Here is a 142540-nt window from a genome sequence, read left to right as displayed (position 1 = left end):
CATGTTTTAACATGGACCCCAGGAAAAGTAGCTGTTGCAGGAGTAACAGCTACTGGGGATCCAAATAAACAAATAAACAGTCACAAAGACAATGTCTTCTCTCGGCTTTACATTAATGAATGAGATATAAGTTTATCATTTAATAGGTATGATTGGCTGGTTTGCAGCTTATTTTGACACATATTGACCATTGGCAGAGGTTTGTTCTCTCCAAGACTTTGTACTGAATGATAGATGAGGAAGTGTGTGGGATGCTCAAAAGTGTCATGTACATTTCTCAAGAAGTTCTTGAGACACTGACTGTGCCCACTCTTCACTGGGTTTGCACGCAGACAATCAACACCCACAATCTCTCAAGTGAAAAAAACCCAGTAGCTGTGGATATGAGTTGTGTTTTTGATTTAATGTTTGTCCTTCCTGTCTTCCTGTCTGTGCACTTTAGGCCTTCGTCGGTAACTTTACAGAGAGAGCAAGAGAGAAAGAACAAGCAAAGGAGAGAGCAAAAGAAAAAGAGAAAGAGAAGAAGAACCAGCAGAAAAAGAAGAAAGCAAATGACCCGGGGAATGTGGGACAGAAAGGCCGAGCACCAGCCTACGCTAACAAACAGGTACTGTCCCTTTTGGAAAAAAATGTGTGTGTGACAGTAGTAAAGGCAGACTCCAACATCTTGTCTGTTTTCCATCATGAACTGGACCGAGTGTTGCTTGTGCTGTTGCAGAAGAATTACGACGTCCAGCTGAAGAAGAACCAACAGCAAGATGGCGTGGACCAGCAGCAGCCAACCAGGAATAAGACGGCGACTCAAAAGCCAATCAAAGACAAGGCGGAGCCGCGGCAGCCAGTCAAAGACAAGAGCAGCGTGGTCATCAGGGGCGTGACCTATTACAAGGCAGAGGAGGAGAGCTACAAGGAGGAGGAGAGAGGGAGAGGGAAGAACAGTAAGTCTGATGTCCAGGACCCAGTTGTTCAGAGGTAACCTGACTGGGTTTTGGATAACGGATTGGATCACATCTTGAAAATGGGTTGTTCAAAACTGAAAATGGATTCTGAGATTAGTAGATTACGTAATCTAATCTTGGTTTTAATCTGGATCAAACCCTCAGATTGTGTTTTTAGTAGGGAAAACTTTGTTCCAAAAAATCATTATTCTGGAGGAATTGGTGGATTCAGGTAGGATTTCAGGAACAAAATGTCTTTTACATTCAGTTCAAATTTGTCAAATAAACAACATTGATAATGTAGTATAAAGTATACACTGATATTTTGCACCTGCTTTTCAAACCATTATAATAGGGTTAGGGTTAGGGTTAGGTTAAGTAAATAAAGTCCTTTTGATCAATCCACAAATAGACTTTTCCCCAATTACTGGATATTTAAATTAAAATTGAAATTTGAATTTTGAATTTTGAATTTTGAATTTTGAAGTTCAAGTTTGAAACACATGGAAAAACATCCACGATGTATTTGACAAGTATACTGTATATTTGTTTTGTTTTTTATTTATTGGTTGTGGGTCGGATAAGGTCTGGCTGTTTAAAAAGCACAGAAAATAATACCCTGATGAATAACTGATGAAGCCTCTTGGATGAGAGGTGAAACGTCTTCCTAGACAAATAACTAAGTCCAGTTGCTTTCGATTTAAGAGGTTAAATAGTGAGTCTCCACACCAGATAGTTGGACCAGTCCCAGCCTGGTCAGATGCGTACATGAACTGATGAAGCCTCTTGGATGAGAGGTGAAACGTCTTCCTAGACAAATAACTAAGTCCAGTTGCTTTCGATTTAAACTCCTTTGAAATACTATGACCTGGGCAAATGAGAATATGCACCGGCTCACCCCCCTAACCCTATCCCTAACCCTTTTCAATAAATACACTCTGAGTGACCCCATGCTGCTGTTTTTTTACCTACGTAGCAGCCTTCCGTGTGATGTACAGTCTCATTTGGAGTTCTCATTATCCAGATTTGGATCAGCCTTTGATCCAGATTACACCTTTTTAACATCTGGGCCCTGATGACTGAGGCTGCTTTTACATGGTCACACAACGATTACAGTGACGTGACATATAGAGTAATCATATCACATACTTCTTCTCCTACAGCTGATGAAACTGTAGACGCCTCAGACGTACTGATTTCTGACCAGCTCCCGCCGGCCAGGACGTCCCGCATCCAGAATCCAGGACCCTGGCCCACTGTCAGCAGAGGCTCCAAGGACCTGCCGGGGAGGCCCACCACCCAGCCACCCACAGACCACCCAACCACCACCAGCGCACAAACCACAGCTGCAACCAAACCAGCTCCCACTACCATGAGAACAACCACTAGGATGACCACAACCAGTCCAAAACCAACAACCGCACCGACTACCACACCCCGACAAACTACAACTCCCAGGACTCCGCCCACCACCGCTGTCACTCATCAGAACACCTCAGCTTCAGATACCGATGTAGCTCCACCTGCTAATGCGTCTCCAACGGTCGGGTCTCAGCCACGACCCAGGAGTCGACTCAGCTGGACAGAGAGCCCATCTGACCAACCCAAGCCCACCAAGAGGCCTGGTAGAGTACAGTACTTTACTAACAGCTAGTCAGTACTTTTACATGACAGTTGAAAAAAACTAATTATTGCCTTAAAGGTGTACAGATCAAATTCGTTTTCCTTACTCGGGTAAACTTGTGCGGCAACTCGTGGAAACTCGTAGAAGGAGGCGGGACAAACAGGACAAACGGCCATTTCTTAAAGCTGTACAGAAAAGGAAATTGAATTTGAGCCCACTCTGGGTCATAAAATTAGTTTAATAACTCATCTATCAGACGATGTAGCCCAAACTTTGTGCAAAATTCTATTTTTGATTAAATCCGGGATGAAAGTGTGGTTTTTTTTTTTCGCATTGGATAATGCAGGCGCTAGGGTTATACGTCAGCCTACTCACGATTCATCAGCCACTGATATTGGATCCGTCATCCGTCAATCAAACGTCTGAGACACGCACACACACACCGAATATCCCGCCCGCTCGATAACGATCAATCAAATTCGTTTTCCTCACTCGGGTAAACTCGTGCGGCAACTCGTGACAACTCGGCGCGACAAACAAGACAAACGGCCATTTCTGTACACCTTTAACACCTTTAATCTGACTACAACAGGACAACTGAACTGCATGTACTGTAAACGCGTCAGTCCAACTAATACAAGAGTTTTCCTTATCCGACTACGACACCCAGAAAATGTGATTGGAAATCAATTTTCTTTACAACAATGCTTCACAACAGTAGAGATGACACAAAATGTAGCAGTGAAGCCGGCCCGAACCTGGAGTTGCGCCGAAAAGAGACTGCACTTCTCGGCAGGGCCTTGCCGAAAAGTGACTTTACTCAGGAATGCAAGGGGTGACATTGACCAAATTCACTGTACCTGCATCTGGTGCCCTCTACTATCACTCCAGAAAATGCTGCGAACATCACCCCTTGCAATCCTGAGTTAGAGGGTGCAGTCACTTCTCGGTGGGGCCTTGCCGAAAAGTGAGTCACTGCCCCCACTAACTCAGGATTGCAATTCACTGTACAAATTCACTGTACTTACTTATTGTGGGTACTTGATAATTAGCACATACTATATTGCTATTTTATATGACATCATAGCTTTCTGCATTCATTTATTTATTTATTCTCACAAAATCATTGAAACTGAAATCCACTGTGGAGAGATAACACGCCGATGCACATTCCCGTCAGGTACAGTCGTTTTTCGGCAAGCAGTCTCTTTTTGGCATGACACCTGTCTGTATTAACCCGCTGAAATGACGCATATCTCCACCTATGTTGAGGAGGCGGACACTGTCAGTTATTCGATCTTCCCTGTTGCATGTAAACTGGGATAGCCAGAACTCAGACAAGACGCTCAAATGGAGCTATGCATGTAAACGTACTGAGTGATTGCACATGTGAAACTGTCTCATCATTAGATTTTTAGAAGTCTTCATTCACTCCATCACTTTCCACGTCTTCCTGCAGGCGTGTGTAAAGACACCCTCGCCAGCCTCTCTGATCCCGTCCAGCACAACTCGTACGGCCAGAGCGAGGGCGCCTGGATGAGAGACGCACGCGGCCATGGCAGCGTCATCTACCTTACCAACGGTCACTATGGAGATGAACTCCAAGAGTTCAGAGACGTGGACGCCTTTAAAACAGGTTTGTGTGTGTACAGTACTGTATGTTGGTGTGGGTGTCTGCTTGTGGCTTTGTGTGTATGTGTGTGTGTGTAGAAGGAAAATAAACCCACAACCTATTTCCAACCAGGCCAAGCCAGTAAGTTTTAACAGTAGCACCTTTCTCATCTTGCAAAAACACTGGCTGTTGGTCATGTAGCACTGCCAAGTCCACCAGACAAATCCATCTACCAGATACCTGAAATCCATTTATTGCCCTTTCTTTTTCAATTCATGCAAGTCATGTTAAAACCAAAAGAACAAGAGCATTTCAGACTAGATGAGATTATGAGAGGCAAAAGTTCTTGTTTACATTTTTTTTATTCTTATAAATGTTAAACACATCTTTTGGACGGATTTTAGAATTATTTTAGCTTTAAGGTGCTTTAAGGAAATAATGTTTAGTACTAAGAAGTACAGTATGTACTACAGTAAAGTCATAATGCAGCTGGAGTCCACTGCAGAATAAATCTTCTTTTTTATTCTTTAGTGCATGAATTGGTTCTTCAAACTCATCATTCATGAAATCACTAAACTAATAATAACTAACATGGGCATCTCCAGATCAGTGAGGGTCCCTCTACTTGTCACCATTGCATTATGACCATTTCAATTGCTACTTTAGTAATGACATTACCACTAAAGAATTGAATGTGTAAACGCTACTGTATGTTGTGTATTCTGTGTGTTCTTCCTGCTCAGGTCAGGTGAGTAACTCCTACAAGCTGCCCTACAGCTTCACTGGAACGGGCCACGTCGTCTTCAACGGGGCTTTCTACTACAACCGTGCGTTCAGCAGGGACGTCATCAAATACGACCTGAGACACAAATACGTAGCTGCCTGGACCACGCTGCACGACGCCATACTGGAGGAGCAAGCTCACAGGACACAGTCTGAGGTCAGAGTCAGGACGCACACTGTCATCTAACACTACAGGAAACACTGCAGGGTGACTTACTGTAGGAACTCTGTTGAAGAGAGTGAGCCGTGACAGTAAGGTTTGCAGTCTTATTTTTGCATAATCCCCTCTCTCACTCTCTAACTGTCATTGACCATCCCTTCACTTGTACACCCATGACAAGCAGCAGAGCTAAGTGGCGTGTTCTGTCTGTCTCTGTTTACAGCACAGCACCCACACAGAAAAAACACATCAACACTAGTTGCTCAGTGTGTGTGCATAAGTGTGTGTTGGATGCCAAAGTGGAAATATAGTATAAATTGAATACAGCTACTAAGAGTAATAATTATAATGAGCCAAAAGTACCCTAAAGTACATGGTTGCAGTTGAGAGCTGTTTAGCTTATCTTAACTTATTTTATACTGTATATGTACATACCACGGGTCGAAACAAAGCCAAAACAGAGCATCTACAAAACAACAACAACAACAAACAAACAGAGGAAATCCAACAGAGACAGTACACAAACGTGCATACAAATGCACACTGATGAAAATAATTAATGGAAAGGACGCAACCCGTCGTTGTACCAAGATACTGCTGCATAACTCTTCCTTATCCAGCAGCCTGCAACACAGCCTTTCGGTAGGAATCTTGGCCATTTCATCAAACCACTCCTTCACTGATGTCTCCTTTTGCTTTCCAGTGTTGCAACACTGTCCTGCATCTAGTAATAAGTGCTGTTCTGCACCACTGGATCAGGTGAACATTTAGCCCACTTCCCTTCAGTAGCACATCCAATAGACAAAGCAGCGGTTGTTGTACAGTACCAGTGCAGAGGACGTCACAGTATTAAAGGGATAGTTTAGCTTTTTTTGAAGTGGGGTTGTATGAGGTACAAATGGCCACTACGTATAATATCTGCAGTAGAAAGGTCTCTCTCTAATGGAACGTTACCAGACAGAGTTGTTTTCAAGGCAAATGCAGAGACTGCTTGCCGAAAACCTGCCCCCGACCGGAACGTGCATCAGCGTTTTTGCATGAATTTACCGAAAACAACTCTGTCTTGTAATGTTCTGTTATTATGTCATAGCGTGGTGAATGTGCAGGTCACAACTTCTCACCAGAGCGTTTTGGAGTTGTTGGATTGTGTATTTGATGAGTTTAATGAGGGAAACCAAGAAATCCCAATAGCCTCCGTAGCGTAGCTCTGTGCAGCTCGCGGCTCTGCTCCGCCGTTCAAAAAATAGCTTGCACCGACAATTAAAGGTAACAAACCTACTGGTATGACTATAGGGATTATGACAATGGGCCAATTTGACAAAATGTTGAACTATCCCTTTAAGGTGTGCCAGGATACAACTCGCAGGTATTTCCAATTTGTTTCAGAGTTTATACTTTACCTTTAGTTGTTCAAAAGAAAGAAGCTGGTCTCCATCAAATAAATCGCTAATAGCCTATAAACAATTCACTACTTGACCCAGCTTAGTATAGTCTTGAATCGTTCTTGTCAAAGAACATTTTGCATCCAGGAATTTACTCTACCTGGAGTCCAATCATGGTGTGACTCCAGCTAAGCTGTATGTGGCTAATGGTTGTGAGGAGCTTTTATTTTGGAGTGACTGCAGCAGTGTCTTCCATGTGTTTGTTTCCAGGTGGAGTTTGCTGTGGACGAGTCCGGCCTGTGGTTGCTCTACCCAGCTGTGGACACGGAGGGATTCCACCAGGAAGTCATCCTACTCACCCACCTCCGGCCCCGCGACCTGCTCCCGGTACGCAGCTTCCGCACGGGTCTCCGCCGCGGTCACTACGGAAACAGCTTCCTGGTGTGCGGCGTGCTTTACGGCGTGGACAGCATGGAGCGTCACTACGCCAACGTGACGTACGCCTTCGACACGCACACGCTCACCCACACCGTGCCGAGCCTCGCCTTCACGAACATGCACTCGCACACCTCCCAGCTGGCTTACAACCCGCTGGACAAGAAGGTGTACGCGTGGGACAATGGACATCAGATGATGTACGATGTCATCTTCGCTTATTAGCGCGGTGAAGACGGAAGAAACGATGGTTTGACAGGTGGTCAGTGATGTAGCATCCAGCAGGAGGTCCAAACCACGCTGAGGATGGAAGAAATCAGAGCTCATCTCATCAGGGCTGTGTCTCAGTGACTGTGGTTCTGTGTGACTGAAAGTATTTTTTAATAAGAACCTCCACTGCTGCTCTGCCACACACACTAAAGTCAGTATTAACCAGCGAGGGCCTCGTTTCCCACGACTGAAAATGGAAGTTAAGAGGCTTTTTCCCCAGTGTTTTCCACTGTTTTCCACTAAAGAGCGTCTTAACATCAGCTGCCAGTGATGCTGAATACATTTAAGGTAACTGTGCTTATTTAAAGCCGGGCTACATCCATCTCAAGTGACAAGAAAGGTTTTATATTTGCATTTTTTTCTGTATGAAAACTAAACTTGATGTGCAGTGCGGCCCTACAGCTTTTCAGCTTGCTATAATTCACGTGCATGTGTGTGGAGCTTTAAGGAAGGAGACTGATTGGTTTAGCTGCTGCTGGAGGCAGATGTTAAACTCCTCAACTCGTATTAAAACTGAAATGAAGCAGTGGCTCAGGTCTGTATCAGGCCCGCTGGGTGTGAAGCCGTCATAAATAATGGAAAAGGACGTGGAACCTGAAAATATCCCATCAGGACGGTGTTATCTCAGGCTGAGGAGGTGAATATATCAGGGAATCAAATGTTGAATTAATCTGTGCTTGTGTTTGAGATTAGTTTTATTTTGTCATTTTTTAACTAAACAGCATGACTCATTCTACATTAAACACAATTCTCAGGCCTCTGCTATTGAGTAGGAGATGTTAAGGTACAATTTCTTCCAAGAGCACGTCGCCTTAAAGGGATAGTTCAACATTTTAGAGAATTCGCCTATTGCCATAATCCCTCATAGCAGTAGGTTCATTACCTTTAATAATCAGTGCATGTTGTTTTGAGATCCGCGGGGCAGAGACGTGAGCTGCTCAGTGAACACAATGAAGGTGAATGGTACAGGTCCCCTGTCCCTCATCAAACTCATCAAATACAATCCAACAACTCCACAACGCTCTGGTGGACAAGTTGTGACCTGCACATCAACCACGCTATGAAATAATCATGTAACATTATGAGACAGAGTTGTTTTTGAGGCAAATGCATAGCCGGAACAACACGGCTGCTTGGCGGAGTGATTTCAAAAGCGCAAGTAGTTCCGAGTATTTGCTTCATGTGTCATAATGTTACATAATAATACGTTATTATTTCATAGCGTGGTGAATGTGCAGGTCACAACTTGTCCACCAGGGCATTTTGGAGGTGTATTTGATGAGTTTGATGAGGGAAAAGCGAAAGTACCGTTCACCTCCATTGTATTCACTGAGCAGCTCACGTCTCTGCCCCACCAATCTCAAAACAACATGCACCGATAATTGAAGGTAATGAACCTACTGCTATGACTATAGGGATTATGGCAATAGGCAAATTTGCCAAAATGTTGAACTATCCCTTTAAAACAGGAGAGCATGTCTGAGACCACTTTCACTATAATGCAATATTAATTGTGATTAGGGATGTCACGATTACTTGTTTTCACAATTAATCGTGGTATTAAACGCCACAATTATTTAATTGTAAAGAGTCCTAAATACCGTTACTTTCACAAAAGTTTGATGTTGGAACCTTATTGGCAGATGTGCACAAAAATAAAGGTAAATGCACAGATAAGTAACATTGAATTGGTAGGAATTTAAATGTTAGCGTGTCATTTTTAATTAAAAAAAGCAAAACAAAACAAAAAACGATTAAAATAAACGCAAACATTTGGTATAGATGACAATTCATGACCTGAATATTTCAAACATTTCCCCTGGGGATTAAGAATTCGTCATATATTAATAGATACTTGAAATATTTTGTGTAAACAATGAGTTATGTAGTTATATTTTGACTATATTTGATTTTACACAGTCATAGTGTTGTGAAATTAATTAGTGCATAATAATCGTGATAATCGTAGTACCATGATTATTTCTCTGACAATAATCGTACCAAGAAAATCTATAATCGTGACATCCCTAATTGTGATTCTAATATGAGTCGTGGTTGTTGTTGCGTGCTTATTTTTAACTGAAAAAATAAATAAATCGTCTCCGTAGCAACACAGTGCTTCATTCATTGTCCTGTACATTTATTAAAAAAAACTGCAGCGTCTGTGATCGCGATATTACACTTGGCCATGTTGCCATATTGCTAGTTGGATATATTGTTCACAGAGTAAAAACTGATTCTGGATCAGAATAAAGTTTGCAGATACTCTAAGTGTTGCACACATCATCAGTATAATGCATTTATCATGATGTGTGGAATGAAACTGCAGCCACCTCTCTGGTTAACGCTGTATTTTTATGATGTATGCTTGTGTATTATCTGGTCTGTTGTACTTTCATCTCTGTCAAATCATGTTCCATCATATTGAGCTACAGGCGCTGGAATGACACTCACGTCTCCATGCCAACACGTGCTCCTCACTGCTTCACTTGTTTAAAGAAATATCCCAGGACAAGGTTGAGTTCAACTGCTTTACTACAGGTTTGCCTTTTTGGTTTGTTAATTTATAATAAAATGTTTAAAAAGGATGAGCGTGAACTGTCTCTTTCCAGCCTCTCTCTCTCAGCCCGGTGCGAACATTATTTCTGGGGTTGATTTAGTTTTCCTGGAAGCAGCAGAGCCCCTGGAAGGATCCCAGGGTGGAAAGTCAGACCAAGCTCGATGCTGGCAAACCTCAGACTGGGAATTCTCAGGACACACACCAGACCTACGACATGCTAAAGAGCCTGACATAGAGACTCAGAGTCAGAGTGTGATAAAACTGCATCTCAAATAGTTTTTTCTCACCAGTCTGGTCTAGATCGGTTTGGGGCGGCTCAGTTCTTTTCAATCTGAACCAACTCAAAATAATAAAAATAATAAAAAATCAATTGCAGTGCATTTAAAACAACATGTTCTCTAAGCAGGAGAGAATCCAGGGAGTTAATCTCTCTGCTTCATGGACTAGTTTATGAGCCTCTGCAGCTTCTGACATGTGGTGGCTGGGGAGATGGAAGGGCTGGAGGGCGGGGGTGGGGGTGGGGAGGGTGGAGGGTGTTGACCACCCAGTGGGATGTAGAAGAAAGATTCTCATTCATATCAACTGTACACTCCAAATTGCCGGCCAAGTGCTATGAATGCATCAGTGTTCTCTGCAACTGTCAAGTTTCTGAAACCACTTCATGTACATTTCCGGAAGCAAGACGACCCCACACACTGAGAGAGAGAGGGAGAAAGAGAGAGTCCGGAAAACATGCGAAAACATGTGGTAAGGATGCTATCTCTCCAAGTTCACAAGGAAGATTGTCTGGGTTGTATGCACACACACACATATGCATGCAGCCACATTGTATAATGTCTGGTTTAAAGATAGTGGTATCTGCAAACAAATTCCTGACTACCACTGAGCTAAAAACTCTGTACAAAGACAGAAAGGAAAAAGGAGGGAGTTCGTGACCTTTGCTCTCACTTGCAGCTCTTTTATGTTGAGGAGGTGAAAAAATCCACTGCAGGAGTGGAAAGGAAAACAAAAGAAAGAGAAAAATAGTGGCTGAATATGAGACTTGGAAAGACAAGGTTAAGTTGAGGCACACAGAGCCCTCTAGTGTAAATAACCATATATCACGTATGAATTCCCCTCTGATACGGCCCATAGGAGCATTTCCTGAAATTGTGCCCCCGTATGTGTGTGGATGTGTGCCCAGAGGTCTTTGTCATCATGATTACAGTAATAAGCATAGTTATGTTTATGGAACCATCCTGGTTTGGTTATAGTTTAGTCACAAAACAAGTTTAGAGGTTTAGAGAAAGGTCATGGTTTGGTTCCGACGCTTCCTTGAGTTTAGAGGAGCTTCAGTGTCATACATGGCTACAAAAATAAACCTGCACTTAAGGTTGTGCAACGGTCATGGTTTCCAGCTCTATACTTTGATTTTGGGACTGCACTGGAGTAACTCTGCATGATTTAAAAACACCCTTATTCATCTCATGCCCTCAGCTCATCCTCTTGTTCTAACAGGCAGAATCAGCTGAACGGAGACAGTGGTCTCAGATAGGAGCTCCACTTTTTAGGTGCTTTTCAACCAAAAGTTCCAGGAACCTTAAAGGGATAGTTCAACATTTTTGCAAATTGCCCCATTGCCATAATCCCTATAGTTTTAGGAGTAGGTTTATCACCTTTAATTGTCGGTGCAAGCTGTTTTTAGAACGGCAGAGCAGAGCCGCGAGCTGCTCAGAGCTACGCTACAGAGGCTAATGGGATTTCTTGGTTTCCCTCATCAAACTCATCAAATACACAATCCAACAACTCCAAAACGCTCTGGTGGACAAGTTGTGACCTGCACATTCACCACGCTATGAGATATTAATGTAATGTGATGAGACAGAGTTGTTTTCCAGGTAAATTCATGCAAAGCTGCTGATGCGTGTTCCCGTCGGGGGCAGTTTTTCATGCTTTGCAGTAACCTCGAAAACAACTTGTCTCGTAATGCTCCATTATTATCTCATAGAGTGGTGAAGGTGCAGGTCACAACTTGTCCACGAGAGCGTTTTGGAGTTGTTGGATTGTGTATTTGATGAGTTTGATGAGGGAAACCAAGAAATCCCATTAGCCTCCGAAGCGTAGCTCTGAGCAGCTTTTAGCATGCTCCGCTGTTCTAAAAATAGCTTGCACTGACAATTGAAGGTAACAAACCTACTCCTAAAACTATAGGGATTATGGCAATGGGCCAATTTGCCTGATTTTTTAAGAAAGTACTATCCCCTGACCAGGGCCACTTCTAGGGAGAAATCTTTTATCCCAGAACTAAATGTAGTTGCTTGTTCCTTCAAAGGTTCCTGTTCCTGGGGGAAAGTGTCCCTGTAGTGGAAATGCACCTTAAGTTCCTGATCTGCCTCACTGTCAATTCTCATGAGCCAAACCATAAACTTCTAAAGTGAAAATGAACCAGTGAAGTGTACTAGAAGCAGTAGGCCTAGCACGTGACATGTCAAGTGTTGCAATGAGCTGGTGCAGGTGGCTAGGCCAGACAAGAATGATACAATAGTCGTGGCATGATGGAAATAGGATTTTGTGGTCAAACACAATGCCAACATTCTTCAGAGTGGATTTCACATTTGGAGAGAAACGGAACCATCCCAGTCCAAGCCCCCCCATCAATTACACCCACTGATAACAGCAGAGACATGCTGCAGCCTGAGTGATGGACTACATCATTGTGAACAACATGCACAATGTGGACTTTGTCTGGAACCCCAGGGAGAAGCAGTCAGATCAAGTAGATAAACAGAGACATTTTAGAACATGTTTGGCACATCCATGCTGGTGATGCACAACGGCCGTATTCAGACATGTGGCTTGTTTGTTTTGTTCCAATTCAGGAACTAAAATGATGTTTTTGTTGCATTTTTGTTGCAATTTTCTTTTGGGTTGTTTGCGTTCATATGGTAACAGTCCCAAGCTGGCCGAAGTTTTGAACAAATGCCATGCAAAGAACAAACTGTTCTCTCATTGGTCAGAAATCTTACCCAGAAGGAGACGGTGTTAACCCGTGAAAAACAAAAAACTTGGAATAGAGGTCTAACAGGCCTGAAAATTAAAACCCAACCCATCCCGTCCCGCAGTTGAAGCCCAGAACCGACGCGATCCGAGTCATTTGTGTACATTTTCAGCCCAAACCTGATCTGCTACGTCTAAAACTAAAATGAAACCACAAACCTGCAGGCGAAAGTTCAGATACAAAATGTTGTCATCCGTCTTTTTGTCTCACACCTAAACATACAGAATGACACTTGTTGTACACACACATAGAACCGCAGTCTCTGTAACGAGGCAGCCGAGTGGCACCGATATCTGTAATATAAAATAGTTTGTAAAACTTGTTCTAAATGTAAAAACTAGTGAAAACAACTGATAAACATATTTAGATTCTCCATGGACATTTTTCTTCACACTTTCAATAGCTTAAACCCATTTACACGGAAAACAACAAAAATAATTATGTTGGTGGGATTTCCCGGCCCTCAGCCATTGTTAACATGTCAACGACCATGTTCTGCAGCACACTTGCATATGTTGATTGTCTACACAAACTAATAAAATGTAACAGAGACAATAAAAAAATGTAACAGAGACAATAAAAGCTAAAAATCACTGAGTTATTCTCAGAGAATATTCTTTCTCGCTCTACAGGTCTCCCTACCCGCTCCCAGTCCCACATCAGACTCCACCTCCCTTACACAAACTCAGAACCGGGAAAAACTGCCTTCTCCTTCTATGCCCCACACTGATGGAATAAATTACAAAACTCACTGAAAATCGATAGACTTCTCTCACTTGAGGCTTTCAAAAACCTACTTCTCACCACAGTTTTGGCGGCTCAGACGTGCACTTGCTTCAGTTAGTGATTTTACTACTCCTGTTTTCATAACTGTATTTTATTGTGTTGTATTGATGTTTGATGTTTGATTTTCTGTGATCTCTGTATGCTACAGGGCATCCTTGAAAAAGAGAGCTCACTCTCAATGGATCTACCCTGTTAAAATAAAGGTTAAATAAAAAAATAAATAAATTCCTGAGCAGCTTTTATACAGAGTAGCCTACAGGACAATCCTGGAGGAAAAGCTGTTAGAGGCAGAAAAAGACTTGAGACTGCGGGACAGAGGTTCACCTTCCAACACCTAACAGCTAAATCCTATTGAGAATCTGCCAGGACTTGAAAACTGCTGTTCACAGACGCTCTCCGTCCAATCTGACTCAACTGGAGCTATTCTGCAAAGAAAAATAACTGCAGTGTGTAGATGTGCAAAGGTGGTAGAGACACACCCCAAAAGACTTGCAGCTGTAACTGCAGTGAAAGGTGGTTCAACAAAGTATTGCTTCAGGGGGGTGAATACATAATATGCACACCACACTTTTCAGATTTATAAAAGTTGTTTTTGAGGTAAATTCATGCAAAACCGCTGATGCATGTCCCCGTCGGGAGCAGTTTTTCATCAAGCAGTCTCTGCATTTGCCTCAAAACAACTCTGTCTGGTAACGTTCTGTTATTATCTCATAGCGTGGTGAATGTGCAGGTCACAACTTGTCCACCAGAACGTTTTGGAGTTGTTGGATTGTGTATTTGATGAGTTTGATGAGGGAAACAAAGAAATCCCATCAGCCTCCGTAGCGTAGCTCTGAGCAGCTCGTGGCTCTGCTCCACCTTTCTAAAAATAGCTTGCACCGACAATTAAAGGTAACCAACCCACACCTAAAACTATAGGGATTATGGCAATAGGCCAATTTGCCAAAAATCCTTTAACTGATACCAATGCCTATCATCAGTGTCTGTTGATTGCATCATAATCATGCATACAGGCCAGGCTATTCTTGACATTTTAATTTTGAACATAATTATGGAAACTAAAAAATTTTGAGAAAATTGTCTAAATAACCAAAAATTCAAAATTCAACCAAAAATGAAGAAGAAGAAACACACAGGATAACAATAGTGCCCCTTTGTGATCCTCAGCTTTCATCAGCATAATAAAAAACAGGTGTAGAGTGACAGTCAACAACAGCAGCTGTTACACAACCCACCCTCATTTCCACTGAAGTAAAAAAGCAAAGTTTCTGCGAACACAGACAGAGGCATGTTTGCCATTTCACGCTACTGTTCTTTTATCTTAACCATCATCAGAGTGAGTTAGAGTTAGAGGGGTTGGGACAAGGCAGCTAACCTAAATCATCAGTACAGATCTGCTTCATGTTAGAAACAGGTGGAGTATCATTAGGTAACAGCAGCTTTGAACATCTCAGTGGATAGGCTATATGGATTCCCAACAGTACAAACATGATTGACAAACAAAAATATTGATCAGTTGCGTTTTTTCCCAACTGCATTGACAATTTATATTTAATCACATGATTCTGACTTGTAAATTGATTTACCTAAAGCCACTGATCCCTCATGTGGTCATGATTTGGCTGTGAGGATTTTAACAGATATTCCTATCCAGGGAACAGTGGGGGTTTTCTGTGATGGGCCATGACAGTTTTTATCTTACTTACAGTAAACCTACTAAAGCAGGTCTATTCCAAGATCTGTGCCAAGTTCCATTCAGTTTTAAATAATGAACGACATTTCCTACACTAGCACCACCCTTCAAGCTGCAGCAGGGCATCCTTTACACACGTCCTTTTTGATAGTGGGAATTTCCAGTGTTACATAATAACTTCATTTATATAGCACTTTTTTAAAGTTTTTACAACAAAAAGCCAAATATTTTTTGCAATACACATCAATTACAATTTCAAATTTTCTTTATAAATGATCATGATCATAGGGATAAGGTCAGGGTTAAAATTGTATTTAAATTTAAATCAACAGCTTTAAGTTTATGTTTGAAAATCTCCAAACAACACACAGATGACCTCAAAGGAAAAATGAAAAAAATTATTTCATCTGAATCAACATTCCATTACTAATCTCTAGACTTCACACACGTTTTACTTTTGCTCCTGTTCAAGAGGGTGGAGGGACTCTTACCTCACTGGGCCATGACAGTTTTTTATATTATAGCTAATTCATACTACATCATAACTACTTCAAAGGATGAAACAGCTGCTTGATCTATTTTTTTTTTTTTTACCATGGGTCTACAACATCCAGTCTCTGATTGGTGGAGTTATTTATACGTTCTTTTCAACCCTATTTGACATTAAAGGTGCCTGATCTTGTGTTTCTGCAGTGTCTGAGGGTTTGAGCCTTTTTCTGGGGAGTTCTGGATCAGGTGAGTCCTCGCTGGACCACCACAAACCTGATCCTACATTTCAGCTGCTTTGATTTTATCTTGTTGGTCCAATTCTGTGTCATAAAAAGGTGACGTTTTAGAACCTTATCGTGTTACAAACTCTGGACAGGTGGACAGGTGTGTGCTACTACTGCTGGGAAGAAAAATGGTTGGTCTAGTAAACGGGATCAGTTTTATAATGCTCATTAATACAACTTAATCCCCTGACTGCATAAAATGTATTAACTCCCTACTATAAAGACATTTATATCTCCGTTGCTGATGTTGATGGATGGAATGTAAAATTAGGAAAATATAAAATCAGGGGGACAAAAGGTCACAGAGGTTTGAATGACATAGCTGCACATATGAAATACGGGGACTTTGCTTTAGTTTCCAATCAAACCTCCAGGGCCAGCAGATGGGAAATACTTAAAACCAGAGGAGACATGAGCGGTGAGAACAGAGCGGGCAGAGGTGAAGAGAGGAGGAGAGTGATGGAAAATAAAAGATGAGAGAGGAAACAGAGAAGCAGAGATGAGAGATGAGAGGGAGAGCAGGAGACAGGAGAGAGAGCTAATGTGTCCCCCAGACATTAGAGCTCAACATCTGGTTTGTTACTCTGAGCCTCTCACACGGACAAAGAGAGAAACACAACTCAACTACTGCGAGAAATAAAACGTCGTTGGGGATCGATGCTTAATGATGCGTCAACACAAAAATGACAAGCAGCTCATTTAGCCTGGTGAGATTTAAAATCCTGGATGAGAGGTATGAAGTGGCTGGAGGTTAGAAGTTAAATCACACTTCAGTCAGACACAATGGAAAACCCCTTTGTCTGCCAAGTCTGCAGCCAGAGGCTGGGAATGCTATAAGAAGTAACTGTTCCTGGAAAGCTGAACGGACTTCTTGCATGAATCTGCAAATATGGCACTTCTGACAGACTGCCACGGTTCGCTGGCAAAAACCTCTAACGTTCTTTGGAATAATGACCAAGACCACAATTAGTGAAAATCACCTTTCCTTTCCTGTGAGAGCAATCAGCGCAGCAGATCTCTGCTCAGTGCCCTGAAAAAGCCTTTCTAGCCATCCCACGAGTCCCAGATACAGAAACCGCAGAGTCACAGAGTGGAGGATTTGACTGTGACTCACATCCTCCATCATGTCTCCTTCACTCTCCTGCTGTGGTTCCTGTAAGTCCTCACAGGGTCAGATCCAGGAAGCAGGTTAATGAAAGGCATCTTGTCGCCCATGCTGCAGACACTGGGTAAAAGCTGCAGTGTCAAACATCTGCATGAACTGTACGAACTAGTGCAGACTGGTTTTCTGTTCATTCTCCTCTCTTCTTAAAGGGATACTTCACCCAAAATCGATAATTCACCGATTTTGGGGAGCTCTATGGGAGCTACTGCTACAACAAGGCTAAAAACAGAGATAAAATTAATCGAACAACTTTTTCATGTGGCGGCTTCAGGACACTTGGGTCAGTACGGACGAGCAGTATGGAGGTATTTGGATGTTTCATAGTGTGTGTTTTGGACGATTCAAAACTGAACTCTATCCGCCGCCATTAGGCCTATATGAAAATCCATTGCCAGCCGGACCCCCCCTGGGACTTCAAAAGTGTTTTGATAACTCCAAAAGTTCTCCAAACCCTTCCTTGGCATGATGGTGAGTAGAAAATTGGTGAATTATCGATTTTGGGTGAAGTATCCCTTTTAATTTCACCTTGATTGTCCACAGAAAGCCTGGAGACAAGGTCGGTGAACATGTAACAAAGGTCCTCAGGCTGGTTCTCTTTTCATCCAAACACAAGTCAAATCATTCCTCTTTAACCAAAAAGAAGAATAATGACTCACAGGCTGACTCACAGGATAACGACTGGGAAGGCCACTGGACTCATATTGGGAAGACTTGAACTACATTATTAGCTGGTAGTAGCCATTGGAAGATGGTGAAGGGACAGACATGGACAGCAACAACATAACACTCCTCTCTGTCCTCTCTTCCCTTCTGACTCTCTGTGCTGCACCACCAGGGGTCCAGAGACCTTTGGCCACCACTGCCCTGTTCCAGATGTTTTGAATCTGTGTCCTTATTATCTCTCTTGTACTTTGTACTCTCTCTCTCTCCCTCTATGCGACATGTGAATGGCGGAACTATTACACAGTTTAAGAAAATGTTTTAAAAATACTACATTTTCAAGATATAGAGAAGAGGAACGGGGAGGAGTTGAGTCTAAATGGTACAGTAATATAGTCCAGTACAGTTTAGACTTGTTTTGTAAAGGAATCCTAGAGACCTGATTTCAGCTGAATAGGTGTAGAACCGCATAAGCATGTGCTTCATCCTACTCCTTTTAGAATAATTCTTTTTTATTTATTTATTGTATTGTTATATTGTGTGTTTTTTCATTATAATGTTCAAAATAAACATAATAGTTATACTCGTGTTAAGGTAGTTTATCGTCTTCCCAGGTCTTCATGGTGAAGAGGTGGTTCTGTGACTGAGGTCCAAGACCTGGAAGTTACTCTGAGTCTTCCCAGATTCTCCATTCATATTTACAACCTAGTATATAACGCTGTCATCCTGATAGTTCCTGATGCATCTGAGCACATCACTGAACTCTTTAAAGGAGACATATTATGCCCCCTATCCACAAATTAAAATATTTCTCAGGTGTCTTAACCCTCCTGTTGTCCTTATGGGTCAAATTGACCCAATCTGTTCCCTTCCTCTATTCTTCCTTCTTTCCACAATCCTTATTCCCTTCCTTTCTTCCTTCCTTTCTCCCCTTCGTCCTTCCTTCCTTCCTTTTTTGATCCAATTGATCTGATCTGTTCCCTATCCCTCCATCTTTCTTTCATTCATTTTCCCCTTCCTTCTTTCCACAATCCCTATTCCCTTCCTTCCCTTTGTCCTTACTTTCTTCCTCTTTTGATCCAATTGACCTGGTCTGTTTCTTCCTTCACTGATCGAATCTGTTCCCTCCCTCCATCTTCCTTTCCTTCCTTCCTTCCCTTCGTCCTTACTTCTTCCTTCCTTTTTGACCCAATTAACCCAATCTGTTCCCTCCATCCAGCTTTATTTCCTTCCTTGCTTCCCTTCATCCTTACTTCCTCCTTCCTTTTTGACCCAATTAACCCAATCTGTTCCCTCCCTCCATCTTCCTTTCCTTCCTTCCTTCCCTTCATCCTTACTTCCTCCTTCCTTTTTGACCCAATTAACCCAATCTGTTCCCTCCCCCCTTCTATATTACCTTCCCTTTTCCCTTCCTTCTTTCCTTCCATCTTTCCCTTTGTCCTTCCTTCCTTCCTTGACCCAGGAGGACAACAGGAGTTAAACACATGTCATCCCATGTCAGCCCTGATGTGTCCTCCTCCTCTGTGCAACTGCATCTGTCCAAAATCTATGAAGATCTCAGCTGGTAACATGTTCCTTCATGATGACCATGAACACACACACACACACTGTCGTTTGTCACACTCTCTTTCTAATAACCAGTAATTGCAGATTCATGCAAATGATCAATAACACCAGACAGTCACACACACACACACGCACAGCCTGGTCCCTCACTCCAACTGTAACCAGCACTGACTAATTACTAACCGTAAAACCAGGTCGTGACCTTAACAGCCATCAGTGGGGCCCGACATTCTGGCCCCCCTAAAAAGTATACTGGGCTCCCAGTTTCAGACTGCATAGAATATAGAAGAAAAAATAAGACCCCCCCCACACACACACACACACAGCAGTGTATACAGCTGGTGTGGAAGTCCCCTCTGAATGATTCCTAATTCCAGAGCTTATGAGAGAAATGGAAAACCCCCACCTCCACCCTCCGTCTCCTTGCCTTTTCTTGTCTTCACACATTTTCACTTCACCTTATTTAAACCCCTTTTTCCACCTCTTTTACATAACGCTCTCTTTTCGCTCGTGATCCCCCCCTCTGTGTCAGATTTCCAGTGTGTGCTCCAGTTTTCCAGCATCTGTTGGGACGGAGCAGCTGAGAACAGTCCCACACTGTGACAGAGCAGCCTCACTGTAACAGACCAGATCATCACTAGCGGTCCCTGGGGGTCCGTGTGGTCGTTGATCATGATATCTGATGGTTTATGTAGGATTACAACTGAGTCATGATTCATTTAACCGACAGTAAGTTTATGTATGCAATTATAATTACCCCTAAATCACATTTTCCAGAACCACAGAAACCGGTCCAGGATGATGACAAATCCATAGGCCAGTGACAATATCAATAAACTCCACTCCTTTGTGAAAGATGTTTTTATCTGAGTCACTGTTTATATGAGTTCCAAATCTTTCATTTAACAGCTCTCTCGTTATGTCAGCTTTCGACAGGAAGTATTGATCTATGGGAAAACTCAGAACAGCCTCTTTTCCACAGTGGCTGTAGATGGAGTGGATGTTTTCATTGGAGCTGCCACCTTGTGGAGAACAGGAGTTATTACAGAACATGTTAGCAGGGTAAGTGATTGAGTATCAATACAAGTATCTGCAGTGGTGATTTCATGTCTGTCTGATTTTACTCATCTGATTTGGTTTGGACATTCATTTGATTTTGTTTAAGTAGTTAAAGGGATATTTCAACATTTTGACAAATTGCCAACTGCCCATTGTCATAATCCCTATTGTTTTAGGAGTAGGTTCATTGCAAGCAATTTTTAGAACGGCGGAGCAGAGCCGTGAGCTGCTCAGAGCAACGCTACGGAGGCTAATAGGATTCCTTGGTTTCCCTCATCAAACCCATCAAATACACAACCCAACAACTCCAAAACACTCGTGACCTGCACATTCACCACGCTATGAGATGATAACTGAATATTACGAGACAGAGTTGTTTTCAAGGTAAATTCATGCAAAACCGCTGATGCGTGTTGCCTTCAGGGGCAGTTTTACAGCAAGCGGTCTCTGCCGTTGCCTTGAAATAGCATGGTGAATGTGCAGGTCACAACGAGAGCGTTTTGGAGTTGTTGGATTGTGTATTTGATGAGTTTGATGAGGGAAACCAAGAAATCCCATGAGCCTCTGTAGCAGAGTGGCTCACTTCTCTGCTCCGCCGATCTAAAAATATCTTGCACCAACAATTAAAGGTAACAAACCTACTGCTATGACTATAGCGATTATGGCAATGGGCTAATTTGCCAAAATGTTGAACTATCTTTTTAAAAAGTTGGGAGACTCCTGTTATACACCAATCAGTCATAACATTGTGCCCACCGACAGGTAAAGTGAAAAACACTGAATACCACTCCATCATGTGGGATATATCAGGCAGCAGGTGAACATGTTGTCCTCTAAGTTGATGTGTGAGAAGCAGGAAAAATGTTCAGGTTAAGGATCTGATTCAATAATATTTACACATGTTTTTATTTACAGTATGTGTGAAATGCAAAACAGTGCAAAGTCTTAGTTCCATGATAAACAGTTCTGATTACAGGAAATCATTCTTTACGTTGCTCCACTGTTACATGTTAAATGTCTGACTGCCTTTGTCTGCAGAGACTGCATGATTGCATATGTTTGTGTGTGTACAATACAGTATGTGATATTTTTTTTTAGGTTTATTTCCGTATGTTGAGCTGTCGGATCTCGTCCACCCTGTTGCGGTGCAGCTGGAAGGCCGGAGCGACCCAGCGGCCACATGAACACTGATCCCCACACCAGTTGAATGAGCCCAGCTTAGAGCTGCACTTAGGACACAGCAGCTACACACACACACACACAACCACAGGAGGAGAGAGGAGGGAGGCGCAAACTTGAGTGCACATAATCACATCAGTGTGTGTGTGTGTGTGTGTGTGTGTTCATTACCTGTCCATCCATCACACCAAGTAGCGACTGTTCCATCCACTGCACTGGCTCAATGAAGTACGATGTGCACTGGAGGTCTCCTAGACAACGACATCATGACACACTTCAGCTTCAGTGTTTGGGATCATTCCTCTGAAAACCTACAACTACAACACCAACGGTCAGAATCACTTTCATTAAACTAAAATTTATTTCATTTTTTACTTCATACATTGTCTTAAACATCTCCTGTTAATTAGTACAGTGGAAACCGCTTAATAGTGATCACATGGGTCCAGAGTCAATGTGAGCGCTACTATTATAACCGATTTTTATTATTTCACTTCATTTTTTATGCAGAACATCATCTAAATATCATTTGTATAGTTTTTCAATGAGAAACATGTAACCATACTGACAGTTTCAGCATTTACTGAATTTCATTTTATGTTTCAGACATGGTACAGTCGTTTAATGCTTTTCGAGAGGCACCGTGCAAGTTTAACTACTGCACAGTGCACAGACACAACTCAAATACTGTATCAATACAGCACAGTAATGTGTAGCTTACTGTGGTAATCATAAATAGGCAATTGTTGTTGTGCAGTTAGTAAAAAACAGTAGGCCTACTGTACTGTATATCTGTAGTGCAAATCGGTAACCCAGCTGCAGCCTGGCGGTGGCTTATTTCTTCTTTTCTACTGAACATAAACTGCACACACGTTAGCTAGCAGCAGAAGCAGACGTCTGGCAAGGAATAATGGGAGCAAGAAATAAAATAAAGACACTACAGTAGTTATAAAATTGTTTCTGCACACGTTTTCATTCATAAAAAGACCAAAAATAAACACTATAAGCAGATTTCTTGATTACTATAGATGAATCATTTAAACAGCATTTGTATAGAAATGATTCTGTCGCAAGCCTTTTGATCCATATAAGCAGTTGATTACTACCTGACCCCCTTTGGGCCGTAACAATCCATCATCACTATAAGTCAGTGGTTCTCAACCTTTTTGGGCTCGTAACCCCATTTTGATATCACAAATTTCTGGCAACCCTGCGATCACGTGCAGCCACGTGATCATGGCCGTCAATCAAGATGCGCCAGCTGCATTTTATTTGAACTCTATTTATATTCAAGAAAGTGAAAGTATAGAATACAGTTGGTGATTTGAATCATGATTTTTAAAAAGAATAATAATTAGTTGAAAAAGTATTTTTTATCAGTAAATCTTTTTTTTTTAAATCAATTACTAGATATTTCAGGCAACCCCATGTGGGGTCCCGACCCCAAGGTTGAAAAACACTGCTATAAGTGGTTTCCACTGTATTCGTAAAACCTCACAAGTGTATATTATGCATTATCATGTTTGGATTGTAACATACACATATTAACCTAGAAGAAATGCTCTGAGGACACGTTATTGGTCCTTTGTGTAGTTATGGACTCAGATGTGGTGTACTGTATACTGGTGTATACTGGCGTCTCTGTTTTCTTACCAGTCATGTTACTGGACTTCTTGTGACCAAAGGCTGATGCTCCCTCTCCCACTGGGTGACTCAGAAGACTGGAGCTACGGAACAGAGTTCGTCTGTAGAGAAAGTGGAGATAAGGAGTCGGTAGGTGTAACTGCCAAGATGTTGAATGACGGCATCAAGAGTCAGGAACAGTAAAACTTCTTCATCGAAGGTTTCTGACTTTTCCTAAGCGACATGAAGTCAGCATCTTAACAAAATCCTCCTCCACTCGGTCACCTGCACTTCCTGCAGCGATACGATACTTCAGAGGAGCTGGAGAGGGCGGGGTCAACGGCAAACAGCTCCCTGGGAACCTGCTGCAGCTCTGCACACACACAGGGACAGACACACACACAGTTGGAAGAGAACACGTTTGAAATCAATAATACTGATGCCCAAAACTCTAATAGTTAAGGTTGAGGGTTAAATTAGCTTAGAAGTGTGTGTGTGTGTGTGTGTGTGTGTGTGTGTGTGTGTGTGTGTGTGTGTGTGTACCAGGGAACTTCTCAGTGAGCTTGGTCAGTCTGTACTGTTTGTACAGAGGACTGGACGTGTCCACTTCACACTTCATGGTCTCATACAGATGCAGCTGCTCCTCAAAACCACTGTTGACCCTGAAACACACACACACAGCTCTCAGTGATCGGTTCTGCACTTTATAACGATTGCATGTTCGCCCACTGACAACACACACGTAGAGGATCGTTTCACTCTGTTTACATAGAAAACCTGATTTCATCCTTCTCTCTGGTTTGGTCCTAAAAGTTGAATAAAACACTTTAGTCGTTTCAGCCACTCAGTCAGTATACAAAAACCATGGCAACGCTTCCTTATCTTTTGAAACAAAGAGTTCGCAGTCAGAACGTGTCTCCTCAAACACGTCTTTGACCATGAGGACACAAAATTTTCCAAAGTGATCCAAGTTACAGTACAGTGAAATACTAAATAATTTGATATAAAACAAGTGACCAACCCCATAGATAGAGCTTCATTCATTAGGATCATTACACTTTACATTTCAGAAAACACAAATAATTAAGTTTCTGCTCAACTTTTCCTTCAGCCTCATTATTTATTGTGAGTTCTATTAAAGCTGTACAGAAAAGAAAATTGAATTTGATTCCACTCTGGGTCATAAGATTAGTGTAATAACGCATCTTTCAGACGATGTAGCCCAAACTTTGTGCAAAATTCTATTTTTGATTAAATCCAGGATGAAAGTGTGGTATTTTTTTTCACATTGGATAATGCAGGCACACAAATTATACATCAGCCTGCTCATGATTCATCAGCCACTGATATTGGATCCGTCATCCGTCAATCAATCGTCTGAGACACACACACACACACACACGGAACTCGGTCTCGCCCCAAGCTTTGAATATCCCGCCCGCTCGATAACGACCAATCAAATTCGTATCCCTTACTCGGGTAAACTCGTGCTGCAACTCGTGACAACTCTGCGTGACAAACAAGACAAACGGCCATTTCTGTACACCTTTAACAGTTTATATGACAATAATAATTTCTGAATGAGTCACTGAAACATCTCCAGGACTTTACAGCTGCAGTGACTTGTGTATACTGGTGGATGTTTTGTCCTCAGCTTAACACTCAGTGAAATTGTTCTTCAGTCTCATCTACAGTACTGTATGTCAGTCTGTAGCACAGACAGCGCTGGTTTAAACAAACTGACTGGTTAAAGGGAGCGTCTTCATCGATTGAGAACAAATGGTGACAGTGGAAACGATGCAAACACACATCTTTAAATTCTGAATCTAATGGTCAGTTTTGAATGAATCAACTTCAAGAGAGTGTCTAGGTGGACACACACAGTCACACACACACACACAGGCACTTACTGTACATCCTGTTTGACACTCTTCAGTTTGTGGTAAGCCTCAGTGAAGCTCAGCTGGTGTTTCTTCATTAGAAAAGCAGTGACAATGGTGGCACTGCGACTTCGACCGGCCTGGCTGACACACACACACACACACACATATAGACAAACAAAATGCACAAACACACAAAGTTATGCTTTCTGTTTGTTTTTCTTAGTTTCCCATGTAGCACTGTTTTCCTGTGTACTGTTGTGTATCTCGTGGAACTGGGCAAGTGACTTATTGTGCAGAAGAAGTTTAGAAGGAGAAAATGGGGCAAAAAGGAAAGAGGAGAGAAATCTGAATTAAGAAGAAAGAAGAATGGAGAGGAGAGGAGAGTCTTCTCAAGAGAAGAGAAGGGAAGGGAAGAGAAGAGAAGAGGAGAAGAGAAGAGAAGAGAAGAGAAGAGAAGAGAAGAGAAGAGAAGAGAAGAGAAGAGAAGAGAAGAGAAGAGAAGAAATGATAAGAAGGGCAGTCAACACAGTGACATGAGAGAAGAGTCAGCAGCGTCCCTCTGACCTCTGAGCCTTACCAGTGGACGATGGCGGCCCGGCCTGCGTCCACAGCCTCTTGGATGAACAGGACGCAGTCGTCCATGTGACTCAAGAGGTCGGAGGTCGCCTCGTCCAAAACATTGATCCACTTCCTGTGAAAGCTGCACTCAGCAGGAAGCAGACGGGCGGGGTCGGCCGAGTCCACAGACAGGACGTGAGTGACGGCTGCGTCTTCCAGCGCCTGTCTGTCGTTCAGATCAGCTGCAGTGCCGATGTAGAGGCCTGGCTCCACCAGGTGCATGACTCTACACACACACACAAACACACATTTAGAGTTTAATTAGTTTAGTTTTTATTTTATACAGCTCTGGACTACTACAACTACCGACAACATTTCTACCTAAATTGAAATAAAAATACTGTCATTTAGAGCTTTTATTGACTGAAAATGACTAAACTAGTCTAAATAACAAAAAATATCAAGTCTTTTCAGACCTTGAATAATAATAATGCAAAGAAAACATGTTCAAACAACACAAAAATATTTTAACTCAGGAAGAGTTATATGAACACTTTGAAAACACAGATAAGGTTTTTTGTTACATTTCTGAAAGATGTTGCATTTAGTTTGACTTCTTTCCCTTGTTTTATTTCAGTCCGTTTCTTCTCGTCACCTCATAACCTCTGAAGCTTTCACACCAACCAACACTGCGTATTGTGTGCGGTATGTAGCCACAAACATGTGTTTTTTTCTTCACATGAGTAATAACTGTGTTAGCACAACTTGATCCGACTCCTGTGGAAACTCACTTCACATGGTTCTCTGTCCATCTCACTCACCTGTTAGCTTATCTTAGCCTGTCAGTTGTGAAAGTCTACCAGTGAAACCCGCTCTCTCCGGTTAATTACGAACATGTAGCCTACCAACTGAAATAAGGAAAACTCAGTGCAAAAAAAAAAAAAAGGAAAGAAAAGAAAAGAAGAAAGTTAATTAAAGCGAGATGAGGTAAACGTGTTGAGGTTGATGTTTGGTTCCGTCTTTAAATCTGTCCGGCCGGAAACCGATGGTCCTGTCAAAATAAGTTCCCGCATCCTTCTTCTGTAAGACAGTTAACAAGCACGAGCTTTAGCGCCGCCTGCTGCACTGGAGTGTGAACAGCAGACTGAACAGTAGTCTATCTATGCGGTGTATGCAGAGGTCTGGGTACCCCTGGTCAAAATGTATGTTAATGTGAACAGTTCAGCAAGTGGACGATGAAATGACCTCCAAAAGACATAAAGTTAGACATGAAACAATATTTTACAACATTTCATATATCAGAGTATTAGTTTTCTACAGTTTAGTTGAAAAGGGAAACGAAGCAGCCTGCAAAAGAATGGGAAACTCAGGAGACTTGAGCTCTCAGATAACTTTGACCAAGGTATCAGACAAGCTGTTTACTATTTACACACTGTGATAGTTGGGGGGGCTACGATGTAGGTTAACCTTTTACTTTTTGGTCATTTTGAAAATATAAAAGATATATAGCCTATTGTTTCAAATGTAAAGGAATATGTCATCTGTAACTTTATGCCTTTCAGAGATCATTTGATCTTCCACTTGCTGAACTGTTCACATTAACCAGGCCAGGGGTGCCCAAACTTTTGCCACTGTAAGGTCCTGAAGCTAACTGTCCACAAGAATTAGTGTTCACTCTTTGTAACAAAATAAAAACAACATATAAAGAGGTAGGAGATAGAACTATGATGTTGCAGCTAGGGTCTCTCCTGATCTCATCCCAACCACTACATCAACAATTTGAGCTCCTTCCGTCAGGTTCCCTTTAGAGACTTCCACTGATCCAAACCAACAGATAGAAATGCTCCTTTATTAGGGTCCGGGCAGCTAAGCTGCCGGGAACCTATTGTATTCCTAGGAATTCTTTCTTTAGGGTCCGGGCAGCGCAGCTGCCAGGACACTATTGTATTCCTAGGAATTCTTCTTCTTTCTTCTTCTTCTTCCAAGGAAGTCATACTTCCCATGGGCGAAAACTCACCAAACTTCACAGAAACATCCAACCCCATGCCAGATTCACTCAACTCCAAGGACATGTGCCCCCCCTCCTAGGGGGGGCACAATAAGCGTTTAAATTTAAAAACTTTAAAAATTCCTACCAAACCAACGGTAGATGCTAAAGTTTTAAAACTTCACCACAATGTAGCCTCAATACTGCTTAAACTTTTGTCCACTTAAACTCATTACAAATTATGAAGTCAATCACTCAGTTTTTTTCAATAACTGTAAAACTTTTAAAATGTATCTCCTCCCACAATTTTTGCTCAATTGTCACCAAACTTGCTACAGAGCATCTCCAGACTGTCCTCCACAAAACTTGTTTCTCGGATTTTTGATTAAGCAAAAATTGAGCCTACAGTGCATGAAAACGTTTGACTGTAAACAGTACTGTAAACATCAAATTCTTGCTAAATACATTTTCAATCTTCCTGAAAAAAAAAGACAATATTTTGGAGTCATGGTTGATGAAGTTTGGCAAATATCAGAATTTTAATTCAAAAACTGAATTTTTGAGAACATTTTGAATTCTGCTCTCATGGGAACAACTGCAGTCAATGTGAGAGTGGAATTTGTAAACATCATATTTTCTCTTATGAAGCAAAACACAAATCATTTCCATGCTGTCAAGATGCAATTTATGTATTATCAGATTTTTGTTTAGATAACAGAATTTCTGACATTTTGACCATTTCATCACAACAGCTGCCCAGGCATTGACTCCCTGAGTGGATAAATGAAGCTACACAGCAGGTCTCACTAACAGCTAATTAGCTCAGCGAGTTAGGAGCTGGTTCTTGGTGTCAGAGATTGTGAGTTCGAGACCCATGGGTGATGATGATGATGATGATGACAGATCAAAATGTCAGATGTCCCCAAGCTGTTTTGCTGTCTAGATGCAATTTATGTATTAACAGATTTTTGTTTAGATAACAGAATTTGTGACATTTTGACCATTTTTGAAATCTGCCTTTACAACAGCTGCCCGGACACTGACTCCCTGAGTCTATTCGAGAAGACACACACCATGTCTCACTTCCAGATAATTAGCTCAGTGAGTTATGCGCTGGTTTGTGGTGTGAGGGGATGTGGGTTCAAGACCCAGCAAGGGTGATGATGATAATGACACCTCAAAATGCCAGATGTCCTCATGGTGACATCACAGCAAGCCTCTAAATAAAAAAAAACCAAAACAAATAGCTTGGACCGGACCATGGGCGAAAGCTCACTAAATTTTGCACAAAGGTCCAGTGTCATCTTCTTCTTTCTACTTCCAAGGAAATCATAGGCTACTTCCCATGGGTGAAAACTCACCAAACCTTACAGAAATGTCCAACCCCATGCCAGATCCCATGTATTATCAGATTTTTGTTTAGATAACAGAATTTCTGACATTTTGACCATTTTCGAAATCTGCCTTGACAACAGCTGCCCGGGCATTGACTCCCTGAGTCGATAAATGAAGCTACACAGCAGGTCTCACTACCAGCCAATTAGCTCAGCGAGTTAAGAGCTGGTTCTTGGTGTCAGAGATTGTGAGTTCGAGACCCAGCAAGGGTGATGATGATGATGACAGATAAAAATGCCAGATGTCCTCAACACAAAACACAAGACAATCACAGCAAGCCTCTAAATTTAAAAATCCAAATAGCTTGGACTGGACCATGTGCGAAGGCTCCTAACATCTTAGAGTCACAGTAGATGTTTGACAAATACATATGAGAATTTTACCTCAAAAACTGATTTTTCTTTTTACTGTGGTTTCAAATCTGTCTGCACGACAGTGAATGGCTTACTCAATTTGTGAAGCCACTGTTGAACTGCCACTTGTCAATTAGCTCAGTGCAATAGACAATGGTCTTTGGTTCCACGGGTTGTGGGTTCAATCCTCAACTAATGCAAATTGAACATTATAAGGTCAACTGTCCTGTCTTCCTATTATCCTGTTTGTTGCTCAGAATTTGCCAAAATTAGCCCGGACCCGACCCATTACTGTAATTAGCTATAATTACCACTGCTATCTCATTCCTTGAGGTAGCAACTTACACAGTGCTGTCCTGTAATCTGATTCAAATTGAATTTTATGAGTTTAAATATGACCTAGGTTGTGATTTAACTAGTGTTGTAATCAAGACCACCTAACCTGAGACCGAGTCAAGACCAAGACCAGAGCATACCAAGACCAAGACCGGGGGGGGGGAAACCAATCAATGCCAGACCATTTCAGTACTCATAATAATCATATGTGGCTTGATATTTACATTATTCCTCAGCTAAAAAGAAAAGATCATTTTATATAAAATCTATTTAATGTAAACAAACTTTTGATTGAACAGAAGAACACAGCACAGAACCTGCTGAAGTCTCCTCCCACTGTTGACTATGGTAAGTTTTTCAGATGGTTACACAAGCATATACTGTTGTATTTTAATTATCTTGAAGTTATTGAATTACATCACATAAACCAAAGTGAGCCATGACAGGGAGACATTTGCGGTAAAAAAAAAAAAAAAGAAAGAAAAAATGTCACTGCAGCTGTGGTCTGTGGTCTTGACTGGTCTTGAGAAAAAATCCCGAGTCCAGCTTGACCGACACCGAGACAAGACCAAGACCTTGTTGATGTAGTTTTATGTTTTATGAAATGTGGCAGGTTCTGACAAAAACTCTCTTTCCTACATGTTGTTATCTGAAGGATATTGGAAGGAGGTACCAAAACCACACTGTTATATAATATCTGATGAAAACTGATTCAGAAGTCAAAGGTGGTGGTTCCTTTAAAACAGCTGTTAAACTGCATCATGTTAATCCCAGCGTTCAGCCCTCTGAGTCAGAAGCTTCAGATGTTCTGATAAAAGGGTTTTAGCTCTTCCCGAAGCTACATTAGGTTTATTACATACTGTACAGTCGAAAATGGAAGTTGAAGATCTAGTTTGATGGAGTTTTATTGAGACGTGGCTCATACTATTTCAAAGACTGATTTTTTTAACCTCCCTCAACAAAACAGAAAATACGAGTATTATAGCCTTTTAAAAGTAAAGCCAACACTTTGATATAACACAACACAATATGTAGAGTATGATAACCAGTGGAAATCTCTATGAAATCAAGGCAAAATAAAATAAATTATAAAAAAAAAACAATATTTAAACATGTTCCAGGGTGAGTCGGAAGTGAAGCTGAGGTTGCATTAGCTAACTCCAGGGAGTAAACAACAGAAAACAGGCCTCAGCATTAAAGCTGAAACCATGAGTGAGTGAGAGGGAGATACCAGCAGGATGAGGTAGAGCAGGCAGACACATCAGAGTCAGAGCTGAGGAAAGCAGGAGCTGGACTGCATCAAATAAACACACATCAACCAGCATCTTGTCAGCTCGGTGAGTGTGAAGTGTGTGACTTCATATAATAAAGGACTGAAGTGGCTGTTAAAAGTTGTTGTAGAATGAATCTCTGGTTTTGTTCTGTTTGCTAGGCTCTTTAAATACATCTTTCATTATGTCTGTCTGGCCTCCTGCCTCTCAACACCTACTAACACTGTGTGTGTGTGTGTGTGTGTGTGTGTGTGTGTGTGTGTGTGTGTGTGTGTGTGTGTGTGTGTGTGTGTGTGTGGTGATCTGAAGTGCCTGCCAGGGTGCGTCCCACTGTCTGTACATGGTCACAATGTGGGGTGCTCATTAAGTTTTACAAGCTGCTTTAATCTGACCATCTGACCAATCACCATGATTCACCATGACCACACCACTGCCTCAGGCTTCATTAGTGCTGCCATCACACACTGTGAGAAATGAAATGAAGGAGCGGCACACTCACTCACTCACACACACACACACACACACACACACACATGGTGAAGAGCAGCAGGTAGATGGGAACAGAGTGGGCGTGTTGTGTTTGTTCTGTGGTAGTGATCCCTGTGCCAGAGCCCAGAGCCTGTGAACAGAACCTTTTGGTTTTTTGCTCTTGTTATTATTACCATTATTATTGTTATATATTATATTATTACTGCTGTTTATGTTTTTACTTTTTATAATTTTGTATGTAACATAAGCCATATGTGCATTTCTCACGTCACCTTCACAGGGCTGTTGCTAGGAATTCTGGGGCCCCTGAAAGAATACTAAAGTGGGCCCCTGCCCCCTGACTTTTTCACTTTTTTTTTCTTAGACTATGTACGTATTATCATTTTTTATTTAGCCTACTTTGTTTTGATGCTAATGCAGCATTACTATGAGTATTAGTCAGGGTCTTATGCAGAATAATTCAGTCATACAAAGACTACTGGGGTTTTTTGTAGAACCTACTGGTCGCTGGGCCCCTAGAATTATCATCACCTTTCTCCCCTATAACTATAATTGCAACATGACATGACCTTATGCCATATATAAGTATATATACTATAAACTATATGCAAAGTATCTGTAATGTTTTATGTGTGAATGAAAACGTGTGTGGGTATGTGTGAACCTTTTCCTTCCATCGTTACTACTTCCCACGCTCTTCGCACAGAGGGACTTTAGCATAGGTGCTATAGACATGATTTCAGTCTTTCAATTGGCTATATGCCCAGCTGGCTAAAATCCAGGAAGTAGTGGTACTTCCTGGTTGGTACTTTCTGAATTTCAGCCAGCCAGGTGTGTCTGATTATTGTTTTGAGGTCAGACACACCGGGATTAATCAGTTTGGCCAATCATGTACAACAGGAAATAAAGGAGCTGGCTGAAATTCAGGCAGTACCAACCAGGAAGTACCACTACTTCCTGGATTTTAGCCAGCTGGGCATATAGCCTATTATCCAGTTAGTTCAATCCACCACTGGTTTACATTTAGTTTGTTTGGTCTGCATAGGACTAGGTGGGACAATCCCATATCTAATGCACCTACTGAGATGAGGCTGGGATGATCCTGTACTCCAATGGAGAAGATGGAGAAGTCCTTCTGGGTGGAGGGGTGGCGGGTGATTGGTGTGTAGGTGTCATCGGGGTCAGCAGATGGGCTCCTCCGTCATTGGTGTTTCAATGATAGGCCAACGACACCTCCAGAGGACAACACCTGCCGTCCCAGGTGGTGCCCCCCTCTGCCTTTAAAGCAGCACTATCTAGTTTTTCAACCTTAAAGGGACAGTTCAACATTTTGGCAATTTGGCCTATTGCCATAATCCCAATAGTTTTAGGATTAGGTTTGTTATCTTTTATTGTCGGTGCAAGCTATTTTTAGAATGGCGGAGCAGAGCCGCGAGCTGCTCAGAGCTACGCTACGGAGGCTAATGGGATTTCTTCTGCATATTATAATAGAGGAAAAGGGGAAGTTGAGCATGAAGTTGCACTCTGGACTTTGGTGAGTTTCTTCTTCTGTATATTGACCTCATATTGACCTCAAGGGTCTCTTACTCACTTTTTCCCAGGGCTTTCAACAACATCTAAGGTTCTACATCAGCAGATGATTCTTCAATTGTCATTTCAACATGATTATGGTTCTTCAGTCACATAAACACAGGTTTTTCCATTTACTTCATCTCCATGAGTGAACTCTATCTGCTGATGTAAACCATGAGATGTTGTTGAAAGCTCCAGAGAAAGAGTGAAAGTCAACATTAAGGATATTGTACACTGGAAGGATTATGTGGTTGTGGTTGTCATGGTTACTATCTATATGAATATGGTAATTAAAATGTTCTGTCACTTTGACTCACTCAGTTTCAGGCTCGTCTTAATGCTGAGAGCAGCTTGATGGATCCAAAGTGATGCGGTCTGTCCACATCAAACTGCAGCGACCGACCATCTGATTTATGTCCTTCATCTTCTCCCTGTGACACTCACCCACACTTTTTATGACCCGCAGGCTCTGAGCCGAACAACCGAAACACCACTGGGAAAGTGCCGGAACCACATCATGACATCAATTTTTGTCTGAATCGAGCTCCAAGTCGTCTGGCAGCGAATCTGTCGTCAGGGGGCAAGAAGCAGGAATGATGTCATATGTGGGGGACGACACAGACCGCAACAGTGCTGAAAAACAAAACAAGACTAACAAGTAGAGTTTAAGGTTAAGATATTGATCATTTAATATGTAAAATATAAAAAATAATAATAAAGGATTTTGCTGCAGCTTTTTGTGCACAAGAACACAAACAAGTAGCTGCAGTCTATTGTAATGCCTCCCTCTCTGCTCTTGAAAGGTTACTGTGTGTAGGAGTTCATTTATTGCCTGTGTAGGAAGGTTAAATATGTCCTGGCAGTTTTTAATTAGTGTCTGGGTGTAGTGTGAGTGTGTGTTTGTGTGTGCACTGCTAATCAAAAGCGTCCTGTCTCTCCTATAAAAGACCAACGGAGGGACAGACTGAGAAGAAGAGTTGAGGTGACACACTGAGAAGGTAACAACTGTCTCTTTCCCTCTCTGTCCATCACTGTGTATCACCATGTCTCTCTCTCATTCTCTCACTCTCTCTGTGTGTTACAGTTGTTAGTTACAGATCAGGCTCTGTTGACTCTAAGTGTTGGGTGAAAATGATGATGATGAAAACGTCCGTGTGGCTCCTGCTGCTCGGCCTGGCTGTGACCTCTGCTGCTGCCGCTGGACCAGGTAGGCACCAACCCTCTACATCTATAGCACTTTGTGTTTGTATTGAAATCACATTGTAATGCAGTTCCAGTGGCTGTACAGTATGTATGACCATTAACATGCATGACCTCAGTATTATCTGGGAACACACCTGCTATGGACTGTCCACTGTTTTCCTTCCTTTCTTCTGACGACCTCTGCTCTCTGTCAGTGCATGGCGCACAGAGAGTGGATTGTCTACTGGGTTGGTGGTTTGATTCCGATAAGGTTTCAACTCAAATCAACTCAAATTTAAGACATTTTTAAGACCATTATGGATGAATTTAAGACCTATATCATGACAAACAAAAAATGTACAAATGAAATGCAGAGTGAGTCACAAAATTACTTGCAAAGTTAATTGGCTGCAATATGTAAGTTGCGCGTTGGCCTCGTTTGTAGTTGAAAATATATTCAATAAAGCACAATGAAGTGTTGCAGGAGCATTTCATTTAGCATTTGAGGTAGCGTTACATAGGCATAAGAAAATTAAGACCTGTCTAAAAGTATTCAAGACATGAACACAATACTTCAATGAATTTAAGACTTTTTTTGGCTTTTCAAGACCCCTGTTGATTTATCAGAAACAAGATGCCTAATGAATGGCTATGATGTCATCTGTCCAGCTGTTGTAGACAGAGTTGGTAGAGTGTAATGTACTTTACTATAGTTTCTTTTCCATTTTTAAAAAATTATTTTTCCATCTCTGTCTCCTCTTTTATCCTTTTAGGAGATTATTTTGTTTCAACCAGATTTGAACATAGATCTGTAACTAATCTGGTTTTGCCAGCTTCATTTTATTATTACTTGTTATTTTATACTACATTCCTAGGCTCTGTATACCGTACAGTATGATTGTTATGCTACTTCCACATCTGGACCGTTTTTTTTGGTGTATACAAAAAAAATCTTCCAGCCAATGTCAGAGAATAGAAGAGAACAGCTGGAATGTGGCCAGGTGCAGGCTGAGGACCTTGACATATGTTACATCTGGGCTTCCTTTGGTTGTCATTGTGCAATAAGGTTACAGTTACAGTATGATGCCATATAGACTAAGTGAAAGTGTCACTGAGCTCTGTGTCAATCTGTGTCCAGGGATGCAAACGGGTCAGGACCAAAAAAGAGAGGAATTTCCCGGGGGGGGGGTGCTCACCATTAACAAATAAGTACATTACAATATCATGGAAAGGCAATTTCCAGTAGTTCAACCCCAACCAAGTATTGAGTGCATATAGATAGACATAGTTTTCAGAAGGCCAACATTTCTATATTAAAAATGCTTAAAAACAAAAAAAACCTTTGCAATATTTCCATTTTGGAGATGATTTTTAGGTCTTCACTGAATGTTAGTCATAATTATTACTATTAAAATAAACTGAATAAATAAAGACATGGGATGTGTCATTCAGTGTGTAATGGACATATAGGCCTATATAATGTGTTAGTGTCACTTTAATTGAACACATTCTACATCGCGGAGGCGATGTCTTTAAGGCTTCCTTCACCTCTGAAACGGGGCAGAGCTCCGTGGAAACACCTGCCTGACACAGCAACGTAGGGAACCGTGCATGTCCGCGGCGCACAGCTCCACATGCACGGGGGAAAAAAACGGCGTCGCCGTCGCACCGATGTACGCGGATACGCGCCGCTTTAATGAGCGCGCATGTCGCGTCTACATTGGAGGTCGGCTGTTATCAGTATAATCAGAGACAACCATGAATGAGTTCGCCTCAGTTTCACGTGATTGTCACTGTCAGCCTGTTAGAAAAACATTTTACTGACCCCAGCTGAGACGCTGAGACCCCCCCCTCCCCTCAAAAAACAAAAACTCTTCGGATCTGAACGATTCACACAATTAAGTCACCTAATTGGTCATGAAAAAAGCGAGTTTCGCTTTTCGGCGCGCTGTTTGCATCCATGTGTGTCTCTCTCCAGGCAGCTGTGTGGCTCGCTGTGGGGAGTCTTTCACCAGAAGTCAACAGTGTAAATGTGACTTCAGCTGCCTGCAGCACAACGAGTGCTGCCCAGACTTCCAGGCCGCCTGCACCACCGGTGAGACACACACAGATCTCAGTATGTTTCATATGTTTTAGAGGTTTTTAAATCGCAACCGACACATGTCCTGCTCTCAGCTCAGTCCTGTCAGGGTCGCTGCGGCGAGCAGTTCAGACGTGGTCAGCTGTGTGAGTGTGACCCTCAGTGCATCCGCCACGGCACCTGCTGTCCTGACTACCAGCTGTACTGCGGTAAGGACCAACCACAGCAGTGCCCCAACTGTCGCTTAGCAACAAATCTGAACCTGAGGAGGAGACGAGTGAGATTCAGAAAGCAGTTCTCACTTCCCACTGTGTCTCTGTCCACAGATGCCAGTGTGTCTGCCTCTCAGCCGGGGACTCTCCAGCCTCTGAGAGCTGCTGCTGCTCCTGCTGCAGGTTAGATCTCACCATCAACTAACCAGCAGCACAGCTTCCATCCACTGCTGCTAAGATGATCTGATCTATTACTTTTCTCTGAAAACAGTAAAAGGAAAAGAAAAAGGAAAAAAAAAAGTCAACCAGTGCAGCCTTGTGCAGACTTTTACAGTCCTGTGTGAACATCATATAGATGCTGACAGCAGCTGTGGTCTCATTTTCTCCTCTTCCTCAGCTAATAAAAAATCATCCAAGAAGGGCAAGAAGAAGTCCAACAGTGAGAGCGAGGAACAGCTCCCAGTTTCAGGTAGAAATTGCTTTGCATCCAAAATATCAAGACCTTTGCTATGCATAAAGCTTTGACTACACTCCCTCTCCTCCGTCTATCCAAACACGCCGACCAGAGACGGCATCACTGAGTGGACAACTACCCAGACCCACAGGGACTAACAATATGTTTTCGATAGTTTGTATAAATCAAACTTTTAAAGAGTGAACTGTACTAACCAAAAGGTTTTAGTTAGTCAAATAAGCCCAGAGTGAAATCCAGTTTGAACAACTTAAAGGTGTAGATTTTGTACATTTTGGGAATTAGATTTGATTATCACCTTCTTAAGCAAAAGGGGACATATTATGGGAAATATCCGTTTTTGAAGGCTTTTCAACATATATTTGGGTGTTTGTCTTGCCTTCTGGCCCTAAAATGTGACAACTGACAAAAAAATCTGCAATGTGCAGGCTCCCGAGGTTGGTTTTACCAGCTGTTCTCTCGGGTGTCATCCAATGATGTCATAAGTTTTCGACTATGCATAATACCACGCCTACCTGTGAGTACTGGTACCAGTAGAGGGGGCAGGGCAGGGTGAGCAGTTAGCATTTGCATTTAAAGGGACAGGCACTGAAAGCAGCCGTTCTGAACAGGGCTGTTATGAACAGATGAAAAAAGAGCTGTGATGTTTGATCCTTGGGGTTTTTTGACCGAAGCATGTCACATAGCCTACATGTCTTTAAGACACCTGAGAACTATTTTAATTTGTGGAAAAAGGGCATAATATGTCTCCTTTAACAGACGTGGGAGGTTCCAGATCCAGAGGCAGCACCCTGCAGGACGTAGCCCAGTCCACTGTGGTGGCTCCCGGAGGCTCTGGTGGACCAGGAGCAGGTAGGACAAGTTGCCTGGTCACATTTGGACCCACATCAGCGTGTGAAGTGTTATATATTTATACTTCAATTAATGACATCTAAACAAGTGTTTTGATTTGCTCTTAGATCACAGTGTAACATCTTTTCTCTTGATCACCTATAGTTACATTAAATGCAGTACAATATCACATTTCATTCTTGATGGGGAAAACCAAATCTAAATGATTTAAATTATTATATTAATTATTCTGGTGATTTGCATTCATATGACTCTCCTTAGCGAGAGGTCCCTGCCCTCAGTTCCCCGGGGGTCAGTGTCCTGGTCCATTGGGGCCCCTGAACCCATGGACTGCACCAACCCACCCTCTACAATATGGTTTGGAATATTCCATTATTAGATTTTGTTTTCCCACTCACAAGATAATCGGTGTGGATTATAAACATCTTACTTTGCTGATGAACGTCTTGGTGACCTCCTGTAGGTGACGGCTCTGCTGGGCTGCTGCCTCTGGTCATCCCTGGATCTCCAGACTCCCCGGGGCCTGCATACGCTCTGCCCAGCAACAGTGGCCCATGGCAGGGCAACGGGGCTCCAGTGAACCCCTTTGGTCCTGGAGCTGCTGGTGGTAGAGTGAACAGCCCCCTGGTGCTGTCACCTCAGGGAGCCGCTCCATATGGGTCCAGTCAAGGTAAAGCATCTCAATTTGAATAGAATATTTGTTTGTTTTAAAGATTTTGTTTGTCAGAACTCATTGTGAACTCTCTCCTAGATTCATTAAAAAAAGCAAAAAAAAAAAACAAGTTGATCTTCTGTTTCGTCAGCAGGTCTAACAGGTTCCTGGTTGCAGGACCTGGCCCAAGGCTTGGGGCCCTTGATGGGGAACGGAGGCCCTCAGGGAGCAGGTGCAGGTCAGGAACTTAGCTCTGTTGGGTTGTGTGTTTCAGTTTGACCTACATCAGTCTGTAGATATTTAAGTTTCAAACCATGATGTCTATTATAGATGTTACACGCTGATGTGATCTGTTCTTAGTGGGTCTGGAACAAATCCCAACAACCCTGTGTGTTTGTGTGTAGGACTCGTTATTGAAATTGGATTGTGCAGCGACTCTCCCATCAACGGACTGACAGCTCGCGGCAACGGCACCATCCTGATATTCAAAGGTCAGAATATGTGTATGTATGGATGAAGATGAATAGGTTTGTGTGTGTTTGTGTGTGTGATTGTTGTATTTCAGTAGGAGTGAATACACAGTTTTTTGCCCCTACATGGTTCAGTAAAGGTGTGTTGTCTTGTTCCTTCAAATGTAAGCATGTATGTATCCTATGTGATCTATGCTAATGTGGTGTGTCCTGTGCCTGTGCGTGTCAGGTGAGTTGTTCTGGTCAGTGGACCCTGTCAGTCGTGAAGCCGGTCAACCACAGAGCATCACAGAGGCCCTGGGTATCCCCTCCCCCATCGACACCGCCTTCACCCGCTGGAGCTGCAACAGGAACGCAAAAACCAACATCATCAAGGTACGAATATCACTGTAACACGTCAACAATGTGACTGTTTAAAACAGTCTGAACAATCACATGTTCCTTAAACCTGACACAACCTGATTAAATGTCTCATCTTTACAACCAACAAACACAAAGACTCTCAGGTCACTCTCACCTGAGCTGAAGAGTCACCAGAAACTCACATCTGAGAAGCTGCAGCTACAGGATCCTCAGATTTTATATGATAACATTGGATTGGTTATTTAATGATAACAATTTAAATCTTATCTAATATAAAAGAAAGCAGTGGATTAAAGGGATAGTTCAACATTTTGGCAAATTGGTCCATTGCCATAATCCCTATAGTTTAGTAGAGTAGGTTCGTTACCTTTAATTGTCGGTGCAAGCTGTTTTTAGAACAGTGGAGCAAAGGGATTTCTTGGTTTCCCTCATCAAACTCATCAAATACACAATCCAACAACTCCAAAACGCTCTGGTGGACAAGTTGTGACCTGCACATTCACCACGCTATGAGATAATAACGGAACGTTACGAGACAGAGTTGTTTTCGAGGTAAATTCATGCAAAACCACTGATGCACGTTCCCGTCGGTTGCAGTTTTTCAACAAGCAGTCTTGTAATGTTCTGTTATTATCTCATAGCGTGGTGAATGTGCAGGTCACAACTTGTCCACCAGAGCATTTGGAGTTGTTGGATTGTGTATTTGATGAGTTTGATGAGGGAAACCAAGAAATTCCATTGCCTCTGTAGTGTAGCTCTGAGCAGCTCACGGCTCTGCTCCACCGTTCTAAAAATAGCTTGCACCGACAATTAAAGGTAACGGACCTACTGCTATGACTATAAGGATTATGGCAATGGGGCAATTTGCCAAAATGTTGAACTATCCCTTTAAATAATATTTTTAATGTGATGGATTAATTTTTCAGCAATAGAATAATTGATACATTGACTAATTGTTTCATCTCAACTTTGACTCCTACCACCCTATCACGATCTACTACAACAAAAGAAGATACACATGACTGTAATACCACTACATTACATACACTAGAACTGCTATTACAACCACAATAAATAGTAACATGTTGTAAAATATATGATTATTATCAAGGATAAAGGAAAAACCATTGAATAAAATAATAAAATATTCAGTGTCATTTTCATTTCACACATCTGCACACCTCTGTTTTTTCCTCATTTTAAACCTGCTGGAGCCTTCCTGGTTCAGGTCTGAGCAATGTTAATGAAAACAGGACAAATCAGTGATGACAACAGGTTTTGCATATTGATGTTGTCACAGTTTAGACCTATTAGTGGCTACAGTGCTGCCCTTAAAAGGACTTTTCTATGTCTGAGTGCATCATTGTCGTAGTAAAACTGGTTAGGTAGGCCTACCTGGCTGGAAGATTAAAGATGTGTTACAGTAATGTATTGTCAACCCAGCAAAGGCAAATCCCTGTTTTCTAGTGTAATAAATAAAAAGATCACCATCATTTACCTTTATCCTCCTCACCCCTGCAGGGAGACCAGCTCTGGAGTCTAGATGAGAACCTGGCGGTGGAGCCAGGCTATCCCAAACCTCTGGCCTCTGAGTTCCCAGGTCTGACTGGACCCATCCTTGCTGTCCTGGTGGTTCCAGCCACCAAGAGCCAACCAGAGACGCTTTTCTTCTTTAAGAGCGGTGAGAAGGAAAAACAGACACAGACAGCAAAATGTCTTGCTCCGCGACACCTCAGCCTGACCATATCTGTCCTTGTCCATTTTGTAGGAGACATCATGCATCGCTACACCTCCCCACCAGGCAGCCCTCAGTCATGCAACTCAAAGCCCATCAGCCTGAAGGCACGCTTGACTCGCCAGGCTGGTCAGTAACCTCACCAACCAGCCCAGAAAAAAAACCAACATATATTAATTTTCATCATATTTATGAGCCTTTTTTTTTAACTAGCAGGTCTTCTAAGTGGAGAGATCAACATCAAGGTGTCTCTGAAGGGCTTTCCCAGCCCCGTCACCTCGGCCCTGACCATGCCCGACCCTCAGAAGAACGACGGATTCTTCCACTTTGTCTTCTCTGGACGTAAGTGCCTCCTACAATACACTGTAGTCAGTCTGGTTAGGATGAGACAGGACCGGAGGATGTAAGGTGAATCGATGACACATGATGAACCACTACTTTATCACCATGTCATTGTCAGTGGACCGAGACAATGACCTCACTTCAGGCAGCAGCAGCTTTCTCAAAGAAAGAGCTGAGAGGAATGGCTACACAATGCTCCCAGATGCATAGGCTACTTATATATTTATGATAAGCTAAATTTTCAGAAATATGCCCACAGCAGGAATGAAAGCCTGGGAGGGAGAGGGATTTAGAGAAGGTAATTAGCATGATAGCAGCACTAACAGGGGCACAGTTACCAATGGAACCTACACCTTCTGAATGACGACTCCCACCTCTCCCTCAGGGGAAAGATACGTAAAATGGGGTGGGTGGGGGTCAATATAAAAAGTGGAATGTAACTGGAATAGAGCTGTTGCTTTTTGAAGTTCAAATAAAAACAAGAAAGAGCTGAGGTAAAGCCACAGTTCACTGTTCAGCAGCAAACAGTCAGAAAGCAGCTGGTGAACGTAGGTGATGGAGCCCAAACTGATGACTTTACAAGCTGTAAAAATGAAAGGCGGCAGAAAAGGGAGAGGTAATTAAAAAAAGAGTGCGTGAATAATGAGAGTAGGTGGATTCATAACAGGGGAACATTCTGATTCAGCCTCACCTCTTGTTGCTTTGTCTCTATTAGGCCAATGCTGTAACTCCAAGTGTTTCGTCCATACAGTGTCTGTAGGTTGTTTCTCCTGTTCATGGTGTCTGCTTTCTGCAGCAGGCACTCTGCCAGAGATGTTACTTAGCTGTACAGACAAGGTCTGAACTAAAAGACTTTGTATATTCATCAGTCACAGACGGGACTCTAGATCAGGGGTGTTTAATGTGCGTTATGTGGTTGAAATTTCTTCTCAAGAAATTTTCAAAAGTTTCTTCTCAAGAAATTTCAACTCAATATGTTCATAATGTTTTGTAAAACAATCGTTCATTAACTGTAAACATCTTAATAATGTACTTTGTAAAAAGAAAAAGTGAGTTCTAAAACTCGAAATTCTGGGAAACAAGTCAGAAGTCATTTTTTTTCTTTTTTTTTTACAGTGGCCCTAATCCTCTTCCATATCTTTGTACTAAAACATGTGGAAACTTTTTGGGTTCTCATTATCTATAGGTTATTATGCTCCTATCCTAACCGGGGGGGGGATCAAATTACACTGTGTGGCCCCCTGAACTAAAATGAGTTTTGCACCCCTGCTCTAAATGAATAACTGTTGTTTTCAAGGCTTTGTGGTAAGTGGGAAAAATCACTGGTTTGGTAAAAGCAGCTGAAGTCGTCTCTGTCTTCTCTGCAGCCTTCTTCTTCAGAGTGCAGATTGTGGGTGACCTGCCGGCGCTGCTTAAACCCGACCCCTCCGGGCCCCCCTCAGGGTACCCCTCCGGGCCCCTCGGACCTCTGCCTATCTTCAGCCCTGATGCCCCGCTGGCCAACCCTGCCAACGTGCCCCCCCAGAGTGCTAACCCCGCCCCGCCGGTCAACTCCATCAGGGTGTGGCTGCGCTGTCCCTAAAATACAATGAAGAGGAGGTAGCAGCCCAGTTCTGGTGTTTTCTGCTTCAGCACTTTAATTTCTGATCCATGTTTAATTAGTGGAAGGGGATTTTTTTTGGGAGGGGGGGACTGAAATACCATCACAAATTCTAACAGTCACCCTCCACCTTCCTACAAAACCCAAGACCTCAGCATCTGGAGAGTTGGTGTGTGTTGTGTGCTGCTGTGATCAATGATTGATTTTTATCTCTAATGTTTCTGATAGTTGATAGTCGACATTATTTCAGTCCAGACTAAAGCTGATGTTTTTCACGACTGATGACTCGCTCCAGTGTCGCTGCTACTCATTATTCAGCTTTATTATTAAAACAAGTGTATTAACAGCTCACTGACAGAAAACATAAAGAAACTAACATTACAAAAACCAGGGCTGCTCTCATTAACACATGAGAAACAATTACAAAACACAACTAAAACCTCAGTGGACCTAATCAGCAACACAATCGTAGACATGAGAGAAACGTCTCACACATTGGAATTGTGTGATTCGATTGGACAAGATATATGTCTCAAAATTCAATTAATGAATTAATGAAGCATCTTTTCAAAGTCCTCATTGGTTGCTGTGCTGACATCATCACTATGCGATGCCCCCTCTGCCCAGCCCCCCTCCTCTTCCTCCTTGAGAGAAGTTTCCTGAGAACAGACAACGAGAGAGGAGAGCAGGTTAGGATAAACAAATGAGATGATCAGTTTCCTCCCACATCATGATATTATCCCTAGAATGTCTGTAATGCTGCTTTCTGCTTATTCTACTTCAATAAAAACCATCATCATACTCTGACTGAATGGAGTCTCTGTTCTGTAACATCATGTTTACTGAGGCGCTGCCAGTCCAGACCTCCAGGAGCGTTTCATTTCCTTACCTTTGCGGATAAACATCCTGGTGCCTCCTCTGCCTACTCGGCCCGACTGCTGGCTGCTGATTGGAGGCTGGTTCGGCGTGCGCTGCTGGGGAACGCTGCTGGTGTCTGAGAAGGAACCAGAGAGCAGACTGGATATCAAACTGTCTGTGACAGGACACAACTAAAGCCTGCTACACACAAAAGATTTTCTAAATCTCAACAGATTTTTTATCCGTGAGAGACTCCACACATAAAGATAAAAAATCATTGATTGATCAGTTTTGATTGTATTGTGTGTGGTGTGCTCCGATATTCCCAATACAGCACACCACACACCTGAAGATTTGTCTTGTAACACACTGTCCCCCCATGGCAGAAATGTCGCGTGATCAAACATGAACTTTGAGTGTTCGCTTTGTTGATGGTAGCCGTGGGGATGGTAGCCATACTGGTTTGTTCTTCGGGTTCTTCATACAGCTCGCTTCTATATTGGCTACTGTACATTCAATTCCACGTCACATTCCGCAGAGTCGGTGACTCAGGATTTTCCGCTTCCCGCACACACAGGACGACTTTTAATCGTAAATATTGAAAAGGTTTAACATTTACGACCGTCAGCATCGACCATTTTCCGTGCAGATTGTCAGGTGAAATTGACTCTTCACACACCTCACACCACAGGAGAATCTCGTAGGTTAATGTTCAGAGCCATCAGATAATCGGGCGTTTGCTGTCCTTGGTCGGAAGGAGGGAAATCAGCCAGATTATCTTTATGTGTGTACCTCTGGTGTAAGTGTCCATGAACTGTTTTTTTTTTTTTTTTTTTTAAAGTATATATTTTTTGGGCTTTTATGCCATGAACTGTTGACAGGGACACTGTGAAAGATTTTCAGCCGAGGCCAAGTGTCAACGAACTACAAACACTTAGGCCGTGGTCAGACTGCCAGCCAAAATCAGATTTTTAGCCCATCCAGATTGGAACCGGGTGCCTCTTTTAAAGTCTGTACAGTCACAGATAATATGAAATCTGATTTTTGCAAACCGGATCGAAACCACCTTTGGGAGGTTAGTTTCAAATCACATTTGACAGATGCGTCTCAGTCTGAACAGCTCCAAACACTCAGATTGGTTTTGACTGTCCGTGACGTTTTCCTTCTGAGTGCATCATACAAATACTTTTTGACGACCATCTCAAACTTGATGTGAACACAGATTTTATTGTGAAGCGAGGACAACAGAGAATTCATCTTCTCAGGAAACTAAATTCTTTCTCTGTCAGGCCTGTTATACTCTGTCGATTCTATCAAGCATTTATTGAGAGCCTTATGTGCTTTTCTTTTATTTGCTGGTTTCACCGTCTTTCAGTTAGACAGAAACAGCCTGACCAGTATTGTAAGATTACCGGAGTGAAACTAAGAGACTTAAGTTCCTTTTGCAACCAGCAAATCCTCCGAAAAGGAGAGTGCATTCTAGCCTCCCCGAGTCATGTCCTTGCAGGTGAATTCTGTCTGTTACCTGGGTCTTGGCTGGTGGACGGTAGTGATGCATCGTCACTCTGTCCCGTTGACTCCATGTCTGTCTGACTCTCCAGACTCGCCTCAATCCCAGATCTGAGGAAAAAACACACACAGGTAAAATCAGAAGGTGCTCCATGCTGCACAATAACTAAGAAAACAGCTGATCAATAATCCTCCTGAGCATTAGGAAACTATGTAAAGGGTCCCATGATCCCAGTGGCTGCATGAGATGCACGAGATTTGCTGCGAGATGTTCTTCAGTGTTTACATCATACATCCGATGATTTACGACGATGAACGAACATCTAGCAGAAAATCTTGCGCATGCGCACAAACATCAACAGAGCCACTGGGAGCTACTACTACTACTACTACTACTACAATAGAAATCAAGTTATTTTTTTTCCTAACAACTTTTTCATGTGGCGGCTTCAGGACACTTGGGTCAGTACAGACGAGCAGTATGGAGGTATTTGGATGTTTCATAGTGTGCGTTTTGGACAATTCAAAACTGAACTCTATCTGCCGCCATTATATGAAAATCCGTTGCCAGCCGGACCCCCCCTGGAACTCCAAAAGCGTTTTGATAATTACAAAAGTTGTCCGAACCCTTCCTTGGCATGACGGTGAGTAGAAAATTGGTGAATTATCGGTATGGGTGAAGTATCACTTTAAGTGTGTGATTCCCTGCTGAAGCCAGTGGGTTAGTGTGAACTCAAGACAACAAGTCTTTTCTAAATCACCAACATGAACCTCCGTCTCATCTTTCTGTCTCCTATATTGCAACCAAACATTTAGTTTGCCGTCGGCTCAGGCCTGACTCACCTCTCTCCTTCCTGCTCCACAAACACCTCGTCTCCGTCATCGGCAGCAGCAGGCATCCCAGTGGAGGCGGTTACCATGGGAACGGACTGGGAGGCCATGTTGTCACCACCGTCTGAGGGCAGAGACTCGGTGAAGACCGTCACTGACAGAGACGGAGAGTCAGGGGACAAGATGATGCATTTACAGTCTAACGGGTGCTGTAGAGCTGTGTGTGTGTCTGTGTGTGTGTGTGTGTCTTACCTGGTGCAGCCACCTGTAACGGTGTGGTGGGGACACTCCTCCCTCCCCCATCATCATCATGAGCAGCCAGGAACAGAGGAGACTCATACATTCCCAAACCTACAACACAGCAGCAGTTAGACGGGATGAAGTGTTAGAAAGTAATTTAAGTACTAGGTTACGCGTGTGTGTGTGTGTGTGTGTGTGTGTGTGTGTGTGTTACCTCCTTGAGAGGCCAGCTGTCCCAGGTCAGAGTGTGAGGCTGATGTCTGAGGCAGCAGGTCTTCTGGAGGTCCAAATCTAAACCTGGTGGACAGACCTGCTACCTGAGGAGAACTGAGTAGATGAAAGACAAAGACATGATGAGACATGATGAGACCTCAGCTACACTCTAAACACAATACACAGCCAAGTTATTACTGTAACCCTCAACACATTAAAGGGGAATTGACGTTTTTTACAATCTGGACCTTATTTCTGGGTTAAAATATGATCATTTCCTCACCCAGATAACTTTGGTGTCATTACAAGTCGTTTCGACCAAATTAGCTCCAGCTGAGAGCCGCGTATATCCGTATAATGCGAGTACACGGGGCACGCAATGCAGCATCTAAATAACACATTATCCGCCGCGAAACTCATTCATTTCACCTATATTTTGTTATGATACGCTAGTGCTATTCCCCGCTGAGTCCAGGGTTAGCTGTTATCAACATCCGTGGTCTGTAGGTTGACCTACTGACCTCTGACCTGGATGATGTCATCTCCGAGCGCTGCCCGGCTCATTCTGATAATAATCATTCCGAGATTTACAAGGTGTGTGTATTATGTACCTTATATTATAGTCTGACTGAAACACTGTGTGTATCTTACTGTATAGCCTCAGCGAAGCCGTCAGTGCGGTGTGGGACCACTAAAGTGGGAGTACTGGGAACCATCCTGTCGTCGTCATCAAAGAAATGTGGCTGTAACACAAACACATGACCGTTGAGCCTGTGGGCTCGGTGAAGGTGAACACACAGGTGAGTGTTCGGAGACATACAATAAAGACACCACGGAGCAGATGAAACACAGTCAGTCACTGCAGGATTCTTCTCTTACTTGGCTGCCTATTCCTGGGGTGAGCTGAAGTCCTCGTCCTACTGACGGTCTGCGCATCTGAGAGGGCTGTCTCTGTTCAACACACAAACACACACAAACACATTATCTTCAGCAGCTCTTTCACAAAACAGTGGAGGAATGTTTATTTTTTCTTCATGTTTTTAGATATGTTGTATCTGACACCATACAAATATGGTCAATATGTTTTTTTTTGTCTTTTTAGAGGGCTGAATGTTGAAAATTGTATTTGCTGATATAGTTTTTGTTGTTTTTATATTAGTATTTATTCACAGGATGAAACAATTTACATGTACCAAGACAAAACAAGGAAAAGAAAAGAAAAAAAAGTGTGTGTGTGTGTGTGGGGTGTCATAATTCTATATTAATGAGTAACTCATACTTAAAGGGATAGTTCAACATTAGTTTTAGCAATAGGTTTGTTACCTTTAATTGTCAGTGCAAGCTGTTTTTAGAAGAGCTGCTCAGAGCTAAGCTACGGAGGCTAATGGGATTTCTTGGTTTCCCTCATCAGACGTTTTGGAGTTGTTGGATTGTGTATTTGATGAGTTTGATGAAGGAAACCAAGAAATCCACCGTTCGAACCTACTCCTAAAACCATGGGGATTATGGCAATGGGCCAATTTGCCAAAATGTTGAACTATTCCTTTAAAAGTAATGATTCAAAGGATTTAAACACGGTTTTAAACTGAAAACATAATGGGGTGTGTGTGTGTTTACCTGTGTGTGTGGGGGTCCCAGTTCTGGCGCTGGGGGCTGGATGTAGAGCCTTGGTGGGAGAGAGTGTGTGGGCCGGCGGGGATGGGGCAGGCGGGGTGTGAGGGGGGAGGAAGAGGAGGAGGGTAGAGAGGAGGAGGAGGTCGGGGGGAAGTGCACAGCGTCTCTGGTGGGGTCGGACTCTGATGTGGCGCCGCCGCTGCCTTCACCTGGAGGGGAGATGAGCATGAGCTAACGTCATCATGAAGACACACTGAGGTGCTGTGTGTGTGTGTGTGTGTGTGTGTGTGTGTGCGTGTGCGTGCTCACTGCTGTGTGGCAGCTCAGAGGGACGCTGGGAGTCGGCGGACGACCCCCCGCACACATTCTCCTCTGCCTCTGACGGATCCTCGTCCTCTCCCTCGTCTTCGGCGTCTCCGCTCCTCTCGTTGCTCTCGTCTCCTCCTCTCGTCCCGTCGTCTGCGTCCTCGTCCTCATCGTCATCCTCTTCCTCTTTATACTGAGGAAATCAGACACAGATCGTCAAAGCCAGGTTATTCACTCCACACAACACATCGGATCTGGAAACTGTGTGGGAATAAGCAGAGCAGCACCTCCTCCTCCTCCTCTTCCTCCTCTTCTTCTTCTTCTTCCTCCTCTTCCTCCTCTCCATCATCCTCCTGCTTCTCCTCTCCCTCTTTGCTCTCCCGGCTCTCGCTGTCTGTGTCGATCACTATGACGTCCCGGACGACAGAGGAGGCCTGAGAGGACATCTGATAGGAGGGGACGGACTGGGACACGCCCTCTTCGTCAATGTCCTCGTCGTCTTCAGCTAAAACAGGGAACCCCTCCTCCGGAAGCTCCTGAAGCCAAATATAAAACCGGTATTTTTTTTTGTGATGCGTTCATTGCACATGTGGAGATTTGTTTTGTTCAGCACTTCCTGCTTTGGTTTCTAACCTGACTGTCGTCTGGTGAATCCTGTTGTTCCCCCTCATCCCTCAGCTCTCCTTCCATCTCCTCATCGCCTTCCATCTGAAACACAGTTACACAGATAATTACAGACTGCTAAGGATTGAATACATAACAGAACACAGTGAAGATGACAAACCCAACAGACCCAAACTAAATCTTAACACAGGGTTCTTACACAAGTATGGAATTTGATTTACATTTCCAGGTCTGGAAAAGTATGGAAAATGGAAACTATTGTATGGAAATATAATTATCTTAATACTTATTAGAACTTCTTGTTTGGGTTAATCATTTTGTATGCGCAATTAGCTACAATCTCGTGGAAATTATTTGGTGACAAATGGCACACAAATTCAGAATAATGAAAACAAATGATTAATTGCATAATTTATTTACAATATACACATCTAATTACTCAAATTACACAAATTTACAGAGAAATCTGGAAATTAGGGTCTGGAAAAAGTATGGATTTTTGAAATTTCAAATGTGTAGCAAAAACAAGTCTTCAGCACCAAGTTTCCATCTTGCTTTCTACCTTAGGTAACACAGTCGGGTCCAAAAGTCTTAGACCACACTGAGTATCTTTCTGACATGGAAGTAAACTGCAAGAGGTGGTGAAGAAATCTAAATATCTATTCTTCTTTAATTAGAGTTGCAGATGTATCCTCCACCAATGAAATCAGCGTTTCTATGACTCTCATGTGGATTTGATCTACACATCAGAGGCTTGTTCAGGTTAAACGTTACTAAGGGGACAGTGCGAGGAACTCCCCCCCCCCCCCTTCCCCCCGGAGCTTTGCTACGCACCGCTACCGACGGCAACGATGACAGCGGGACCAGCGGCGGCGGCGGTAACCCGGGACATCCCGCCACCGGACACGGCAACAGCACAGCCCGCGGCGGCAGCGACACGGTAACGGGAGTCGGGACCGACCGCGGCGCGGCGAGGACGATGCGGGACCGGTATTGTTTAGTGTATTTTCGGAGTGTTTTCCATTTCGTAACTATATCATGACAGGCTTTGTCATAGTGTGCACTGCAGTATTGTGCAGAGTGAGAGTAGTGTGGCGCTGACTGTCTGTAGATTGGTGGAACAGGTTCACTCACAGAAGCATATTGGCTGCAGTGACATGTGAACTGCGGCTTGATTTGTGAATTCGTGACAAATCTGCGGACGGAAGTGCAGCACAGCTGTTGTTCGGTACGGTAACCAGTTAAATCAGACACCAGTTGGGCCATAACACCGGTATTTTTGAAGCAGCAGGGAGCAGTGTGTGTTTTTCTGCCTTGTCCTAAGCCGCGGACAGCGGGGAAGTGGATTGTTTTGACCGCCAGGGGTGCGTTCCATACGGGCCGTGACGTCACATGAAAACTATCAATTAGTGGCGTTGTCTCTCTAGGTCTGTGTTTACCTGCAGTGCTATTGATGGTTTTAGTCGTAGTTTTTTATTGATTGGTGGTGTGTGAGAACTCTCCGGTCTGCTGTCCTCTTCCTCCTCCTCCTCTTCTTCTTCTCTGGTTCGCTTTGTACCTGCTTTAGACATACCACACCATACCGACACACACAGGATAGTACAGTGTTTAACTGGTGTTAAGTGAGGCAGAAGAAACACAGCTTTTGTTCACTTTGGGATTTTATGTGACAGACCAACACAATGTAGCACATGGTTGTGAAGTGGAAGTAAAATGGTACATGATGTTCAAGATTTTTTACAAATAAAAATCTGAAAAGTGTGGCATGCAAATGTATTCAGCCCCAAGTCAATCCTTTGCGTCCTGCTGGAAGGTGAACCTCCATCCCAGTCTCAAGTCTTTTTCTGCATCTAACAGCTTTTTCTCCAGGATTGTCCTGGATTGTATTAATCTTCCGATCAACTCTGAGCAGCTTCCCTGTCCCTGCTGACGAAAAGCCTCCCCACAGCATGATGCTGCCACCACGTTTCACACTGGAGACTAGGTTTCCGTCTAACATAGCGTTTTGCATGTAGGCCAAAAAGTTACATTTTGTTTCATTTTCCTTCCACTTCACAATGACGCTCTACTTTGTGTTGGTCTATCACATCAAATCCCAATAAAATACATTTAAGTTTGTGGTTGTAACGTGACTAATGTGGAAAAGTTCAATTGGTATGAATACTTTTGCAAGGATCTATATGTCACAAGCATCTGACAGTGTATCAGTACTGGGTGGTGTGAAACACAGTCCTGCTCACCTGCTCCCATCAGCGACGAGGAGGTTGACGGACGCTCTGCGTCCATGCTAGACCCTGCATCCTGATTGGCTGCCTGCTGCTGAGTGGGCTGGACGAAAGCGGTGGCCTGTGTGCTGGTTGGCTGATTCATGGAGGAGGGTGTGCTCACAAGACCAGAGCTGGTAGAGTGTACAGAGGCTCCAGAACTCATCAGCACTACAGAGACAAACATTAGATCACACTCAGAGTGAGCTGAAGTATTTATCTAGTAGGCAGTGATCATCAGTGTATTTATATTTAGACATTAAAGGGATAGTTCAACATTTCGGCAAATTGGCCCATTGCCATAATCCCTATAGTTTTAGGATTAGGTTGGTTACCTTTAATTGTCAGTGCAAGCTATTTTTAGAACGGCGGAGCAGAGCTGATAGCTGCTCAGAGCTACGCTATGGAGGCTAATGGGATTCCTTGGTTTCCCTCATTTAACTAATCAAATACACAATCCAACAACTCCAAAATGCTCTCATGGACAAGTTGTGACCTGCACATTCACCACGCTATGAGATAATAACGGAACGTTACGAGACAGAGTTGTTTTAGAGGTAAATTCATGCAAAACCGCTGATCCGCGCTCCCATCGCATACAGTTTTTGGCAAGCAGTCTCTGTATTTACCTCAAAAACAACTCTGTCTTGTAATGTTCTGTTATTATCTCATAGTGTGGTGAATGCGCAGGTCACAACTTGTCCACCAGAGTTTGTTTTGGAGTTGTTGGATTGTGTGTTGGATTGTGTATTTGATGAGTTTGATGAGGGAAACCAAGAAATCCCATTAGCCTCTGTAGCATAGCTCTGAGCAGCTCACGGCTCTGCTCCGCCGTTCTAAAAATAGCTTGCACTGACAACTAAAGGTAACAAACCTACTGCTATGACTATAGGGATTATGGCAATGGGCCAATTTGCCACAATGTTGAACTATCCCTTTAAGATAATCTTTAAACTCTTTCTCACCTTCTTGACTGTCAGTCTGTGTGGTTGGCATGACTGTGGCGGTAGGTGTTGGGATGGGGACAGTTGCCGGGGTGACCATGGGCCGGATACTGGCACGAGGCGTGGCTTTGCTTCCATGTGAGGGGCTTGGCTTGTTGCTAGGAGATGGAGTGCTTGGGGTAGGGCGGATGTTAGCCGTGGGAGGCTCTGACAGACTGGAGCTGTGGGACACACAGTTATGTTGATTTCTATTTCGCACAGTTTTCATATTGTGGTGGTTCTGTACAGCCAACGGTAACTGGTATGAATGAAATACGAGACGCTCTATGTTTGTTGTGTGTGAGAGTGGGTATGTATCCATTAGTTACCTTCCCCTGTCCTGGGCTGGACTCTTCAAAGTTATCTGTCTCTGGTCTGCAGATCTGGACTGATCACCCACCTACGTACAGATAATATATGAGATTAAAGTTCAATGTACTTTGACACACAGAACATTAGAAAAACTGGTGTCATTCATTTTCTTTTTAAAGGGACAACGAGGAGTTTTGGAAAGCGAAGTGTTTTCACACTACATTTCCCATGAGTCTCCGCGTGCACGGGGAAATTCTTGGACTGGTGTAAGACGGATGAAAGCGAAAACATTTGCCAAGAATGTTTTCATTAATCAAGAATGAAAGTCGGAGGTTGGAAGACGATCAGATACCGTTGTAGTTCCAACCATAAACGGCGATCCGGCGGTGTTATTCCCATGACCCGTAGTAGGAAGTAGGAAATGCTAGGCGAGTCGACCACTAAATATTAATAATAAAATAACGATAAAGAAAAAACGATATATTTATCGAAAATGGACCCATTAACAAGTGTGGGTAACGTAGATTCATCCACATTAATATGTGACTTTTTTATAACCAAATACAAACTCCTTGTTGTCCCTTTAAAAAAAATCTGACTTCAATTCCAGTTTCCTACTATAGATGATAAACACAGGCGTGTACCTTTGCTCCACTCTGGTCCTGTGTCTCCTCTCTGGGCTCAGAGTGCGTTTGCGTCTCTCTCAGTTCTTTCATCTCTCTCTCCAGGCGAAGAACGCGACCTTCGTACTGAGACTTGAGGGCGTTCATTCTCACCTCCATTTCCTCCTTGTTTTGTTTCAGTTCATCATTCTCCCCCCTGAGCTGCACTTGGACACCTGCAGGTCACAAATACAAAATACAGAGGTAACTTAGTACACATGCCTTCACTTCAGTGGGTGTATGTGTGTTTAAGTGGTTTAAGGTGAAACTGACCGTTCAGCTGGTTGATTTTGGTCTTTGCTCCCATGAAGGCCTTCTTAGTCTTTTCCTCTTTATCAGCCATCTGCTGCTTCAGCTGCTCCTCTCTGCTCTTGCACTCCAGCAGCTGTAGGAAAACAAACAACAAAACTATAACAGTTAACTATTACAGTGTGGTGAAAGACATTATCAAGCCCTGGACTTTAAAAAAGTTAATTCATTCAATGTTTCTATTCAAACTGGAACCTCCTTTACAAAATACTTGTCAGCAAAAACTAATGATCAGTTTGCTGGGTGTTAACTTCCTTCCACCCTCTATTCTTTTACATGGCAGAGCTTAATATTACAATATGCTCAATTATATTACTTTTTAAGTAGTTGTTGTCGATTCATTTTAGATTGCCATGAAAAATCATAGCCGTTTATGCATCTTAAATGGCTTTTAATGTTGCTAGCAACAAACTGAATGTTGTCTCATTGATTTATAATGTGAGTATTTATTGTTTTAACCTTCTTAAAAGAGATTTTAATCTAATACTTCATGGTTCAATTGAGAAATTGTATTCACTTTAATCACCTTCAATTAACTAAATAGCCTACTTGTACTGTTGAATTATTTTGTCAATAGGTAAAGGCAGAATCAAACCCATAAAATCAGAATTAGCAATTAAGTATGGATTGTCAATTTCAATAAATTAAGTCACTGCAGGTTAGACGAACAATGATTTAGAATAGATCAGGAGATTTAAGCACCTCTTGTCTGAGTTTAGCCAGCTCCTCTTGCTGTGCCTGGTTAGTTTCACTGGGTCCAGTTTCAATGGACTGGGAACTCGTGGCCTGTGTGGGACGGCTAACTTCATTAGCCTGGTTAGCTTCACTCAGCTGCTCCTGCAGCCGCTTGATGTCTGCTTCACGCTCACCAACCGTCTGATAAAGAGAGAAGTAGTTACAGCAGGCGACAAGACAGGTGATATCAATACAGAGTAATAATAAAAGATGGAGAAGGAGAAATGGATGATGGAGACAAAATACAGATTATATTTAGTTCAATTACTAATTCATTTAAAGTTGAATTAATAATAATGGTTTGGATTTATATAGCACTTTTCAGGGCACGCAAAGCGCTTTAGCTTTACTTAGGGCTAAGAGCTTATTTCTATATACTGTCACACTTTATAACAGACAGGTTTGTTACTAATGCTTACGTACTGATTTATTAACACAACACACTATGTGGTGGTACTACTGGTTATTAAACAAATATTGGAGAAAGCGTCTGCCCACCTGCTGCAGGCTGTCCAGCTGTCCTTGGAGCTCAGTCACCTGTTCACACACACACAGATAAAGTTTCATCACTATATCTCTCAGGTTTTGACATTTAAGAATTAACATCTGCCAACATCCTTGAAACTACTACAGTCACGATCACACAGACACACACACACATTTAAAATGCAGCTAATAACGAACGGCCACATGGGTTTTTAATTTATTTATTAAGAGTGTCATAGTCACCTTGCCCTCTGATTGGCTCAGAGATGCCTTGAGATTTCCCACTTCCTGGTTGTGGCTGTTCTGACTGGTTTGGTGAGTCTGCTGCAGCTCTTTCTGACTGGTGAGGTTCTGCTGCAGCGCTTCTTTGGCCTGCTGGAGCTCCCTCTGGATCTGCTGAACCTGGTTCTGACGGGCCTGGGCTTGAGACTGAGCCGATTTCAACTGGTTCTGGACCTGTCGTGTTCAAAGATGGATGGGGCTGTTAGTATGACTCTGTTGTCAGGTGAACTACTCTTGGTTCTGTGGTTATAGGGACATTCTGACCAATCAGGACCAACATTAAAACTCTTTTAAAATGTTAATATGAATCCTGCCTGGTGATATATACATATTATATATACATAGAAGATGTGATCACAAAAACAAGCTGCTCCTGGCAGCGCTTCTCACCTGCTGGGTGTGGGTCTTGGCCTGTTGAAGCTCCTTCTCCTTCTGGGTTATCTGGTTCTGGTTCTGCTGCAGCTGAGTCTGGGTCTGGGACAACTGGGACTGAACCTTTTTAAAGCAAAGAGGAGAACCAGTCATTCCAGATGTCCAGGGGCCTCATGTATCAATACTTGCGTGGATTTCATACTGAAACATGGCGTACGCCAAAATCCAGAAACTGTCGTACGCACAAAACAAATCAGATGTATCAAAGTGTGCGTACGCTTGGATCCAAGCACTTTCCCTTTGTACATCCCAATCAACTTGGAATTGACCCTTCGCGTAAGCCCCGCCCCCTTGGTTACTGTTGCTACGCCGGGCAAGCTTTCACTCCCAGCCATGCTCCTGGCAATATTTGGTATCGATTTCAAAGGAAATTTCAGCAAATTTCTGGATAAACTGTTCTGAGATAATAGAGAGAAGAAGTCACAAAGATCATTCAGAGTTTTCAGTGACGTGACTCGCGCAGGAGGATAAAACATCTGTTCAACGACACGACTGGACAATGTACAGAGCAGCAGTAAGGGCTGGTAATTTTACCGTCTATCAACCCACGAAGACTTAGGTCATCTCACTGGTCATGAAACGTTGTCAAACTGCAAGTTTTTGGGCGATTGTGAACCACATACAGCTTTCGCTGCTGTTTTTTTTTCTCCCACCGCTGTATCAGTCAGTGAAAGCAGTCCCTGCCTGGAGGATCCCTCGCCTAAAAGCCCAGGTAAAAGCCGTAAAAGTACAGCTGTCATTTCGGAGGTGAACATATGGTTATCCCCATATTTACACTTGCTCAAGTCGAAAAAAAAGTCTGCTCGTATCTGAACATCTCTATATTGCTGCTGCTGCTGCCGCCGCCGCCGCCGCCATAGTAGCAGCAGCAACAACAACATCCTTCTCTACAAACAAATGTTTTTCGTCCTAGTCTCAAAATGTGTCCACAAAAGCAAACGTAATGACTCACTGCGGAAAGCTTGCCAGGCCTATAGTTACGGTTGCTAATGTAGGATTGGACAATAGCCGTTTGTGGGAGGAGTTGGCGAAGGGTCAATTGAGCGCACATGTAGAAGTGCCGAACTCTTCCCTGTCCACGCCTCCATTTAAATATGCAAATCAATGTAAATAAGGCCTGCACCAATGATTCTCTTCTCTTCACGGTCAGATAACACCATGAAAAACTCTGAGGAAGAGCAATTTAACAAAATTTGAGTTGAAGGTGCTCCTCGATAAAGTTGAGCCGCATAAACTTTTTTTTTTTTTTTTGTCCTCCGGCACCATTACAAAGGGGAGTGGGAGAGTGTGTGTGTGATATAAAGGTGAATGTGACGCGGACGACCGCTGTCATCCCAAATGAAAGCAGACAATGTACTCGATAATTAAATTATGTGAAATGGATTTATGATTGTCATTTGCCTTTTTTTATACACAGATCGCGTAGTAAATAAATGCAGAAGTGCACCAGGGAGGCTGATAAAGACACATGTCCAACTTTACACATGTGTTTGACATTAAGTACTTCACACAGCGTGTGTAGTTTAACCAGCAAAAAAAGAAAGTCACTGACAGTGTGATATCTGGGCAGACATGCTCAGTGTGCATCGGGGGTTATAGGACAATTAAACAAACACAATTACTTTGCAGTGCCAGCCTGTAATCTGTTCCCAACTATGCTGAATGAATGAATCGTGCGCTGAACCAGCCATCTCGCCTCAATGTTTGTTAATATGTGATGCATCTGTACATTCACTTCACACTGCAGCATCTGCAATATCTTAAAACTAAAGCTGACGGTACCACTTTGCGCATGCTTTTATATCCACCTATCTAATTGCAACACGTGGATGGGTTGTTCATAAATGTGTCTCTGATGTGCACATTACTCTGAGGACTAATTGTTTTCACATTATTAACAGTTTCACAGCTTCACCTCTAAGTGTCGCCAAAGGAACAATAGCTGTAGAAACGTGCGTACGCCAGCTATGGAGTTGGCGTGGGCCACCGCACTTTTCCACGGTCATTTCACTTTTGATACATCTGAACGTTGGCGTGGAAAATGACGTACGCCACTTTTTTGTGCGTACGCAACATTGATACATGAGGCCCCTGATCTGTTGTCTTATCTAGGGAACTTCCTAAACTCCTGAATTTACAGCTGTCATTACCTTGTAAACGTCTGTAAAGGAAGAAACAAATTCTATCCTGGTACAAGTAACATACACTCAGATAACATACCTGTTACAACGTGGCAACGCTCTATACAGACTGTCCTATCATCGATTAACTTGAATGTGCTACAGTACCTGTGTCAGCTGGTTCTGGTTCTGTGTCAGCTGGTTTTGGATCTCCTGGGACTTCTCCTTGCTCTTCTGGGTTTCTTTCTGGGCGTCTTCCAGCTCCTGCTGGGCCTTCTGGGTCTGACAAAACAAAGCAATTTGTTGGACACTTTCCCACTAAAGTTCACCTTGGGCCACAGGTTTCTGTCAGAACTTATCTCCACACCGTTCGTTATGTGACACTTCATGTGTCAGTTTCTACAATGGCAGGTGTGGAGGTAATAGGTCAGTAACCCAGGCAGCACAGGGTTAAACTCTTCAAATATGGAACAGACGCTGTGTTTGTGGAATTGTCTGTCACTTTAAACCACTTTTAGTTTGTTTCATGAGAGAATACTCGTAATAATGCTCTGTGCTCTTATTCATTTTTACACCATTCATACATTAAATTAAATCAATTTGACTGTATATGTTATAAGCATTCTTACTGGATGGAACAGTTTGCAGTAGTACGGAAGAGGATTAGGGCCACTGTAAAAAAAAAAAAGTGAGTTCTGACTTAAAACTCAGAATTCTGACCTTTTTTTTGTTAGAAAAAAATAAATAGACTGTCTCTGGTACTGTGGAGATTTAAGAAAATCTCAGAATTCGGAGTTTAAAGTCAGAATTCTGAGAAAAAAGTCAGAACTCACTTTTTTTTTTTTTCACACAGCAGCTCTGTGTACAGTTTAGACCAAGAGACCGCAACAAAACATTTAGCGTGAGTTGTGATCTCAGTTACTGGGACAAGATTTAAACAGTATGACTGTATTTACTGTGTGTAAAGGAAGAAGCTGTTTTCTTTAATTATTCCATGAGGCTATTTTTGACAATTTCTGCTTGTAATGACATGCCCAAAGTGGATTTGAGCGTGTGTAAAATGCTGACATGGATTACATACAGTATTTACATCCTCCTTTTATTTATTATTGTGAGCTTACTTTCCCGAAAGTGGTGGGATGTGATGTGTATACTGTAAGGCTGACCCAAAAAATTCGAAGCTTCGAAGCTTCGTTCGTTGCCATGGTAATCGATCATGAAGTCCGTGAAGGATTGTTTTTGACACACTTCTCGTCGGCAATTATTACATTAAAATGAGTAGGCTCAGGGTTTAAAATTAGCACCCGCCACTCGCCATATGCGGGTAAAAATATGTTTTGGCGAGTAAAATTATTAGGCCACTCGCCATTGGCCGGCAGCTGGAATATGCCAACTTCACTATATAATTGTCATCATAAATGCTGAGCAGTGAAACAAACACAGTTTACAGTTACAGGAGATCTACTGACTGTGTTTCGAATGTCGGAGTTGTCCCGTTGTCCTCCTTGATTCAACATTGTATCAAGTTTTCTGCTGTAACGTTTGTGTTCAGTCGGTCATTCAGAGGAGGAAGTCAGAAGCGAGTGACGTTAGTTTGTTGTAACGTGTTTATGTGGCGACACATCGCGATGGTGAGGAGCAGGGTACCACATGTCCCCGACAATATGGAATCATCCCGTATTTGCAAATTAAATAACCCTGTCCTGTTTTGCATCAATACGGGACCGCGTTTGTCTCGTATTTCCGAGTTCACTTGAATGCAGCACCACCCCACTCGCAATCCTGTGAAGAGGTGCCGACTCTGCCCGTGATCAGGTGAAACTCTGTGTTTTGATCTCACAGACGAGAGTGGCAGAAATTAAAAAACTGGGCTCGACATTGTCAATGACACTCTGGGCCCTATAGCCCCGCAGCCCCCGCCCGTAAAGCTGGGTTTCCACCGAATCAACTGTCTTTTTTTTTTTTTACCGCAACATATGATTCACGTCATGATAACTTCTGTTTAGGCTATTCAAACTTCCACAGTCAATAGTTCTCTTTGTTTGATATTTCAAGAGACTTTTGGTTAAGTAACCATGGACAGCTCCTAGACAGGCTTGGATACAGGTATTAATCTAATTGATTAATCTGTAAAATATAGTGCTGTAAAAACAACCATGTTGTGTTGTTGTTTTTGATCTGGAAAGTTGCATCCTTCTATAGGCTACTGTAGGATGAACAGTAGGCAATTTATATATATAAAAAAAAAAAACCTGTGTTCACACCACTTATTCAGTCTGGATTAAATGGAAGTTTCAAAACTCACATCACTATATCTTCCTCTGAAAGCCTATTTATGTAATGTCTGTTGTCATTCCATCAGCTAATCTAAACCTATTTTTTTATATATAGATTATCAATTTAGTTTAGGAGGCAGGTGTGTGTTGTTAAGGCAGCTGCCTAACCATCATAATGGGGTCATTCCTATGTTCCCACAGCCTTATGTTCCCACATTTCTAACTTTTGTTGTCACTGAAAATTAGGCCCTATGTTCCCACAGCCCTTTGGTCCCACCATTGGTTGGGTTTAGGCAATGAAGAAAGGAGTTGGTTAAGTTTAGTAAAAATACCCAGTAGAGGCTAGACAGGCCAGATAGATAGAGTCCAGATAGGTAGAGAGAGTCCAGTGGGAACATAGGGCCTAATTTTGAGAAAAATCTTAGAACTGTGGGAACATAGGGCTGTGGGAACATAGGGCTGTGGGAACATAAGGCTGTGGGAACATAGGCATGGACCCACTATAATGCAATGGGGAAAACACTGCTGATTGTAATGACTTTGTGTTGTGAGCAGTTCAGTGGCCGGTGAAAACATATTTTGGCCGGTAAAATTTTATACCCCGAGTAGGCTACTTGGCACCTGCCTGATTTTGGAGATATGCCGTGTTTGTTTGCCATTACTTTCATTATTTCCGCTCTTCAGCTCACCTCCTCCTGTTTTTTCTGCATCTCCTCCTTCAGTGTCTTCAGCTCGTCTCTGGCCTTGTTGAGCTCCTCCTGAGCTTTACCCAGCTCCTGTTGAGCCTCCTGACTCGGAGCTGCCTCACTTCCTGCTTTAGCTGCTGTATCTGCAACCAGCTGGGACACACACACACACACCAATATGAATTTCAGTCTGCTTGCTCACCTGGCCGTCTGCTCCAGCCCTAACCCACACCACAGTCATACCTTGTCATGCTGGGCTTTCAGCTCTTCGTACTGGGTCTTGTAGCGTCGTCCGATCTTCTTGACCTGGTTGATGGTTTTGTTCTTCTCCAGAATGTCGTTGTTCCTGGCTTCCACCAGTTTCTTCTGCGTGTCTCTTTGTGACGTCAGCTGGGCCACCGAGTCTTTGAGGGCTTGCAGCTGAGACTGAGCTGAATTACTGCTGGCATTGGACCTGATCCACACACAATATTCTCAGTTAGGTTACTTTTTAAGATGCATCGTTCACAAGCACAATTTCCAAGTTTGGCAAAGTAAAGTGTGTGTTATTAGATGATAAATTGCTGCATTGCAATGCTGGAGGCATTTATCTCTCTTTAAACTGCCACTCTGTAACTGATTGAGAATAGAATCGGTGTTTAGGTTTTTAAGTAGATCATAATTAAAATATTAGGCAGCTTGTAAATACACATGGTGATCAGTCTTCCACTGAATTCTGTGTGTGGTCTCAGCCGGCGTCTCACCTGGCCAGTTCAGTCTTCAGCTTTGCCGTCTCCTCGGCGAGCTGTGCGATGCGTCTCTGCTGAGCTTCTCTCTCAGTCGTCAGTTTCTGTCTCTCCTCCACGTCTCCGTCTTTCTGTTGGTTGAGCAGTTGCTGCAGAGGAACACACACATTCAGGTTTTACATGGAACTAATGCAATGACACAGTTGATTGTGTGAAGCTATACTTATCATTGTGATTTAATTATGCAGCCTTTGTAGAAGTTGCGATATGAAAAGATGTAAATGTTACTATGTCACTGTGGTGGAGATGATGGTTGAGTTCCTGCATTTATATTGTTCTTGTTCCTCAGCACACACACAGTGCAGTTACCTGTGCTTTGGCCTTCCAGCGTTTGAGGTCATCCTCCAGAATCCTCTTGTCCGCCTGCAGGGAGCCATTTTTCTCTGACAGCTGAGACAAGGAGTGATGCAGAGGGCTGATGTCTGACTGGAGCTTCGTCACCTGACACAGAGGAAGACTGAGGGTGAGCTTGTTGCACTTTCACTCTGTGTTCACCGATCAGATTAGGAACTACACTCGGGCACTCGATCAGAATGATTATAATCAGGCTGTAGAAAAAATGCACATGTAAACGTGGCTAATGAGAGGAGACACAGGAAGAACCACATCCGACCCTGGGATCATACCTTAGCCTGTGCTTGCTGCAGCTCCTGCTGCAGTTTATCTCTGTCCATCTTCAGCGTCCTGTTGCTTTCTTGGAGAGCTGAGATGCTGTCCATTTTCTTCAGTTGCTCCTCCTGCTGGGCCAGACACTTGGCTGTGACCTGAGCGAAGGGAGGACGCCGATTACAACCAATAATATTCTTTCTTGCAATCTTGCTCTTAAACAGTTTCACTATAACTGAGTCTATGTCTAGCAGCCAATATGTTGAAAGACTCAGCAAACAAGCTGAGAGACTAGGTGGAAAAAAGATAAGAGCTAAACAACAGCCCGGTTCACTTCATCCTTTCACTTGGTACCTGCATCTTCTCCCTCTCGGCGTTCAGAGTCTCCTGTTGCTCCTTCAGTTCTCTGTCCTGGTGTTCCACTCGCTGTTTGTAGCGAAGAGCTTCTCCCTCAAACACCTCACAGCGAGCCACAGCGATCTGTTTCTCCCGCTGCACAAACCTGAAGCACAAGCACATGCTTTGAACTCAGTCCCAGCAGTTTCACACAGACAGATCAAGGTGACAAATGGATTCTGTAATGAGCCTTCTGCAGAACAGGAGTTTCTTTTGTCTCCAGTTGCACCATGCAGTTTTTTTGGACTGCATTTAATTTTTAGACTTTCTTCTCAGTTTAGCTTGATGTGTTATTTGTAGTTGTTGCTACAGGATAATTCAGGAGAATTGTCTTAAATGTTTTAAATACTTGAACATGTAATATTTGTATATTTATGTGTATATACACTACTCACAAAAAGTAAGGGATGTTTGGCTTTTGGATTAAATTTCAGAATGCACCTAAAATGCACTATAACCGTTACAGGTGAACTTAATTTAACCTTCTCTAAACTCTGAATGCCATGTCCAATTGAACTTTTTATAGGGATATTCTTGTCAAATATCCCTTACTTTTTGTGAGTAGTGTATATGTGTGTTTTCAGATTGAGCATATATATATTTTTTTTAATTTTATATTGTAACGTAGGACCTCAGGAAGAATAGTCGCTGCTGAGGCAGTGACTAATAGGGATCCATAATAAACTAAACCAAAACTTTATATTTCCTGTGGTAACAAACACAGTGAGTGTTACCGTGTTACCTGAGTATTTCTAGTATCTGTTCAGTGGTCTTCCCTTCCTCACTGAATGACAGGTCCAGCTGTGGCTGCTGTTGCTGTTGACGACTCCTGGTGGCCATGTCATCCATCTGCTGATGCAGGAGAGCGTTCTGCTTGCTAAGCTCCTCGCAGCGACGGCTCTGATTGGACAGGTTGTCCTGAAGAAGAGTCAGAGTTCAGACAATTAGGATCAATCAGAAACATTAGTTTCATTCTAGATATCTATTCCCTGTGTCCTCCTCTCTCTCTCGCTCCACTCTCCTGGGTTGCTCGTCCTACCTTCAGCTGTTTCTCCAGTGTGGTCAGGGCTGTGGTTTTCTCCTGCAGGAGTGAGGAGGTCTTGTTGAGCTGCTCCTCCAGCTGCCTCTTCTGTGCTGCTTCTTGTTGGCCTCTCTTCTTGAGCTCCTGCAGAGCCTCCACGTCAGCAGCGTGGAGCATTAGCTCCCGTTCGTACTTAGACTGGGCCTCTCCGGCAAGCTTAGTCTGAGAGGAGGACAGAGAAGAGGAGGAGCTGATGAAACACAACAAAATAGCAAATATAGGAAGCTTCAAACCTGAGGCTGTTTCTTTCTTTCTTTTTTTAAATCAACATCAATAAAGTTTGAAGTTTGAACCATGCAGTGTAAAGACAAACTTAGTGCCAAGACACCAGATGTGGACTCAGCTGAGAGACTTTCAAACAGTGGTTTGCTAATGGAAGTCTGTTGAATCCTATTCCTATCGGATCTAAGCACAGTGATGTAAAGTGTTTGTCTGGTGTCAAAATGTAGATACTGCTGGGAAAAGTCATTCCAGCCATGAACCAATCAAACTGTATGATGGTATGTTTGAGTGGAGTTTCTACAACAAACAGTGCTGCACATGTGAGATGCCAGAAAAGAAGACCAAAGAGTGGGGTTGTTTACACTACAATCCTATTGATAATTGGTCAAAGAATGATATTTCATATTAATCAGATCACAAAGATTAACATAGTCGTGTCTCGTCAAAGTGAAATGAGTGGAGGTGAAACCTGAAAACCAGATTCATATGCTCCGCACGGATATTAACCAGCATAATGATGTGAGTCGAGTGTATGTTTATTGACCTGCAGCAGACTGTCCTGTACGGCCTTCTGCTCCATCGTTCTAGAGGCAGCTGCTCTCTCCAGCGCGTCCTGCTGCTCCGTCTGACTGGCCTTCAGACTGCGCTGCAGCTCACACACCTGAACCAGACAGCAGGGGAAAAAGCAACACACACTTAGAGCTCCACATTGTTCAGGCTTCATCATCTCTTACACACAGACAACCTAAGATGAGTCTTGCACATGGATAAGAAACAGCAGGCGCCGCAGTAGCCAGCTACTCCATACAGTATATAATCTGTCCTGCTGTTAAAGTGTGAAGTAAAATAACATAAAATGCAGACCATGTGCACAAAGATTCATTCCCTCATCTGAATGTCAGCGCACTCACCTGTTTCTCCACCGTCTCCACAGCTTTCCTCCTCTCCTCTTGCTCCAGCTGCTTCATTTTCTCCACCTCTATGATCCTCTTCTCGAGCTGCTTCTGCACCTCGTCCGACTCCTTCAGTCTGATCTCCAGGGGGGAGCGCGACTAGAGAGGTGAGGAAAGTCTCTTTACACAGGCTTTTTGTACACTTGAGAAATGTTAAATAACGCTTCTTTTTACAAGACCTAAATTAAGAGTGGACAAATAATAGACACTACGTTTTAAATCAACTACAATATTGATATGGATATTTTTTCAATACCGAGTGAAAACCACATGTAAAAATATAATAATCCAAATGTTACTCAGGTAACCATGTGACTGATTTCACTGTTTGTTGACAACGTCACTTTTGCTTGACTGAGGCACCACAATGTGAATACTAAATATGTCATAACTTTTTATTACTGTATGTAATAATATTGGATATCAGTGAACCTGTGCTCTCACACAGTCTACTAATGACTTCAATGAAGATCAATGTCTAAAAGCATTATTTATCTGTGGTACTTTCTGATCTTCTTCACAAAAAGTGAAGGTAAGTGCAGGTAGCAGACTGTGGAGAGTTGTGTGTCAAAATTTGAGACCTGAATTAATTAAAAATCAAACTGTTAAAGACATTTTGTGGTTTAAATTTTAAATATCAATTTCAGGACTTTTAAAGGGATAGTTCAACATTTTGGCAAATTCGTCTATTGCCATAATCTCTATAGTTTTAGGAGTAGGTTCATTGTCGGTGCAAGCTGTTTTTAGATCGGCGGAGCAGAGCCGCAAGCTGCTCAGCAAATGCAATGGAGGCACACGGTACTTTTGCCTTTCCCTCATCAAATTAACTCAAACACACAATCCAACAACTCCAAAATGCTCTCGTGGACAACTTGTAACCTGCACATTCACCACGTTATAAAATAATCATGTAGCATTGTAACATGTTAGATGATTATTTCATAGCGTGGTGAATGTTGTTTTCGAGGCAAATGCATAGGTGAAACTACATTCCAGACAAAGCTGCTGGGTGGATTTATTTGATGATTTTGATGAGGGAAAGGCGAAAGTATCATGCGCCTCCATTGCGTGCAACTGCTCTGCCGTTCTAAAAACAACATGCACTGACAATTAAAGGTAATGACCCTACCCCTATGACTATAGGGATTATGGCAATTGGCGAATTTGCCAAAATGTTGAACTATCCCTTTAAAGGATCCCTTGTTCCCATGTGTGGAAGAGAAGATCATTGTTTATGTTTAAAGGCAGTACCTCCTTTTCCTTCTTCAGACTGTCCTCCAGAGTGAGAACCACGGCTCTGTACTGCTCCACGGTGGCGTTGGCGTTCTTCAGCTGCTCTGTTAGTTCAGCGTTCTGTTCCTCAGCAGTGTGTAGCAGACCTTTCACCTCCGCCAGCTCCTGCTGTGATTGGTTGGGCTGTGGACTGGCTGCTGGTCCTGGAGGGCGCACTGCGGATAGACAGAGACAAAACAAACCATCACAAACACTGGCATTGCCAATAATTTGAAGTCTTTTTTAATGAGATTCCTGTAATATTAATCCCCATCACATTCGGTAGAGCCACTCTTTACCTCTGAGTGGAGCTCTGATGCCTGCGGTTCTGGTAGCCATGGCGGTGGCGTTGCTGGAGCTGGTGACGGGCTCGGTGGATGAGGCAGAGGCCAGCTGGGCTTTGAGAGTCGTCACCTGCTGTTCTGAACCGCGCAGCAGCTCCCGGGTCTTCTGCTGCAGGACATTCTGTGTCTCCAGCTGCTTCTTTGCTTCTAACAGCTGAGCCTGCAGAAAAGGTGGAGGCGACAGAGATGAGGTAGAAGAGGTGAGACATGACAGATGGTGCACACACACACAAATGTTCAAGCATTAGATGTATATACTAACATCCATAGTACGTCCGAGGGCGTGTCTCTGTGCCACTTCCTGGTCCAGCCTGGTCTTCATGGACGCCAACTCTGCTTCCAGATGCTCTATCTTGTTGTTGAGCCGCTGGCGAGTGTCCGTCTCTGTGCGCTCCATCGTCAACTGGACACAAATAAGAGACACTGAATTAAAGGCTGGTCTGGTTTGGTAACTTAATAGCAATTAAATAAAGAAGATTATGTCATTTCATTACAGTACAAGTCAATAACTCTATGGGTTTGCCACATAACAGAACATATTTGTCTTATTTGATGGAATGATGGGAAACAGTGATACTGTATAGTACAACATAATAGATATTATACTGTATAGCTGTGTAGGCACCTGTATAGTCTTAAGGTTGGTGAGCAGCAGGTTCTGGTTGCGTTGTTCAGCCAATATGGCTTCCTTCTCTCGATTCAGTCGACTCTCTGCTTGTCGTAACATGTCTCTCTCTTTGGTCAAGTTCTCTACACGCACCTAGAAAAACAGAGAGGGAAATAAAAATGAGGTAGTTATAATTAAGATTCAACAGAGAAGAAAGCAGGGCAGAATCTAAAGAAGGTAAACATGTAGTTGTGAGGCATCATTCATTGACAGACATGTTGGTGCTACACCATCGCACTTTTTGGTGCTCTACATCACAGTTCTTGGCTCTGGTTGGTTGTAGTAGTATCCAATTGAGTTGGGACAGTTAAAAACATCTCCTGGAAACTGACAATGATCTGAGGTTCCAGGCCAACTAAAAAATGTGAACAAGTCTGACGGTGACAGGCCATGATGAGTCATTACATACAACCTAATGCTACAAACTTAACACTGCAAAACTTGAGGTTTTCACACATGTGGGTTCTGCTTTATTTTGAATGACTACTATTTTTATGGTGCGTTCCACACAACTCAGATTTTACGACCTCCTACTTGAAAAAGTGCATTGGAACACCACTTGATGTTGGAGCACCCACATCTATCTACCACGACTTCTTCCAGAATCAGTTGTCTGATGTCACACAACAATGGCAGAAACAGGATTTCATAATATTTCCAAGATCGAAAAAGAATAGATTGAAGCTATTGAGCTTATGAATGCCTACCGATGTTGAGAGCCACAGAAAATTGATGTTGTTATTTTCTCTTTGATTTTAAATGATCTGTTCTCATGATTTTAAAATGCTTCTTTTTACTGTGTTTGTGCCCTTTGTAATGTTTTAATGCCTTACATGAAGCACTTTGAATGCAAAGTTTGTCCCGTTTGTCTGCCATGTTTTTCAGTTTTTCCTTGTGTGGTGCATCTGGCGTTTGAAGACGGAAATCTGAGTTTTCAACTGGTAAAATACCGAGTTGTCTGGAACGCAGCCTTATTTCCGTAGTGTTACACTCCTCACCTCCTCCAGTGCTAGTTTTTCGTTAGCCTGTCTCAGGTCCTGGCTCATGGTGTGGATGATGTGCTCGTGTCGTTGAGTTGTCGCGCCCATTTTCTGGCTCCTGTCCTGGAGGGCAGAGATCTCCCTGCGATAGGCCGGCACAGTCTCCTGGAGTATCTCATACCTGACAACACAAACACACGGTATAAAAAATGACGCCCAAAAACCTACGCATGAGGTAGAATGAGCAGCAGTGCAGGACCTGAGAGCACACTGTCTGACAAAGATCATGTCTTTAACGGTGTCAGTTTCAGTGTAGCATTGTTATTTTAACTCACCTCTTATTGCTGAACTCCAGCTGAGAGGTGAGCTTGGCGTGGCTGGAGTGGAGCTCCGTCAGCTGTCTCTGCAGCCTGTCGTTAGTTTCATTCAGCATCCTGTCGTTCTCTGCCTTCTCCTTCTTATACAGGGTGAAGGAATCGTTGAGCTGGGGATGAATAGTTAAATGTTCAGTCAGAGCAGTGTCTGAACTGGACGCTTTCCTCCTGGAGGTGAAATGAAGCTTGAAGTCTGTGTACGCCTTCTACTGTACCTGTTTTAAAGCAGCTTTAGCCTGAGCGGTCTGTGCCGACTCTGCAGCAGCAGCTCTTTGAGGAGTAGAGCGAGTAGCTGGGACTGAGGGACGAGCGGGTGCAGGGTGGGATGTAGCCTCTGGACCTGCGGACACATATGAAACCTTCACGTCATTCTGCACTACAGAAGGTGAACTCAGCTGCTGGCTGACTGTGTTGTGGTCACCTTGGGGAGGCAGGCTGAAGCCTGTGCTGTGGGTCAGCAGGGCCTTGTACATGTCTCTCTGCCTGGCGTTGGAGTCAGCCAGCTGCTTCTGCTGACTCCTCTGCTCTTTCAGCTGCTCCACCTCCTTTTTCAGTTTATCCACACTGGTCTCCAGCTCAGACACACTGGAGAGAGAAACAGAGATACAGAGTTATTACCTAAAAGATATTTCGGCTTCTAAATGTTCTGCTTTAACTGAACCCCAGCAGGAACACATTACTGAAACTGAAATTGATAAAAATTTGCGTTTCTTTCCATCAATCTACACACATTCACCGTTAAAGGGATATTTCAACATTTTGGCAAATTCTTCCATTGCCATAATCCCTATTAGTCATAGCAGCAGGTTTGTTGCCTGAAGATGATCAGACACCTTGAAAAGAATCAAAGTCCACACATCTTGTAAAGTGTTGGCCTGTATGTAGTATGTATAGTACACAGCTGTAGGACAAAAATAACTTTGTTTAATTATTAATTTATTCACACGGACTGTCAATTACTTAAATATTAAATTGCACCTTCATTGACTTTTTTTTTAATCTGAGGAGAAAATTGAACCAGACTAGACCAAAATACATTATCACAGATGATACACATCTTTTTTTTTGTAGTTTTATGTTGAATACATGTTGTTTTGTGTTTGTAATAAAAAATAAATAAAATTAAACTTAAAAAAGATACATATCTGAAATACTTTTTCTCAATCTCACATGTTATATTTTATACTCACAATATTCCTTATATCTCAACCTAAATAATACAAACTAATATCAGCCAACAGTAGGACAGAAGTTGAAGCTCTTCTCACCGCTCTGCCGTCACATGGCTCTGCTGTCTCTCCTTCTCCTGCTCCAGCTCCCTCAGCCGTCCCAGCAGGCTCTGGTTCTGCCTCTGCAGCTCCTCCACGCTGCGGAAAGACAGCTGACGTGGGCTGATGACCTCCGAGGTGCTGGAAATGTCGGCGGAGCTGTCGTCGTCCTTGGTCACCCGGTTCCCTCTGGCCTCCTCCAGCTCCACCAGCAGAGCACACACCTGGACCGGAGACAAGTCAAGAGGGATCTGCTCTTATTCTGGTTTTATTAATGTTACCAGCTGAAGAGAAGATGACATTCCCTCCAATTAATACAACGTTTACATGATTTGGATCAGATGAATTTCATCAGAACAGACCTATCAGCAGTGTGTGTTGGTGTGTACCTGTGTGGATGTGTCCTCCAGCTGTCTCTCTGCCCTCAGCTTGTCTCTCTCCGTGGCATCACAGCGCTGCTTGGCCTCTTCTTTCTCTTTTTGCAAACTGTAAATCTCCTGATCACAAAGTAGTGGACAACATTCAGGTTGTTAGTCAACAGTACATGTTCTTATCTAGACTCACAGAGTGAATGCATGCATTTCACGATGTACAAAGAGAACACATTCTCGTCACAGACCGTTCGAGCCTGCTCCAGCTTGTTGCACAGCGAGGCCATGGACCTCTGCATGCTTTCGTACTCCTCTCTCTGACGCTTCAGGACCGGCGCTTTGGACTCCACTTCCTGGACGATCTCATCCAGCACTCTGCTCACTCTCTTCGTCTCCTGCTTCTCAAGCTGCAGATGCGTCTGGCACTCCGCGTACGCATTATAGAGCTGAACACAGAGACAAGGGATGAGCCGTTGAAATCATATGTCTACAATAACTTTTTTTAAATCCTGTTTGCTCATCCTGAATTTTTTTTTTTTTTTTAAACCAAAAGCCACATTCTTCTAACATGTCAGAAGAAAATAAGTGCAGCTGCCTGTTGGAAACTGGCCAATAAAAGCAAGAAAAAACTTTCAGCCAATAAACTATCAGAATATTCACATTAATATTGTGACAATGACATAAACCAAACTGCTGATACAACACATGCAAGTACGCTCACATCAAAGAACTTCATGCCAGGCTTCACAATTGCAGCAATGGCAGCTGCTGATGGACACATTTTATCCAGCTGTTCCTCAGTCAGAGAAGGCACACCTGGAGCAGAACACACACATGTAAATAAACATGGAAAATGTGTGTGAAAACATACTCAACCATACACACTTGAGTAAAGTAGAAAACAAAATGCATGATACATGAACATACTAAACTGACTCTACAACCTGGCAAAAAGCCCAGATACATGTAGGAATGAAACATATAACAAATAACTGAACTCTGTGGAATTCTAATGTACATTTTGTAATGTACAAGTATATTTTTGTATCGATCGAAAAACAGCTTGCACCAACAATTAAAGGTAATGAATCTACTCCTAAAACTATAGGGATTATGGCAATAGGCGAATTAGCCAAAATGTTGAACTATCCCTTTAAGGCTTAAATCAATCATCAGAGCAAGTTAACCTGTTTATGGGTCTATGATACACAAATCATGATCTATGATTCCACCACTCTCCAACAAAAAAGAAGCTTCACATAGTCTTTGTGCCCATCTCCTGCATAATATGTGTGTGTGTGTGTGTGTGTCCTCACAGCAGATTCTGCCAGCGGCTTTTGTTGTGGCATTTTCCAGCTCTTTCTCCATTTTCTTGAGTTTCTCCCTGAGCTCTGCCTCCAGACGTATTTTCAGTTCCTCTCCCTCAGACACCTTCTTCTGCAGGGAGCTGTTGGCTGTGAACAGGGTGAGATCAAACCTACAGGTTATTACTGATCCTCTGCCAGGCCACATGATTGAAACATAGAATTTCAAAATGAACATATTGAGGACGAATGATGGAGAGAACTCATCCTTTCAGTTTACAGTAGGTACATGTGTGGAGACAGAGGCCTGCAGTCTTACTTTCTCCACTGTCTTTGACCAGTTTACTGAGCTCCTCCACTGCTCTGCTCAGCTCTTGGTTCTTGGTCTCCATGTCTGCTGCTGCCCCCTGCAGGGAAACAGAGACATCACACACTGAGACAGTGCAGCAGCAGGGAATAACATGACAAGATACTGACACATAAAACACCCTATTATAATTCGTTATATTATAGGGAACACATTTCCTCCTGGTGACGCCCACCTTGTAGAGTGAAGACAACTTGACGTGAGCGTTGAGCTCATTGCGGTATTTCTCCTCCATGGCGCTCCGCTCATCCTTAGCCTTGACAGAAACAAGCAGACCATAGATACGGTTTACAACACGACAAACATACTGTACACAACACCTGCATGATTTTAAAAATATGAGGCAAGTTTATTGTATAGCCCATTTTTACAGTTTGTCTCAAAGCATCATACAGCATCATAACAACATCCTCCATATATATATTTATTATGTTTGAGTGGAGTGTGCTGAAATGGTGCTGAAGATTTGAAGCTTTGTAATGTGCTAAGGATCCTCCCAGTCCTCAAGAAGTGTCCTGTTCTTGTCTTCATATTTGCGCTTAGCTCCAATTTAGCCATTTTTGTGAATGAATCACAGCTTGCTGTGGGAAAACAGTGCAGGTCGTTAACTGCTTAATAACCGTTAACTGAAAAGATCCGATACGAGTGGCAACGCGATCGTCTATGGATTTTTTTTTTTTTCTAGCCGTTATAGAGCACGCAAGATGTGGAGCCACGTCCACTGAGCTCCATGTCAGCTGACGGTGTTCAGATGGAGGTTAGATCTTCACATGTTGAACTCTTTTTATACAAAGTAGCCGAACACCAGGCTGAAGAGAGAGGAACAGCAGAGGAACAGCAGAGGAACAGCAGAGGCTCTGACGCTCGGTCAGTTGTTTACTTTACCTGTTTCAGTTTATTGTTGAGGTCTTCAGCTCGTTTACTCTGGCTTTCACTGCTTTCCTTCATAGAAATCAGCTGACTTTCCAGTCTGGTCACCTGTTAAGAAAAAAAAACATTATTATAGCCACAGAATAGTGGACTGCTTCATGATCCCTTTCAGTAGAAACTGATTACACAAGGCAGAAAGGAGAGGACTGAATGTTTGAATACTTTATGTCATATTCCTCAGTGGTTAAATAAAGCAATGGAATCCCTTCACTTTTGTGTTTGTGTATTACCTGCTCCTTGCTGCTCTTCAGACTCCCCTGCAGATCCAGGATCTCTCTGCCCGTGTCCCTGTTGGTGTTCAGCAGTTCGTCAGTTTTGGTTTTCAGTTCTGCGGTCAGCCACTCGATCTTCTTCTCCAGTAACTCCTTCTCCTGCTCCATGCGCTTCTCCCGGTGCTACAACACACAGCACTGGGTTCATTTCAGCTCTTCAACACTGAACTGTTATAGCTTCAATAAAAACCTGGTGTGTACCTGTACAGATGCTTCTGACGACTGGATGTCGTCCAGTTTTAACTGCAGCTCCATCTTGAGTTTGTTCGTCTCTAAGAGCTTCTCATTTAGACGGTTTACATCCTCTGGAAACACACACACAAAAACAGGGCCGTTATCACTTCAGACAAAACAACTACAGAGAAAAACTACTTTTCATGGAAATAAACAGACAGGGGTAAAAGTCCCATATTTTAATTGAAATGTTATACAGCAACAGTCATCTTCCAAAAGTAAAGCCGCTGAGAGAGTTTGTGCGCTGATCTTCGTGACGCGTCCATACAAATCCATAATGAAATCCAAGTTCAGTTGAAGTGCATTTATTGAACAAAAATCAAAAAGACCAACAAACAGCTTGTTAGGGAGGAATTTGTGGTGATGCTGATGAAGAAGAAGAAGTACCAGAGTCCTGGATGTCTTATGCTGAAGGAGTTTACTTAGGCTCGGCCGAGGAGAACAGAAGAGTCGTCAACACAATGTAAGTGCGTGAGGCCACCTCAATTCTAAGGGTCTAACAGTAGAGCTCAGATTCTTATACTAGAAAGGTGGGCCGAGACAGCAAAGGGGAGATGTGTTAGCATCCAATTGGCTATAGTGCATAAACATGAAGATAAGGATTCACACCAGCTAGGAAATGAGAGAGAAACAATAGCTTCTCTCCCAGCCCCCCGCAAAGTGTTACCCAGTGACAGTGAGCGTTATCATCTGACTCTACAGCTGTGTCTGTAACCAGCCAGTGAGTGAGAGGGACCGTGGCCTTGGCACACAGAGGCAACACAGAGGGGTTGACCATTATCTACACAAACTATCTAGTGAAGTAAAATTATTCTCTAACACAGCTAATGAAAAAAGAAAAAAGGGTGTGCTTCAATAATGATAAAGAAAGCGATGATGATGACGACAATGACGGCCCTCTACTCCCTTTGTTCACGCTCCCGTCACCTCCAAGACCAGGTAAAAGAAAAGAGAAAAACCACACCCCTCTATCAATCCAATGACGTCATAAGCGAAGCCCATACAAATATAAATAACAAATACAAAAAATATTTTAAGAGGAGCACAGTGACCCCCCCTAACTTAAAATTTTAGGACAGTAAGCAAACTGTAAACATATTCTTTTCATTCATGTACATTGGCCTCACACCTGTAATGTCAATTTCCAGATTCTTTGAGTTGCCCCTAAGTAGATAAAAACTTTACTTGTATTGCCTGAAATTTTAGGGGAAATATTTAGGGGCAGTCTGGAGCCCTGGAACATACAAACTAATTTGCACTTCACTACAATGCTCCAACTAGATAATGTACAGGGTAATACACTGGAGCTTTAGGCCTGGTTCCAGTGCAAAGTCCTGGATCATCTCATGGCCACAGAGTGACACAGGTTTGCGGGACAGACATCTGCTCTCCATGCTTCCACACTACTGTACTCTACTTGGCTGATACACACTCACTAAGTAGAATGGCTCTGTACAGTACAGTGAACATAGCGTGCCTGGCTACAGAAACACAGAGTCACAGACCATCGGGCAGGACATGGGGTCATGGGGATACTTGGGATGCACCGTTCTTTTTCAGTCCCAGTGGCAATATTAGCGTATTAGCCTATTGGTTGATACCCGATACCAATCCAATTACCGCTGTTGAATTAATAAACTGTATACCTTGCCATGTGGAAGACAGTGAAGGCATGAGATGCTTGACTTTAGGGTGGGTTAGTGTGGGTTACTCTAACTCTTACTCTAACTTTGTAAAACGTTGCTGCCTACCGGCATGCTGCATGTGCTGCTGCCACAAACATAGAATTAAAGTGATTAGATGGGCGTCATGGATCAGACACATTATCTGATACCCGATCAAGCTATTTAGTCAATATCTGATCCATTATATTGGATTTTAATATGGGATTGGTGCATCCCTATAGCCTAGAAATCTAGATGCACCCTAGCGGCAGCAAATATATTTGCTCCGTAGGTGGGTCTAGAAACGAGCCATAGGAACTTTTTGAGTCTGAGCGGTAGAGGAAAAGTGTTAAAAAGATTAAAGCTGAAAAGACCACTGGTAAGGCCAAACAAAAGGGAAGAGGAGGAAAATATCTGAAAATGACAAGTCCAGTAAGTTTTTGAGTTATGTACCAGGTCTGTTTGTTTTGGTAAACAGTAGATGTCCATGGATAATTAGACTCCCGGTAAAAACCTCCGAAACCTTGGAACAACTCCCATTCTCCTAGCTATTTTTACAATAATTCAGTGCTGTCTATTGTTACTGATTTGATGGAGAGACAGAATAAACACCAAGCAGATAACAGACAAACACTTTCATCAATCGAACCCTGCAGGGCTGGGTGGTGGGTTGGGGTTGGGGTGGGACACTGCTAGGTGTGGGTGTGTGGACCAGATATCTTACCAGTGAGGTTCTCCACCTCCTGCGTTTTCTTCTCCAGCAGCCTGGCCAGCTCTCTCTTCTCCGCCTCAATCTCATATTTGGCCTTTGTTTGTTGCTGGCACACACACACAGACAAAGACAAGGACAAAGTGAAAATGTGTTTTACACATTTTTGCAACAGTTATCCATCATTGGTGAGAGTTTGCAAGCCCTTACTTAAGTGCATCATAGAAGTTCCCTTGGCTGCTATCATCCTGTGCCAACAATCATCAGGACTAGCCACTCATTTGGTGTCTGACAGACCAGGTGATGGTAACCGAGTAGGCAGTAGTATCTCCCCCTTAAAGGGATAGTTCAACATTCCCTATAGTCTTAGGAATAGGTTCATTACCTTTAATTATTGGTGCAAGCTATTTTTAGAACAGCGGAGCAGAGCCGCGAGCTGCTCAGAGGTGAATGTGCAGGTCACAACTTGTCCACTAGAGCGTTTTGGAGTTGGATTGTGTATTTGATGAGGGAAACCAAGAAATCCCATTAGCCTCCGTAGTAGGGTGGGCGGTATGAGCAAAATCTTATATCACGGTATGAGTAATTTCATATCACGGGTAACGGTATATATCACGGTATGTTTGTTTTTTTTCCCTGTAAATTCAATTAATGCCTTAAAATAACCATACTGTCGCATTTGATCATTTTCCTCTTTTATTTTTGCACTTGGATTTCTATAAACAAAAAAAAACGGGAAAAATGCCAGACCAGTCTGGCTCCAGTTAGTGCAATTATATATTAAAAAGAAAAGAAATCACAGCATCACAAATTTGCATTTTACAAAAATACCTACGGTCTGCGCTGTCTACGGCTGTTCAAACAGGTAAAACCGGGAAAATCAAAAAAGTTACCTTACTACCTTAGAGTTCCTAAGGTACTACCTTAGAGTTCCTAAGGTAGTAACACACAAAGGACTCAAATTTCAACAACTGACCGGAAAACGGTGGGTGGGAGGGGCAGAAGTGACCATAGTAAACATTAAACAAACGGTGTCCTAGCCTGCCCTACAGTAAAAATGGCACATAGAATGACGAGTAAAGCAATATATTAAAGCAGAAGTAAGTGATCCGGTTGTTTTGGCTAACTTCTTCTCAGCCGATGGAGTTAGCAGGCCCCGCCCTCGTCATGGATCTATGGGTCCTCGTCCCTACGTCACCACATTCACGCGCATCCCTTGGCTGCACACGCAGTCCTTCATGCCGTTCTCTCTCCTCATTGGATAAAGGTTGTAGGATACAAGGAAAGTTTTCTCCTCGGCTTACAGCAGAGCAGAGTGACTGGCAGACCCGTGTTTCGGACCAAACACTCTATAGCTCTGAGCAGCTCGTAGCTCTGAGCAGCTCACGGCTCTGCTCCGTCGTTCTGAAAATACCTTGCACCGACAATTAAAGGTAATGAACCTACTCCTAAAACTACAGGGATTATGGCAAGGGACCAATTTGCCAAAATGTTGAACTATTCCTTTAACATCCTACCTGCTCACCAAGGTAGCTTCCTCTAGTTCCCAGGAATAGTCCACCTCGGCTACCTAACTTTCCTTGGTGAGTAATAAGGAAGAATTACTGCCAGCCTCTCATTGGCCACCACCAGCAGCTACATCATTTGCATCAGCCTTAAGACCTCAAACAAATATTCAGCCCTCCAGTTTCTAAATGTTCTAAATGTTGGCACACTCCATCCTTACACTGTACAACACATCCTACATACATGTATCACAGCTCAATAACCATTAACAGCTGTGGTTATGTGAAAAAGTACATGTATTCCATAAGTACAATCACAACCCAAACAACAACAAAACACAATTTCATCTTCATAATGTATATGGGTAGACTTACTACTTGTTGTGGTGCTTTATCTTCAAAGGTTTCTCCTTCTATTCCTTTGAGAGCGCTCAGCTCTTCATCTGTACAGGAGAAGCATGAGGGCACACACACAGTTAGCGCACACCCAGAGATGTCATTGGATTTGAGACTAAGGTAATGTGTGGAGACTCACTGATCTTTTTATTTTCCGCCTTCAGGGTTTGCAGGTCTCTGGTGGCAGACAGGATCTGCTCCTGACTCTCCACCAGTCTCTTCTCAACGTCAAAGTACTGCTGCTCTGTAGTGGAGGCAAAGATAAACAAAGGTCAGTATTGTTTATAATTTCACAACTTACCTGAAAATAAATCACTTCAAATATCCTGGGACATACAGAGACGCAGCTTTACATACTATGATCTATTGAAATTGTGTAGTTTGAAAAACCATACTGTATGTAACAGCTAGCACAGCTGCGCAGTGTTGTAAACTGGCATCACAGTCAACAGGCAACATGAACATTTCATACATTTATTCACTGATGAATACTTATTTCAGATTTCCGGTTACGTTACAAGACTTCTTGTGAATACATGTGATTTTCAGCATTAATACAACACAAACTCATTCACTCAATACAACGTAATTTACAAGAAACTCTCTCCCGTCAAAGTTAGCCCAATGATAACGTGACGCCACAGCTAACGTTAGCGAGCTACATTGCTGCATTTGGAAACACACACGTACACAAAACACCGATACAGTATATCACCAAACTTAAAGGGGATATATATTGTGTGCTGAGGGTTATTATGACATTAGTTAGTAGTTCACAGCCCGACTTATTCCAACTTGGGCAAGTACCTACCGCTGTCTGCCTTGGAGCGCTCATGCTGTGTCCGGAGCGCCTCGTTAGCACTCTGCAGCTCCGTTACGAACTTCTCCAGCTTGTTCTGGACTCCTTTGGGGAGTTTGTTCAGCTCCGTCCGCTCCAGCGCCTGGAGCAGGACGGCCGCCATCTCCTCCTCCTTTACCGCCGAAATATTACAGTGAACGAACGACAAAATCTCTGGTTAAGTGTTATGGAGCGGTATCTCGTCCTGAAACCCGCTGAGAATGACCAGGGAAAGTGTCAAGCCATGGTTATTCAAAAGTAGGATATCCGCCCAAAACTTTCAAAATAAAGCAACACCGAGGATCAAGTCAAGCCAGAGACGTTCAAGCCCACAGTCTATGGTCAAGCCACACGGCAGAGTGAAATGATGAAAACCTGGTGAAAGCTCGACTGTAGTTAGAGTAGCTATCTACCATGGATGAATCCCGACGGGACTGAGCTCAAATGACTGTTTATGTTGCAAAACAAAGTATGGTAATTACTAAAATCTTACGTTTGAATGACGTGATGGCTTAGCACTGACAGAAGGCCAAATATGACCATTTTCATTTAAATGTAACGGGAAAAGATATTTTACTTCTATTTTCAGTGCAATAATTTTGTTAATTTATCTCATTTATACATGTTTTATTGTAATCGTTGTCAGAAACACACATCCACTGCATGAGTGAAAGGCGGTGGTTAAAATAATATTTATTTTGAAAAACGTACGGCGTGGCCTTGATTAACCTCCTTTCTGTACGACAGAGGCGTGCGACGGAAACACATCACGCCGCAAAGTATCGCGGTACAATGTGTTTTTCTCTCTGCTGACGAACCAGTTGCCAGCTGTCAAAATGAACTGAAAGCTATCTGTCTCCTGGCTGTTTCACATTTTATCCTTGGTCTCAGCTCTTTTGCAGGTATTTCCCCACCGTACTTTCACGTGTTGTTGAGGTTCAAGCTGTAGAAACTGAAGTTTTGACCATTTAACGGAAGCTAAGTGTCGTAAAATAATGTAGCTAGCCAGGTGGACAGAGTTCTCTCATCCAAAGTTCAGGTTTTCCGAGGTTTAACTACGTGTTGTGTGTTTATTGTCGGCTGGCAACAGCTTTGTGTAGATAACATACTCTTTTAACTCACTTTAATAGACTGTTTTTGAAACCCTTCTCTAGCTGTGTTCTCTTCTTCTACATCTTCTCATCTTCATCCACGTTGTTTCCTTGCAGACATGTTGATAGCAAAGCCTGACTCTGTATCATCTCTCCATCTCACTCCACACTCTTGTCAGGCAGTATGGGTCGCGGATATATAGTAGAAGATGCTGTGGAGGGATATCTGTCTGAACTATGTCAACAACAAGCAGGTCCAGTTACAGGCCTGCTCATTGGCCAGGTAAGCTCATCCACTAGCAGGTTAATGTGCAGCAGTTTAACAGTAGGTGGCATAATCATTGGTCATGAGGAAATCAACATATGACTTATAAGCCTGGACAACATAAGCAAAATGTAGACTGTCAATAAAGTGTAAATGGCCAACAACTGCAGTATTGTAGCACATGACATGACGTGATGTGATGTGATGTAGAAGACTGTATGTGGAGTGAAGAGACACTGATGGAGAATAATTTCAGAGTTCAGCCCAGAGGGATTTTGTCATCATGGCAACTCAGACTCCACAAAGGGAGGAGTCCACTGGAAACTCTGTGGACAAGGACTGGGTTACCGAACATGCCCGACAGGTAGGCTGAGGATAAAGGTGTGACCCGATGCTCAATTATCTGGTCTGTAGTACCATAATGTATCTCTGCTCATGTCCTGTACCGTACTTTGCTTGTGGTTTGGTCTCTATCTAGGTGTCCAGAATGCTGCCCGGAGGCCTGTCAGTATTGGGAGTCTTCATCATCACCGAAGCTGATGGCAAAGAAACACTAACCACAGTTCGACAGGTGAGATTTTCATAAACATACATAACAAATTTCTATGCTGACTCACATATTTACCTACTGAATCCAAATACTATCTTTTTAGACCTATGCTGGTGACAGACTTTTCTCACAATACTCAGCCATATGTTACAGGCTAATTTTATTTATATTTCACTTTTCTTAGCAAAAGTATAAATACGTCATAACAAAATTGTTAAAGGATTTTTTTACAGGATGACATGATAAATAAATAACATGCAAAAGATCTGACATTAAAGGCTCAATAAAGAGGTATAAACAATAATTTGGGATAAAATAAGACAATTGCTAATTATTACCCAAGGCGAAGGCAAAGAAATGTGTTTTAAAGAAGAGATTTAAGGGAAGAAAAAGAGCTCAAGAGGAGGATTGTTGAAGAGACTTGTTGAGGACTCTCCAACAGGCCTCCCCCTGTGGTTTCTCAACAGAAATTATCAGATTTTAAATGATCCTGTGTATTGTGATATTTTGCCAAATTCTTTAAATTCTCAAATTGAAATGTCCCCTATCATAACTGGTAGCTTCCCCTGCCAAAACATCTGGTAATTGTCAACTGGCTTTCATTTGTATAACTGTAAAATAAATAAATACTCTCATTATTTCAATCAGCTCAATCAACATCTGGCCACTAGGGGTCAGAAAAAGATTAAAATCAACAGACAAATACAAAGCTGCTGAATATCCCTAATGCATGTCTTTTTACTAACTGTGTGTGTGTGTGTGTGTGTGTGTGTGTGTGTGTGTGTAGCTGGTCTTCGCAGTGGAAAACCTCATCTCGTCAGAGCACCTATGGATCCCTGCAGATGATGATGTGACAGACTGTGTCACCCTGCACGTTAACCCCAAAACCAGGAAGTATCCTTTTGAACAGTCTTCTCACTGGATCAGGTAGCTGCCAGATGCTGTGTGAACGTTCTTTAACTCCTCGTACCAGAACCATCTGCAGAACCTTTGATATCAAAGACCCCAAGGTTTGTTTACATCCCTCATTTCTCAGCTTCCCATTTGCAGTCAGTTTAAAAGAAACAATTCAAAACCATTTTTTACCTTAAAATCTGTTGTATATAAACTCCAGAAAAGAGATTTAAGATGATATGTAGACTCAGACGTGCAGTACTTTGTTGTTAACATGCCTGTCTTATTGGCTGTTACAGAGTGTGGCCAAGCCTGCAGACTGGAAGTACCAGTCAGGTGTGTGTTCATCCTGGACCATGGTGTCATGTTGTCTCACTGTGGACATGTTGGTCCCCCTACCGAACAACAGAAATACAGAAAACGTGGATGCATGTATTAAGGTAAAGCACACGCGCACGCACACACATCGATCCTTTTTAGTAAATTCAGTGGAACTGTCCTCAGCTCACTCTTTGTTTCAGGGGGGGCTGGAAACATGGGCCAACCAGATTATGAGCGGAGTTTGTCTGATAGATGGAAAAAAGCTGCCAGAGGACACGGACTTCTCAGCAGGCCAGGTAACTAACACAGGAGACTGTGCACAAGTTCAATCTGTAAAACCTTTATTGACACACTAAACCACATTTTGATGAGTCATGTTCAAGGGAACTTTGACATTTCACATTGGATACAAATTAATTATTTGCGTCCTTCTATAACACAACAGAGCTGTAACAGTCCACAGTGCTACAGCTGAAATCTAGCAAAAAGTCACTGGTTCATTATTGTAACTTTGACCAATCAAATATGTGCAAGTGTGCAGTCCTAGTGTATCACACGGTCACACAAATACTGTACAGTTACTGTTTGTCTCTGTGTTGAGACAGATAATAGAATGATTATGACCTTGCTAATTTGTGACACTTCTGTCTCGTAGTATGTGAATCACTGTCTGATAAACCTTCTCAAACACATGTATCTGTATCAGACCGGCCTTTCTGGATTGTATTTCAACTATGACACCTTGACTTTAAAGGGATAGTTCAACATTTTGGCAAATTGGCCCATTGCCATAATCCCTGTCATTTTAGGAATAGGTTTGTTACCTTTAATTGTTGGTGCAAGCTATTTTTAGAACGGCGGAGCAGCTGCTCAGAGCTACGCTGGAGGCTAATGGGATTTGTTTTGGGATTTCTGGGGTTTCCCTCATCAAACTCATCAAATACACAATCCAACAACTCCAAAACGCTCTGGTGGACAAGTTGTGACCTGCACATTCACCACGCTATGAGATAGTAACGGAACGTTATGAGACTGAGTTGTTGTAAATTGATGCAAAACTGTTGATAGGGGCAGTTTTCCGGCAAGCAGTCTCTGTATTTGCCTCGAAAACAACTCTGTTATTATCTCATAGTGTGGTGAATGTGCAGGTCACAACTTGTCCACCAGAGCGTTTTGGAGTTGTTGGATTGTGTATTTGATGAGTTTGATGAGGGAAACCAAGAAATTCCTCCATAGCGTAGCTCTGAGCAGCTCACGGCTCTGCTCCACTGTTCTAAAAATAGCTTGCACCGACAAATAAAAGTAACAAACCTACTCCTAAAATTATAGGGATTATGGCAATGGGCCAATTTTCCAAAATGTTGAACTATCCCTTTAACATGGTCTTGATCTTAAGTGACTCTGCCAAGGTGGTTTGTTTTGTTTTATCTGGCGGGTTGAAAAATAAATTAAAAATAAAAGGGTAAAAAAGTCCTCTAATACCCTCCAATAATGGTTGAGGGTAGAACATTTGAAATTTCCAAGTATTTAAATATTATGTCAGAGGAAAAATAAGATCCAAAACAGGGCCAGTTGCGATCAAGGATCTCTTTTATTCCAACATGTAATTAGTACATAATAATGGTATCGAATATGCTCAAAGGTTATAAAAGTTGTTCATCAAAGTTATAAGAAAAATCCCCTCAGAGTATCAGAATAGCTCCACAAGGCGATCAGAGTAGACTGAGCTTTGGTGCAGTAGAGTTTACGCCACTTAGAAAAAATGGACATAAACCCGAGCCTGTTCCGGACCAGACTAAGTTGTTATCTCTTTGTCTTCGCTTTTTATTTACGATCCTCCCTTCTATTCAAATGACGGTTGACGATGATGGTTCGACTACGATCTGCCCCGCTGATTTGTTCAACTAAAATTATACGACATCGCACGATGCTAATCCCCGCCTTCATGGACGTGTCTTACTATGGCACGTGTTGGGGTTCATCCCAAGTTCAGCTTCATTGGCGCCACACAGTCTTGCTGACGGGCGTTATCTACGTTACCCCCCTTGACTCCCTCTGTAGGCACCTAGACACCAAACTTACGATGCACTCCCACGCATGCGCACACCCTGACCACTCCTCCCTTGCTTCCTCAGCACTCTCTTGGTTTCCTCATGCTCACCCCTCCCTTCTCTGTCTCTCTGCTGTATCAGAGCTCAGTGCTTTTCCTTTTTTTTACCCAACAATCATCCTATAAAGGGTTAATACATTAAAGGTACAATATGTAAGAATGTGGCCAAAAACAGTTACTGCAGTCAAATTCAAAACACAGCGATCTGTTTTTTTCTCCCAGCCGTAGCGGCAGCTCAGTGGAAGCAGACTGAGGCTGAAACGCCACTGACGCCGCCGTGACTGGGAGAGAGGGCTAGGTGGCGCAACATGTAAACACGTAAATTCAAAACATAATAACATAGAATACTCTGGCTGTACTGTTGTTGTTGGTGAGTTCATCATGTTATATGAACATTATTCCTGAGTCTCTGTGACATATTAGGAGGATTTTACGGCCAGTTGCTTTAGATTTCTTACATACTGTACCTTTAACTAGGCACTGTAGGATTTAGTGTCCCAGCTGATTTAATGCCTTGTTGTGGGAAAACAAATCATCCTCAAGAAATTATTGTTTAGATCCTCAACAAGGGTATTTATACATCATCAAGCTCTTAACAGAACATTTAGCTGAGCTCCAGATGAGCCCTGACATGCTCTGAGTGACCATGAGACAGAGATGCTCTCATGGACGTGTTCTGCCTTGATATCAATACACACACACACAAAAGAAAACTGCCAAAAACAGGTGACATGTTAATATTTGAAAGACAAGTTGGGCCGTGTTGTTTCAGTTGTTGCGTTTCCCAAGACCAGCTGACTTTCGTTAGTTCTTCGTTAGTTTAGTTTAGTTTATTATTTAGCACAAAATTGCACTGAGCACTTGTGCAAGGAGGGGACAAAGCCCTTGCAGGCTTGTACAGAGTACCACCCCTAGCCAAAAAACAATCAAATGACATGCAGGCTCAATACATGATCTAAACAAAGAAACACAAAAATAAGGAGCAGCAGAAATGTGGGTATTTGATGCAAATTGAAGCAGAAAAGAGAGAAGAGAGAAAAGCTGATAGGGCGGATTAAGGTAAATGCTTGTGGAGTGTTTATGAGGTCAGTAAAAATTCCTTCAGGTTCTTTTATAAAGTAAAAAGACATGGACCTCAGTGACAAACCTAATTCACGAAGCTTGGGGCTTCATGAAAAGTAACTAGAAGATCTTGTTTCCTGTTTACAAATGTATGTATGAATAGACATGTCACTTTGTTGATAGGTAGAAGTTGGTATTTCCATATGGGCTCTGGCCTTTATGCAGGAGATCACTGGTTAGGACCATCATTTTCTGCAAATCTGTTCCTCCATTCTCTCTCCCCATTTCCTGTCATATCTCCACTGTCCTCCCTAATAAAGGAAAAAATGCCAGAAAAAATAACTTTAAAAAAAGTATGAACATCTCAGCATATAATCCACACATCCCAAAGTTTTATATCTGAATTCTGGTAACTAGAAGAACTGTGTGTGACTGTTGAAAATAACTATGTCTTTTCTGGATTGTGAGACAGACGGGTTGAATTCAGATCTTTTATGTGTGTGATATTTCTCTGCAGAAGAGGAACGTGAGACAGACGTACACAGCTCAGCTGCTCATCTCACCGGTAAGACTGAGGCCCATCAGCACAGCACACGGAAGAAATCAAAACACGAACACACACAAATACACACTCTTTTGTTTTATTTTACACAATAAAAAGTATTTTTTTTCCCCACCCATAAACCTGTGGGAAAAAAACAATGTGACAAGTGAATGGTGACTTTGTGTTTGTTAGGATGAGCAGAGGCTGACAGATGTGGTCCAGCGGTGTGGAGGCATTGTGTCGGTCAGAGGAGCAGTCCACTGCAGAGCTTACCTACACAGCAACAAGCCAAAGGTCCAGCTGGCCCAGAAGGTAAAGTGTACAACGTACTGTATATCAGACTAAAGTCAAGTGCAACTGAAGGAGAAACATTTTTTATCATGAAACCATCTGACTGTGCGCAGCTGCTGAAGAGGGATATGGTGTCTACGGTGGCCACAAGGGTCCAAATGCTTCTAGAAGATCTGCTGACGTCAGAGCAGGAAAGCAAGAGCAGCGGAGACAAGAGTGGTACGTGCAAACACACACACACACACAAAGTGCAGGAGTAAGCATGTCTGTTGGCTTCAGTTCAGTTTAGTACATGAACGTGTGACCTGCTGTCTGATCACTGTAGCATCACATCAGTATTTTCTAGCAGTGTTTCACAGCTTTTTCTTCTGCCCCTCTGCCCCTCTGTTTGTCTCTTTCAGAGCAGCACTGCCTCCCTCGCCGCGTCTTCTGTCCCATTAAAGCCCCCGGCCCCGTGTGTGTGTGTGACTACCATTTCAATGACGAGAGCCTGTCCGAGGTGAGCGACCGGCTCAAGGAGATGCTGGATGTGGATGCAGCAGAGGAAGACCTAGACACCAAGCAGGAAATGACTGCAGAAATCACAGGCAGCTACGTCACAGCAGGCTGCCAAGGTGCGTGGATGTCACATTTATAGATTTTCTTGGTACCATTATTGTCAGAGAAATAATCAGGGTATTATGATTATCACAATTATTATGCATTGTGATTCATTTCACAAGACTATGAATGTGTAAAATCATAGTCAAAAATCAAAATATGATCACTATTTACAAAAAATAATTTAGTTTCTATTAAAATAGGACCAATTATGAATCCCCCAGCCATTAATTGTCATCTATAGCAAATGTTTAAAGGGATAGTTCACCCTAGAATGATATTTCGCTCATTATCTACTCACCCTCATGTTGACTAAGGGCTGGAAGAAGTTTCAGATTCCTCCGTGGCTTCTCTGAGTTACAGGGGGTCTCGGCATAGCAGTGCATGTCCATATAACGGTTGTAAAGGGACACCGGAGCTCTTCGTAAAAAAACACACACAAAAAAACATCCAAATACCTCCATGATGCTCGTATGTAATGTCCGTCTTGTGCTGAAGCCCCAAATTGCGTAATTGTCCCGAAAAAAATTAAATAAGTCTATATTTTAAGCTTGTTTGTAGCGGAAGCTTCTCGAAGCTCCTCTCCTGGTCCGTCCAAATCTCGCGTGATTTGCGCCGGCGTCAGCATGCGTCAGTGCGGTTACTGCGAATCACGCGAGATTTGGACGGACCAGGAAGAGGAGCTTCGAGAAGCTCCGCTACAAACAAGCTTAAATATAGACTTATTTAATTTTTTCGGGACAATTACGCAATTTGGGCTTCAGCACAAGACGGACATTACATACGAGCATCATGGAGGTATTTGGATGTTTTTTTGTGTGTGTTTTTTTACGAAGAGCTCCGGTGTCCCTTTGCAACCGTTATATGGACATGCACTGCTATGCCGAGACCCCCTGTAACTCAGAGAAGCCACGGAGGAATCTGAAACTTCTTCCAGCCCTTAGTCAACATGAGGGTGAGTAGATAATGAGCGAAATATCATTCTAGGGTGAACTATCCCTTTAAGTTTATTTTAATAGTTTTTTTTTTTTCTTTCAAATGACACGTTAACATTTAAATTCCTACCAATACAATGTTACATTAGGGAAATTCATTATTTTGGCGCTTATCTGTTCCGACATAATCTTTTTTGGAAAGTGACGGTATTAAGGAGTCATACCATACCATACCAATACCATGGTTAATTGTGAAAACAAGTAATCGCGACATGATCCCTAGTGGTAATACAATACTTACTTATTAGTATTTTCACGTGAAACGGGTCTTGTTTTTTGGGACACTATAACACATGTTATTTATTTTATATGTCTTTTCTTTTCTCTTTTTTTTAATTGTTCGAAATCAAGAATAATCAAATCTAATCAAACAGTTTATTACGGTGGCCCTGAGGGCTCAATGCACTGCAGCTTAAGAAAACACATGCAAAGTGATATTGTGACATTGACATTTCAGACTCCACTAACATGTAGCTGTCCTCATAACCCCGGCTGGGAACGTCACTGTTTTGTGTCCCTGAAAACACTTCTGTTGTGTTGTGCGTTTTGCAGTGCATGGCTTGTCAATTTGATAAAGTTTTTTTTCTTCCGGATTTGTTGCACATTGCAGGTTGAAAACACGTTGTGATTTTTTTTTTTCACTCTCACAGATGTTGTTCCAGTAACTAAACAAAATCCAAATTCTTGTAATGTCCATACAGCTGCAGTGCAGGAGAGTGAAAAGACAGATTAGTGCTTTGCAAGATATAAAGACAAATCTGTCAATGTCCATCATCAAATAAGGTGGCAGCCTCTGTTTTCAGTAGACGTCCAGTTTTTTTTCCTGTGTGTGCTGTGACTCATTCACAAAATCACAAGGTTTCTGGGAAGTCAGGTTCCAAAACAACCGGCAGTTACTATGCAATGCTGTACGAGTCGCCAAAGACAGACAGAGACATTCTACAATGTTACTTTAAATCCAAAGTCCAACTCATTGTGAAACTGAAACTAAGACGTGAATGCGTCACTCCCACAGATGAACTTTAGGTTGTTTGGAAAAAATCAGACTTGAGAGTGAAGAAAAGCAGTGTGCTGTTTTTAACTGAGCTTGTCCTCTCACCATGAACTCGCCCAAATATTGAGTAACATCCTGTCATTTATACTCGGCAGTTTCTTTCACCTCCAAACAAACTTCTTCTTATTTTAAAATATATCTGGGAAGACATTTGTTTGTCATGATTGAGTGAGTGAGATTAGACTTAATATTAACACTATTGTAGCTAATGAATCTATGTGTCGGTGTGTTTCCAGAACCTTCTGTGGAATCAGCTGAAGTGAAACAACTGGAGCCCAAGAGGAACAACTACTTAGGTAAAAAAAAAAAACACTTGTGTACTGTGCAGTCAGCTGCATCTGTTTCCTGTGCACTTGTCATTACCCAGACTTAGATAGTTTCATGATTTAACAAAGACAGCATAGAAAGCAAAACATCTGCTGTGTGTCTGTGTAATATCCAATCCTTGTCCTAATCTGATTCTTTCTCTCTGTGTTGTCTAGGTGTGGTCATGGGTGCTGCTGTCGCCCTGCTCGCCACTGCTGCCTCAATGCTCTATCTCAACGATGTCTAACACACATCAAAATAAAATCTTTGAACATATCACCTGCTACGTGTCCAGCCGTTGAACTGGCAAAGAGCCATCATTAAATCAGTTTGTTCCCACTGTATGTTCGGCACCAAACGTCTGCAACCGCATTCACAGCAAACAACAGAAGAGAGCTGGTGAGCGCTGCTGCAGCTGCTGTTGAGTGTCGCTTCTGCCTGACAAAGTCGATTTAACGATCTGAACATGTTTAGAACATAAGTCAGAACAGGAGTCTGCTTGTCCCTTCATTTTTTTTTTTACCAATGACAGCCAGAGCTGGCATATTGCTCTCCTGTCCATCCCATATCACCTCAACACCTGGAGGGAAATTCCTGAAATGTGGCAAAAAAAGGGCAAAATGTAATTTGGATTTAAAGGTTGAATATGGAGAATGAGCAGAATGCCATGCAATCTATTGATCAAGATAGGAATTCACATGTATATGATAATCCATCGATCCATCCATTGATTATAAAAGGCTTTGTAGAAAACAAATGCACACGACCGGGAGGAGGGTTAGCAAAACAGTGGAGAAGTGCCGGCTACTGGCTGGTACGATGTAAACAGGAAGTCATTATCAAACCTGTGAAAATGTCTTAATTCAGACTAAATATATATTTTTATATATATATATATTTCTTGTATTCTGCACACCTTTAAACTCCCCATGAATGTATTATTTTTGAAAAAAAATATAGCTTTTAATAAGAATTCTCCATATTCATCTTTTAAGGTTGCACTAACTGAGTGACCTCATCTGACGCCCTGTGAATTCACAAATGACCAGTCAAACAGAGTTACTGATATCTGCAGTGACTTAACTGAAAACAACATCTGACCTGTCACACATCTTAAGCTGCAGGTGTCAGTGATTTAGTTTTGACAAGGCATAATTGAAGTTAATTACATCAGAAAACGTAAATGTGACTCATCAGGTCTGCACGTGCAAGGCTTCCTGTTGGACACTGGTCTGAACTGGAGGAGGAGAAAAGAGGCTTTCCGTTGGATATTCACTCTGCAAAACTGCATTTGAACAGTTTTAGAAGAGGAAATAACAGTTGCTGCTCCGATGAGTTGATAAGAAGTTGAGATCAGTCTTGCATATTAGCTGCAGTGTTAAAAAAAAACAAAAAAAACGGCTCATTACTCCTGCTTTTGGTTCCTCCCCCCTCAACTGCATTGGCCAAACCCCTCCCGCCTTTGAAACGCCCTTCCTCTAACCTGCCATGACATATTCACAGATATCTGCAACGCCAATCGGCCCAGTCAAAATTCTGCTTCAAGACATCTGTGATTCTGCTTTGAATAAAAAAATTTTTTAAATCTCTAATCTGAGATATTATAAAGAAAAATTGATTTGAAGATATTGGTAAGCTGTTTGTTGATACTAGATATCTACGATTGAATTATGGCTATTCCCCAGTTTGAGATATCTAGAATTCTGATGTGTTCCAGTTCAAGGTGTCTATTACTTAAAGATATCAAAAAAATGAATTATAGATGTCTTCCATTCAGGAGTTGAATAAGAAACCCCATATTTGTGAATTGAAAAGATGTTCATTGAGACTATAGGAGGAGGTGAATTATGGGTATGAGTTAAAGTAAAGTAAATTTATTTCAGTAGTTCAATTCAAAAAGTGAAAGTCTTTATTTCTTTTCATTATAATGATGTCTTAATGAAGTCAATCAAAGAATTAGAATAAATTGTAACCCAATGGTGTCACACTAGTCTATGATCAGCTAACTTACTTTATGAAATGTAAAAAAAAAACAACAACAACAAAAACAACTTTATTTTGACTCTTCTTGCATAAGGCACCTGTATTGGTTTCTTTTGTTGTTGTTGCTGTTATTGAATTATTCTTGAATCTTTGCATATTTTTTTGCATATGTTCTTGTTTCATTTCTGTTTTTGTAATTGTCCTTGATTTGTATGGTGCAAAACTAAAACTAAATCAATCTTTTTCTTTGTTTTTACTTGCAATAGCTACTATAAACCCTTTTTTGATCGCAATATTGATACTTTTGCTCTCAAATCTCTTTCTGTGGGAGGGGATCATCGCAAACCTACTATGTTTGAATAACAAAGAAACAAATGTTAACTCCATACTGGACGTGCTCTTGTGACTTAGCGCCCTCTGGTGGCTGTAGCCGGTTCTTGGTTCCTGAAGGTCGGTGTCTTGGCGGACGGTTAAAGACTGTGTAGTAATCCTAACTTGTGTCGGTGGGCGCGGCCCAGCACAACGACCTGTTGGGCGTCTACATGAGGAAAGTGAACGTTTTCCCTGTTGCGCATTAGAAAATAACATCAGCCTGCAGCTGGAAGACGCAGCGGACTGATCCTGATCTCAAACCGGTGAGTCCTGTTAATTAATCCTGTTAATTTTGCCACCTTCATCCTGAGTGTGCACCATCAAAACTGGTGGCGCACAAGCTCCAGGAACTGTATATTTTGTTTAGAAAACTTTGACCATTAAGACTGAGATCATCATCAGAGGATGTCAAAGTGTTTTAGAGTACCACAGAGAACAGCTTCCTCTAAAATAAACTGCACCTTTGAGATGTTTAGGATACTTTCTGTTTTAAATAAACATCCACTGCCTTAAAAGGGTTTCCAGAATAGACAGGGAGGAGAGTGAGGAGAATGAGGATGGGGGGGGGGGGTCTTTGGCTCTGCTCCTACTGCTATTGTGTAGAAGTAACCACAGGCCACTGGCTCACAGTGTGAACTGGCCTGTGCACATCTAAACAGTGTTTGGTGTTGGATGTCGTGAGGTGAATGAAAACTCTGAGGAGGATGAGGTGCGGCTCCCTGAGAGAGGCAGGAAGGAGTTAAACCCATTGATGTTTATGAAAGAATAACAGCACGTGGGCCTCTGGTCTGCAGAGGTGGAGTTTGGACTTGACTCCTCTCCTGTGGTCACTTTGATTCATGCAGAGCTCAGGTGCAATGCACTGGTCTGATCAACCTGTCCAGACTGCCCAGTTCTGCTGAGCTTTGACCCTCAGATAACACAGCTCTGTCTGTCAGAGGTGGCTTTCACCATCCCACCCTGTTGTCTAACCTCTCTCTCTCCTCTAGCAGGAAGTGCGGGCTTGATAAGAGCAGTCAGCGGTCACACACTTTCACTCAGGAGAGGAGCAGTCCCGGACAGTGCTTCGGACCTCTAATCCACACACAGAGGCAAGGAGAATCTACAGAGAGTGAACTGGACAGAGGCAACATGTTGAGTAAAGATCTTCCAGACATTGAGGTAAAGTGTTGTGTGTGTGTCTTTATTTTACTTCCTGTCTCAGCAGGTTTCTTTATAATCTGTTCATTATACAGTCTCAGTTTGAATGATGTTGTGTTGGGTGACTCACACCACGCTCAGTCAAAACACATTCAGTGCTGTTATTCATTTTGTTTTATTGATGGTGCATAGTTATTATTAGTTAAAACACTTTTTTAAATGATATTGATGATTATTGATCATCACTAACCAAAGGTCATGACCACGTCATTAAGACATTTTAGCACCATCTCCATCTGTTAATGGACTCATAAATACTGTACAGTCATGTTTGGCGGCAGAGATCTTTTGTTAGATAACAGTCTGGTGGTGTGTGTGAAAATGCCATACTGTATGGAATCACTGCAAATGACCAAATCCTCTTTGCAAAAAAAACTTTTAAAGCTTATTGCAAGTGGAAAGAGGAATTTTTTTTGTTTAGTTTGGGGATTAGTCTCCACTACTACTACTAGGAGACTAATCCTGAGCTACATAAGGGGACTAACTGTACACATGACTGAGCCAGGACTGGACTGTTTTAAGTCCACTGTGGGACAGTAGTGAGACAGACTGCTGCACATAAACAAATAAAAAACAGCCTCACCTGTACAAACAGAAGAGATTTTTGAATGACCAGCAGAGACACTATAGTCTGATCAGCACGTAGCAGAAATGGAGAGGGATGGGATTCAAGAGAGGATTTTGAGGATTAAGATTTTAAAGGGGCGTCCCTCTAATTTTACGCATGAAGGTCACTCATTAATTTACTTGTCCACTCTGCCTGTGAAACAGTTATGTCGTCAGGGCTACTGCAGCTTGGGAATGAAACTCACTATGCATGAAAAAAAAAAAAAAAAACTTATTTCAAACTGGACACATGTAGTGTGAGAACTGTAAGAGGAGATCATTGAGATACATTGTAGGTCATAATATATCTTATAAATACTGACTTTTATTCCAGTATTTTTGGAATAGAAGTGAGTGTCCATATCTCTTCTGACACCGGCTGGAAAACACTGGCTGTGCCAGACACATGGGTCAAAAGGCTTAGAACCTAAGTACCTAATTAATCATGGGAGTAAACTGCAATAAAGCAATCACAGTGCCATTCCCTTGAGCAGTCAGACACTCTTGCACCTTGGTTGATTGCTTTCATAATGACACAAATCACAGTGTTAGGCAACTTTTATTTAGACCCTACAGCCAAATATCAGAAACTACATCACAGAAGTTTGTTTCGCTGCACCAGCAGTATCGTTGGTCTTGTTCCTCATCAACCAGCGTTGGATCATACATTTTGTTGTTTACTCTCCTTGGTCGTTACACAGACGGTTAATGCATAACCCTCCTCTAAAGGCCAGAGGGCAGTTAGAGTCTTGTGAAATATACAATAAAAAGGCAAACTCACTCAGTTGTTTTTGAGGACAGACCAGAGATGCAAACCTTGATCTTTCTTTCTTCAATATGCTTTTCTGCCACTTTAAGATGCTACAGGATAGCAGTGAGGATTGGGAAGACATAGGATGCCATGTTTTGCATTCTTCATGTAGTCATATGGCCTTGTGTAAGAAGCCATGTGTTAGGGGTCATGTGTAACCAGTTAAGATAGATAAGTGAGGTATGGTCAGAGTGGAGGTAGTGATGGGCACGTGTTGAGATGAGGCAACAGTTTCAACACAAGTCATAAAATCTACACAAAGACCTGTATGAGACTCTCTATGAAAGGTGATAATAACCTGAGGAAACATGAACGCACCTGCTCTAAATGTCGCCGCAAATTATTTCTTCTTTTCCGCTGTTACTCATCAACACAACAGGTCACACAACCTCAGTGTACTGACCCTGCTGCTGCTTATCATCATCTTATCATCTGAACCCCAAACCATCCAAATAAGCTACTTCCTAGAATGTTCCACAGACACAGTGTTTTGCCATCTAGATAACAGCAGCCCCGTGATAATGAATAATAATTAACTAATGAACTTCTAAGAACATGATTAAAAAAGAATTGGCAGCCAGCCATCTACGGTATGTTTGTGTCAGAGTCTAGAGTTCTGTCTGCTGTTCTGATGTTGATCTTTGTTTCTGCTTCCAGAGCATCCTGGCTCTGAACCCCAGGGTCAAAACTCACGCCCAGATCGTGTCCACAGCCAATAAGAAGAAAGAGAAGAAACACTGGAAGAGAAACCCAGAGAGGAGCTGTGATGTGAGATATACCAAACACACACATCATGTATATGCATTTCTTATTAATTCTTCATTTCTGTCCTCATCCATATCGTTGGCTCTTCCTCCTTTCAGTCCTGTGTGAAGTTGGAGAACAACTTCGATGACATCAAACACACAACGCTGAGCGAGCGTGGAGCTCTACGAGAAGCCATGAGGTGACAGTGAACACTGACAAACTCATTCACTCACAATTAATGCAGAGTTGATGTATTTGTGTTGGTCCCCTGGTTATTTCAGAGAAGATGATCTAATGAGTCAACAGTGAACACTAGTATTAATGTTAACACAGGGGTGCAGATCCGATGTCAGGATTTGAGGGTACACAAAAGTGTTTTGTTTTTTTTTGCCTGTATGCAGCTCATACCATACCACTATAAATCACAACTTCGTAGAGGCTCGCCATATCATTCAAAAAGTACTGCACAGGGAATCATTTATTGTGCTTGCCTAGTTTTTTATTTGTCCTAAACAGCCTTAACAGTTATATTAGTAAATCATAACTTTAAAGTGTAGTAGAAAAGGCCTTTGCATCTAAAGGTTCTAATTGCCAGACAGGATTGAATCAACATGAGACATAGAACTGAATTATCAAGGGGTAGAGGAAAAGTAAATTGTATTAGAGAAACAAAGACCTAGACGAGAAGGTGTGTTGAGTGAGTGAGTCAGAGACACTCATAAGGTTTTGATCTCACACCGAATGAATATTTTCTTCCACAAAAGGGGCAATGAGGAGTTTGTATTTGGTTATAAAAAATTCTCATATTAATGTGGATGAATCTATGTTACCTCTTGTTAATGGGTCCATTTTCGATAAATATATTGTTTTGTCTTTATAGTTATTTTGTTATTATTTAGTGGTCGGCTCGCCCAGCATTTCTTACTTTCGGTTTCGTGGACGCTGCCCAGTGGGTCATGGGAATAACGCCGCCGGATCGCCCTTTATGATCGGAACTACGACGGTATTTGATCGTCTTCCAACCTCCAACTTTCATTTTTGATTTGCGCCGGTCCAAGAATTTTTCCGTGCACACGGAGGCTCATGGGAAATGTAGTGTGAAAACACTTCACTTTCCAAAACTCCTTGTTGTCCCTTTACGGGTCTCAGCCCGCATGTGATGTCTACTCACGTTCTTATCTTCCGCCTCCCTCCGACCTTCCCAGATTGCCAATTCTTCTCACCATTTTCCTTTTCTCCCAGTGTATGGGACTACTTTATGTATGATTAATTTATATGGATGAATATCAAAATATGAAGCCCTAAAATTGAGGGGGTCTGTTTTTTTTAAAGCCTGCTGATGTCATCAGCGTCTGTGTAAGAACCTACCCATTCATTTGCATTGTAGTGAAGGAGACCAGAGATGGGATGTGGAGTCAGAAATACGTATTTGTTCCACCATTTCAATCATTTCTTTTTAGATGTGAATGTAAAATGTGAAGAATATTAAGTATGAAAATATATTTGTTCAATTTTGAATTAATAATAATGAATAATGATCCTGCCCCCCCCCCCCCCCCCACCCAGGATCTGCACCCATGCAGTTAGCTAGAGTGAGTTTAACTTGAAAATGTTTGACTTGACGTGATTTCTAACAAGACAGCAAATGCACACTTGTGGTTTTTACAACCGTTTTTTCCTGATATTGAAATATTTTATTTCTAATGTCAATAACCTGGTGATTAACTTGGTAAAATAACAAGTGAAATCTGTGGTGTCCTAGGTGTCTAAAATGTGCAGATGCTCCCTGTCAGAAGAGCTGTCCCACCAACCTGGACATCAAGTCCTTCATTACAAGTATTGCTAATAAGGTACACAGAAAAAACACACACTCCTGCCTGAACACACACAATCAATATTTCTTGGTAGATCTATGAGGAAAGATGATAGTCAAAAAGAAGGAGAAGGAGTAATGGTGAGTGTGCTAATCCTGATAATTGTGTTTACCAGAACTACTACGGGGCGGCGCGGTCCATCCTGTCTGACAACCCCCTGGGTTTGACCTGCGGGATGGTTTGTCCCACGTCAGACCTGTGTGTAGGAGGCTGCAACCTGTACGCCTCTGAGGAAGGACCCATCAACATCGGAGGGTTACAGCAGTTTGCCACAGAGGTACGACATAACTCGTCACCATAAAAAGTCTTATTAACGGTTTCTAGAATTTTCTTTGACAACTTGAACTGTGGAGGTTTATAATCACTGTTGATGCAATAACCATCATCTTACAAGGCCATACACTTGTTTTTTTACTGAGCATTATGAATACAAATACTATCAAACAATAAATCAATCAAAGTTTATTTATATAGCATGTTACAACATGATCAAATTACTTTACATTAAAAACATGTTTGGAGACAGGAAGATGTGGCAGCATCACTAGGTGTTAAAAGCCATTCTAAATAACCAGGTCAGGCTGTGTTACTTTAAAGAGAGTGAATATCATAGGCTACACTCATACATACATACACTTTTTTGTATATTTTTTGGCTTTTTGCCTTTATTTGACAGCACATAGTGAGATAGACAGGAAAGGGGGAGGCAGAGAGAGGGGGAATGACATGCAGGAAGGCATCCCGATGGAATCCCGACGCGGGATTCGAACCGGGAATGCCATGCGTTGAAGACTGTAGCCTCTACATGGGGCGGCTGCCTTAACCACTGCGCCAAGCACCGCCTGAGGCTACACTCTTTTAATGAAAAGTTCGAGTCATCAGCAGTGCATAACATAACACATGTTGCTCAAGTCAACACACCAGCAGTTTCCTGTCCACAGCCTGACTTGACCTGGTGTGGCCCCTAGTTCACGCAGGCTAATGTTATCTAGTGTTAACAGACTTCAGATGGATGATTAACCATCATCCTCTGTGGCCCCTCTTCATTCAGATGTTCTACTTTAAGCTCAGCCATGTTGTTTTGAGTCGTATATCAACGGTGTGACATGAACGCAGCGTATCAAGGGGCTCCACTGGGGGTTAGTTCAAATGTGTCATTGTCTTTGAAAGACAATGTGACAAAGGGACAGACCTGATATCCCCCACACCTCCGACCACCAGCCACTGATCAGCAACAGCTCCTCCACACCTGGATGACCGACACAGTCCCACACCCCAGTGCCACCCTCCCCACACCTCTCACACTTCTCTCCATCAGAGAAGGAGGGGTGAATAGTCTGTCTCCCCTTCCACCCTGAAGCACTGCGCCAATCAGCTGTCTCCAGTGTTCACACACATTTTTAACACCACACTGGAGACCTGTCATGTGCCAGCCTGCTTCAAGGCCTCAGCCATTGTTTCAGTTCCCAAAAAGACACGGATCACAGGCCTTAAAAGAGAATTCCGGTCATTTTTGACCCCTAAATCGTTGTCCTGATGGTCACCCAGTGTTGGGGGGAGCAAAAAACGCGACTAAAATTGATGCAGGGAAACCGGAGTTACACCATGACTAGACGGCGCTAGGGATAGCGACAACGCTAACACATGGGGGCAATTCTTTCAACCACAACCAAGACAAGTTCCTTGTGCTGTAAACGGACCTTTACTGCTCTTGGCAATAAAAACAGTTCTGATTCAGATTCTGATGTGTGATTGTGTGTGTGTGTTTTTTTTTTTAAAAGGTGTTCAGTAAAATGGGCATCGCTCAGGTCAGGAACCCTGAACTCCCCCCACCCAGTGAGATGCCAGAGTCTTACCACACCCCCATCGCCCTGATTGGCTGTGGCCCAGCGTCAATCAGCTGTGCTACCTTTCTGGCCCGTCTCGGATATGATAACATCACTGTATTCGAGAGACAGAAGTACACTGGAGGGCTGAGGTAACATGTCACCATTATGTGTGCTTGTGTGTGTGTGTCATATTATACTTGACATTAAAGGGATACTTCACCTAAAATCAATAATTCACCAATTTTCTACTCACCGTCATGCCAAGGAAGGGTTCGGAGAAGCTGAAGCCGCCACATGAAAAAGTTGTTTGGAAAAAATTAATCTGATCTCTGTTTTTAGCCTTGTTGTAGTAGCAGCTCCCATTGGCTCTGTTGATGTTGCATGAGCGTGATTTGTTGCGAGGTGTTCGTTCGTCGTTGTAAACCATTGGATGTATGATTTAAACACGGAAGAACATCCCGCAGCAAATATCTCAAATTATCAATTTTGGGTGAAGTATCCCTTTAATGACCCTTTTTTCTGTGTTTTTTGTGACAAACTCAAAACTCACATATTTTCCTACTTTACTGAATCTGTAGTGAATTCACAAACTGGCCAGAGCAGAGATATATACAACAATGTCAAAGACGGTATAAAACAAAAGTTTCAAAAATATCTCTTCTTCCATGCAGCACAGCAGAAATCCCACAGTTCCGTCTTCCCTATGAGGTCGTCCAGTTTGAAATAGACCTAATGAAGGACCTGGGAGTCAAGGTATGAACTGATGTTTCCCATATTGTTCTGATGTGTTCATAATGGCCTCAATGTATGAAGAATTACATACAGATAGGCTACCAAAACTTCAAAATGCGTTGTCAGCACATAAATCTGTAACATCAACATCGAAATTAGTGCTAAACACTCAACACAACCAAATGAATGAAAGTAGAAACTGTTAATATAGCCACTCTGTTGTAATTTTATAGTGTTAACCATCACAGATATGTTTGGTGTGTGTGTTTATGTGCACAGGTGGTGTGTGAGAAGGGCCTCGGTGTCAACGGAATGACTCTGATGTCCCTGAGACAGGAGGGATTTAAGGCTGTCTTTATAGGGATTGGTGAGTATGACGAGTCCAATCAGAGCTGGTCCAAGTCTAAATGATGAGGGGCGGAGATTCACTGCTTCATATCTTATCTTCTTAAGCAAAGGAAACACTGGACTTTCCTTTATGAAAGGAAATGGAGAAGTGCCGCCCCACAATTCCTTGTTGTAGCAACAGCAAGGACTGACGCACTGTTGTAGTTTCACCACAGCAGACTCATGTAAATGTAGAAACAGCAGAGAAACTAATGTTGATGACACAATATCAAACTGATGGACTGAAGCCCATATCCATAAATATAGATTAATTCTCTTAGGATTAGTGCAGCTAGGAGTCATCGTGGAGAACAAGCGAGTCAAATGATATTCAAATAAGAAAATATTAAAACCTAATCATAAATGTTCTTTCACTAAATCTTCTCTCTTAAAGTGCAAAAATATAAATTTTCTGTACTTAAAACCCATGTTAGGGAATTGTATGTCTAAATATCATTTATTATGACTTCTTGATATTTTATTGGATAATCTCTTCTTGTGTATTCCTGTCATTTTATCTTATTTTAACATTTAAGTCCTGATTGTCTAGGTCAAGGTTTCCTTATCTGTCTTGGACAAAAGGGCAATGCTGCAGTGCAATACAAAAACAAAAACATATTGCAAGAACATGGCATGAATAGGTTAAACCAGTGGTTCTCAAAGTTTTTTACATTAAGGACGCCTAAACTGATACAAATTAGAACATTTAGAAAAAGTTATGAGACTGAATATCATTAGGAAAAAATCATATAATTTCTAGAGAAAAGTTGTAAAAAAAAAAAAATTCTAGAACAAAGGTTTTAAAAGGTTTAAAAAAAAAAAAGTGGTACAATTTTGGGAAAAAGTTGGGAACCCCCTTGAAACCTCTCAAGGACCTTTGGGGGTCCCCGGACCCCACTAGGTTAAACACATTGTAACAAGATGTGACTGTGTTTCTCTGGCTGGGAAAGAAGGATTTGTGTTTTATGTGTTATAAGTAAAGTTAGTTTAAAGAAGCCTAATGTAAGTACAGTCAGATTCTCATCTCTCCTTGACTTCCTGATATTTTCCGAGGTCGAGGACCAGTGGTGAGGAGAGGAGGTTATTTTGATTTTTCGACCCTTGTTGGTATGTGTCTGAGCTTTGCATGTAGCCCTTCTGGGGGCTGCTTCCTCTTATCTCAGTCTCAGTCTCACCCTCTCATGCCAGCAGTTCCCAGCGGTCACGTTGATTTCCTTGCACCAATTAGAAAAAACAATTCCATATATGGTGTAAACCACAGCAGCATTTCACAACACTGGCCATCACACAGCATGGTAACTGCTGATCTCACTATTAAACTGCTGATTGAATATTTCCACCATGGTTAGTGGTCATGTGCCACATCAAGTAAATGTGGCACATGAAAGCAGGACCAACGTTTGATTAAACACAGTGGTGTACACACTGTATATCCATGTGTGTGTGCTTTCAACACACACACACACACACACACACACACACACACACACACACACACACACACACACACACACACACGCACTGTTACTTTGTTCAATTGTTCAATGTTTGGAGTGCTCCTCTCACAACCCCACTGTATCATTGCCATCCCAGTCCAGTATAGCCTACCATGTTTATGTGTGCATTTTATGTGTTACACTTATTTTATGTGTGTGTGTGTGTGTGTGTTTCCTCAGGTCTTCCTCAGGCCAACAGAGCTAAGATCTTCCAGGGTTTAACAATGGATCAAGGCTTCTTCACGTCCAAAGACTTCCTGCCACTGGTGGCCTCAGCCAGCAAGAAAGGTACAGATGAAATCAAACTTCAGTCACAAAACATCTAAGAGACGACAGGTTGAGTGTTCGGACTCAAATTCAAACATTCAGCAGTTCTCTTGTACAGTTGTTAATGACCAAGACTGAAAAAACTGAGCAGAGATCCGGTTTTGATGATGTGGTAACTTAATTTAGTTGACTTTCAACGAAACTACTACATCACATTTTTACAAAGGAGGATGAGAGTCACATGGAATTTTTCAAAATAAATGCTTTATATTTTGCTCACAATGGATTATACTACCAGTATTAAAGGGGCAATGAGGAGTTTGTATTTGTCTCATATTAATGTGGATGAATCTACATTACACACACTTGTTAATGGGTCCATTTTCGATAAATATATTGTTTTGTCTTTATAGTTATTTTGATATTATTATTTAGTGGTCGGCTCGCCCAGCATTTCCTACTTTCGGTTTCGCGGACGCTGCCCGGCGGGTCATGAGAATAACGCCACCGAATCGCAGTTTATGGTCAGAACTACAACGGTATCTGATCGTCTTCCAACCTCCAACTTTCATTCTTGATTAATGAAAAGATTCTTGGCAAGTGTTTTCACTTGTGTCCGTCTTGTGCCAGTCCAAAAATTCCACAGTGCGCGTGCCGTGGAGGCTCATGGGAAATGTAGTGTGAAAACACTTTGCTTTCCAAAACTCCTCGTTGTCCCTTTAATATACATACAGTATATTTTAAAACATAATTAATTAATCCAAACATCAAATCATTTCTCAACATTAACAATAAACATAATTATTATGCCACACAAGGCATGTTTTTACCTGAAATGATGTTAATGATAAAATCCAAAGGAAATGAGCTAGTGTGTTTGTCTTTAAATGTACATATCTCATATAGATGTGTCTGTGACTAGGTATGTGTCAGTGCCGCGCTGCCCTGCCAGAGATCAGAGGCGTGGTGATCGTCCTGGGAGCTGGAGACACGGCTTTTGACTGCGCCACCTCAGCTCTTCGCTGTGGAGCCAAGAGAGTGTTCGTCTGCTTCAGGAAGGGATTCACTAACATCAGGGCTGTTCCTGAGGAGGTATGGGTGAAGGAGAGAGAGTGTATAAGTTTTCAGTTTTAGTTTAAGTTTTATTTGCGCAAAGAATCAACAACATAAATGAAATAAAAAAAATAAAACATGTGTGGGTGAGGTAGAAACCCACTCTGGGCTTATCTTTAAACCCCATCTATAAAAAGTAATTACACAAATAACAAAGGAAAACACACAAACAAACAAAAAAAACATTAAAAGTATAATATGTAGGAATTCCCCCCATCTAGCGGTGCGGTTGCATATTGGAACGTATTCTTGATGTTGCATTCACGTGAAATCGGGCAGACATCAGACAGACAACAGACGCTGCATGTAACAGGATAAACAAGCCTCTATGTAAACAAGTGGTCCGCCAGCACGAGGCAAAACAATACAGGCGTGACAATATGTTGTCATGGTGATGTCGTATTGTTTACCTGACCCACGTTTTACCATCTTTCTCTCATTGAATAAAATGACATCCGGTTGGTTTGCCGACGGCCGTCTGCCTGATTGCACCTGAATGCAACATCAGTGCCTCCGTCCTCCCTCACAGTACACAGTGGTGACAGTTTTAACAGGCGCTACCTGGAAAACTTTCTCCCTGAGCCGACAGCTCCGGTGAGTTTCCGTGGTTACCTACGGTCACGCTGACACTCAACGTAAAAAATGGCGATGCAACATGGCAGCCGAGGTTCGGTGCGTCGCCCACTTATGTAGCTATTTGTAACGACTTGTAACAACTCATTCTAAGGTACGAGAAAGCTTTCATTTGTATGTGGGTGTGATTCAACTTCAGTGAAATACATATTTATGAAAGCAATATTTGATTTTGCTAATAAAAAGCCAAATAAGTTACATACTAGGGCTTTAATATACAGTAGCTTAGCATTACAAACAAAATATAATAAAATAAAGGAAACAACAATTAATTTTAAGTTAAAAATTAAAAACAAAAGAAAAAAGGACACATTATAAGGCATTACAGAGAGTCCAAATTATGTACAACAATAAATGCGAGAAATACTGAATATACTGTTTGTGGCAGGGTCAGCCCTTTAATTGCAAATGTTCGTGACCTGAGTCGTATTTCATGCCAGCTGAAGACCCCTCCTGAGGCGTACCTCAGGTCACAGTGACCTGTTTTGATTCACCTCTCCTCCTTCCTTGTATTGTTTGGTATCAGATGGAGCTGGCTAAGGAGGAGAAGTGTGAGTTCCTGCCCTTCCTGTCCCCACGCGATGTCATCATGAAGAACGGACGGGTGGCGGGGATGCAGTTCTGTCGCACTGAGCAGAATGACAAAGGCGAGTGGCTGGAAGACGAAGACCAGGTCGTCAGGCTGAAGGCCGATTACATCATCAGCGCCTTCGGCTCCATGCTGAATGAGCCACAAGGTGAGGAACCAGTGAACTGCAGGTTGCCTGTTTGAGCTCAACTCCAATCGGTACTGAAAAGAATGATATTAATGTAGATTTGATTGATGCAGCAGATGAAGGCAGGACTCTAATGAGGCATGTTGGCGTGTTTCCATATGTTAACCTGGTCCATGTGGTGACCTTCTGTAGTGACCGAGGCCATGGCTCCTGTGAAGATGAGCCGCTGGGGAACTCCAGAGGTGAACACAGAGACCATGCAGACCAGTGAGCCCTGGGTGTTTGCCGGAGGAGACATCGCCGGTTTGGCAAACACCTCGGTGGAGTCAGTGAACGATGGCAAACAGGCCTCGTGGCATCTTCACAGATACATTCAGGTACAGTAAACCTGCTTCATGAGGTGTTTAAAGGGATACGCCAACATTTTTTTTTTGTGTCTTGCCTCACTCCCGAGTCCATGACCAGCAGATAGACACCATCCTTTCAACTGTGTGTGAAGTAACAAGGGAGATACAGGCAGAGCTGGCACACCGCTAATTAGCTTAGCTCAAACGCTGGAAGTGCATAGGTAGTGTTAGCCTGCCTCCACCTAAAGTCATCAGAGAAACTCTTCAGCAACTCTAAAACCGACGGGCCAATCCCTTGCAACAGAAGCTGCAACAGACCAATGCAGAAGTATATATCAGTGAACAGAAGCTGTTTTTTTAGGTACACATTTTTTTCTATAGCTTAAAGTGGACCTATTATGCTCATTTCAGAGGCTTTTGATGTGATATTGGATCCTAGTGGGACACTATTGAAAGTTTTGATCAATAAACTCCATACTTATCGCATACAAGCTATCTGTGTCTGAGGTCAGAGCCAGGCCAGTGCCTTACACCCCGTCCTGACAGCGATGCGACTGCGACGCGAGCGAGGAAAAGTGATTAGAATGCGTACTTTTCAATCAGCCTGTCCTGACATGCCGCGAGCGACGTCGCGCCGTCCAGCGAGGTCGCTCAACCCTGAAATTATAGCTCGCGTTGTCTCTATCTGGACGACATTTCGCGGCGGTGTCCCGCCCCTAAACACTTCTTATTGGTTGATAAGTACACGTTGCTTTCTGTTGACAAGCAAGTTATCAGAGAGAGGAGAATATGAGAGGAAAAAACACTCAAAGATGTGAAAAACGGCAACCAGGAAATGCCAGGAATCTCGCGACAAGTTTGTTTACGTCCCTCGATAATTTGATTGGTTTGGATTCTGAACCAATAGAATATACTCACGCTGCATAATATCAGGACACCTCAGGCGAGTTTTCGTTGCTGCTTCGCTTGCTCGCTGTATGTCAGGACGAGGTGTAATAGGGACTTCCACTGAAATTGTGACATAACAAAGTGAGACTTTAGAAACATTTCTCCAAACCCAAGCTTTTGCAGCGGCTCAGAGCTGATGAATCCGTGTACCCTTCGTTCTTTCGTTTTTCTGTTTCAAAACAAAATCAGAAAAATGGAAAAATGGGTCAATAACGGGAAAAACAAAAAAACAAAACAAAAAAAAACAGACGTTTTTCGGTTTAGGAATTAAACGAGCAAAGACCCGACCAGGTCTGACCAGTGTTGAAGCCTGGACCCTGGACCCTGGACCCTGGACCCTGGACCCTGGACCCTGGACCCTGGACCCTGGACCCTGGACCCTGGACCCGTTGCGATCGGACTGACGGGCATTAATATAATTCTTCATTAATTCTCCGCCGGACCGCAGCAAAAACAAAAAGAAGCCCGTTGTGTTCATAGAGACGTGACAGGTGGGGCACGACAAGCTGATGACCAGCTGTGGTCATCAGGTGCGCACCAGATGATTGACTGGTAAAAACTGAAACGAGGCGGTTAAAGAGAGGAAAAACACAGAATATACAATATTTGTCCAAGAGACGTTGTCCTGTCGTCACAACGTGAGCGAGGGAGGATCGGATTGGTGGCTCAGGTTTAGTGATGAGGAAACTGTCACTGTCAGCTGCACAACTTTATTTTGAAGGGACAGACTAGATGCTGATTTTGTTAACAGTGACTTTGTTGCACCCAAACATTAAGCATATATCGGGTGCTGTCTTATCCGGTGCAATCGGTTAGTAGTCAATAATAAGCTGTCAATCTAACTGCTCTGACATTAGCCTACTGTAATTGATCATATCAAGCCATATTCATATTATGCACACCCAGTCTCGATCCCCAGTCTGTGGTCAGTTTATCCAAATGACCCCTGTTTGGGGGTAACTAGGCTATAGAGCTGGGTCTGACTCAACACTTGAGAGAAGCATGGAGCTTTGCGACGCGGACGTGCCCAAAAAACCAAGCATGTCACACCAAATTTCCCCCTGTTGTATTCTTTAATTATTAAATTAAATGTACACTGATCGGTTCTATGTAAAAAAGTAATTCGCAGAAACCAAATTTTTATTTTTAATTTTCCCATTTTTATTCCTAAACCAGAAAATGTCTGTTTTTTTTGTTTTGTTTTTTTCAGTTTTTCCGTTTTTGTTTCAAAACAAATAAACAGAAAAACAGAGGGTACACGGATTCTGATGAAACTGTACCCGAGGATAACTTCAACACACCTACCTCATGATATGGCACTTCCACGTCCTCTTGAACAAGTATCCAACATTTTAAACATCTGAAAAGCTGGAAAAGCATAATAGGTCCCCTTAAAGCTGCTTAAAGATGATATAAAAAATAACAGATCACACAATTTTCCATCCATGACCTCTATATCCGAGGCCATACGAAAATCATCTACACTGTATACTTAGTAAGGAACATTGAAACTCAGTCCAGAAGGGTCCAGTGCATCCAACACTGGCTGCCATACCTTTGTGAAACCCTCCATGTTATCATGAAGACTATCAGTCAACTTTTACAAAGGGACTGTGCTCACTACCTCGTTGTACCCGAAGAGTTCATTTGCAAAAGCAGATAACTCTGTTATTAAAAAATTCTAGAATCTTCATTTTTTATTTTTTATTTACATGAGGTGATATCAGTCAAACCAAAGTTGAGTGACTTTGAGATGTAACAAAACAGACATATCTCAAAAAAATAAAGTTTTATTGAAAACAACACTATGCAAAGAATAATTACAAAGCCTCAGCGCATTTTTTTCAAAATGGCACTTATCTGCTTTTGCAAATGAACTCTTCTGTCCAACGCAGGAATGTCCTTATGAATCCAGAGTCCAACTTATGTCCAATCAAGGCATCTGGCTCATTCTTCTATTATTCCAAAATGTTTGTATCTTTGTACATTTCCAAAACATATGTGCCATACCAATTTATCTGTCACATGTATTACAGTTAGAAGTGTTAGAGAACTTTTTAATAGAATACACAATATCAAATTATTCTCTAAAAAACATTTTTTCTTCTTTGATTTGAAGATTGAAGATGTTTTTCTTATGTTATGGTTCTCATCAAGTTCATGAATCCTGATCATGACCTCCCTTCTCTCTTTAGTCCCTGCATGGACAGACAGTGGATCTGGTCCCGAAGCTGCCACTGTTCTACACTGCTATAGATCAGGTGGACATCAGCGTGGACGTTTGTGGAATAAAGTTTCCCAACCCGTTTGGCCTGGCCTCGGCCCCTCCCACCACCAGCACAGCCATGATCAGAAGAGCTTTCGAACAAGGGTGGGGCTTCGCTCTGACCAAGACGTTTGGACTGGATAAGGTAAAGACACGAGTGGGAGGAGTGAACAATAACATTTTTATTTTTTATTCAGATGTAGTATATATCTTACAAAGCACCTGCTACAAAACCAAAAAGAACCCGGAATTTAAGATGCTCACCATTTTTTTTATATTTATTTGAAGCAAACCAGGGACCTTAGTTTGTGTCCCCTCGTTTCTTATCAGCTCTCTACTGCCACCTACAGGTTCATCTCAATAAATGAAAATATCATGGATAAGTTCATTTATTTCAGCAGTTCAAGTGATATAGATTCATTCCACACAGACTGAAATTTTTAATTTAATTTATTTTAATTGTAATTATTATGGCTTGCATTTAATGAAAACCTAAAATCCAGTATCTCAAAACTTTTGAGTATAGTCAAAAAGTTCACTATTGCAACCTACTGTAATGGTGTCACACTGATCAGCTAATGAACTCCAAACACCTGCAAAAGTTTCCTGAGCCTTTAAATAGCTCCACTATCATGGAGAAGACGGCTGACCTGCATCATATTCTACTTTATTCAGATGCACCTGTATCTAATAAAAACACCCAAAGCAACACAAAGTAGAGCACAAAACAACTTTTCCACCTAAACTAAAAAATAATGGACTGTCTACATTTTAAACTCAGCATTGTTTAGGACTTGAAGATGTCAGAGTATATTGATCTTGCACTTAAGTCAGTTGTTCTATTGTTTTCTTATTATGCATATCCTATTTTTATCCTCCATTTATTTTTCTTGCCCAAACTGAATGACCTCTGTGTGATAATGTGCTATGTAAATAAGTTTGTCTTGTCTTTCATACTGTGACAGCAAATTAGAATGACATTTAATCCGACTTTAATGCCAATTAATGCAACTACTGTTGTCTCGTTTAATTCTGTTTATGAGAGTATTAGTAATATTGTCTCTGCAGGACCTGGTGACCAACGTGTCTCCTCGTATTGTGCGTGGCACCACCTCAGGACCTCTGTATGGCCCAGGTCAGGGCTCCTTCCTCAACATTGAGCTGATCAGTGAGAAGACGGCAGCATACTGGTGTCAGACAGTCACTGAGCTGAAAAAGGACTTCCCCAACAATGTCAGTCTCCTGTACCATCACCTCACATTTCTTACAGGTGGCTTGAAGAAGGTGAGCGTTTGAAAATGAAGCTCTTCCTGTCTTTCTGCCAGGTGGTGATCTCCAGTATAATGTGCAGTTACAACAAGGAGGACTGGACAGTACTAGCCAAGATGGCAGAGGTAAGACAGACCACAGGCCAGCAACATCCTGCATCACTTAACCATCATCAGTGTAACCATGGTGTAATATAAATACAGTACGGTGGCGGCTGGCCAGTAGAGGTCAAATAAAAATGTTTTGAAAAGTATATATTTTTAGATGCATGATAAAAGCAAGATAAAAGTGAGTTTCATGTATCATGTAGATTAAACATGTCCTGTGTTGTCTAAAGTTACCGATCGGTCACGTGTTTCCTCCTTGGGGCGCAGAAATCTTTGTAGAAACACAATCAAAGGTTTTTTCCCGGTCTGTGAATGACTGTCTGATTTTTAACTCTAAAGATGTATGCCTTCTCCTTCTGAAAGGGATAGTTCAACATTTTGGCAAATTGGCCCATTGCCATAATCCCTATAGTCATAATTGTCAATGCAAGCTGTTATTCAAGCGGCGATCTGCTCCGCTAATGCTACGGAGGCATATGGTATTTCCGAGTTTCCCTCATCAAACTCATCAAATATACAATCCAACAACTCCAAAACGCTCTGGTGGACAAGTTGTGATTCACCACGCTATGAGATAATAATGGAACATTACGAGTTGCTTTCCAGGTAAATACGTAGCCCGAACTACATCCCAAACACGGCTGCTCGGCAGAGTGATTTCAAAAGTGCAAGTAGTTCCAAGTATTTTCTTCGTGTGTCGTAATGTTACAAGATTACACGTTATTATCTCATAACGTGGTGAATGTGCAGGTCACAACTTGTCAACAAGAGCGTTTTGGAGTTGTTGGATTGTGTATTTGATGACTTCGATGGGAAATACCATATGTCTCCGTAGCGTTAGCTGAGCAGCTCACGTCGCTGCCCCGCCGATCGAAAAAGAGCTTGCACCGACAATTAAAGGTAATGAACCTACTGCTATGATTATAGGGATTAAATGTTGAAATATTAAGCTGCGGCCAAGGAGTCAATATAAAACACATACCACCACTACCACCCAACATAGTGGCAGTGTATCTCAGCAGCAGCTGTCCAAGAAACGTCACACACTGGGCCCTGCTGATCTTTAGAGTGTACAGAGGTGAGATAGAGGCTGGGCCTAAATGTGTGGTGCTGGACTGTTACAATATTGTTAATAGTAGTAGTGCTGTAATGTGCAGAAAAGTGGAGCACATGCCTTAGAATGGGCCCTATATGATATGATAATCTAGTTTTATTTTTGAAATTTGGTATAGCCCCCCCCTGGAAAAAACTACACCACCATGATACAGTTTATACAGTGAAAACAATGGTCACAGCTCTTTCTGTAAAATAATTTTTTTTTAAATGTGTGTGTTCAGGAATCTGGAGCAGATGCACTGGAGCTGAACCTGTCCTGTCCTCATGGGATGGGAGAGAGAGGCATGGGCCTGGCCTGTGGACAGGTACACAATACACACACACACCAACTCACAAACACACACACACAGTCTCACAAAAGTGAAGAGTCTGATAGAGGGTGTGTTTGTGTGTGTTTGTCATCAGGACCCCGTGCTGGTGCGTAACATCTGTCGCTGGGTGCGCGCAGCAATTTCCATTCCCTTCTTTGCCAAACTGACGCCAAATGTTACCAACATTGTCGACATCGCCAAGGCTGCTCATGAAGGTATGCAAACATCACTGCTGTTTCTTCCCCCCATGTCATCTCTGCTTCTGTATCATATGGAAACAAAGTAAACAGAGTATATAGTAGCACACGTGCTGATTGCTGATGTGTTGTGTTCCAGGTGGAGCAGATGGAGTCACAGCCACCAACACAGTGTCAGGTCTGATGGGACTGAAGGCAGACGGCTCCCCCTGGCCGGCTGTTGGAGCGGGACAACGCACCACGTATGGAGGGGTGTCTGGTACGTACACACACAAACATATATACACACTCAGTCTCTTGTTAAACAGCAGAAGTTGTAAAATGATACTTTGTAGGGTTTTCTGTGGCTCCCATTAAATAAAAGGAGACTAAAAAAGAAAAAATGTAAAAAGAATGGTCAAAAATGAAAGAAGCCAAGGAATCTTGATTTTGCGTTCCCTTATGTGGGTTGAGCTCCACAATCACTGGCGTCAGTTCCCCCCATGCAACTTATAGCACCTTTCCTCCCCAAATGTAATGTACATACAGTACTGAAATACTAGATATAGTGTATATGTACATACTGTATGAAGTAAAATCATATTGTGCATGTGATGTACAGGAGTTAGTTAGTTTGTATTTTGACCTGGGACTTCATTATAAAGACATTGCTGCTTTGCTTGCAAGTCGCCATCGTTATGTTGTGTCTGAAAGACATTAGAACAATTTTTGAAGTCATGATATAGTCTGTTTCGGCGCAAGGGATACACCGCTTTGGATCATGTTGTTCATTTCATTCAGTGAGTTTACGACATACGTCTATTCCGCTACCATGCTCACAAACTTTCGCGTGTGCGCCAGAAACTTTCCCATGTCCCTTCAGGGGCTCCGTAAAATAGTGTAGGCTATAGATTGTTAACAAATAATGGTCGCAACATGTTAAACTATAGCCTATTAAGATTCATCCTATGGACATTTTTATGTACAGATTTTGCTGTTGGTATTTCAAATATATTTTCTCTCTCTGGGAAACATCCATGTTTTTCAAATACTTCCCCTACCTGCAACGCAGATTTTCACTGTTTATGTCAAAAATAGCTCTTATGACATCATCATGACTACCCAGAGCCACGAATTATAATAGAAACCCGCTTTATGTGTTGGCAGTTCATATTGATGCCTGTGAATATAAATTATACAACACCAACATACTGTCACATAATTCAGCACAAATTACCATCGTAAATGCGACGGTCACAACATGAAATCTCAGTGTGCTGACAAATGAACTGAAGCCAAGGGTTTAGGATGTTAAGGTGTAGGTCTGTAGGTAGTGAAGAAAGACACCACTATTATCTATCACTGAGGGAATGAATTGAATGAAGTGACCCATCATTCACAGTCTGAGCCTTTAGCAATATATCAATGATGTGTGCAGGTAACGCCATCAGACCCATCGCTCTCAGAGCAGTGTCGGCCATCGCCAGAGCAATCCCTGGTTTCCCCATTCTGGCCACTGGAGGTATTGACTCAGCAGAGACTGGACTCCAGTTCCTCCATGCTGGAGCCTCAGTGTTGCAGGTGATAATCACATGACTGTTACTGCTGATCATTAGTGTGAACAAAGTGATTGTTTTTGCACTAATGGAAAATCTTAATATGCATTGATCTGTTTAACATTTTTTCTTTTTCATTATATAATTTTTAGTTTATTATTCTCATCATTTCCATTTTATACTCACCATTTGGCCCTTAGCTGTTTTCCAGCAATTCCTCAAACAGTACCTGGTCTAAATTATATACATTAAAATACCTAAATTAAAGGAGCACTGGTCTGGAATATGAAGTTCATATGTCCTTTAAATCCTGCATCCAAACTGTTTAATTTAATGTCTTTACAAAATATCACCTAATTCCAACTAAATAAGTTCCGTCCGTCTGTCTCTCTGTGTCTGATACCAACAGGTGTGCAGTGCAATTCAGAACCAGGATTTCACCGTGATTGAGGATTACTGTGTAGGTATGTAACTGTTTCTGTAATTGACTGTCTTTGGTGAGAAAACATCAGTGACTGAAGAATCATCTCCATAGTCACCTTAATGACAGGCATGGCTTGGTTAGGTTCAAGCACAAAAAACACATACAGTAGGTTTAGGTTTAAGAAAAGATCAATTTCATACCTCTCAGCAATTTTCTCTTTGCTCCTACTACAGCCTGACCACTAGATGTAGCCTAGCAACAGATCATTATTACTTGGTGTACAGGTGACCTGCGGGCTTGTTTTTTTGTTTTTTTTAAATAGGATGACAGTCTATAACCCTCACATTCTGTCCAGGTCCTGATCCACAAACCTGAACATGGTCTGGTGTGTTCAGGTGCGACTGCTTTTGAGTCAAACTACATGGTGATGTCATCGTGGTTAACGTGTATGTTTCATCTGAAGGTCTGAAGACCTTGTTGTACCTGAAGAGCCTGGAGCTGACGGGCTGGGACGGCCAGTCTCCTCCAACAGAGAAGCACCAGAAGGGAAAGCCAGTTCCCAGACTGGAGGATCTGGTTGGAAAGGTACAGTAATGTTATTACTATACATAATGCTGCTTTTACATGGAGTCCAGCAGACGGCATAGTAAAACTTGTGGGAGGCGGGCACATGCCATCCGAAGTTAAAGAGATAGTTCAACCTTTTGGCAAATTGGCTGATTGCCAAAATCCCTATAGTTTTAGCAGTAGGTTCATTACCTCTAATTGTCGGTGCAAGCTGTTTTTAGAATGCTGGAGCAGAGACGCAAGCTGCTCAGAGCTACGGAGGCTAATAGGATTTCTATCTCCCTCATAATAGAATTTCTATCTCCCTCATCAAACTCATCAAATACACAATCCAACAACTCCAAAATGCTCTTGTGGACAAGTTGTGACCTGCACATTCACCACGCTATGAGATAATAGGCAGTTTTTCGGCAAGCAGTCTCTGCTCCGTCTGTTGGATTGTATGTTTGATGAGTTTGATGAGGGAAAACAAAAATTCCCTATCAATGGGCCAAAATGTTGAACTATCCCTTTAAAACATTTTGACTTTTACCATCCAGAGCCACGCAATTCACAGCTTATGGCCATATAGTAACATTAAATAATACACACAAGTTAGTTGTAAACAATACACCATCGCTATAACAACATATTGCCACGTGTGTATCATTTTGCTGTGATACCGTTATGTCGGACTGTTTGTTTGTTTTTCGTGTGGCTGTAGTCTGTTTGCCGTCTCCTGTCTGCCGTATTCCATGTGAACGCACCATAACTCTGGTGCTGCAGCTACAATGACTACAACTGCTATCAGCACCATTACTGTGTAGAAACTTTTCATCAAAGGCAAATGGATTGGCTTTGATTAACTTAAGCTATGTCTAATATTTATTGTGTGTGTGTGTGTAGAGCCTCCCCAGCTTCGGCCCATACCTGCTGCAGAAGACAGAGGCCATTGCACAGTACAAGAAAGAGCTCAGAGATGCTGGTAAAGTGGATATGTCAGAGACCAGCATCACTCGGGTCGGCACGCCAAAGAAACCTGTTCCTGCTGTCAAGGTGTGACAAATACACTCACTCTTTTATGAGGATGTGTTCTGGCTTGTTCTCTGAAATAAGTCATATAAGTGTGTTTACGTGTGTGTGTTTCTAGGATGTGATAGCCAGAGCATTGCGCCACATTGGAGCCTACCAGGAGCTTAACAACATGGAGCAGGTACAGTTCTGCTTTACTGTTTCCACTTTTGGCTTGAAAATAAACTAAAGGCCATGGGTACAATGTTTTTCTGTTTTGTTTTGACATCTTAATTTAAACCAAACTAGTTTTCTAACTAGCCTTTACCAGAGATACACCAGTCCATCTAATGTCATATTATAAAATTGTTGCAAAGTGTCTTTTCTTGTTTCACACAGGCTTTGATATGAGTTATAGTCAGGCATATTGTTGGCACCTTGCTATCTTGAGGCAGCAGAATGTTTGCCCATTAAAAGCTGGTCTGCTGTCAGTGCCTGGTGCAAATGGGCATACCCTAAAAGCACTTGAGCCATGTCCTTCTTCTGTTTTCCACTTATCTTGGATGTTTACACTTAACATTTTATTTTAAATGTACCAGAACCTCCCACTTCCATGCCTACACTGGTCAGATCAATTCATGTGGAGCTCAGACTGAATGTAAACAGAACCTCCAGTTATAATTCCCACTTCATACAGGGACCATACATATGAATCATCATTATAAAATGCACAATGTAAACATGTTATCCTTAGTACCGAGGCAGGAAACAGAGAACAGCATACATGTCAAGTCACAATAAACACACAATCATTGCTATGCAGTGAATGAATATTGGAATACTGGGCTGAACCTGAACAGTGACTGTTTGCGTTAAAGAGATCCGTGAGGCTAATGGAATTTCTTGGTTTCCCTCATCAAACTCATCAAATACATATCCAACAACTCTAAAACACTCTGGTGGACAAGTTGTGACCTGCACATTCACCACGCTATGAGATAATAACGGAACGTTACCAGATGGAGTTGTTTTCAAGGTAAATGCAGAGACTGCTTGCCGAAAAACTGCCCCTGACAGGAACGTGCATTAGTGGTTTTGCATGAATTTACCCTGAAAACAACTCTGTCTCGTAACGTTCCGTTATTATCTTATAGCGTAGTGAATGTGCAGGTCACAACTTGTCCACCAGAGCGTTTTGGAGTTGTTGGATTGTGTATTTGATCAGTTTGATGAGGGAAATCAAGAAATTCCATGAGCCTCTGTAGTGTAGCTCTAGCTCGCAGCTCTGCTCTGCTGTTCTAAAAATAGCTTGCACCGACAATTAAAGGTAATGAACCTACTGCTATGACTATAGGGATTATGGCAATGGGCCAATTTGCCAAAATGTTGAACTACCCCTTTAAGTAGTCTGTCCCTATAAAAAAAATAGTCCAGGAGAATTACATGAATTTTTCATAAGGTGACAGCTGCAGTGGTGTCAGGAAAATTAGTCTGAATGTTGCTGTATAGTAGGTGTGGCCCTAAAGTAGGACTATAGCTAGAAGTAGAAATAGATTACAGATAATTGAATGATCATAATCATAACACTTCTCTGTATTCTCAGGTCCAGGCTCTGATAGATGAAGAGATGTGTATCAACTGTGGTAAATGTTACATGACCTGCAATGACTCTGGTTACCAGGTATGTCAATCACACAAAAATCTTTGTCTCTTCCTCTTTTTTTTTTTAAAGATTCCTCTGTCTCATCCCTGTAACCCTTATTCTCTTCCCAGGCCATCACATTCGATCCAGAGACCCACCTTCCACTTGTGACTGACAGCTGTACGGGCTGCACCCTGTGCCTCAGCGTATGTCCCATCATAGACTGCATCAAAATGGTCACCAGGACAACACCCTATACACCCAAGAGGGGTGTACCAGTCAGTCCTGTCTGCTAGAAGGAAAGATAAAACTAAATTTTCTACTAATTTGATAATGGAGATCAGATATTATAAAGTTCAGTTTTGTGATTAATTAATATACTGCGTAAAGTTGAATGAAGACACATTGTTTCATGTTAATGCTAATCATTTTTGATTCATTTTGAAAATTCTGTGTAACTTGATGAGAAATTATAAGAAACACTAGCTACTCACCAATATTACCACTGTTAGCCTTATAGTCTATTTCTAATTCAATGTACATGTGTATGCTTAATGTGATAATGCAAAAGAAATGCTTTGATACAATGTAGTCTATGATTTTAATAAAAGTTTTCTGATGCAGCACATCGTCTGTGCATGAAACACAAACAATAATAAACCAAATTATCAGCTGCATAGAAAGCAAAGTGTTGCAGAAGATGGAAATATGGCTATCACACATGATAACAGACGGCTGACCTAGCTACATCACTTCTAGATTTCATTATATCAGATACAATATCACTTAGTCACTGTGCATATTTACTAAACTACTAAATACATTTGCCAATCTCAATTTCTCCTTTCATTTTAATTACAAATAAAGTTTTTATGTAGGCTATGTTTTAAAAGCTGTGAGAGATTCTGGTTACTCGATGTCCCAACGTTTACCCACTGCATGAGAGAGATTAAGATCCAAAATCACCAGATCAATACTTTGAGTGGTGTCTAGTGCACTAATGGAAACAGAACTGATAACAGTACACTTTGCAGATAGTTCACAAACAACATATGCAAGGTGTTACTTTCTAATACTTAAAAACTGTATAACTTGTAAATAATGACTTCACTTCCATCAGAGATTGTTCATAAAAGCTATGAAGGGAGTCTGCATGAACAGTATTTTTTGATACAATTTGATTTATGAACAAATTTGAAGGCTGTGCCCTTATGTAAAGGAGTGTTATACTGTGGCTTTTATTAGGCCTACCTCTAAGGAGGTTGTGTTTTACTTGTGTTTATTTTCTTGTTTATTAGCCTATCACACAGAACTGACTGAACCAATTTGCATGGAACTTTGTGAAGGGGTGGGTCAGCAAAAAACCTTTGAATTTTGGCACTGATCCAGCTAAAAGGGTAGATTCAGGGATTAGTTTATCAATTTAATTTACAATTAAAGTTGGCAAGAAGGCATTTTTCAACAAACAAAACAATGTATTGATCTTGATCTAAAAACCTCTGTTACTCTTTCATAATCTGGATCTGCACCTACACCAAACAGTTTGGCATTATAGTTACCAAGATGCTTGTAATTTAAAAGCTTTATAGCCTACTTATCTCTTATTTTAAACAGTTCTGTGATATTTATACACTGATCATATGCTTCCCATATTTGTATTGTCAGTTGTAGTGTGTGCTGGCAAATATAGAGTAAAGAAAGTAGGCCCACCAATAGGCCTATATTTCCCTCTGAAATAAAATTATAAAGCTGCATAAAATAGACTAAACAAAATACAAGTGCCATAGGAGTCCAGTGGATGAGGAACTGTTTAATGGACATGTCTTGTCTGTTATCACTACGCATTTTAAAGCTTAGCTACTGGAGGCTCTGTTTACTGCAGAAAGTTTAGCCACACTTTGGCAAACACCACCTCATGTCTAGCCTCGTAAACCAGCCTCTCGCTGAAATGCATTTCATTTCATTTCTCGGGAGAGTCTGGCCTCATCCCCCCTCTAAGCGTTTGGGGTGGGCGGGAGCTGGGCGGGAGTAGTAGCAAAGACGGTTTAATATCTTTGGTAGTAGCGTTGACAGACAACCCCATTCAGCCAATCAGCAAGTTGGTGTAGTGACGGGGCTTTGCACCAGTCGGTCTCTGATTGGCCAACGTGCTGTGTCAATCACAGCGGGCGACGCTGATTGGCTCGGGCTTCTGAGGGTTTCAGTCCAAAAACGCTTAGAATGGGGATGAGGCCAGACTCTCCCTCGGAATGAAATGAAATGCACTCCCGCGAGAGGCTGGTTTAGGAGGCTACCTCATGTCCACCTTGTGATTCACATTAACCTTCAAAATAAGATTCTCAACCATTGCCCAGCTGGGTAAATACCACATCCATTGAACTGCAAACCCTCTGTCCTGGGGTTTGTTAATGAATTTCAGTTATATTTTGGCTCTTAAAAATAGAAGAAATTAAAGAAATTAAGCATGGACTTCACACATTTTTTTGTTATTCTAATTTTATAATTCCTTTTCTTTATTTTGCTGCTCCGATTTATGTTGAATTACACTTTTATATTGCACTTATTTTTTTCATCTGTATTTATCCTCTTTGCTCAACAACAACATGGCCGGGCCCTGACTGCCAGCCTCCTGAGCAGTAGGTGGCGGTAACGCTCCTGTCGTCACGGTCCTCTCCCAGGAGCCATTAGTAGTCAGGAAGAAGAAGAACGCCCATTTTGCTCACACTGTCCAGACACCGAAGTGGGCTGAAACAGCAGACTGACAGAAGAGGACAAAGAGCTGCAATGGACGGGTAAATGAGTTTACATCACACTTACAGCTACTGAGTGCTCCGCGTGCAGCTGAGCACGGGGCGGAGGCAGAAGGAGCCGTTTCCCGTCCTCAGTTTGACACATGCTAACTGTTAGCTCCGCTGCGAGCCGTCATTATGACGTTAGCTGAACAACAACACCGACTCCCAGCGAGATACGTGCTGGTTTTATTGTTGTCCTGCTTAATGGGAAATGTACATTTACACAAGAACATTACTCCACAGCATATTTACATGTTCATTTTTTGCAATGTGTAATTGTTCATTAGAGGTGACACTGTAATTCATCATATCACCTTTGCTCTTGCATGTTACCGTTAGCTCACGTCTCATTAACCCCATGTAGCCGCCGCGGCGACTGTGTGCGTGCATATGTGCTGGGGATGGCTGCAGGATAAATGGCGTCCGTTTTGCCGGTTATTTTTACTGTAACAAGCTATTTGTAACTTGTGTGTTATAGTGTTTCCCACTGAATTAGATTCTATTTGCGGCAGTAGCTGAGCGCGGCGGAGCTGAGGGGTGTTATACATACGCCAAATACTTAGCATGCACAAACCTCAGTACATACTGTGACTGTCCGGCGAGACAGGTCCCTTTGTTGTCCCTGTCCAGATGTTATCTTATCAGGACTGAATGGGAGAGCATATGAACAGGGAAACAGACGCAACACCACCGACCGCGTGTCCTGAATGACAGGCGTGTAAAGGGAAGGCAGAGGCTGAATAGATGACAGACAGACAACCTGTCGTCAGTGTGTTTGAATGGGAGGGGGCTGATGTGTTTAAATCCGTGTTTGATATCGATCGTAAAAACTATTGATAATTGATTTTAATCCGATATGATTAAAAAAAGAGAGACTCTTTTGGAAATACAAAGTATTAATTCTGTAATGTTTTGTCACAGTATAAGTAAGTAGCTAATCTAAATGTATTGTAGGCCAGTATAAACCCATGACTAACCATGTCCCCAGGGCTAAAACAAAAATACATGTATCACCTCCACAGCTGTGTCAAGAACTGAACAGTACAGACATCATAAAAGCTAACCTTAAACCTTGTGTAGTCTACCATTTGCAAAACATTAAGGCATTATATCAGCTCCATGAGGTCTTCACCTGGAGTGGCTTTCACTATTGAAGGAGTTCCCAGAGGAGCTGAGCACGTGTTTGCTGTTTTGCCTTCAGCATCTCAGTTGGGGTTAGGTCAGGTGACAGATAACACTTTGGTTTTAATGAAAACTTTTGTGTTTACAACATAACTCCATATGTGTCCCTTCATAGTTTTGATATCTCCAGTATGAATCTACAGTGTAGAAAGTGATAGAATAAAAGAAAAACCATTGAATGAGAGACAGTGTGTCCACTCCAAACTTTTGACTGGTAGTGTTAATGATGAAGAAAATGTTTTTTGTTTTTTTTGGAAATACAAAGTTTTAAGGCTGTAATGTAATATGACAGTTAACATCCTCAGACGGGCAACAGAGATGGAAAGGACAGAATAAGGAATCTAAATGTATTGTAGGCCAGTATAAACCTATGACTAACCATGTCCCCAGGGTTAAAACAAAAATACATGTATCACCTCCACAGCTGTGTCAAGAACTGAACAGTACAGACATCATAAAAGCTAACCTTGTGTAGTCTACCATTTGCAAAACATTCATCTTAATCAAATTTAAGGGAAGCTGTACTTGTCACTTGACAGTCACTGACAGCACCAATAGATTCTATAAAAGCATGCTTGCCACTTTAAAACATCTAATAATGTCCGCCAAAGTCACTAACAGCACAGACTGTGTGTACTGTACCGTGCTCCAGTGTGACACAGAGCTGCAGAGTCAGCAGATGGATATCTCAGTCAGAAACAGAGTGGCTAAGATAAAAATGTGTGAGAGAACTTTTGACTCACAATGTCAAATAGGAAATCTATTTTCTTCATTTCTCAATACCAGAAGCAGAACCGTAGTGGATCTATTTAATAGCAGGTTTTAGTAGCCATCCCTAACGCAGTCTAGGAGTGCACACACAGACCTATTCATCTGTGAGACCAGATAACACTGAACACATGGCTCCACAAAGGGGGGTCCACACTCCATGAGGAGAGTCAGGAGTTCACCTACACCTGAAGGACAAGACGCTCCTCCTATGACCACCATATCCATATTTTGGAAAGGGAGGAGATTTAAAAGGCGTATGTCACAGTCTGGAAGCCTCCCCACAATAGAGGAGGAGACAGCACTTATTCCCTCATCACAATGCTCTCCTTTCATGCCTCACAAGGAAATTTAACAACCTGTCACCCTTCATGTGATTACAACTCCAGTGACCATCACCAAGCAGCCAGGGGCAGTAATGCAATTAAGTTTCCTTAATAATGGGCCCACAGAGGCTAAATAAAAGGAGTCTACCTGTCAGCCCGGCTGCAGCCTCTGTGATAGACCGCTCGTCCGGTTGTAGCCTAGTTAGCTTAGCTGCTCCACAGATGGAGCTTCACTGCTCCGCGAACGGCGGAGCAAACTTCCAAACAGGCGTCATTTGGATAAACTAACCGCATATTGGGGATCTAAACAGTTACTTTATCGCATGAAAAAACATTAAAACTTAATTAAGTGACGCATTAACAGTGGGAATTAAAATAATTTCTCGAGATAAGCCAGTATCAGTCTTCTTCGTTAGTTTTCATTCAGCTACTCGCCAACACTGCCCCTCCTGGTGAGGAGAGCGGCCCTTTGTGAATCAGCAGCTGTGAGTTTGTGGATCTGTGTGGATCTCGGCAGGAATGTCTCAGAAATACGTCATTGCGGAAAGAGATGCGTGTGTGTGATTGGTGATCCACAAATGCAGAGTCACACTTAACAAACAGAATTTTCGGTTTTACAAATGGCTTTTTTGTTTTTACAAATGGAAAATTATACATTTACAAATACACAATATATTTACAAATACACATTTATTTGTAAAAACCAAAATACAAGTTACAAATTAGAAATTTGTATTTGTGGATAGCAAAACACGTGTGCAAACCAAGGAACATTTGTAGATCACCTTCTGTGCGTTTACAGGTATTTATGAGACAAAAATAACTCCATAAATACCGCACACCGTGCAGAGCTCACGTCCCTGCCCTGCCAATCTTAAAACTGCTTGTACTGACAATAAAGCTAATGAACCTACTCCTAAAACTATAGGGATTATGGCAATGTTGAAATATCCTTTTAATCATGTTGCGCAAAAATGTAAAATGATGTCACCAGATTGTGGTAATAAAGGTATAATGATATTCATAATTTGTGTAAAAGGATACAAACAAAATATCCTGTTACTGATGATCATCAGAAGAAAATTGCAGAGGCACACAGTCTCGAGGTGTCATGGTAACCACAGTAACCACAGTGATTCGGCCAGAGAGAAGGAGCAGAGTGGGAACAAATGGCATTTCTTACTTGGCCTTCATGCTCTGAAGAACTCATTGTTCCTCTGTCCGTGTGGTGTCAGCATCTCATCACGCAGAGACCTTAAGGTGATTATACTGAGGGTCAGGGATGCTGTTTGCTCCGTTAATGGCTGTGTATCCTCAGTGATGATGAGGTTTATTGTGAGATTTAAAGAATACTAGTCTGACATTAAAATACTGAAAGACACCAAGCTCCACTCTGGTGAAATCCTTGGCATAACTTTACAATGAAGAAGAGGAATCAAAACAGCCTAATCAATGATGATCATGCACTTAGGAGAACATGTGCACGTTCACCTTGCACACTCATGAAGAAAAGTGGCATGTGTGACAATTTTGCTTCAGCATGGACAGCAGTAGTCTAACTTGGCACTGTCCAGCAGGACATGTTGTGTGGGAGAAGCTTTGAGCTTTTAGTAATATTTCTGAAAGAAATTTTTTTTGGGTTATCTAGGCCTGTGCACCATTTTACGTTTCTTTCCCCATAGTTGTGAGCAACAGCAGGACGATGCAAATGAAGGTTGCATAAATCCATGTATTGAATTCTTTTTGAAGTATTGAACCTGTGAAACCATCAGTTGGCTCTATGTGCTCTGTACATTAAGAACCAAAAAGTAATTTACTGTATTTTTTTTACTTGATTTAAACTTGAGCTGAGTTGGTACACATTTGAATAAAATGCCACAATATGTTGTTTAGACTGTACTCTGACCAACTTCTTCAGAGATAAGTAATTGAATGTCTTTTATTTTCTCTTTTTTTCTTCCTCCCTGGCAGAGATGTTGCGGTTGGTGTGAAGGCAAGTTGTTTCTTTTTATACATTTTCAGTAACACTTTATAATAAGTACACACTATTAAGCATTAAATACTGAATTCATCATTTATAACACATGAATGTCATCAGTATGTAGTTTATAAACACAGTTAAAAATGTTTTTCTCATCTTTGATCCGCACTAACTGTATTTATAAACTACTAATGAGTATTCATGCGTTACAAATGAAGAATTCAGTATTTATTAATGCTTAATAGTGTGTATTTATTATAAAATGTTACCACATTATTTGTGTCGGCATGGCATGAAAAATAGGCTGGATTTGCAGTTGTTGGATTTTAGGATACAATAGGTCAAACAAATGAATGTGTTGGATGATACATGATGAGACACTATAAAGTTTTGCAGTAAATTAGTAGGATGGTACTAAATAAATGTAAGTCAGTCCAAGTTATAATTTTGTCTTTCCTTTGATGATGTTTTGTACGTGTGCAATAACAAGATATCAGTTGATTATTGTTGCAGTTTTGTTCAGTAAAGCATATGGATTATACAGTATGTTAATGCTGCTTTTGATAACAACACATAGCTGTGTTTATGATGAACATGTTTAGAATTTGTCATAAAATTGAGATAAAATGAAAGTTTAATTTATTTTTCTGTTTTTCTCAACTTTCCAGAGAGGCTCAGATGAGCTCAACATGTATGGTAGCAGCCCCAATTCTATGACCGGTAAGATCAACCACAACTAAGCAGTAATCCATAATTAAGTCTGATCATTCATGTGATCTTATCTGGGTCCCTCCTTGATGCTCGATGTCCAACTAGTCGGACTCCCCTGGTAGAGTCAGTGAAGAGCATGATGGAGAAATTTGATGTACCGTCCTATTTGGCCATAGAACAAAATGACCCACGAGGAGGAGCTGGAAAACATTGCTATGGAACGGGATCTTTTTAAAACCATCATCATTATTCACACATGTGCTTTTATGAATTAAATTGTCATGTGACAGTTTTACTTTAAACATTCTGTGCATGTGTCCACGTGCAGCGAATGGCAGTGACAGTAAGAAACAGCGCCTGGATGAATCGCCTCCCTCCAGAGTTCTCCACATCAGGAAACTTCCCAATGAAGTGTCAGAGACTGAAGTCATTGCTCTGGGGCTGCCCTTTGGAAAAGTCACCAACATACTGATGCTGAAGGGGAAAAATCAGGTAAACTATAACAAAACTCTATACTGTCACATATTCAGACTGCTGAAAATAATAGAATAACACTTAAGTAATCAAAACAATGTTGAAGCTCAATTGAATAATTTTTCTAAACAAGAAAAACAGAACTTGTTCTGATGATGATTTGTTATTCAAGTTATTTCAATGTGTTTCTCTAGGCTTTTCTGGAGTTAGGTACAGAGGAAGCAGCCATCACCATGGTGAACTACTACACAGCTGTCACACCACAGGTCTGAAACACAACAGTCACCATTCATATTGCATATTATTATTATTTCCAGCTGCAAAAGCAAAGCTGGCATTTTCTCACTGCTTGCGTCAGGAATGTCATGAGAATCAACACAGAAATTCTGCAAACATGGCAACACATGGCATGGCAGTGACAAGTTGACCACTCTGTGCCTTTGTTGTGGGGATACTAACTGAGTTGTTTATAATATGGACCTCATTCTATGTAGGTCAGAAACACACCTGTGTTCATCCAGTATTCCAACCATAAGGAACTGAAAACAGACTCTGCTCTGAACCAGGTACACACATACAGTATTTTTACACGTATTCTTCAGTCAAACCAAACAGTTGAACTGATTCAGATGGGATGTTTTGTGTTTCCAGAGAGCCCAGGCAGTTCTGCAGGCAGTGTCAGCAGTTCAGGATGGAAGCTCTCCATCTTCAGACCCAGGAGTCCTGGACCTGGCTCCGCCCCCCAGCCCTGTGCTGCGAATTATTATTGACAACATGTTCTATCCTGTGACACTGGACGTTCTACAGCAGGTGAAACCTTTACTGAAGTCCACCAACATGGCTGGAAGACACGGTCTAGTCAATGTTTTGCCTTTTTCCTGTTGTCTGAATCATCTTGGCAACGGAAACAGCTTCTTTATAGCAAAACAGAAGAGAGAGGAAATGAACATGTCAATTAGGGCTGCCTCTGGGATTCTGATGAGTTCATACAGTAATCGACAAAATCCAGAGTTGTCTCACTTCTCTTTAGCTACATTACTGTACACAGAGAATAAAGCAGGTCATCTGTAAACTTCAGTCAGTAAAACAACATCTGAACCAGACACAGGTACAACGTCCACCACCGTGTTTGTGGAACAGTGTCCTCATATCAGACACATGTTTTATAACAGAAACTGCTGTAAGAGGAAATCATGAACCAATGAGGTACAAGCACATGATAAGTAGGTATAGATTTCCCAGCCCCTCCCTCGCTGATGCATCTGTGAGAAATGACTCAACTTTGAAAGTGCTGAGCCCATGTTAGATGACCTCTATGGTGATGATATTCATGTCACATAGCTTAAAACTAGACTGTATGGAAAACTTGGCAATGCTTCTGTATTATTCCCTTTTTAATTCTATCTGAATTTGCCTATTTCAGATCTTCAGTAAATTTGGGACAGTGATGAAGATCATCACCTTCACCAAGAACAACCAGTTTCAGGCTCTGCTGCAGTTCAGTGACCCTGTCAACGCACAGCAAGCTAAACTGGTAATGGCTCAGCTGTGTGTGTGTGTGTGTGTGTGTGTGTGTGTGTGTGTGTGTGTGTGTGTGTGTGTGTGTGTGTGTGTGTGTGTGTGTGTGTGTGTGTGTGTGTGTGTGTGTGTGTGTGTGTGTGTGTGTGTGTGTGTGTGTGTGTGTGTGTGTGTGTGTGTATTTGTTAGACTGAGTATCTTTGGTTGAACTCTAGGAACTCCTGACCTGAATCAGTTTTTGTTGATGTTGTTACCTGAGGAGTGTCAATGTTTGTCATATCATATTGTGTTCATTACCATAACTTGTATGAAGATTGAACCTTATTTGAAGACAAATTTATACATAAATGCAAAAAGTTCACTTAACATTGTATATTTACATACATTTATTTACATGTATTTGTTGTTAACGCACGTTTCTCCCTCTTGCATCCCCTCACACCAGTCTTTGGATGGACAGAACATCTATAACTCATGCTGTACTTTACGGATAGACTTCAGTAAACTGGTCAACCTCAATGTCAAATACAACAACGATAAGAGTCGAGATTATACGAGACCTGACCTTCCCACTGGAGACGGAGAGGCAACCAACAAGGATCATTCTTTATTGGGTAAATATACCACCACATCCATTCATACCTTCCTCTAGGGCAGTGGTCCCCAACCACCGGGCCGCGGACCGGTACCGGTCCGTGGATCATTTGGTACCGGGCCGCAGAAAGATGAAATGAAAATGAAAAAAAAAAAAATGAAATCGTTTGTTTCGTCTATTTCACACTTCCGGTCGTTTTATTTTGAAAATGTTGCCACTTCCGTTTGTGCATCTTCCCGGTGCTGCGCAATTGACAGGCAGGCACAAACGTAAAAGAGTGAAAAACACACGTCGCCGGGCCGGGAAAAACTTAATAATGAGACGACAGAAGACCTGACGCCTTCCAACAAGAAGAAAGCTGTTCTAAAAGAAAAAGCACGAGTCCTGTTTAAATTACGGGTTCATTGCAACAGGTGATTCACCTGCTCCAAGCTCCGCAATGTGTGTGCGGGACCTGGCCGGCTCTCTGCCGCTTCATCACTTCACAGACAACTTCTCTCCCTGCGTTCTGGATTCAAGCAGAATATCCTGAGATCGCCACAAAAGCACGGAAAACCTGCTTCTATTACAAACATATTATGTTTGTGAAACGGAGTTTTTTGCAGCTTCAGCAGCAAAACGAGATGACAGAGTAGACAGGAACCGAGATGACAGACGGAGCATCACCCCCAGATGACTGACATTATTATTGTGATACTATATTATGGTGAGTTGTAACAAAGAACGTAAACGTAAGAGAAAACTAGGCTATGTGAACGTGTAGTCCTGTTAATACAGTAGGCCTACATGTAATGTAAACAGGAGAACGTACGCTACCCCCCCCCCGAAGAGAACGGCCGCCGCCGCTCCGCCGCCCGCCCCCCCCCCCCCCCCCGGGCCGCGGTAAAATTTTCCACCGGTGACCGGTCCGCGGAGATAAAAAGGTTGGGGACCGCTGCTCTAGGGTATCCAGACCACCTTACAGTGTTGTAAAACCCATGGCCCCTTCCATGCAGTGAAACGAAGACCCTCTCTCCCCTGGGGCCTTTTTTTGCCAGCTGTGCTATTTAGTTGTGTCTTGTCTCAAAGATAGTTCTCCTGAGAAAACTACAGCTTCACTCCAACCAACACATCTTCACCCGTTCCACTCTGCCTCCGTTTGTGCATTACAATGAATGGTGTGCCATGTGAAATACCATTTCAAATCATTTAACAGCAAGAGTAGGAGTCATATACATAGACATAGTTTTATGACAGTTCATCAGTCTTAAAGTACTAGTTAGACATCCTACTAAAGAGATCCCTAACAAGTTTCTGAAGTTAAAGTAGGTATCCTCCATACTTAGTCTTTTTCATATGAAATTCCCTCTCTGTGTGACAGAGTGTGTTCGGACACATTATTTTAAGATTGACTCCAGAATTGTGTACTTGTGTTTTAAGGATAAATTAAACATTTGTTTTCTGTCCAGACTTCTCTAGTGCTCTGTAAGTTAGCCCTGAAGTTAAAGTCCCCCTAAACCAAAAACATATTTTTTGAAATTATGAAATTATGTCAATGTAGTGTTTGGGTTATGCTACAAGACGTTTCTGCAGCGAAGTCACTAATAATGCAGCCACAACTGAGCATTTTAGATTAGAAAATGCAGTTTCAAAGCCACAGTCTGAAAAAGTTGGATTCAGTTTTCCAGCACCCAGTCGGGATTAATACGTCAGAAGATAGCAACCAATCCCGTTGATTTTTTTTTGCATCTCATTTGTTGTTCACTGCTCAGGTGACACTTCACATCTACTTATTCAGCTAGATGTTCAGCAGTAGTATCAGTGGTTGACGTGGCCAAGAGGTATTATCGCCGCATTGAATGCGGGAGACCAGAGTTTGAATCTCAATACGAGCTACATGTTTTGACATCGCCCCTCCGTCTCCCCTGCCCCTGCTGTTACCGAGCAACCCAGTGGGTGCAAGTCATGACACATTTGCATACTCATGAATATTCATAGAACCTGGGATTTTCAATGAGGGAGAAATAGTAGATGTGTTTTTCGCCTCTTTGAGAGTTATTTTAAGCAACTTCTTTGTGGGGAAAGAAATTTTAATCAAAAAATAGTCATAGCAGAGCATTTTTACAAATTTAATAAAATGCCTCTTTAGGGGGACTTTAAACCAAAAAAACCTACAACAAACAAATTCAGCTTTGTGTAATCTAATCTGTGAATGTTCTACACTTTGATTTATTGTGATAATTATAGTGGATAAGAGTGAGAGGTTAGATATGTATTTTGTGGTATAAACATAGTATGTCAATGTCTTGTAGGTACCCCATCTGGAGCACTAGCTTCCTACTCTAGTGGAGGAGGTTACTCATCGTCTCTCTCCCTGTCACAGGGTGGAGGTACCTATTTTTTTCTTTTTTCATTATTCGGTTTTTCCATCACTGTGTTAGCATTTTCCACCACTCACATTAAGATTGTTGATCTTAATCTTCCTGGCTGGTCATTTCATGGCATCTACATCGTTTACCTCCCTGCTTGTCAGTCACCAGCCTGAATTAACTGCAGTGAGATATTTTCATGTCAAAAAGTGGTGCAAATGAAAGCAGCTGTGGGCATTTACAATTCATTAATATGTACAGGTCTTAATCTGAGCCTTAGTACAAACTGAGGCTCTTCAGTTACCTTTTAACCACCTTTTGAAGGCTGTGAATTGATTTTTATTTCTGAAGATTGGTCAGCATTAAGTATTCTAAATTCAGCTGTAGAAGTCTTAAAAGTGTTTCTGGGACTTCTATCCTTCTATTATTAGTAAGTATTAAGTCATGTCAGTCATGTATGTTATTACTCAGCAGTTTTTATCATCACCACTTTTATATGAAATATCTCATGTGACTGTGCTAAAATGGGCATGTCACATGTCTTGTCCTTTCTGTGTTGCTGTCACAATTACTTTATATGTGTCATGTTTATGTATGATTGCAATACTAGTCTGTGTTTTTAGTTTGTTTTATGTAGCTGTAAATTAAATCACATTTCCACTGACATAGAAAAATCTGTTTTGAAATCCCACCAGCCTTTTACTTCCCATCTTCTGAAGCTTTGGTTACATTTCAAGTGGGAGATGTATAATCCTTAATTACACAGAGCTACATAGTTGTGGTAGATAAGAATAAGTCTTCAAAAGATTAGAGCCATTCACACAGTTTGCAAACGTCATGCTCAGAATACTAAATGTTGAAGGCATTACAGTGTTTGTAATATTTATCACAGAAATGACCAATGCAGCTTTGTTTATACCCACCTACCAAATACAACTTTTCCAATGTACCTGTAGATATTAATATCATTACACTGAAGATTGAGGCCTGTTTGGTAGTATTTCAAACAGTAATGAAGGTTAACAAAAATAAACCACCAAATTTATACAAACATTTACACATTGTCATGAAACGCATCACCATCTCTAACTTGGGTTTCTTTTTTCTTTTGATTTTCATTCATATATTCTTGTGTGGTTGCATGCTTGGGTAAATGTTAAACAAAGTTGTTTATTGCGTCTATTTCTGTTATTTAGAGTCAATTATTGATTAGGGTTCTTCTTTTAAAGTGAGCTTAAAGGGATACTTAAAGGGATACTTCACCCAAAATCGATAATTCACCAATTTTTTACTCACCGTCATGCCAACGAAGGGTTGGGAGAACTTTCGGAGTCATCAAAACGCTTTTGGAGTTCCAGGGGGGGTCCGGCTGGCAACGGATTTTCATATACCGTAAGTGCTAACTTTTGAATCGTCCAAAAATACACACTATTAAAGATCCAAATACCTCCATACTGCTCGTCCGTACTGATCCAGCCGTTCTGAAGCCCTGACATGAAGAAGTTGTCCATGGATGTCAACACAGAAGAACATCTCACAGCAAATCTCGCGCATGCATACAAACATCAACAGAGCCACTGGGAGACAAAAAAGAAGAATCAAGTTAATTTTTACCGAACAACTTTTTCATGTGGCGGCTTCAGGAAACTTGGGTCAGTACAGACGAGCAGTATGGAGGTATTTAGATGTTTCATAGTGTGTGTTTTTGGATGATTCAAAGGTGAACTCTTTCCGCCGCCATTATATGAAAATCTGTTGCCAGCCGGACCCCCCCCCGGAACTCCAAAAGCATTTCGATGACTCCAAAAGTTCTCCAAACCCTTCGATGGCATGACGGTGAGTAGAAAATTGGTGAATTGTCGATTTTGGGTGAAGTATCCCTTTAATATAGCCATAGTTGTAAACCCATGTAGTTCTCTGCTGTCCCATGTGTGGGTCTGATCTGCTCCTTGTCTCTTCTGTCCCATCAGGAGCCATCAGTCCTCTGAGTGCAGCGGCAGCAGCAGCAGCAGCCGCAGGTCGTGTTGCTCTCTCGGGGTCCGGAGTGTCAGGAGTCCTGTTGGCATCCAACCTAAACGAAGAGGTACACTCACCTGAAATATAACTCAACTCTGACTCGCCATTTCCAAACTCTACTTAGAGTAACTGCTCTCAGCCATTGAACATACACAGCTGAATGATTTTCTTGAGTAATTGATGGTTCCTGTGTGCATGTGTGGTTGGATGTATGCTTAGTCCACTTTACAGCATGATTAATCATGCGTCTTCCACCATGTGAAATCCAAAGATGGATTCATTTTACAGCACAACTTGTGGATCCTAAAGTTTTAAAGCACTGAAGTTATATTGTGTAAAAATTAAGTTTAAAATCTGCAATAATAATCGATTTCACAAACCTATGCTGATGTTCTTTCAATTTTTTTATTCAATGCACTAAAAATACAGTTAATTAACATTTGAAGAAATTACCTTTTTATATCTTTAGTATCTTTTTTTTTTTTTTGTACTTCCACTTCAGAAGTCAACATAGTTTTCCCATCTGTGGCCAAACCTGTGCTACAACTGTGTATTTTTTATCTCTGATTTCTGTGTCTCTTGTCAGTTCTCAGATTATTCTCTGGGTGTAAATGTGTGCCTGCTCTGTCCAGTGTATCTCTATATCTGCTGTAGCTGTTACCTGTTTCTGTGTGTTCCATCTCTCTGTCAGAGCCCTCCTATCTCTCTCTCTCTGTCTTTGTCCCTCTCACCCCCCTGTGGAGAGGGGCTCCATAGTGGAGTGGTGGTTTTCACACTTCCGCCCCCTTCTGGTAAAGTCTCGGTGCAGCAGCTGTGTCCCGGCTGCTTGGCAACATCATGCAGTCACATTTAGAAGCTGATGAGCTTGGTAGCAGCAGATAACTCCTGTGCTCAGGAGTGTATACAGTCCAGAGGGTTAGGTAGTGGTTGAGTGCGGTGTGGCCGGTTTTCATGTTGTGAGTGTTGAATAAGAGTGGTGGTTTTTCAATTACTCTTTCATCACCTGTGTCCTCAAGTGGGCAGGCTAGCGTCTGTTAGTCATTTTCATCCAGAGCTCTGTTACCAGGTAGCATCGCTATAAGAGCTGATCTCTTGTTAGACTTTAATTCCAGTTTGGAGAGTAGTTGATTAAAAACAAGAGCCAGCTGAAAGAGTTTAAAGGGATATTTCAACATTTTGGCAAATTCACCTATTGCCATAATCCCTATAGTCATAGCCATTACCTTTAATTGTCGGTGCAAGCTGTTTTTAGATCGGCGGGGCTAGGGTTGCAAAGGGGCGGAAAATTTCCAGAAACTTTCCATGGGAAGTTAAGCCGGGGAATATTGGAAATATTCCAAATTGTAAACTTTCCATGGGAATTATAGTTTTTAATTTTTATAGTTTTAATTTATAGGAATTATTGGGAATTTAATTCTTGTATGAACAATCAATTCTTTTACTGAACAACAAAAACATGAATGTTGACTAAAATACTATTTTATATATATATATATATATATATATATATATATATATATATATATACTATATATATATAGTATATATTTTTATATACACTATATTACTACGATGGTATCTGATCATCTGCGAACCTCCAACTTTCATTCTTGATCAATGAAAACATTCTTGCCAAGTGTTTTCGCTTTTGTCCGTCTTGCGCCGGTCCAAGAATTTCACCGTGCGCGCGGAGGCTCATGGGAAATGTAGTGAAAACACTTCGCTTTCCATAGATATTCAAGTGTACTTGCATTAAATCTGGTTGTTTTAGTATGCTACAATATATTTTTCACAACTATATTTAAAGCAGATATCAGTGGAATGTTTTTGTTAATATAAGTCCTAAATAGTCCTATTTTCCGTCAGCAATCACTTACATGAAGTATTTCAGCCTAAACACGAGTCTCTCCGTCACTCTGCTCTGCTGTAACCCGAGGAGAAAATTTTCCTTGTGGGATACAAGTGTTATCCAATGAGGGGAGAGAACGGCATGAAGGGCTGTGTGTGCAGCCAAGGGATGCGCGTGAATGTGGTGACGTAGCACGAGGACCAATTGATGCCTGACAAGGGCGGGGGCTGCTAACTCATGGTGCGTTCAAGGAAACTCGTACTTTGTGTTTTTCCTTCCTGTGAAGTCATACCAGTTCGATCTGGTACGAGTTCACGGGTCGGAAGTTACGAGTGGCCGTTATAGGGAACTTTCACAGACAACAGGACAGTAAAAACACGAGCTACGGGTTACCTGGAACGCTACCAAGTCGTAGTTGTGACTTGAAGCTGTAACTTACGGTTTCAAAAGCCTGCCTTGAACACAGCATTAGCCGAAACGGCCGTGCCGATGATATCTGCTTTAAGTTCCCTGTTAAGGACTAACCTTCCATTTTGTAAATTTCTGATTTATTCCCATTTATTCCCTTTTATTCCCATATATTCCTGTTAATTCCCATATATTCCCATTAATTCCCATGGAAAGTTTCCAACTTTGAAAATTCCTGGAATTTTACAACCCTAGGCGGGGCAGAGATGCGAGCTGCACGGTATTTCCACGTTTCCCTCATCAAACTAAATACACCATCCAACAGCTCCAAAACACTCCTGTGGATAAATTGTGACCTACACATTCGCCATGCTATGAAATTATAACGTGTAATTTAACATTACAACACATGAAGCAAATACTCAGAACTACTTGCTTTTGAAATCACTCCGCCCAGCAGCCGTGTCTCCAATGTAGTTCCAGCTAAAAATTGCACTGAAAACAACTTTGTCTTATAACGTTCCATTATTATCTCATATTGCGGTGAATGTGCAAGTCACAACGTATCCACGAGAGCATTTTGGAGTTGTGTATTTGAGGAGGGAAACGTGGTAATGCCGTGCAGCTCATGTCTCTGCCCCACTGATCTGAAAACAGCTTGCACTGACAATTAAAGGTACTGACTAGATTAAGACTATAGGGATTATGGCAATAGGCGAATTTGTCAAAATGTTGAAACATCCCTTTAACAGTCCAAACATCTGGCAGTTTTGATGGGGTATCATGTCCTTCATTTACAGCACAGCTGCAGCTGAGCTGGACTCCAAATGTCACGTTGGTTGAACACCTGCCCTGTCGCAGCAGACTGAACCTCTTTTTGGTGGAAATGAACTCATTGCTTTGTGGCTTGTTCACCTCCAGGTGGTAACTGTTTCACGCCGACAGTTAGGAGACGAATATCACAGATTTTCAGTTTTGTTGGCAGTGATTTTGTAAGTTAACATGTCCCAAAAATGAAAGTCTTGTCAGCAATGGACTCATAACATCGGACATTGAATGATCCATTCAAAGGTTTTTTGCCATGACACAGGTCTCATGGAGCAATGGACAGCCTGCCGAGTCAAAAGATATTTAGTATTCAAACCTACTGATTTAAAAGTAAATCTTTTTCCATTAAAGTAATCAAACTAAAGATGCATTGTATTATTCATCAACAATTCCCTCACATGTAACTGTACATGTGTTATTGTGATCTGCCAGCCATAGACAGCTCAGTTACCCTGCCAACACCGACCTCCCGTTACATGTGATCTGGTCGGCCATCTGCGTCATGGTACCGCCCAATTCTGGTTTGATCTCCTGCCACTCAGTCTTTCATTCACTGTTTATTCCCTGATATATCCACCCATCCATTCTTAAAAGCATTATTTTCTACCTTCCTCCCATCCTTTATTTTCCTCACCGAGAAATGCATCCAGCACGGTGTGCGTGTACATGTACGTGTGTGTGTAACAAAACTTGGAAGAGCTGCGTGCGAGAGTGTGTAAGGCTGTGGGTGTGTGTGTGTTTGGAAACAAACCAGCAATCATTCAGACTCCGTTGATGTCCCACTGATGCTCTGTTTACTGACCTCTGCTTTGGTTTTTGTGTCCCTTCCCCACCCCTCCCTCCCTCCCTCCTCTGCTCCTTCCTTCACACATTTATTTTCTCTCCATTTGTCTCTCCTTTTGGTCATACATCCTTTAATGTTGTACACTTCTCTTAAACCTCTCCCCCCTCTGATGTATGCCCCCCCTTCCTCTCCTATTTTCTTTCACCTCCTTTTCCTCACTTCACTTTTCTTACTCTGGTCTAACCTGACTTTGGCTTTGCCATTTTGATCCACTCTCCAAACCCCCCTCCCCCCATGCCTTCCATCTTTGCTCCACTCCTCTTCATCATGGAAACCACCACCTACCCCTCGTCCAACGCTGGGCGGTCTGATCTCTACCTTCGTCTCTCCTTCTTCTTCCTCCTCTGCTCCTCCTCTTCCTGTCCTCTGCTCTGCGGTCTCTCTCTCTAAAGATGGTCACGCCTCAAAGTCTCTTTACCCTCTTCGGTATGTTCAACCTCTACTATTCTATCTGTATATCTCTCTCTGTTAATCCTATTTTGTTCACTTTCTTCAGTGATGTCGTGGACACGCTTATTCCTCTATATCTATCTGTGTCTCCAAGCCTCCTTCTATCGTATTGTACTCTGCAGAAGTAATATGTACACCTGTCTCTACATTAAAACATAGCAAGCCTGAGAGACTTTGTGTTTGGTCAGCTTACCTCTTAAGTGATGAGAACAAAGACACCAAAATCATTCGTGTTGTCCAAACCAGGAGATGAAGCTTGTAACCAGAGCTTTTGTAGCTGTAAATTTACCTAAACTGCATCATGAGGCTTTCTGGAGTTTTTAAATCAGCTCCTCAGACGAAAACGTGCTGTAAAACTTCCAAATCGAGTCTCAGATTGATTTGATGAGAATGGATATTGAGGAGTGATTGATTATCCAGTCAGCAACTTCATAGCTACTGTCAAATATTTTTATAAGACTTAGCTGAGTGAAATAATTAATAAAGCAGGAAGGGTTCGGCTCCAACAGAAGTTTGTGTTTCTGCTCTGTTATTTCGTTAAACATTTTGGCAAATTGGCCCATTGTCATAATCCCTATAGTTTTAGGAGTAGGTTCGTTACCTTTAATTGTCGGTGCAAGCTATTTTTAGAATGGCGGAGCAGAGCCGCGAGCTGCTCAGAGCTACGCTATGGAGGCTAATGGGATTTCTTGGTTTCTCTCATCAAACTCATCAAATATACAATCCAACAACACCAAAACACTCTGGTGGACAAGTTGTGACCTGGCACATTCACCACGCTATGAGATAATAGCGGAACGTTACAAGACGGAGTTGTTTTAGAGGTAAATTCATGCAAAACCGCTGATGCGTAATGTAACGTTCCGTTATTATCTCATGGCGTGGTGAATGTGCAGGTCACAACTTGTCCACCAGAGCGTTTTGGAGTTGTTGGATTGTGTATTTGATGAGTTTGATGAGGGAAACCAACCTATGTAGTGTAGCTCTGAGCAGCTCACGGCTCTGCTCCGCCGTTCTAAAAATAGCTTGCACCGACAATTAAAGGTAACGAACCTACTGCTTTGACTATAGGGATTATGGCATATGGGCGAATTTGCCAAAATGTTGAACTTACCTTTTAATACCTGATTCACTAAGATGAGATGCTGACAAACCTCTTCTCAGACATTCTCATTTCTCTTGTGTTGTTTTCTATTCCGAGAGCAATCTGTAAGTGTCGTCTTTTCATTTCTACTCTCTGCAAGACGGCCGGAAAGAAATAAAGACCACTGTCACTTGATGCTCAGATATCTGTCTGGAATCTAGTGTCAGGAAACTGTCTGTGAAATGGTTTTATGTACAACACTGGAAGCTCCACTCTCCCAGGGACATGAGGATTATTTTAGTGTTTCTGTTCTCACCACAGTACTGGTTAAGTTGGGCACTATATTCCACTTAACTCGCTAAGACTCATGCTAGCTTTTAAACCCTCTGCGTCTCTTCCTTTCTGTTTTCTTCTTTCTCTATATTTTGTATTAATCATGTGCAGTCATACTACACCCTCTCATTTGATTCTACAACATTGCAGTTGGGATTACCTTCCACTCACTTACCTAAATTAAACTCATAAGGATCCCATTAGAGCAGCCCAGTATTTTTTCTACACATGTCCCTCCACTTGCTGGACCAGTTTTATCTTATTCAGGACATCTGATCAAGGTCTTTACTGCCCATGTTTCCTCACATAGTATGTTCTGTCTTAGGTTAGTACACATCCTTGACGTGTCTCCTCTCCTACACTGTCCATCCATAGTTACATTTTGAATCACCTAATGGAGTTGGATATGTGACCACCGGTGTACATGCTGTTATGTCTAAACACCAACAGTCGGCCGAGGCGTCCTGACTTTTCTCACTGCTCAGCCTACTTGGTTACACAGAAGTGTTTGATTGAGTTTCAAGTTCAAGTCAAATCAGAAGATTCCATCTTTTCTATTCATTTGTCGTTCTGGCACTAACTTTATTCCTTTCATCCTTCACACCTCTCCCTTTTTTATCTTCGCCGGCTTCATCTCTCCTGCTCTGTCTGTTCTGTCCTCTGCCTTATCTACTCCTCTACCCTGCTCTATCTGTCGTTTGCTCTCTCCCTTGCTTGGTCTGCCTCTCTCTCTCTCTCTGTCTGTCTCTCTCTCCCTCTCCTTCTCTGTATCTCTCTCTCTCTCTGCCTTCAGGAGTCTATGGTGATGTCCAGAGGGTGAAGATCCTCTATAACAAAAAGGATAGTGCTCTGATCCAGCTGTCCGATGGAAACCAGGCTCAGCTGGGTGAGTTTCAACTGCTCATATTACATCACTCTCATCGACAGGATGAATAGAGATTTGAAGTTTGATTATCCTGAAACTTGCAGTTCCAGGTGTATGAATGTTTGGAGGGTGCACAGTCACATTATTTTCTTTTTTCCTCACCTCTAGCTATGAGCCACTTGAATGGTCAAAAGGTGTTTGGTAAAGTGATGAGAGTGACGCTGTCCAAACATCAAACTGTGGCTTTACCAAGAGAAGGACTGGATGACCAGCTGTTAACTAAAGGTAAGACGACATCTGCACTCTGGAGGTTGTGTAAGAGTGCATTATGTGTTCAGTTGTGATTGTGAATCTTTATTGTTCATCAACAGTCTTATAAAAAGAGCCTTCTTCATTACAGGTTAAAGGTCCAGCGTGTAACAATTGTCAAGGTTTATTCTATCAACTACCGACAACATTTCTCCCAAAATTGAAATAAAAATATTGTCATTTAGAGCTTTTATTGGCTGAAAATGACCCCCCCCCTCTCCATTTTACACACTGGACCTATAGCCGAGTGACAAAACAGTAGTGCATTTGAAACTAGATGTACTGCCTCACAGTTGTCTACCTCCAATACTCTGACTGGTTTCTAGTCACAGTCCTTTTTTTTGTTTATCCACAATCATATGAAGTATTAACCATTTGTGTGAAATTTGGCCATATGAAGTAATTGAATTTGTTCACCATCAACATCTAATTAGTTTGTTCCTCAGCCCAGATGAGGATTGCATTAGTGAGATGTAACATTCACAAGGACAAAACTCAATGCAGCATCATAGCAAATTTTCATTTGTGTATGTAATATTTGTCTTGATGTTGAATGTCTTAGCTCTCCAGAATGACTCAAGAAGGAAGAAGTCATGTACATCTGTAGAGTTAGAAATCAGACAGTCGTTCACAGACCTGGAAAAACCCTTTGACTGTGTTGTTTGTACATGGTGCGTAGACCACAGGTTTCCACATCAAATTCCTGTTTTTATTTAGTGGCTAGAGCACACACAGGAATTCCCAGCCTCAGTGTGGCCAGTTGAGTTGCACTGTGGGTAATGTAGGCCCCAGCTTTGGACATCTGCTAGAGTGATGTGTCTGCTGATTTGATTTGTCTCTTAATGTGGAGTATTTTCTCACCCCAGTTTTATTTGATTTCTCAAGCTTGATAGATATCTTGTTGAGTATAAACAACAATGCACAGTGTTTAAGTACATATAATTATAATAATAATAATAATAATTTTAATTTTTAATAATACGTTTTAATGATATTCATGTTTTGTTTCTGTTGGACAGATTTTTCTGGCTCTCCACTTCATCGTTTTAAGAAACCTGGATCGAAGAACTTCCAGAATATCTTTCCTCCTTCTGCGACACTTCATCTCTCCAATGTCCGGTAATAACAGGACACCTGTTGTCGTGTCAGTTGGACAATGACTTGATTAGCGTAGCAATTTGACTTGATGCTGTTTTTACTTCAAGACTGTAAATAGTTTGTCTTTATGTCCAGGGATGGTGTTGGAGAGGATGATCTGCGTCTTCTGTTTTCTAACAGCGGAGGAACTGTAAAGGCCTTCAAGTTCTTCCAGTAAGAAACAATTGAGTGTGAAGCTCTTTAAGACACTAAAATGTCTGCAGTTTAAGACGTAAATAGAACCATTCACACAGACTGGATATTTGAACATTTATGGTTATTTGTCTCTTCCTCCATCAGAGACCGGAAGATGGCCTTGATCCAAATGACATCAGTAGAGGAGGCCATCCAAGCACTGATGGATCTTCACAACTATGATATGGGAGGGAATCACCATCTAAAAGTTTCCTTTTCAAAATCCACCATCTAACCCTCACAGCCACTTCCTAAGCCTTAGGATCCAGCACGAGCGAGGGAAGTCACTCCCATGTTCCTCGCTTCACTATGTTCTGTTAACCTCTTCTGTGCTAGCCCCAAACCTTAAATTATGTAGTACAATAACACACAAAATGTGTCTAAATGTCCAATTAAACATTTCAAAGCCACAGACTAAATCTGAATCATACAGACTGTGCACATTCTGAAAATGTGGCCGTTGAGAAAGTGCATTGAGATTAGGAAACCATCCTCCAGTGATCATTCAGAATGATGGAGTGGATGTGAAGAACAGACAGGCCTTTCATCATACATGACAAGAACTAAATATCAATCAAAAGCAACAACCTAACTGCATTCAGTGACAACTGTGTTCTACACTGGACACTGAGAAGGCCTTAGATAGAGTCAAATGGCCTTGTGTATGTTATTCTCTCTGTTAGTGGACAAAACCACCCAGCTGTGAACCATTACCTTAAGTTGTTAGAGATAATTTAACTTCAAAGTGCTTCAGTCTGTCACAGGTCACATGTCAGGGTCGTCCACTGGCCTCAGTCTTATCTGTGTTGACTCTCGACCCCCTAGCAACAACAATCAGAAATCATCCAGGGAGAAAGGAAATTAGTATTTCAAAGATCAATAGATTTACTGAGTATGTGTTGTTTATTTCTCAGATCTAAAACAAAACAAAACAAAAAAAACTTCCTTTTTTGATTAATTTGAAGTTCAGTCTAAACTAAATCAGCAAGATAAATAATCCACCCTTTCATTTCAGCACCCAAACATAACAGTTGAACATGAGTTTTAGTATTTATGAATTGTGACCTCAAATCTGAAGCAAGATTTCCCATTTTCTCCCATTCAGGATGATGCAGTATTTACACGAGCTAAATCTGATCCTGGATCCTCACATGGAATATTGTGAGTTATCAGAGCTTAAACATTCTGGATACCTCCAGGTCAATTGTCGGAAGAAAATACAAAATTTCATTTACTCTGGTAGTGAATTCCATAATACACAAAAAAAATCATTGTAAACCCAGAGATTTGCATTCTGGGTCTTATTCCATTAAGCAAGTTTATGAACCTCTGTCCAGAGGAGCAAAGTGTCTTATTGCTATGAAATTGCAATAATATTGCTTGGATTAATAAGACTTCTGTCTTTCTTGCCAAGTGATTGGAAGGCTGACACACACAGCAAACAAAACAAACCCTATTTTGGAATCATTACCTGACAATGTAACTTCCTACATGTGGCATTTACCAAGTTTACCCTTAAGCTTTTTTCCCTTTTTCAATATACAGGTACATAGGTATCAGTAAGGCTTCTGATGAATACTGGTAGCAATCGGCTCATGGGTGGGAAGGAACTTTATTTGAGGAAGTTTTTAGAGATATAGCCAGACCATTGTTGAAATTTGATTTTAAAAAGCAACAAAGATAAGACACAAATAAACTCAAAGGCAGTAACCCCAGTGCAACATCTCACATGACCAGTTTCCTCATTTCTCATGTCCTCAAGTCATTTGAAGATCAGTGTTTGACAGTTTCTGACACACACATCTTCAATGTGCTGATTCACTCCTTCAGACCTCGTCCTGTTTGTTCTTGCTCTTTGTTTTATTCATGACAGAAAAACAACTGAGGACTTGGACTCCTCATCCAAGTGAAGGTAGGGCAGTGTGCGATTCACTCTGCTCTCTCCTCTCATCTACAGTGTAAAATATGACCAGTGTTACAGTAACATTACCTGCACCTGGTGGGTCATTTTTAGCAAACTACACTTAAAACAGTGTGCAGCTTCAAAAAAAAAAAGAAAAAAAGAGAAACTATCGCTGCGCTTCAAACAATCACTGAGGAGGTTTAGACAGCAGGTGTAACCTCAGTACCACAGGAGACAGAGTAAACTACATGTGGTGCCGTTTCCAGTTTCAAGAGACACTTTTTGTGAACTGTGAACAATCACTCTGAGGTTGTTTATACGTGAAGCCCATTTGATTAAAAGCATCAGGCTCATCATGGCCGGTCAGTGGGGACATTGAAAGGCATTGTGGGAAATGTGAATCATTTGATGCTAATGATGCTTGTAGAGGACAATTGAGAGCTCCCCAATCTTCCTTTACTAAATAACCTGGAATGTATGGACATTAACTCTTTGTAATAATGTTGAAGGTGGAGTTTCTTTTCTTTGAAGAATAAAGCCATCTGTAGTGTTCCTGTTTAAATCCTAAACCAGTCTTTTGAAAACCATTGGTGTGCACACATACACATATATACACACACACACACACACACACACACACACACACACACACATACACACACATATATACAGAGGATGCATACTGTTGCTCTCTGTTGAGACAAGGTTTCATCATGGGTCTCTGATTATAAGAGGAGGCCTGTTGGGACCAACGCACATGATCCTTTAGTCTGTGGTCTGATATTACTATTGAAACTTTTGTGTCTTTAAATATTTCATTTGACTGGTGCCGTTTGTTGATCCTGTGTTTAAAACCTGTAGAAACACATTTTGTTAATTTTCTAAAACTAGATGTGAACCTCACACAGACGAGTGTGTCCGTGTTTGAACTGAGAGTTGTGTCCAAAGTCTCTTAGAGGACTGTTGTAAATGATTTACTTGAATTCTGCTTTTATTTTATTTTATTCTTTTTGTCATGAGATTTCAAAAATTTAGCACAAATTAAACATGACTTTTCTACCAAGGAGCCCAGGTTGAACTGTGTGTGTTGGTGTGTGTTTGGACTGGGTTCAGACCTCTGCTCTCATCTGTCTTACCTGTCCACCTGTCAATAAACTTCTCTCACTTTGTTCACTTCTGTCTCTGCTCTCATCTCCTCACACCTCCTTCTCTGAGCTGCTCTGCTCCTCCTACACTTACTAGCAAACACCAAGTCATGAGTCTGGCAGATATGTTATTAATAGTAATATAGAAATAATACAAAAAATATATAACAGATAAGTAATATAAAATAAAATAATGCACAACAACTAACAAAAGAAAAGACAAGAGGCCTGATTTATTAAGCTCACAGTAACAAAGGACTAAATTGCCATTTGGAGGGCGTCATAGCTCAGTTGGTAGAGCAAGTGCTCCATGAACAGGCTACAGTCTTTGCTGCAGCGTCCCCAGGTTCAATTCCAACCAGTGGTGCTGTGCTGTATCGTTCCAGTCCTGTACAGCATTCTGTGGTGGCCCTGAAGTGCAAAACACAACGGCAAAAGAGAAAACACAGCACAAAAAGAGAAAACACAACGGCAAAAGAGAAAACACAACACAAAAAGAGAAAACACAACACAAAAAGAGAAAACACAACACAAAAAGAGAAAACACAACAGCAAAAGAGAAAACACAACACAAAAAGAGAAAACACAACGGCAAAAGAGAAAACACAACGGCAAAAGAGAAAACACAACACAAAAAGAGAAAACACAACACAAAAAGAGAAAACACAACGGCAAAAGAGAAAACACAACACAAAAAGAGAAAACACAACAGCAAAAGAGAAAACACAACACAAAAAGAGAAAACACAACGGCAAATCAGAAAACACAACCACAAATTACTAAACAACGGCAAATCAGAAAACACAAAAGCAAAAGAGAAAACACAACACAGAAAGAGAAAACACAACGACATTAACCAAACCGGAAAAGGTAGGTACCCTCGGGCTGGTTTAGGCAAAGACGGTTGGTTTAGGCGTGTGAAGGGAGTGTTTAAGGTTAGGGTAAGATGCAGGGATAGGCTTAGCCTTGCAGAGGCAGCCAATCAGAGGCAGAGTAAGGCGGGTCTTGGCGTGGCCATAGTAGGAAAAAAATGTATCGCAAGCGGGACTAGCACAGAGGCCGCTATGTATTGCCCAAAATGTTTGGCTTTTGTGTTTTCTGATTTGCCGTTGTTTAGTAATTTGTTGTTGTGTTTTCTGATTTGCCGTTGTGTTTCTGATTTGCCGTTGTGTTTTCTCTTTTTGTGTTGTGTTTTCTCTTTTGCCGTTGTGTTTTCTCTTTTTGTGTAGTGTTTTCTCTTTTTGTGTTGTGTTTTCTCTTTTGCTGTTGTGTTTTCTCTTTTTGTGTAGTGTTTTCTCTTTTTGTGTTGTGTTTTCTCTTTTGCTGTTGTGTTTTCTCTTTTTGTGTTGTGTTTTCTCTTTTTGCGTTGTGTTTTCTCTTTTTGCGTTGTGTTTTCTCTTTTGCCGTTGTTGTCTGATTTGCCGTTGTGTTTTGCACTTCAGGGCCACCGTAGCATTCCTTTACGCAAGTATGGAAAAGTATGGAATTTGATTTTATACTTTTTGCCAGGTCTGGAAAAGTA

At 41.9% G+C, this 142540-nt stretch overlaps 7 protein-coding genes across 15 annotated transcripts in view; 5 read left to right on the top strand and 2 right to left on the bottom strand.

The window, feature by feature from the left end:
* Positions 1 to 8019, top strand: part of olfml2bb (olfactomedin-like 2Bb) — a 13510-nt gene extending 5491 nt beyond the window's left edge. Inside the window, exons 4-9 of the mRNA XM_085804683.1 lie at positions 443 to 607; positions 719 to 938; positions 2102 to 2563; positions 4022 to 4198; positions 4918 to 5114; positions 6770 to 8019. Coding sequence (XP_085660809.1) covers positions 443 to 607; positions 719 to 938; positions 2102 to 2563; positions 4022 to 4198; positions 4918 to 5114; positions 6770 to 7159 — 1611 coding nt within the window. The 3' untranslated portion in view covers positions 7160 to 8019. The remainder of the gene's footprint in view (positions 1 to 442; positions 608 to 718; positions 939 to 2101; positions 2564 to 4021; positions 4199 to 4917; positions 5115 to 6769) is intronic.
* A 13372-nt stretch (positions 8020 to 21391) lies between these two features.
* Positions 21392 to 26789, bottom strand: dusp12 (dual specificity phosphatase 12). The gene is made up of 8 exons (XM_085803861.1): positions 26568 to 26789; positions 25766 to 26032; positions 25216 to 25329; positions 23849 to 23967; positions 23591 to 23678; positions 23336 to 23427; positions 21854 to 21933; positions 21392 to 21747 (listed from the first exon to the last, which is right to left on the bottom strand). The coding sequence occupies exons 2-8, from the start codon at positions 26026 to 26028 to the stop codon at positions 21604 to 21606; spliced, it is 900 nt and encodes a 299-aa protein (XP_085659987.1). The 5' UTR covers positions 26029 to 26032; positions 26568 to 26789; the 3' UTR covers positions 21392 to 21603.
* A 7318-nt stretch (positions 26790 to 34107) lies between these two features.
* Positions 34108 to 43188, top strand: prg4a (proteoglycan 4a). Its single transcript, XM_085805931.1, has 15 exons — positions 34108 to 34356; positions 36310 to 36426; positions 36507 to 36620; positions 36738 to 36806; positions 37021 to 37092; positions 37855 to 37947; positions 38209 to 38304; positions 38411 to 38626; positions 38754 to 38837; positions 39004 to 39090; positions 39299 to 39444; positions 40954 to 41113; positions 41201 to 41296; positions 41384 to 41509; positions 42877 to 43188. Exons 1-15 carry the CDS (start codon positions 34281 to 34283, stop codon positions 43089 to 43091), a joined length of 1767 nt encoding a protein of 588 aa, XP_085662057.1. The 5' UTR covers positions 34108 to 34280; the 3' UTR covers positions 43092 to 43188.
* Positions 43189 to 43410: 222 nt separating this feature from the next.
* Positions 43411 to 78649, bottom strand: LOC146970595 (nucleoprotein TPR-like). 6 transcript variants are annotated; one of them, XM_085806104.1, is made up of 55 exons: positions 78363 to 78649; positions 77691 to 77795; positions 77534 to 77598; positions 75666 to 75759; positions 73245 to 73348; positions 73002 to 73166; positions 72727 to 72819; positions 72017 to 72097; positions 71794 to 71881; positions 71487 to 71624; positions 70892 to 70986; positions 70419 to 70616; positions 70189 to 70296; positions 69800 to 70023; positions 68953 to 69116; positions 68747 to 68871; positions 68493 to 68641; positions 68176 to 68338; positions 67136 to 67270; positions 66773 to 66913; positions 66466 to 66670; positions 66146 to 66342; positions 64853 to 64993; positions 64486 to 64602; positions 63678 to 63881; positions 63381 to 63556; positions 62597 to 62744; positions 62263 to 62400; positions 61946 to 62077; positions 61595 to 61725; positions 61095 to 61305; positions 60855 to 61004; positions 58058 to 58171; positions 55728 to 55832; positions 55299 to 55511; positions 55068 to 55106; positions 54537 to 54710; positions 53799 to 53910; positions 53508 to 53701; positions 52881 to 52951; positions 52534 to 52733; positions 51545 to 51739; positions 50744 to 50865; positions 49314 to 49388; positions 48968 to 49216; positions 48684 to 48873; positions 48378 to 48583; positions 47640 to 47711; positions 47412 to 47503; positions 46762 to 46874; positions 46560 to 46658; positions 46320 to 46461; positions 45493 to 45587; positions 43999 to 44103; positions 43411 to 43768 (listed from the first exon to the last, which is right to left on the bottom strand). In XM_085806104.1, the coding sequence occupies exons 1-55, from the start codon at positions 78511 to 78513 to the stop codon at positions 43713 to 43715; spliced, it is 7569 nt and encodes a 2522-aa protein (XP_085662230.1). In that variant the 5' UTR covers positions 78514 to 78649; the 3' UTR covers positions 43411 to 43712. The 6 variants fall into 6 exon arrangements, with proteins under 6 accessions (XP_085662230.1, XP_085662234.1, XP_085662235.1 ...); XM_085806108.1 differs by having other exon boundaries at positions 46320 to 46431; positions 77531 to 77598; positions 78363 to 78630; XM_085806109.1 differs by having other exon boundaries at positions 46320 to 46431; positions 50744 to 50862; positions 77531 to 77598; positions 78363 to 78630.
* A 536-nt stretch (positions 78650 to 79185) lies between these two features.
* odr4 (odr-4 GPCR localization factor homolog) lies at positions 79186 to 88751 on the top strand. 2 transcript variants are annotated; one of them, XM_085804319.1, is made up of 14 exons: positions 79186 to 79291; positions 79660 to 79763; positions 80002 to 80109; positions 80224 to 80316; positions 81083 to 81189; positions 81269 to 81305; positions 81489 to 81629; positions 81711 to 81806; positions 85200 to 85247; positions 85419 to 85538; positions 85631 to 85736; positions 85919 to 86131; positions 88403 to 88462; positions 88649 to 88751. In XM_085804319.1, the coding sequence occupies exons 2-14, from the start codon at positions 79665 to 79667 to the stop codon at positions 88717 to 88719; spliced, it is 1299 nt and encodes a 432-aa protein (XP_085660445.1). In that variant the 5' UTR covers positions 79186 to 79291; positions 79660 to 79664; the 3' UTR covers positions 88720 to 88751. The 2 variants fall into 2 exon arrangements, with proteins under 2 accessions (XP_085660445.1, XP_085660444.1); XM_085804318.1 differs by having other exon boundaries at positions 79598 to 79763.
* A 2233-nt stretch (positions 88752 to 90984) lies between these two features.
* Positions 90985 to 115580, top strand: dpydb (dihydropyrimidine dehydrogenase b). Of its 2 annotated transcripts, none has more exons than XM_085806101.1 (26): positions 90985 to 91090; positions 91820 to 91988; positions 94102 to 94212; positions 94308 to 94390; positions 95954 to 96041; positions 96181 to 96342; positions 97847 to 98043; positions 98566 to 98647; positions 98906 to 98993; positions 100690 to 100797; positions 101699 to 101868; positions 103049 to 103259; positions 103431 to 103615; positions 106729 to 106944; positions 107868 to 108032; positions 108125 to 108193; positions 109513 to 109596; positions 109697 to 109817; positions 109939 to 110058; positions 111217 to 111359; positions 111744 to 111798; positions 112222 to 112343; positions 113211 to 113360; positions 113455 to 113517; positions 114919 to 114996; positions 115089 to 115580. In XM_085806101.1, exons 2-26 carry the CDS (start codon positions 91959 to 91961, stop codon positions 115251 to 115253), a joined length of 3066 nt encoding a protein of 1021 aa, XP_085662227.1. In that variant the 5' UTR covers positions 90985 to 91090; positions 91820 to 91958; the 3' UTR covers positions 115254 to 115580. The 2 variants fall into 2 exon arrangements, with proteins under 2 accessions (XP_085662227.1, XP_085662228.1); XM_085806102.1 differs by having other exon boundaries at positions 91817 to 91988.
* Positions 115581 to 117632: 2052 nt separating this feature from the next.
* Positions 117633 to 138887, top strand: LOC146970592 (polypyrimidine tract-binding protein 2-like). 2 transcript variants are annotated; one of them, XM_085803688.1, is made up of 18 exons: positions 117633 to 117749; positions 121997 to 122018; positions 122675 to 122726; positions 123046 to 123209; positions 123386 to 123457; positions 123686 to 123757; positions 123843 to 124001; positions 124615 to 124725; positions 125155 to 125323; positions 127596 to 127673; positions 129623 to 129735; positions 133990 to 134023; positions 135554 to 135634; positions 136237 to 136350; positions 136498 to 136614; positions 137658 to 137757; positions 137872 to 137949; positions 138076 to 138440. In XM_085803688.1, the coding sequence occupies exons 1-18, from the start codon at positions 117742 to 117744 to the stop codon at positions 138203 to 138205; spliced, it is 1674 nt and encodes a 557-aa protein (XP_085659814.1). In that variant the 5' UTR covers positions 117633 to 117741; the 3' UTR covers positions 138206 to 138440. The 2 variants fall into 2 exon arrangements, with proteins under 2 accessions (XP_085659814.1, XP_085659813.1); XM_085803687.1 differs by lacking the exon at positions 135554 to 135634 and having other exon boundaries at positions 136258 to 136350; positions 138076 to 138887.
* The last annotated feature ends 3653 nt before the right edge of the window (positions 138888 to 142540 follow it).

The sequence above is a fragment of the Trachurus japonicus genome, chromosome 17 (genome assembly GCF_045865225.1).
Source record: "Trachurus japonicus isolate A0001 chromosome 17, Traja_1.0".
NCBI classification, from domain to species: domain Eukaryota; kingdom Metazoa; phylum Chordata; class Actinopteri; order Carangiformes; family Carangidae; genus Trachurus; species Trachurus japonicus.
This window is presented reverse-complemented; position numbering and strand designations above follow the sequence as displayed.

Coding starts and splice junctions, on each gene's coding strand:
- dusp12 (XM_085803861.1), bottom strand. CDS start 26,028: ATGCACCTGGTGGAGCCAGGCCTCTACATCGGCACTGCAGCTGATCTG. Junction 23,428..23,590: donor TATCGCTGCAGGAAGTGCAG/GTGACCGAGTGG, acceptor CTTTCTCTACAG/ACGAACTCTGTTCCGTAGCT. Junction 21,934..23,335: donor GAAGTCCAGTAACATGACTG/GTAAGAAAACAG, acceptor GTCGTTGTCTAG/GAGACCTCCAGTGCACATCG.
- prg4a (XM_085805931.1), top strand. CDS start 34,281: ATGATGATGATGAAAACGTCCGTGTGGCTCCTGCTGCTCGGCCTGGCT. Junction 36,621..36,737: donor TGACTACCAGCTGTACTGCG/GTAAGGACCAAC, acceptor CTCTGTCCACAG/ATGCCAGTGTGTCTGCCTCT. Junction 38,838..39,003: donor CCCTCAGGGAGCAGGTGCAG/GTCAGGAACTTA, acceptor GTTTGTGTGTAG/GACTCGTTATTGAAATTGGA.
- LOC146970595 (XM_085806103.1), bottom strand. CDS start 78,513: ATGGCGGCCGTCCTGCTCCAGGCGCTGGAGCGGACGGAGCTGAACAAA. Junction 61,306..61,594: donor CTGAAGACTGAACTGGCCAG/GTGAGACGCCGG, acceptor TGTGTGGATCAG/GTCCAATGCCAGCAGTAATT. Junction 53,702..53,798: donor CAAAATCAACCAGCTGAACG/GTCAGTTTCACC, acceptor TGTGACCTGCAG/GTGTCCAAGTGCAGCTCAGG.
- odr4 (XM_085804319.1), top strand. CDS start 79,665: ATGGGTCGCGGATATATAGTAGAAGATGCTGTGGAGGGATATCTGTCT. Junction 80,317..81,082: donor CACTAACCACAGTTCGACAG/GTGAGATTTTCA, acceptor GTGTGTGTGTAG/CTGGTCTTCGCAGTGGAAAA. Junction 88,463..88,648: donor CAAGAGGAACAACTACTTAG/GTAAAAAAAAAA, acceptor TGTGTTGTCTAG/GTGTGGTCATGGGTGCTGCT.
- dpydb (XM_085806101.1), top strand. CDS start 91,959: ATGTTGAGTAAAGATCTTCCAGACATTGAG. Junction 94,391..95,953: donor GCTCTACGAGAAGCCATGAG/GTGACAGTGAAC, acceptor GTGGTGTCCTAG/GTGTCTAAAATGTGCAGATG. Junction 96,042..96,180: donor TTACAAGTATTGCTAATAAG/GTACACAGAAAA, acceptor TGTGTTTACCAG/AACTACTACGGGGCGGCGCG.
- LOC146970592 (XM_085803688.1), top strand. Junction 122,019..122,674: donor ATGTTGCGGTTGGTGTGAAG/GCAAGTTGTTTC, acceptor TCAACTTTCCAG/AGAGGCTCAGATGAGCTCAA. Junction 137,950..138,075: donor AAGGCCTTCAAGTTCTTCCA/GTAAGAAACAAT, acceptor TTCCTCCATCAG/AGACCGGAAGATGGCCTTGA.